The sequence below is a fragment of the Rhyacophila brunnea genome, unplaced genomic scaffold (assembly GCF_057557595.1).
Source record: "Rhyacophila brunnea isolate RB1 unplaced genomic scaffold, BYU_Rbru_1.0 scaffold_1, whole genome shotgun sequence".
Taxonomy (NCBI): Eukaryota; Metazoa; Arthropoda; class Insecta; order Trichoptera; family Rhyacophilidae; genus Rhyacophila; species Rhyacophila brunnea.
The window spans coordinates 44,751,108-44,880,120 of NW_028232751.1; the positions used below are offsets into that span (position 1 = coordinate 44,751,108).

Genomic DNA, 129,013 nt, shown 5'->3' on the forward strand with positions numbered 1-129,013 from the left:
ACCTGTATTAAATTTCATTTGATTGTTTTTATATACTTCTTTGTGGCTATTCGTTCACGTACTCTTTTTCCATATATTACAATATAGTCTAAACAAAGTTGCCATTGCAAACAATGAAAGAAATTAATACGAATTGTTATCGAAATTTGTGATATTGTTATCTACCTATTTTTATCGTCCTTATCATCATCAATCTGGACCTATCCACTGCTGGATGAAGGCCTCCTCAGCCTTATTCTACTCCTTACTTACACATGAATTGTTATATTTATCAAAATCAGTGATATTATTATCTACTTACCTATATATTATAATCCCATTATTATCACGAGCCTCAATAAATTCACTGCTGGATGAAGGCCTCTCTACGTTGATTGTATTCTTGACAGTCTTGAATTTCTATATTTATTTAAAATGCTAATGTTATTTATCTACATATTCATATCGTCGTCATCATCATCAGCAATCCACTGTTGAATGAAGGGTTCCGCTACTACTATCGGTTTAACGAATTTTTGATAGTATTTTTTGCCCAATGATGGATTATTTTTGAAAATATTTTGGATATCTATTTATATTGTATTCTAGTCCATTGATTAAATAAAAGACTTAAATGTTTGGTTATAGCGGATTTTGTAAGATACATAGTATTATAGCGGTTTTTGAAATACGCATTGAAGGTTATAGCGTATTTTGTTAGGGAAATTTTTGACAACTTAAAGTCGGAATCTTCCATTGGTGGCGCGTGGTAGGATGGAAAAGAGTTACATATTTTTATTTAATAAACGTTTTATTCATTTAAAAATAGTATTATAAGTAGGTAGATATTTTAAAATAGCAGTTTAAAATGAAAAAAAACATTATCATCTTGTTTCTATATTATATAAAAGACATTATTAAAAATGTTACAATTTTTCATTGTTCAGTAAAAATAATTCAATTAAAAATACAATGCAATTTACATGAAAACACTGTATGTATACCATATTTTTTCGTTCTCACAAAAATAATATGAAATAAAATTACATTGGTTTTAAAAAATACGAGTGACGCGGTACTCTCATAATTTGACTGCAAACATGTTTCATTCATTTATTTTATATTTTAGTTGAGTAAATTAATTGTTTGCCTTCTTTATTTTTCATAACAATTTTTATAAGTCGATAACATGTAATTAAGTGAGTCAAATGATCTGTCACCGCGCTGAGCCAGTAGCATCACCACTTGAACTTGAATGTGAAAGGTATTTGTTATACTTATAAAGTAACTAAGTTATTATGTGTAATCAATTATAAAACATTTCACAGTACCTACACATTGATAACATACAAGTGCGGGTTGTGAATGGCGCCATTGAAAAATGCTCCAAAATATAATAATTTACATGGTTTATCGTTGCGCATTAGTGCCTGACCAATAAGTCGGTTTTATGGGGTTTGGTGCTCACATGTTATGAAAAGTATCAAATTTAATATCAGAGCAACCATTTGAATAATACTGTAGAGCTAAATATTTTCTTTACACCAGTGGCGTGCTTGACAAACAAACTGTTTTCTTCACAAAATCATACTGAAAATATTCTAAATAACATAACACTGCCACTGCTGAATATGTGATAAGTGATAAGGTGATAACGTTTACCCATCAAAAGGTTTTTATAGAGTTTTATACAGAAAAATAAACTTATTATTACAAATTATAAAAATATATTAGAGAAAAGAACAGTTTTAACCAGTTCATAATTGAGTTACACGTCACTGGAAATTCATATGATGACCCGCGCATTTTTAACACATTTATGTCTAATTTAACTTACCGTTTACGGCTTGTTGACTTTCCAAGATTTTGGTTGGCTCAACCTCTTCCTAGCTTTATTAACTGGAGATTTAACCATATTTATAAGTTCGTCACACATTCTATAAATCGTAAGAATATCAAATCAACAAAACAGCACTCCTACCGCAACTCACAACATAAATGTACTGGCGGCCATGTTGCATTTCATCTGATTCTCGTTTATTATTGGTCAGTTGTGTTATAGGGGATTTTGAATGTAACACAAATAGTGTTATAGCGTGAATTGATTAACACGTTGATTTTCTTTCATAAATGACAGTCAATCGTAGTGGACTTTGAAAGAGACAATACAATTTTCATGTAGAGATTTTAATAACGAATCCATTGATATATATCTCAATTATTTCAAAAACGTGTTATAGCGGGTTTTGAAACTCAGGGACACTTATCATCATCGAACTGAACCAATCCACTGCTGGATAAAGACCTCTCTAGCCTGATTCTACTCCTTTCTGTCATATGAATTGCTGTATTTATCAAAATCGGCGACTATATATTTATCCCCATATTCATATCGTCATCATCATCATCAACCAGGATCAATCCACTGCTGGATGAAGGGTTCCGCAACCCGATTTAACTACTATCGGTTTAACGAATTTGTAATATTATACCTATTTCTATCGTCCTTATCATCATCGACCTGAACCAATCCACTGCTGGATAAAGACCTCCCATAGCTTGATTCTACTCCCTTCTGTCATTTGAATTGCTGTATTTATCAACATTAGTCCCTATCCAGTGTGGCCGCTTTCCAATTCGGTACCCCTAGAACACGGCAGTCACTGACAGTTCCATCCAACCAGCGAATCGTTGGTTTGCCTCTTTTTCTATTGGATTACCGGACATCACTCTCTTTGCCATTTCTATAAGTAAACACGAAAGACGCGTCAGTATTAGCACTCTATAGATAATGACAGGCAATGACACGTCATCCATAGACAACGAGAGGGGCGAAGAGGTAGGACCAGTCGTGAATGTGTCAGCTTTCTCTTTAATCAGCAATGAAAAGGCTGTAGATACCTACATACACTGTCACGTGGCCACGTCACAGCGCATGTGTGTAGGCTGATTCGGTATATAATTACAGCGGCTCGCTGCAAGTCGCTTTGTCCGTGCTGTAGTTTTTTTTAACAAGTACCATTTTATTGAATTCACCGGTAAGCATTCAATTTTTGGTCACACGAGATAGGTAGGTACCTAAATAAAAAGGCCCCGGAATTTCTAAAATTCTCCGTTATTTTTTTGAATGAAAAACAAAAATCCTGTACGTTTTCAACAGAAATGATAACGCGTAGGTAGGTACTATAATTTTTGCCGAAATACCATAATTTCTTGTACGCGTACCAAAAATTCAGTTCGGTAATATAAAGATGGCAACACTGCGTTGTAGTAATAATTCTATGATTTCTATCATAGATAATATACTATGTGCTATGGAAATGTCACTGGATATTGTGATCGAATGAGTGAAAATAAAATTAATGAGCAGGATACTTTTCGGTGACACTGTTTTTTGTTATCTACTGATTGTTGAAGATAAAGTATTAGTTTATGCTTTATATAAAATTATAGGCATATTTTTTCCATAATAAATTTCTGCTCATTTTACACGGTTCAAAGTTTGTCGCGACATTCACGATATAGGTGGTATATTGGTTTTATGTTCACAACTATCCCAAGTTTTTCAGTGTAGTGTGGTATTTTTAAATTTTACTAAGCATGGAACCTATAACTCTCCTACGAAAAATGCTTACTTCTTATAAACAGTGGGTTATACAAAATCCTAATCTCGTGTCTGACACGGAAACGATAACCAAGTGGGCTTCATATTTTGTTGCTGGAAAACTAAATAAATCATCTGTGATATCGGAACTTATATATTCACTTTCAAACTTATTTGTCCTCTATAATGATTCATTAATAGTGAAATCTCAAACCAGCAATATGTCAAAGACTACAAATAAAGAAAGGCTTACATATTGGTTGACAGTGCTACATTTTTGTGAAGTGTTTATTGAAATGACATTTCGACACCGGTGGGGAAATAAAAGTAAATGGAGTGTAGCTGTCGTAATACAACTCACAAAATGCCTGTCAAACTTAATGCTCGTGTTCCATTATCATGAGATGCCTGTCCAGCACCCTCCTGTGTCTTCAGTGCAAAGGAAAAAACTTACTGACTCCGACTCATACTTTACCCTCAAGAGAAGTCGACGTGTAATACGAAAAATTGAAGGTTCACCACCTGTCGCTCTGCGTACGTGGATACCCTTAGATTCAAATACAGTCAAACCGTCGGTACAAGGAAATACCTCGCATCAAAGGATTGCTGAATGTATATATAGTTTAAAACCAATTCTACATCTTGGTTCAGTGGGGTTGTTTGGCAGTGAAACTTGGAATCAGTGGATCTTTTCATTGTGCTTAGATATCTCTAGTCTTTGTTTGTTTGAGAAAGAATTGCCATCACTTACTTATGATCAGCGTGTAGAAATAAGCCGCAGGAAACTTTGCCTTATACTGTACATTCTTAGATCGCCCATGTATGACAAGCACAGCGAAGCGATTATACGACGCCTTCTTAATGCGATGGCGAGTTCAGTGCCTCTCGCAAGATTTATTTGCAATCCCATTTTACAGTACATACCTCACTGGCAAGATACCTATTTCTACATGTGGGCTAATTAGAGTTGTATCCTGAATATATTGGATACCGAAACTACCTACCAAGCTATTTTATCTTAGCATTTATATTTAACAATGTCACCATCTGTAGGCGGGGTTTTGAATTAGATTTATTCGATTTGAAAATATCACGCACTCTCCAAGCAGCTTCTCTCTGTGTAGTTGATTGTAGAAGTTAGTAAGTACCTACCGCAAGTTAAAAATTGTCATAAGAGTGCCTTTTTAAAAATTTGATAACTGTAGCCGACAACTTTCTATCTGATAAACAAACAAATGAGGTGGGATGATCCTAGTACAGACCTACAAACTTATTTATAGAATGGCCAAAACTGGAACTACGAACTACCATAGGACGCCGTTTTGAAAATTCCATTCGAATGTCAGATTTTGGCCAGTTATGAGTCTTGATTGGGTAGTTTCCGACAATGGCTCAGCCATCCCATTCTTCAGATAAGTTTGTAGGTCTTTATCTATCTTAATCTACAATTATTTTATCTCTGGATTAGTTATAACGCCATAATATTTCTGTCTACAATATAATTCACATATTTTATAGCAGGCATGGGTAACTTTTTAGTGGGTCAGAATAAGTACAGCGAAAATGCCGCATGCCACCAAAATAAGGGATGAGGGCAGTATTAAAAAAATTAATTAAAAAAAAAACAATGTATGTAATGGTTACCTAATTATTGAAGTTATACTTCTTTTGGCGCGTTTGGGAAATCAGATCAGAGTGTATTTTTGGCGTGTGACAAAGTTGCGCGCACTGATGTAACGCATTCGGCGTGTGACACCGATGTAATGCGTTTGGCTTGTGACGGAAGTTGCAACACAATTTATTATTATTATGATTGTTCATTCTTATAACTATTGTAACATTCTACACTGTTAATTTATATTTATAAAACTTTATTTATATTGTAGTGTATATTTATTTTTCATTCTAAAGAATGTGTATCAAGATTTGAGGCTATATTTATGGAAGTATTATTTATGAGTGAAGACATTTACAATGAATAAATAAATTTTGTGAATGTTGAGTTGGTAAATAATTCAAACAATGGTATGTTGTAAATTTACAATATTTAGACACTTCATACACAAAAATACATATTTTTACAGTTTAGGATAATATTTGTCGCATATCCCATGTCAATTTATTCATTAGCGGTTTATAATAATTGAAGACAATAATAATTATTATGTTTCATCATAAAAGCCAATATCACGTTTCAGTTAAACCATTAAATAGGCTATGTTTTACTTTTGATTTGTAATAAATTATTATTGTTACCTACGAAAATAGTTGTACAGTCATCTGTTTAAGCAATGATGGTCGAAATAGCGGTTTGCTAAATTTTTCAAACACAGGTTTTGAGATTTTTTTCGTCCAAAGAAGGTACATTCTGCAATAATATTATTTATTCGCATACATAATATTATTGCTGACGGTACCTATATCGATAAAATACCCTTGAGACTGAAATGAACATAATCATAATAACACACCAATAAAATTTGATTTTTCATTAATTCATCACGGGCACTTCTGAATCGATTATAACCGCTGTATGGCAAAGATATGTTTTTGGTCCAATACCATAATTATTTGTTTTGTTATGCCAAATAAGTATAACTTCTAACGCGCGTACATACACCGATTTTTTTATGTCTAAATGAAATTTAACGTTATATCTATAGGAACGAACCTATTGTTTTCGTTCAGTCATTTTGAATTATGTTGATTAATTATATTATGATTCTTATGAGTCGACATGAAGTATAGAGAGTTAGCAGCATTTCATAATCTTTGTCGGATATTATTTATCACACTGTTAAGGTAACACCAATCTTATAAAATTATTGATTCAGGAAAGTCAGGATTTGAGATACACATTGTTTGTTATCATAATGGATTTTTGAGTTGTCACCGCATGTTCTTACTCTTTCTTTCCTTGATATTTCGGGTTCGCTGCAGAGCTCATTCTCAAGAGATGACTCTGCAACATGCCTGAAATGTCGAAGAAAGGAGGATGAACACACGGTAATAACCCAAAAATCTATTGCAATCAGGAAATCTCTATTCTTATAATATAGGTAGGCAACTAACTATCTAATATGTAAATAATCTAAGTGATTGCAGATCATCAGAATAATGATGGTGTAAATATTCTTTTCCGATCGATCATTATATTTTTGTCTATTCAATTATAAATTTAATACTATGTAAAGGTATGAACTTGTTCAAACGATAAAAAATATTTAAATGATTATTCAGAATTGAATTTTATAACATTTTTTTTTTTAATTAAAATGTTCCTCGACATGGCAACAACCAAAATTTTTCAAGAGATAGGAAACGCAGATAAATTACAATAATTTCAGTGATGTATAGTTATATTAATCATTGACATTTACTCAACTTAAAAATCATACCATAAATCACTGAAATTTTTGATATACATAGTTCCTTTTACCAGGGACGTCTTCAATTGTCTAACTATCTATACTATGTTTAATGGCAATATTTTTAAAATACCCACTTGATAGCTCTTCTGCAGCGGTAAACTTTATGTTTCATCATATGTATGCGGTAGTCTTGCATTAATATTAATTAATACATTTATTATTACAGGGGTAGCTTCTTTGTGGCCCAAAGGGCCAGTACCATCCCTTATTTATTTTATCAATATGATTTTTTTAAAGTATTTTGTCACGTTTCATGTACTTTCAAGAAACATTAAAAAATCCATATTTTAAAATTAATGGACGCTGTGACTCATTTCATGATTATATTATTTTTCTATGGCATTGTTATTTAAGTAGTGTGTCAAAAGATTTGTACATCCAGAGGACAAGAATATTAATTGTAATAAGATAATATGACTTATAGATTTTTTTTATTGTTATTTGTTTATTTGCTTACTGGGTTGGAATTAATGTCGCTTTCTTCAGACTAAAATCATAACAAACAGTTAAAGAATAATTTTCATTTAAATTAAATTAAATCAATTAAGTACACAAATAGAATAAATAAGTGTTTCAAATTCACCATATTCTTACTGAAGTATGGGAATACCTTATTGTACAGTAGGTACTTGTTTGTGGCTCTGCAAGGTTCTGCAGATAAGGTTTTGAATCAAATATATTTTAGAAAAATTCAATCAATGCACACAAATTCAAAAATTAAATTGGTTTAGGCCACCAAGAAAAGTTATAAAGATGGTTGTCAATGATACTAAGTATATATGTTAAAATTCTGTTCTTTTTCATGTATTTCATCTATTTATTTTCAAGTGGTATGGTTATTTCGTTCCAGTAATTTAGAAATAAAAATTATTTATTCTATTGTCCGGATTGCCTATGTGACATTCGTTGTTTATTTGTGAAAACCATCAATCTCCAAAGTGAATCTATATTTTTGAATGTGGTTAGCACTCAGTGAAAATGGTTTATTTTATTGTGCGAATTTATTTATACGTATAATACCGACTTGTCTTGTAACCCCATGGAACTATTATAAATATAGTGGTTGAGCTATAAATCTAGTTACAATAATTTACTTATGATAAAAAAAAACATGTTTATTGCTATATACTTTAAGATTTAATTTACTGTAGAGTTTTAATTATCATTTAGTATAGAGCATTGATTCACATGAGTAGAATAATAATTGATTGTAGCATTAAACGCTACAGGTGATGGAGTATTTTTTGTGATTTTACTTATATGTCCAGTTTATGCATGTTCATGCTAGTAGGTAGGCCAGTAAAAATATGTTCAAAATACAGTAGAACCTTGATTATCCAGAATGATTGGGGATGAAAATAATACAGATAAGGATCAATTTGGATAATCGAAATCTAATAAACAAATAAACTAAGTTCACTTTTTTAGCAATATATATTTTGAATTACTCGAAACTGATCCAGATAATCAAAGTTCTACTGTACAGGAGGTGAACACTGAGGTTGAACATAATATATTTTATAAAAATATCTACCTTTATGATTTTTTGAAAATACACGATTGGCAGATTTATTAAATGTCTTGCTTTTTTATAATACTTCTTTTGAACTTGTTTGAGTTTTTTTGTCTGTCGACATATTATATTTTTTACAATAACTTAAATTGTCCAGTATTTTTACTATTTTAATAAAGGTTATTCATATTCTATAAGAATGTTTTGGAATTCCGCAATGTTTCATTATATTGTATAATATATTCAATACTTACTATTCGCTGGTTTTATACATCTGTGTGCAATTTTTTGAATAATGAATTAGCGATGCGTCAAGGTTTTTGCCGTTTTAGCTAGATTGTCAAATACTGTTTTAAAAAACTGCCGAAATTACATGCATTGCGAGTGGAAACAGTAATATAGCATTGGCGGGTGAAAGTTAATGCAGTCATATCCACAAATTTATTGAACGAAAGCAATGAATCTTTGTGTACACAGCCCCATTACATTTCAACTTGCAGCGTCACTGATGAAACCTACAAAATTAATTTCTTTTTTATTTAAGTAAGTAAGTATCTTTTATCTGGACTGAATAATTTTTAAACTGGATGTATTTATATTATATATGACGCATTTTGTATCATTTTTAGGATCAATTTTGATGGGTAAGTGTAAAAAAAATGTTAAAATAGTTAATAGGTGATGGTTGAACTGATTTTTTTTTTGTCATGTATGTAAAAAAGCTGCATTTATAATGATTATCATTTAATATTGTTTTAAAATTAATTTTCTATTTTACCACGTTTTTATTAGCTCGTATTCTTGTTTGTCCGGTACAGATTTTTTCTTGTTTGTCCAAGATTTGTATTGGACGATTGAAGATTTTTAACTAACTTCCCGACTAGCTAGACATTTTAAACTTTTAGAATATATCAGAACACGACGACAATGCATTATTTTAATACTTTTAGCCTTTTTTAAGCAGAATTGAATTCATTTTCACTTAATTCTGTTTTGTATGGAAAGTTATTATTGTTGGTTACTAAGGGGGTCCTAGCAACTAAATTATTAATATATACGTGCGTTACTATGGGAATCAATATGAAATGTCAAAATGACATTTCAGTATTCTATATTTATTCAGTATTTCTATCAAGTACAATAAAAAGTTTTTATTAATACATAGAATTGTCAAGTTTATATGATTCAACTTTTGAAAATTGAAAACATGAAAATTTAAAAACGTGGTATATAAAAAGTTCTTTTTATCTTGTAATTATTTAATTTTGTTCTTACCTGCTATCTGTTGGTTACCTATAAACTTATGTTATTAAAATTTATTGGGAGCAAGAAATAAATACTACATTCCGTTTAAAGTTGTCGTTTCTTATTTACTTCAACCTCTATGGAAACCTTCTATGTAATGCCAGCGATGTACCTAAACAAAATGAGCTATGAATGCCATTTGCTTAAACCAGGATTCCCAATCAGGCTTTGCGAGATTTTACAAAGGCGTGCGATAAAAGTACAACTTGAAACTATTTTGGAATTATAGTAAAAAAATGTCTACCGTGTCATATGTATTGTTTGAAAGTTAGCCTTGGTCAGATATTGCATCATAGATATAATTAAGTAATGTTTTCCCTGAGGGAAATTTTTGTTGCAATATGAAAGTTTTGTTCGGTACAAGTTAGTTTCTGTCAAAGCATTTAAAATTTTCACGATGACATTACGGTTCAATATTGATTTATTTTTACCCTTTGCACTCATGTTATATTTATTTTCCCATCAATTCCTATTCTACAACCAGCATAAGATAGCTGCTGAAGAGGGGTTAGGAATATATATATGTACGCGGAAGAGGGGGGCCTTGTAGTTCCTTAGAACACTGTAAAGACATCCACAGCCATGATATAATGGTAAGTCTGTAAGTGAGTATCCTGTAGTAGCGCAGCGTGGAGGTAGGCTGTTAAGATCCGCCATAAATAGTGCTCATTAAACTTTGTTAGTCATACGTATTTATTTTTATTTAACCCACTGCAATTTACATATGGCGTTAGTTTTTTAAAATCAATTGAACCCTGCCTTACCAAACCATAACAGTTTTGGTATATTTTTGGGGACACGACAAAATTGTGCACACTTTCATTCATACTTTTTTGTTATCGTTGGATTAAAAATACATATTACACATATAATTGAGTCGCCTAGAGCAGTGGTCTGCAAACTCATTAGTCAATAGAGCCAAATATCAACAGTACAACGATTGAGATTTCTTTTGAGAGCCAAATTTCTTAAACTATATGTAGGTACACTGCTCAAACTTAATAAACTCTAATTGAAGTTTTAAGTCTTAATTAAACTATAGGTACACTGAATAAAACTTGATATCATGATCTTATTTATTGATAAAAATTAAATTGTAAGTAAGGTACCCATAAAATTAAGTCATGGCAGACATTTAATGTGAACAGTGGCCTTCCATCTCCTTGAAAAGTTTGGGTAAGTCAGGTTTGTATGTTGTTTTTAATTTTAGGCACGATTCCAGGTTCTCATCAATAAGACTTCTAAATTTACTCCTGATAAGGTTCATGCTTGAAAAAGATTGTTTGCATGAATATGTAGAACTGGAAAAGGAAAGAACAGCAAACGCTAGTTTTTTCAGCTGATTATGAGTCAGGAATACTATTCCAGGTGTTAAAAATCATCATGCCTTCCTTCTCCAAGTCTTTCAAAGCAGACTACTTGTGCTGTGAACCATGTTCATATTTGTTTTTCTTCAATGTGTCCATATCAGCATTCAAATTTAGAGCTCTATAATTTTTTTTTTTTTTTTTAAATCCAGCAATGATTGCATTTCAAAGTTTCTAATGTCAACATTAAAGGGAGGAAAAAAAAAACTGTTACCGTAGCATTAAGAGGGTTTTTTTAAATGAAAGACTAACGTCACTTTGCTGTTTCTGAATTCCTGAAAGCTGTTGAGAAGAGCTACTCTCATATTTTAAATTGTTGTTTTGAAATAGCAAATGTCAATATCAGAATTATGTTCTTGACGATGTTTCAGCAGGCTTAGAAAGTGAATCAAAGATTCTCTTTCGAAATCCTGAGCAAAAAGGGATAATTTGTTTGATCTCACTTTTTTGTCAGGTCTGCCGAATGGCATAATCTGTTCTAACGCCATTACAATAAAGGTGATATATTGCTATAAATTCCCGATGCTTTTAGTCGGGTCTGCCGAACGGTTCAGTTCGAATGGGTTCGCTCAAATGAACATTGACACTAGAAACACTATTCTAACGCCATTACAATAAAGGTAATATTGCTATAAATTCCCGATGCGTGATATCACATAATGGAAATTGCGTGATATCGCATAATGGAAATTGCGTGACGTCTACCTATACATGTGCGAATGTCGCTGTGCGTGAATTTAATTGATAGCTATTGTATTGAGTGCGTTGTCCATTAATAATGTCATTGGCGTACTCACTAGACATTTTTACTAAAAAAATCTTTAAATTGGCGATGATTAAGAGCTTTAACTATAATGGAGTTGATAATGTGAATCACAAATTCCATAACTTTGTATGTGGCAATAATCTTAAGTTATTTTTTAGGAACTGTAGATGAAATAAATCGTACAAATTTGTGCTGTAAGTATCATTTATGTCGCAAGACTTGTCAACTGCTATTGATAAAGCTGAAATTTAAGATCTTCGACTTGGTGGTTGGGTTATATTCGAAGACATTTTAACTGTTCTATCTTTCACTGTTTTAGTCCATACGTGGTCATTTGTGGCAAAGCCACACTCAAGGGGCCAAAGAGCCACATGCGGCTCGCGAGCCGCAGTTTCCCGATCGCTGGCCTAGAGTCATAACTCACATTTTGTCATTTTTGAGTTAAATATACCAAGTGATTCTAAAGGCATTAACAGTGGCGAAGGCTACATAGTAGGCGATTATTTGAAGCCTATCTTCTAAGAAAAATAGATAGAAAGTATTTAAATCTATCTATATAAAAATGTTTGTTTGTTTGTTCCGTATGCGTTCCTATACCATTCATCTGATTGCGATGAAACTTTGGTTGTTGTGTGCACACCCGCGAAGGTTTCTGAATTAGAAAAACCATCTTTTTCTTCTTCTTCTTCATTCTATCTTCTTTTATTCATATGGTTCCTATACCATTCATCCGATTGCGATGAAACTTTGAAACGCATGCCGGAGGTACTCGCTAGTACTAAAAATACTAAAATATGTGTGGGAACCAATCTATTGTCAGAAAAATTAATTAATATTTAAAAAAAATAAGAGCCAGCCATCTATCGTCGGGATTTAGAATAAATAAAAAATTAGTGTCAAGCAGCGCCTCTAGCGAGCATTGAAATATCGATTATTTCGAGATGATTTTGCCATGCATTAAACATGGAATTTTTTACTCATAATTTCAAGATGTCTACATTCTTTCATACAAAACGGTAAGCTATTCACCCGAATCCTACATACGTATTGTCTGACTTTTTAACCAGTGCACCCGGAAGTTGCATAGACCTTTGAAACCAAGGATGAAAGAAATACAATTTTAATGTTTTGAATTTTTAATTTATTGAGTAAGTATTAGGGAATTATAAATTTTCTAACTCTTGCAATCTTTTATTCGTGACATGTTCAAACAGGAAATACACACAACGCCTTGCACCACGAGCATAAGTAAAGCGGTTGGACAGTTGAAGTACACATTTATTCAAAATAATTTTTATGGGATTAAATCACATATAAATATTGATTGTTGTTAAAAATATGAAATAATTTATCTCGTGATTTTTATTTATCAGTTAGTTCGTCATAGACTAAGACAATTTATTCAGTCAGTTATGTTCATTAATAACTAGGGAGCGGATATATATGATACAAAAAACATGATTATATGCATGCACGTATGCATTTAAAATCAATAAAATATGCACTAAAACCAAAGAAATATGCAGTTAAAAATTGTCATTTTTTGTGGGAAAAAATTGCAAATACCCACTTTACCCAATATTACTGACCAAAAATCAAATAACTAGTTAATAATTTTTCAACATCATACGATAGCAGAACAAAAAAACACAAAACAATGAATGTTAATCAATATCACAAGTACAAATAATTGAATAATAAATGCAATGTAAACCAAACATAACTTAAAAAACAAAAACGACGCACTTAACTATGTCTAAATACTATTTTTTGTTTTTTGTCCGAAAAAAAATCAATATGCTCTGGCATTAAATTTTTCCGCATAGGTATCTGTCAGTATTTTTTTATATGCGGAAAACGAACTCTCAACGTCCACAGAGGTGATTTGACAAACTTTAAATAAAAGTGCCTGAGTTGACTTCACTTTTTCTGATAAATCCACAGCTCGGAGATGGCATTAAAAATGCAAGTGCATCTAAACTATCTACCTTCTTAACTTAGTTATATTTCGACGAAATAATTAAAAAAAACTAAAATTATAAATTCAAAATCTCTAAAATATGCATTTATTAATGAAATATGCACTAATGTCTTAAATATGTTCTAACGTCTCAAATATGCATTTCTATGCACAATAAAATTTTATTTTTAGATTCTGTGTCTTTCAAAACAGATTTCTGTGCAACTCTCATAGCTGTGCATACACCCTAACAAAACATGCACTAGCATATAAATCCGGGCCCTATTAATAACATACATAAAGTTATGTCAGTTGAGATCTGGTATTGTACCTAAGTGTGCTTTAAAATATAGAAGTATTTTGAAATGTCTAGTTTTACAGGTTAAATTATAAATTGTTATGGAACAGATACAGAACAACGGATTTTTTTCAAAGATGACAATATATTTTGAGCATATGTTACTTTTATCAATGTTTAGAAAAATACATAATTTAAACTCATTGCTTAATTTTTGTGTCATATTTATCAGTAGTAATATTGGATTATCTTCTTATTCTCCCGTAAGTATATTTGACAACTATGCTGTCTCCACAGCCTACCTCTTTCCAAAAATCACCCTTCACCATTGGGCATTAATTTATATAAAGAAAAATAGTTGGCTATTAAGTCACTTTAAACATGTGAAAATCGTTGACAAAGGTGACTGTAGGTGTCATAACTTACATTTTTCAATGAATAATGTGAGTTCTGCCATCAAAGGCTTTCTAACCAATCAGGGAGCCCTATTTTTCATAGTGTGCTGTGTGCCTGCAGCCATATATATATATCTTTAAAAAATAATGTTAATCGACTCACTCACTTATTAATATTCAAGGGAGTTTAATACTATTCTTCTAATTACAAAAAACAGTGCTCTGGTGATTGTTTGCGATTATCTCAAAACTCGATTTTTGGAATATGTAAGATGTGATTCTAAGCAACTCAATTGGTTTATTTTTTTTTTTTAATTTATTGTGGTGCCTAAACCAGTGATTTCCAAACTGGGAGGCGCGAAAAGTTTAACACAAATATGTAGCCACAGAGTTGCAGTTTGCAAGTGCATAGTTTATAAAACGGCCACTAGTTATAAACTACTTAAAAAAAACAGTCCTATAAAAGGTTGTTCGCAAACCTGTCTGAATATAATATGGAGACTAAATTTATTATTCCTCACTTCTATACTATTGTGAAGCGCGCTGGCTATCTCGTGAAAAAATGATATAAAAGGTTCAAATCATAATATTGAAATTTGAGGCAAATTTGTTTATGAACAATAACTTTGTTGTTAAAATTGTCTATTTGGTTGAGATTTAAAAAAAATTGAGTGAATCAATCAATGCAATGACCACTAATGCATTCACTTATTTAAAAAGACAAAGTGAAGGCATTTATAAAAAAAGAGGAGTTCGGGAAATCAAAATAAAAAAAAAATAAGTTCGTCATGTTCACTTTTAAATGATTTCTGCTCCAGATATATTGAAGCAAACAAAAATCTATTGACTGAGCACTTGGATAGTTTACTAATGCACTTTTCACAATATTTATTTATAAGATCTCGATTTTACAAGGGTCGCGTGGATATAGAATCCATTTGTCAATGAACGATAATGAATTTGGATTGACTACTATTGAAAAGGAAAAATTAATAGAATTATCATGCGATAATTCATTGAAACAAAAACCCTAGTTAAATTTTGGTTGAAATGAAATGAAGAATAATAAAATACTTTGTCAAGAAAAGGAATGCAAGTTGTACGTAAAGTACTGCTACCATTCGTAACATCATATTTATGCGAAACGAGATTTTCTGCATTAAATTAGCTGCAATGAAATCCAAATATCGATCCCGTTTAGTTGAAAAATAGCACTTTGTGCTAATAAACAAGCACATCCAACTCATGAAAAATGAATATAATATCTATAGTAAAACCTTGTTTATTTTTATAATTAAGTTTTTTCATTTTTGACTGTTTAAAAAGGTGTCTGTATTATGTAATGCAATAAAGAGGGGGAGGGGAGGCGCCAAGTTTAGATTTTTGTTAAAGGGAGGCGTAGTAACATTCAAGCTTGGAAACCAAACTATAATAGATAAAAAATATTATTCTATCTATAAAATATTCAAAGTTATGTATGATTTAATTGCATAATCTTAAATATTTTATAGATAGACGTGTATTTTTTGACTATTACCTATTATGGCTTGGTTTCGTAGGGTTTAATTGAATTTTAAAAACTAACTAGCACCATCTGTAAATTATAGTCTTATTTTGATGAAAACAAATCCGTATGATTAACATTAAATGTGGACTATTTATGGCGAATCTTAACAGCCTACCTCCACCCTTTGCCAATGGTATCCTGAGATAGAAAAAGCAAGTATTCTGAAATTCCCAAATATGTTATTTAAGTATATAGGCTAGATACTAAAAACGGTTATTTAATGAAGACAGAAGAGGCATTTTATAGGTTCTTATAATAAGAAAAAGGATAATGCATTTTTGTATTGTAAAACAGTTATTTTATTCATTAGTGGATACATACACATATTTTTATTTTACATGTAAGATACATAGGTAGTAATAAATATTCTTTATTAAAATACTCTTTAAACCAGTTCAGTTTTATTAACACAGATAATACAAAAAAATAGAAGATCTGTGACTAAGATACACCATACTTTCCGACCACAGCTTGTTGCCATATTTGAAAGTGATTATTTCCTTAATATTATACGAACTCTATTTATTGAATCTCAAAAGTAGTGAAACAGAAACATAATAGACAAGGTTTTGCTTTACATACATAATTCATTTTGAAGATAATCTGACAGAATAGTTGAAAATACAGATGAAACCTATCTATAACATATTTTGAGACATAACTAAAGATACAAACAAAAAATATTCCTAATAACAATTATGCATCTACAAATTACAATGTAACACTATTGAAAAGTATCAGACCACATAATGGTCATAATAAGACGGTAGCACAACATCTCTAGAAGCAGAATAATTATTTTATGGACATAAGTAATTTTTCCAAGCCTACACATGTTAAGGCCACCTTAATTTAAAGCGATTACATTGTAGAAAATTATGTAAAATCATTGTATGTTAACAGTTTCACTGCTAATCATGCGTTTGTGAGGAGTGGGGGGCTTGTGCGGGTGCCGATCTTGCACTTACGCATGATGTTAATATGAAGCTTCTATACATTAGTAATCCGTCGGCAACGGTTGCAGTGACTTGTTTGTTTGTTGGCAATGCGCTTGAACATTATGAAATCTAATATGAATTCGTGGATTTTAGCATTATATGCTTTTGACTTGACCTCCCGGGCGGATTCGTTACGAAAAATCGCACAGGCGTAATGAAAAATAATGTCACAGCGCGGCTGCTAGAGACTCCAGTCGGCCGCGGGCGCGTATTAACAAATTTAAAGCTGTTCTATAAATTTTCTTTAATACTTAAGCAGAGACAAGTTGTTTATTTTTGTAGTCTTGATAATGTGCATGAGCAGTTTTTATTAGGTAAGTTTAGAAAGTTCTCTTCGTCAAGATGGTTGTCCGATATTCCTTCTGAGAATAATGTACTCTTACAATCAATAATTTTAAAAATATATTTCCACTTTCATCACCATTTTAGAACATTTTTTATGATAGAGTTGTCACTTCATAACTTTGCACTCTGTAATATATTTTATTAAATATATTACCTATTCATTTATTACATATCGTCAGCTTACAACTAAAATCCACCAAGTGCATTTTTTGCTGATTTATAGTTAATAATAACCAACAAGTGTATAAAAATAAGTGCAGGTAAAATCCACTATGTGCTGAGGGGCTCAATAAGGTGGCTACAAGAAAATGAAAAGAATATCTGAATATTATCAGAAATGTTAACAATGTAAATCAATTAAGTGCACTTGGTGTATTTTCTTAATTATTACATAATTTCAAATAGAATAAATACACCAAGTGCACCTGGTGGATTTTACTAGGCAACATTTAAAACGGTTGAAACAAATGGCGTATTTTGAAGTTTGATAGTTGATGCTACCGGACGGTTTTGAATGCAAAAAGTGCACATTATTTTGGTGATTTTAATATAGTTTAGAAGAAAATGACCTCAAGAAATGAAAATGTAATGTAGCTAAAAAATGCAGAGCAAATGCTTGCCTTCTGAAGTACATAATAAAATATGAAATCGAAAAAAACTCAAAGCTGTTCTAATTTTCGATTTAAATGTTCAATTTACTTTAATGAAGATGATAGGAAAATATTGTCTACTACTTATTGGAGCCTTGCTGACTTCAAAAGGCAAAAAGATTTTATTTTAAATCACGTAACGACAATTCCCCATAAAATTAAAGAGGAGAGAGTTAAAACTAATTCGAAGCAGTACCATTTTGCAAAGAATACTACCAAGATAAGAGTGTGCCGGTTATGTTTTCTTACAACTCTCTGCATTAGTAACATTGTTGTCCTAAACGCATTTGCTAATAAAGGAGCATCAGGGATAGACGACGGTGACGACAAGAGAGGAATATGTGTGTACCGGGAAATAAGATGTCTGATGAAACCATGCGACTCAGTACAATTTGTCCTTCTTTAATCCTAAAGAGGACCAATGCCAAACGTGCAAATTATACGGTAGCCAGCAGTGTACAAAAAATGAAAATGCAACCATCATATGATGCCCAACATGAAGAGAAGATAAGAATGCTACACTGCTAGTGATTGCAACTTTATATCAGTTTCTTTTGATTTGCAGTCGGTTCTCCAAATTCCTTCATCAGACGTTAGCCTAATGTATTACACCCGAAAATTGTGTGTATATAACCTGAGAAATTTATGAATCCGCACGTAATACAACATTTTGTTATTGCTGGACCGAATTGAACGGGAAAAGGGGAAGTTCTGAGATTGGATCGTGTATCTATAAATATTTGGTGAATTTGCTGCAGAATGTGACTGAAGTGAATCACAACCAGCATGTTGCCGCCTTTCTCAGTATGTGGTTCAAACAAGTCGCATTCAAGTGATGGAGCATATTTTTTTAAAGAGTGGCCATTCGTACATGGAGGTAGATTCGATGCATAGTGTCATTGAGAATGCAAAAAAATATATCCCGGTCTACACAATGCAAGATTGGATATCAATTTTTAAGCTAGCACGATCTTAGAAAAATCGCAATCAAAGAAGTTCTGAATATAACGTAACATATTAACTTAAATATGTTTCTTTGATACATGTAAATTGAATAAATTGAAATGGAAATTGAATTGAAAATAAATTTAATAACCGGTCAAAAATACCGAAGGAGATATTATCATCAAAAGTTTTAAGCATTTGAAGGATGAAACTGGAATATTGCACTATAAGTATGAGCACACAGGCCAATATATACAAATTCAATTGTATGGAAGGGGTAAGAACTCAAATCTGCCAGAAAATATTTAAAAAATTGTATACTAAAAATATATCAATCAGCCAGGTAAAAAAGAAGGATTTACTAAAGTTGTGCCACAAAGTTCCATCCGGTCATTCCGGAGGAATTTCATATCTGGTACAATAGTCTCCCAGCTTCAAAAAACATTCAGGATTGTACCAAAGTACCTGCAGTCGATGACAGCCAATCAGAATGTTCATAGAATGAATGATAAAAATAACTTTTTTATACCATTTAAAAATTCCACCGTAATTAAGCTGGGTACCTATGTCACCCCTCGGTAGGAATATTTATGACTTAATAGTTATATAATCCACTAAGTACACTTTATAATCCACTAATTACACATAGTGAATTTTCTTTGAGATCCTTTGTTTTTATTTTTAATTTATTATTACGGGTTTATGCCTACCCAAATAAATTGTTTTATTATACATAATTGAATGATTAATAAATATGAAAAATCTATTTTAACATTGAAATAGAACTCCCATTTTACGAATTTTTAAATCTTAAAATGTGTTTTACTCGGTATCATGTTTTATACACAGTGGATTTTAGTTGTAAGCTGACGATTACCACATTTGATTAGCATGCTAATAGTATCTAATGGGCCAGGCGATAGGATCATTGTCAGCAGTGAATGAGTTTTAATACAAGTGAATATCATTTGATCTAATTTAATGCGAGGTAATCAGTCGAAGAGGCGTATCAGTGCAGTAAAAAAGTGCTAAGTTATAAAGCGTATACTCTATGAATAAGTAAATAGTCGTATATAATTCGTTAGCAACAATGATTGGCATTTTTTTCTTTCGATTTTGGAAAACCAGTATTCAGAGAATCAGTAGGCACAGTGCATGTTTAATAATTTTAGCCGTCAGGGTTTAAGTAATCATCATCTGAGGGGCTCAGGGGGTGAAGTTTTGTTTTACTTTTTTGTTGTACAATTGTTGTAAATTTCCCATTTTCCAACACATCATTATTATAAATCATAAAATATTTGACAAAAAACATGTGAAAATAAATGATTTTTGGCGGGGCGTAGTATATTATATAAGTCTTTTCTCTATGGGCGCAGGCGGCCGCCATGACATAACGGTTTCTCAATTTCACTACGTCCCAAAACAAGTATAACTTCAAAAAAATCGGCATTTCCCACACTTCATCCTCATCAGAGTGGCGTGGACCTGTTAATACTAAAGCATGATCCTTATGCAACATCTCGTAGTTTAATGGTGTTTGCTGTCAATTCTTGGTAAAGAGACTTTACATAATCAAAATAAAACAATATACATAATGTGTATTATAATATGCAATACTCAATCCACATAAATCAATTCCAATTACAACTGATTTATGCCCGTACTGACTATCAGTTGAGAATGTCCGTCTAATTAGGATACCAGTCCTCATTGTTACAAAAAATGTGGGTCAAGTACTATACTAATATTTTTGATTCATTTTAATTATAAATGTAATGATATAACAATATTTATATTAATAAGATCATATGTCTTCCAAAGAATGCGTGTTAATCGATAGGTATTTCAATAGTGTTACTCAATGCATCATGCAGTGTGATCAAAACTTAGTCTTTATTTAAATTACTATCTTACATGGTGTAATATTTAACCACCGGCTTAAATATTTTGGTTTAATGTTATCAGGCTGTATGAAGATTTGCATAAAGACAAAGCTTATTTAAAAAAATACATAGGTTCAATTCGGGCCATTGTGATCAAAAACAAACGATTGTAAAGCTTATGAAAATTGCCTTCCTATACATCTAATATAAGGATCTACCTTAAGATGTGTGGGTAAATAATTGCCTAGAAAGATAGTTTTAAGATTAAATCTACGTAAATAGATTAAAGTGGTATGAATGATACATATTTGTACGATTGACAATTGACTAAAATGTCTTCAAATTGTTACACAAAAACGCCTTTGTAAACGATTCTCGTGGAATTAAAAAATGCGAAGGCTGTCAAAAAATACTTTTCAGTTAGAATAGATACATAGCCCACGGAATTTAATTAAAAAAAGAACATTTAGTGATATAATGAAAAAATACTGATGTCAAATCGATGATTATGAAATGAAAATAGTTTAATATAAACTTAGTGATAATTCAATTTATTAAAGACCTATAAAATATTATATTAACATATAGATTGGTTTTTCATTAGTGTATCAATACTACTTTTATGTAAAACAAAATATCTGTAAGAGGGCGTCTATATATGTCACACCCTAAGGAATGGGGGAGAGTTGGTCTGATATAATGTGGTTATTTGTGGTAAAGGGAATAGTAGAGAGAGTGATGTAGAAAATGTGACAGCACCAAACCAAAAAAAATCATTTAAAAAATAAAATGTTCTGTATGAACAATATACTGAATCAATAATTGTCAAATGAATTTGACGTGATGATATGGAATGGGGGAGAGGGCCATTGTCAAAAATACCGAAAATCGTGACATAATTTAATTTATGGACGACCCTTGACCCGACTGCCGCGACCGTATTCCAGTAGGATACAACTAGTACGTAACAAATGGGCGACCGTATAGTGGTCAAATACGCAAATCTTGACCTGTCAATAAGCAAAAAATATTTTTCATATGGCTCTGAGAATTTCATTAAAAAATAGCCCGATTCATTCGTCTACTGCCACCCATATAACTTTGTCGAAAATATTTTGTTTTAATTTCATAAACATCGATTATTCAAACCCTTACGATCTATTGAGTTTCGCCGGCAGGCGTATTTCGATTTGAAAGAGCGCGCGATTTTCTGACGCCTGCGCAATAAGCCATTTATATTACTCGCGACTTAGACTGTGCAAGGAATCATAATATTGTGTTGATCTTCGTCGCGATCGCATTATGTCTTTATACGTGTGTCGTATTTTAGAGAAATGTAATTGAAAACTGATTTAAAAACAATTGTATGTTTATTAATAGTCTATAAAAAACCTTGTAAAAACATTTATATAAGTTGTGTGTTGTCCGCGATTATTATAATTACGTTTTTGTACTGTCCCTATTTTGAGTGAAATTTTAAACTGATATTAATAACGGTATACGTATGGTTTTAATTACTTGTGTGTGTTTGAACTCCTGTTTATTGTTACCGTAGAAAAACTTATTAAAAACAATTCGAATTTTTTGTCAAATTTAAAAAAATATTTGTGCTTAAACATCATAGCGGAAGAAAATGTAAATATAGGAGCAATCGTGAATGAAGAGTTGGGCTCGGATTATGAAAATTAGTAGTTAATTAATAGGAAAAATAAACTTTAGGACTGGTGAGCTCATTCAAAAACCCAAATGTGTCATTGACTATAACAAAAATATGGGCACAGTTGACAAAGCCTACATGATGCTTAGTAGCTTGTCATGCATGCGTAAGTCCATCACATGGTACAAGTGGCGTTCCATAAGATTTATATAAATTTATAACAGGACATAAACAAATATTGGGGGGTGAGTTTCAGCTTGCAGTGATTAAACAATTAGTGGATAAATATAAAGTGAACCCTTCAAATACACCCTAACCTAGACCATCAACAAGTGATAGTCCAATTAGACTATTGCCGAAAACCGTGACACAACACTTGCCAGAGCTACTTCCGCCGACTAGAAATACCGATAAGCCTTGACGTCGTTCACATTCCCGTTATGTTTGAATAGCTTGTGATGTAGGCTTATGTTTGAATCCATGCTATAAAATATACCATTTGGAAAAACACTTTTAAAACTGTTTTTGTGTGTTCTTTTAAGTGTTCAGTTTTGTAAAAAGTCATGTTATTTTCATGATTTAAATATTAAATGTGTCAATTAAAAATAATTAATGTGAATTCCTCACCCAAAAGGGGCATAAAAATTCAAGTGTGTAATTTATTGATTTGTACAGCTCCAATACGTTCTGCAATCATGGCTGACTAATGATTCGGGGTAAGAAATTTGTTACTGAAATATTTGTTCGTGTATTTTAGAGTGCATTGGTCCAATTAATGCATATTTTATATATGTCGCAGAAATCTTTATGTGTTTGAAGGCAATAAATGTCAGACCAATCATTTTTTATTGCCGTATTTATTATAATACGGCGAACAAAAACATTTCGAAAAAATGTTCCGCAGACAGGACTTCTTTTGTAATCGAAACTTACGTGCGCAAGCCGGGTTAAAGTTGTGGTAATAGATAGCAATTTTCGAAAATTAAATGTTTCACAATATAACTTTTGATTGTAATGAATATAATAATAATCTTTACAATGGATTCAGTGATAACTGTCATAATTGAAAAAAAATACTTTTATGCATATAACCGTGTATATGTTTATTAATTTTCACGACACGTGTTTAGTATGCACGATAGATATTATCGACCATCACCTCTAGAAACATATGTTTGAAAGAGAGCGATATGGAAATAAAAAACAAAAAAATTCCAAGTCTTGGTTATACATAGTCAGAGCCACTTTTGTCACAAGTGGGATAATAAAAAACATTTATGAAATAATAATAACTGAATTATGTATATCTTTCTGTTGGTCAGACTTTGTTCTTCAAAAATGAATGTCACAATTAATTTTAAACCATAGTCAGAAATGCAGAAATAAATGTTAGTAATATCTGTAGTAAGACTTAAAGCATTGATATGTATATGTCAATTAAGTTTTATATTCAACTTAAAAACTAATAATGTAATATTATTATAAATGGGCTTTCATCACTCTTTGTAAAATATAATCATTAATATTTTATTGTAACAATTGTTCTTTACATTGCCATTTGAATGAAGCCTTTTTGTTTTTGATGACAACCAACATCAAATAAATCATTGATTGCATTTTACTTTTTAGAATTATTACACGAAATCTCTTATTATATAAAGTCATTGAAATAATTATGTAATATTCCATACAAATCTAAACAATTATTAGACAAAAACAATACAACAAAAATAGTTTTACTAGTATATACTAAATAGATTCAAATAATACATAATTTTTATATTTGTATGTAAGCCATATTAATACAAAAATATTGGCAAATATACCAAATTATCAAAAGACTAGATTATTACTGACAAATCCAAAAGCATATTTCACTATTATTTTATTCTTTGAAATAGAAAAACAGATAGGTAGAATGAAATTACTAATTAAATTATTAATATGTGTGAAAATTACAAGATAGAAAATACTGTGTGGGATGAAATCGTTGTCAATTCACACAATAATTTAATAAACATTACATATAATTATTCAGCTAGTTGTAAAACGCAAATGCGTTTGCAAAAAAATAGTAACACAATGTATGTCTCTAAAACAGACAGTTGGTAGTTTGTGTCTATAAATGAAATTTATCTGTTATAAGCCTCTCAATTATAATAATGTAATTTTATTATGAACGGTTAATATGTATCCACATCAGAGGTACAGTAAAACTTCGTTAATATGAATTCCACGGGACTGAAAATCGAAAAAAAATTCTAATTACGAATTATGAAATGTATGTAAAAAAAATTGATTATCATCAATATCGTTTACGATCATATATGTCCTACCAAATTTCCGGTGCAGCGTGTGTTAATGGGTCATAAAATGTCAGGATTATTTATTTACCTTCTTAAAATAAGTAATTTATGATGTTTTACGAAAAGTCTGTCACAATTTTCAATGACTGGCTCATGAAATAGTGTACTTTTATGATTTATTGAATAATGGAATATATGCCAGGACTAATTTTGAATTACAAAATTTGAATTAAAGGGATGGTTTTATATGAAAATAATGTTCAAGGGACTTTTTTTTACGAAAATTTCGAATTACGGCGAATTTCGAATTATCCATGTTCTTATTAACGAGGTTCTACTGTAGTATTTATTTGTTATCAGGAGAGGTCCGTAATTTTTTTAACTTATTATTGTTGTTATTGCTATCAATATTTTTGTGTGATAATATTAAATCATATTACACGGCACAGTGAAATTGACATATTTAAAAAAATAAACTATTAAATATAAATATACATCTGTGAAGTTGTATTTATTTGTCATTTTATTCACGATGGGATTCCGTTTTACAAAAGTTATTACATCAAGTCAGTCACCAAAGATACAACATGCTAGTAAATGTTGCCAGATATTATTTCTAGATTTTTCCTCAAGACCATTTGAAATTCCCATTTCAGATAAGAATTCCCATTTCTCTTACAGTGTAAGGTGCAAGCGCGATATTTTAAAGTTCATCAATATCGCAGCCAACTTTTTCTCATATGAGAATATAAAATTTTGTGGATACAATTGTTGATATTGTAATATAAGATTAAATTAGATTGTATTGTTGAAGATACTTAATTACATGTCTTCTCAATCTGAAGTGGAGTGTGGCGTCTCGATGCCGACCACAGATCTACATCTAATAATGGGAAAATACAATAATTACATTAACATTGATCAAAGATCAATATTATGTATTATTGTTACTAAAAATATGGTATGTAACATTACAATACATATTAATCAGAACCTCTTTCATTTGCTTCAATGAGACAATGTATTTTAATTAATACAATGTCTTTCTACCAAGAATGGACAGTTAACACCATTAAAGACATTACAATACCATTACTTTAAAATAGTTTTTTTTTGTTAAATTCACATACATAAATATTGATCTGCTATTATTTTTTATAGTACCAAATTATTGTGAATCAGTAAATTGAACAAGATAATTTACTGTAAACATTTGAGAATCAAAACAGAGGAGTAATATAATAAAAATAACAAAATAAATCAATGAAATAGAGTTAATCCGGGTACATAGAAAAGGCATTAGACGCTGTGAATCCTGTCAGTATGAGGTGCTTTTAAAGCTTCAGATACTTTGAAAAGATTTTCTAACAGGTATGATAAATCTTCTGACAGATCTGCAATAGGGCGTGTAATTACAACCATATCTGAAAATAATAAAACATTAAATATTAATTAGTGTCTATTGAATGTTTATTATGAAATTATGCAGATGTCAGGAGAAGGTTGATTTTGGAATATTTTAAATCAATATTCGGAAATTCGAAATAACTTTAGTCAGCTGCCGTGCGAATCACTCGCGTGTATAGGCTGACTAAGGTCAGTTGCCGCGTAGTATGGGTTAATAACCACTATTACATTACAAAATAATAGTGGATTGGAGTGTCGCCTTTAGAATTTTCTATTATTCGAGTTTACAACTAATCACTTCAAGAGTTACTTCAGTGGATATTTCTATTTATTAATTCCTGCGCAACTAATCTTAACAGCACTTTAGCATGTTTCCATTATTGCCATTGGTCCAAATCAACACGGAAGGCATTCCATACACAAGAGGGCTACCGGCAGTTATCTACAATAATTGGTAAATTCGCAATACAATGAAAATTTAGGTTGTTAGACATGTCAGTCAATTTCAGGTATGTTCGTGACGTATATCCCATATCCCATAATTTTGTGTTGAAACATCAAACATATCAACATAACGTACAATTTTATTAGTCATGTCATTGCGATTACAGCATGTAGTAAAACAAATATGTTATTACTAGCCACTCGATATCTCGCAGCGAACTATAAATTTAGGCAGTGGCGGTCGTCACTTAATTGATCTTCAAAACAGTCATATCTTGCATCTCAATATGTAAAATTAACATACTCTATCTTACTCTAAAAGTTAATACAGCTAAGAGAGGGGCTGTTAAAAGATAACACTTTTTGAGAGTTCAGACGGTTAACTTATTGTAATAACTAACTGCCGAATAATAAATGTGATATATTTATTACATGTAGCGCTTTTTAGATGTTAACTAATATGTTAGAATAGCCTCGCTGAATGTACTGTAAACCATAGTAAAAATATTAAATAGTTTTTCATGAATCCAATACAGTGGCATCGTCACAGCATAAATTAATAGCATCGATGCGTGCTTTCACTAAAATATGATATGGCATTAGAATTCTCTTATATATTAAAATAGAGAGATAAAAGAATAAAAGAAAAGATGTACAGTGCGAAAACTTTAACGTGAGACCTGGCGGTTGCGGTCGTGTTGATCTTATCTATGGTTTTCGATTTCGAAGTATTGTGAATATTGCCAGGATTAGAAGATAATTTTTCCCACTTAAATAGGTATATATTTTCGCAAATTTCAAATAATGGTAGGATACATTTTTCCCCAATAAATTAGGATAAATTTTATATGGCAACATTAAAATTTTAAGTGTGTTTTGTAGCTGTCATCGCGGCCAACTCTTTCGATAACGTTGTTGAAAAGCCGAATGAGGTTATTTTCTCGCTTTTCTTCTTCACAGTAGGAGATAAAGATGACTTATAAACTTCCTGCTGTCACTTTTCAAAACTTTTGCCATTATTAACACGTCTAAATGACTGACTTATAAGAAACGGCAAATGCGTTCAAGGTGAGGGGAATGAATACTGAAACGCGATAGGAGGAGATCTAGTTCTCCAAGCCGCCCCATCTCCGTAAAGTTTTCGCACTATAACAGTGCACACATCTATTGGCAGGCAGTCACAAAATAACATGTAGGTACATACCAATAAACAGATAGAAGTTCACAATACTGTCTGAGATGCCAAGAAGTGATTGATGGCCGGATTATTATGAAAAACAATATATGTAATAAATATAAATTACCTGGTTGGTTTGTGAAGAGAACTTTGCAGTAGATATGTAAAAGCACGGTTACATCGTCTTCTGGCAGGTCTCCCTTTTCTGTAATCCTTTCAGAATTTTTTTCTCTAACATGGTTCAAGGCATCGCCCCACCTGAAATTACGAGATAACTCTAGAAATTGTTTTTCAACATTGGCATTTATGTATCTAAGATATGAATACATCGATGGCCGGTTGTTTTTATTATTTTATGACTAATTTGTTGTAAAATTTTAAATACTTCTTCACAAAAGCAGTTAAATATTTATTTAAATGTCACTGATTAAGCTTGTTCGTTTTTCTTGCGATAGCCGAGATACTTTGTGAAATGGATAAAGCATAGTTCAACCTAGATCTTCACTACTATGTATATCCATTAAACTCAGATGAATTTGCCAATTCAGTGGGTTTTATGGTGGCTCTTTGTTGTTTAATACCATTTGGGGACCATTGTATACATGCATTTGTCTACTCGCTTTACAACACGTCCGGCCCAAGGATGAGCATACATATAACTCCCATAATATGGCAGTATCACAAATGGTTTTGTTTTATGGGGATGGGCTTCGTATCTATTTGGTCTGTCATTGAAGAGGGTTATAGGAATGGAACAGAGGAAAATTCTATACCTGGACACAATTATTAATGAACAGGTTAGTTGAAAATGGCTTATGAGGATTGAACCAACATCGCCAAGGCGGTGTTAATAAACTTACACAGGGATCAAAAATTTCTTACTTCTTTTCATTGAGCAAGAGGAACAAGTAATAGTCATCACAACTGACTGGGGCTGGTGCTGGAGACGGACATGCGCCAGGAGTAGGTGTGCTGCCTCCATCGCTTCCCCAACCTTCCGCACCTACAAAACTGACCAGCGCTTCTCTAATTGGAGTAACTATGTCACTCCCATCGATTGCCTGCAAAGATAATGAAATCCAGTCATCATGTGATACAAGGATTTCCCTGACTGTCGTAAACTTGGTAAGTTAGCCAAACTCCTGATATAACTTTCCAAGTAAAATCTTCACCTAACCAAATAGTCGAATAACAATACTTGCTCCCATTGAGATATGATAGTGGAATGGTGTGATGCCATCTTTTATGTTGATTGGACAGGATTTTAAAAAGGTGTAAAAAAAATAAAGCATCTCTGAAAAACACTTGTGAGTAACAGTATTATTTTTTTAATATTATTATTAAATTAGAACATATTTGGCATAAAATTATAGTACGGTTGGGAGCACTGCAATGTATATTGTGATTAAAGCAGAGTTATTCTTGGGGGAATGGTTAAATAAACTAAAGTAGAGGTGATATTTTTCCCCATAAATAATAAATGGTACTTTCTAATGGTACATAAAAAGAATGTGCCGTTTATCCACTTACATTTTTGGCGATAGCAGATTGGTGTATGGCTGTAATCATTTTAGTGTTGGTCTCTAGGAGTAATAAAAGTTGAAAAACCAATTTATAAAGGCCCCTGCCGACTTCGTCGCACACCACTGATCCTCTAGCACTCTCAACACACTGAAAGAAATAAAAATAATTGTAATGAAAATATTCAAAGCACTTTTATTCACATGAAACGAGTCCCACATGTTTTTTTTTAACATGTCGTCCTACCAGGGGCCTTATGTTAGAACTTGCGAGTCGTGTGAAACATCGTAGTTATTCGCGAAAGTGACGTAGGTTATCGAAATATGGCATGTCGAAACTTATCACTACCTGAATTAGTCATAATCCGTGTCGACATTATTGCCCATACCAAAAGGCACTCGTGACCATAGTCCCCCATACGAGTTGAGTATGTGAGCATGCGCACTGATGTCTCGCGCCGATAACGCAATTTAGTTTTGAACTGTCAAATAAAAGTGAAAGGTTAGGCTGCGAAAAGATAGTATTTTATTATTGGGCTCGCGAGAATAATTACCTACATATTATTATTTTATATTTCGCCAAAGCATTGCTATAGATTTGTATCGTTCACCCAATTATTGTAAAATATGTCAATCCCATAAATAGTTACTTTTGCTGCACTTTTAGGATCACGTAATCATCCGCTAAACAGATCAAATAATTATGTTAACTTATGTCAAAATGCTTTTTCACTCAGTGATGCACTATTTATACGTAATTTTCGGTTAAACAAAGAGCTTGTGAGATATATTTTACAAATTCTCACGCCATATAGGTTTATTATCGTAAGTTTAATGTTACTACCTACCTACAAGCGTGAAGAGTTTACAATGCGAAAAAATGAATATGGTTGTATAGATTAAAATTAATCAAAGACATAGAAGATGTATGTTATATTTTGACACATTATTACGTTTATAATATTATATCCATGGAGAATTAAAAAGTCGTAGGTAGGTATAATGTTGAGACGGACATAACCTTACCTACCTCATTTCAATTAAGATCACTTAATTGAAACCTCTCCATTCTTTTGCTACTTTTGCACGACGAAGGACGTGAATTCATGTACCTACCTATTTCCCGATTTCCATGTTTATTTTGATATTTCGTTTCGTATGTGACAGTGACCTTGAAAATCAAAACGTCAAAATGAATGAGTTCGCTGACGGAAAGAACACGGCAATTACCAATTTATAAACAATAAAGATGCCGAATTATTATATTACCTATTCACAATGTTACTTAATACTCTGTTATCTTGAGTTCAATTAATTATGTTTATGTTTTATAATGGTTTGTAATGAATAAATACCTACATAAAAATAAATGTTATTGAAGACACTGTGTTTATTTTGTTAAATCTTGTTTTACAGTGTAATAATATTATATGGTTTCGCATTTATGTAAGGTTATATTCTACGTACATATATCTATATCATAGTATACTAAATCAATCGAATATTGTAGGAATTATACACAAACATAACCAACAAAAATAATGATTTCGTTTGACATTTCATTTTTGACGTTTCATCTCGTACCATAGACACCGATTTTCTCGGTTTTGGCGATGTTGCCAATTGGTCACTCGCGAATTAAAATAGTCCGTAGCGAGTGGCTTCAAAAATAGGTATTATCGTATACGGCATGAAACGGGCGATACTAACTTGTCATCCCACACGGTTGTCGACCACACGAGTCGATAGTTACGAATTCGAGCTGCTGGAAACAATATGCTACTACCTATATCTAATATATACCACATACTGGGTGAAAAGTATTAGGCTATGCGGATGATCCGGTGGTGCTCAAATTAATAATTAAGACAACCAAGTAGATTGCGAAAAGTTTAAGTTGATATGCGGTGGCTCGAAGAACTAAAATACCCTCTCCCGTTTCAGTATTCTTTCCCGTCACCTTGAAAGCATTTGACGTTTCTCATAAGTATTCGGTATCAGTCATTTAGGTGTGTTAATAATGGCAAAAGTTTTGAAAAGTTACATTAGGAAGAATATAAGTCATCTGACATCGTATTGTGTAGGAGGAAAACAACAAAATAAGCTCATTCGGGCCACAAGTTAATGAAAGAATTGCGGTGATGACAGGTATAATACACATGACATTTAAATGTTGCAATATAATAAAAATATTCCAAGGTATTGGGAAAAAATTTCACTTTTTATTGTATTTGATATTTCTGTTTTTATAAAGATTTCGTTAAATGTAATTTTTTAGTCAGATTAACGGAAGAAGCATTTAATAGTATAGAACCATTTGATATTGAGACATTCGAAAGCACCTCTGTATTGAAGTTGCACCCGTTTGAGTGAATAAGTGTATACACACGATCCTCTTTTTGCACAGGGGATACGTTCCAAAGATTACCGCGCAGAACAAAACCGTGTAAAAAAAGATAAGGTTCCATTACTTAAAATCAACTCAAAATACTCTAAAATAAATCGAATTTCTTTATTATTTATACATTAAAATACATACAGTAAAACCTCGTTAATACGAATTCCACGGGACCGTAAATCGAAAAAAAATTCGAACTACGAATTATGAAATGTATGGGGAAAAAATATTAAATTTGAAAAAAAAAAAATGATTTTCATCAATATTGTTTACGATCATAGATGTGCCTACCAAAATTCCGGTGCCGCGTGTGTTAATGGGTCATAAAATGTCAGGATTATTTTTATTACCTTCTTAAAATAAGTAATTTATGATGTTTTACGAAAAGTCTGTCACAATTTTCAATGACTGGCTCATGAAATAGTGTACTTTATTACGATTTATTGAATATTTTTATATGCCAGGACCCTGAAATAATTTGGAATTACGAAATTCGAATTAAAGGTATGGTTTTATATGAATATAATGTTCCAAGGGACTTTTTTTTCATGAAAATTTCAAATTACGGTAAATTTAGAATTATCAGTGTTCTTATTAACGAGGTTCTACTTTATACATAAAAATACATAGTTTTCGATTTAAATTAAATTTAGCATAGAGCAATATATTCATTCAGTCTCGTTACTTGACAACAAACGTGCTGATACTGCTGTTTTTCTCTGGCGAAAAATCACTCTCATCGCTGAAAATATTTAGTGACGCTGACGCCGAAGCACGCGGCGCGTTTCTCGTATCGAACCCGAAGTGACTGGCTAGTGGCGCCATGTATGTACGTATGTATGTCTGGGCGGCATCCGGTGACAACATGTATGCACCAGTGAAGTGCGGTCCATTGCAACACAATTTTTTGATAAATATGACATACACCCGTATTTTTATTCTTTTTAGTTTTTTTAAACCGTGTTAAAGCAAAAAAATCAGAGTAAATAAAAAATCATTAGTACTTTTTTTAAACCGTGTTATTTTGAAACCTTGCAAAAAAAATCTGTGCAAGAAGAGGATCGGGTGTACATTGGGTGATTATTTTACAATACTATTTTACAAAAAATTATATTATTTAATAATTTTGATTTATTTTTGTATCTATGTGGGAATAATACGATACCGGTTATAATTATTGAGCTGTATAAAAAACCTTTTAGTATGTGATAAAAAAAATTATTGTACTTTACCTCGTGGGCATGGTCTTTCCTATCGAAGAATGTTTCTAAATGTTCGTCCATCTCTAATGAGGCGTATCGAAGCGAGTCAAATAGCTTGGAGCAATCCACTAGCTTGGGCCCCGTCCATATCAAAGGGGGTTCTTCAGCATTGAGCAATTCCACGACAGCTGTAAGGGCGTTTCCAACGCCTACTGATAAATATCCCACTCCTTCTTCACACAGCAGAACAGTCTTATTGATCGCTTCCTAAAGTATAAAGAAAAAATAAATACTACTTTATAACATACACATTATGAAAATATGGGACATCGCATGAAGGACCATGCTGGATTTTTTATGTTCATATTATGATATCAGCCACAAAGTGAACAGAAGATTTACACTGGTTCTCACATTTTACTACGGTTGTCATACAGTAAGTTATAATAAAACGCTTCATTGAAGATACTGTGAGGTCTTCAGAGCTGTATATGAAGACAGTATATCATAAGACAAATATAATAATGAACTTTTTGGGTTGTACGGTGATCCCTCTATAGCAGCGTTTCTTAATCTTTTTGATCTGTGACTCAATTTAGGGTAATAATTTTGGTTCGCAACCCAAGATAAAATAAATAAAATAGTATGTACTGACAAAAATTTATTTTATTTCGGTTCAAAATGTTTTTTAAGTCCATTTGGTTTCAATTATTCATTACTTAGTAGTTCACAACTTAGTACAGACTGCGGCTTGTCTGCTCCGCAATCATTAATGCAGGAGAAACCTATCTCTAAAAATGCTTCTTTGTATTCACGTTTTGCCATTGTCCATAAATTAATTTTAAGAACTTGGTTATTACGAGGAAGATGGGACCGACTGAATTTGCTCATTATAAGCATTACTCGTTATATCGTTATATAACATTTGTCGTGCCACATTCTATTTAAGCATAAAACATAAAAAAACTGAAAACCATCATAAAAATCCCTGAAACAAGCATGGCATTATAAACTACAAAAGAAGTTGTTTATAATAATGAAGTGCTGAGCCGCCGGCGCTGGTAGGTACATACTGACTTGGACAAAGCTTGGATTTTTTACATGCAATTTCAACCATATGCGAGGATACTTTTTCAATGTTGTCGGCGAAAACACCAATTAGGTACTTAGACACTTAACTAGTGTCATAAATGTAATCCGATCCCGGTGGCATCAGTCTACTTAACTGCCCGGTCGTATTTTATTGCTTAAGGTCGAAAATGTTCTTTTTAAATCATCGACACATTAACAGTTTTGCTCGGTATACCCGAGAAGTAGCTCATCATAAAAGTGAATAAATGTATGGAGAAAATCATAAACTAAAATGTCCATGAATGTTTCCTCATTACATCCGAGATCTCACTATTTCCGTGATCGTAATAACCAAGATCGACTGTATAAGCAAACTATATAATTGTAACAGAGAAACAGAAAAGAGACCGTCGTCTCGAAAGTAATTATTAGTTTTGACCACTGTAATCGTGTGAGACTTCAACGGTAAACAGTGTTGCCAGAATATTATATTATACAATATTCTTACCAGCATGTATAACTACTATAAATGCTGGCAAGGATATTGTTTTGTTGAGAATATTTCACGACTCACTAAATATACCAATCAACACCATTTTGGGTTGTGACCCATAGGTTAAGAAATGCTGCTCTATCGTGACACACATGAAAGTGGGCACCAAAAGGTTCCTCTGCAATTGACCAAAAGGTAAACCTAACTAAACTGAAGTGACAATGAAAATGTTGCAAGCGTAGTAAACCTATTTATTATACATTTGGTGTTGTCATTTTTACAGATAAATTGTGCTTTTTGACTCTATCTTAATAATTACGTACCAATATTTGTATCTTACCTTTAGTAGCGTATTCAGCTTGTGTACTAGCACCAGTGGCTGAGTATGTGGAGTACACCTCAGCAAATTTGTAATGGTGATTCTCCACATGTCTTCATTGGGGTTTCTGAACATAATATTGGACAGTGGACGGGTGCAAAGACCTGGAGACACAGCATTACAAGGTGTCACATCACCGAGATCCCCACCGCTAGAGCCGCTGGAGATGGAATGTGTTCTGGTTCGGTGAGTCAGTAGTGGCGCTGTTACTGTCTCATGTAAATTGTAACTCTCGTATAAGGGAGACTCGGATCCCACTTCGTCATCTGAGGATTCTTCTCCAGCGATAACCTGAAATCATGACATTAAAATTTGCCTTTAATCTGCTGACTTAAAGTCCTTTGGATAATTGAACACGGTCATTAAAACAATTTCAGAATATATACCGAAATTCTGTGCAGTATCTGCTTCTGAAGCCATGGGTCATGGTTAGAATTTTTTTTTGAATCCCACATCTGACAAATTCAAACATTGCTCTTTCAATGTATGTTTAATACCGAGCCACAACCCATTAGGTTGGGTAAATGGCAAACCACGACTCATTGTAAAAAAGTCTGTTGATGCTCAATACAAGTTTAGCTCCATAGAAGCTTAGGAATGGTTTCATGGACAATTTACAGGAATATTAAAAAAGCAATATTTTACGAAATATTTAAGTCACTGTAAGCCGGCTCTCACATCAAAACTTGTCACGCCTGCAACATGTCGAATACGTCGATGTGAAGTCATCGTTATTCACAAAACACACGTTGCCAAATGATGCTCCGCAGATTGGTAGAATGCAACTGTTTACTTTGAAAAAAACATCTACTGTTGCATGCTTCTCGGGCTGCGAGTCGAAGACGCTAGGACGCATACAAACACCTACAAATTAGTCATTCCTATACCGGCTCGCCGATCACCGCATCCAAATATCTATACGTTTCGAAGGTTACGTGCTATTGTTGCTAGGTAGATGTGCGAGGTCTTCATATGCAACACTGGATCAACATTTTTGGAAGGTTTGATTTATAACTGTGCGGCAGACGAAGCGAGTTTAGATGTGAGAGCCGGCTTAAACTCATTTTTAGTGCTGCGATTAGTACATAAGTATCAGATCTCGTATATTGGATCTTTACATCTGCTGTTAATTAATTACCTTTGATTTTGATGGTATAGTCAGAGGTGGAGTGAGCATGTGTGCCGTCATCATCGCAGGGGAGCTGAAGTGTAACGGAATTATTGGTTCTCTGTCACTGGAATTTCCTGGCACCGTGGAAGCACTACTTAGGCCACTACTGTTGAGCACATTCGCATCAATTTCTGTCTCGCCGCTAAGAGGATGACGTCTCACACCCCAATTGAAATTGTCAGAACTTTCACCCTGGAAATATTTCAAATTAATAGTTGTTAGGGATATGATATGACAACCATGAGTTAATATAAATTAAGCCATGTCTCACATACTCGTAATGATTGTAATCATCAGTAGATACTTTTGCAGATAAATTAAATCTTTTTGTCCGGATCAGAAGCAAATGGTTTAAAACAATACTATCTGTTGAAGTAATATATAAAATTTTGTTATATGTATTATAATTATGTGGACGATTAACAAAAATGAAATACTGAATTGGGAAGCAATCGGAATGAACATGTATTTATAGAATATTAACAAACCTCAATGCTTTCACTCTCGTATTCGAGAAAGTCAAAGTCTTTGAAGACTCCAAAGTGATCAGCCGGAGCATCGTGACTCCTCGATCCCCCGCTGAAGTCTCCGTGTGCAGACACTTCTTCTAAGCTAGATGCCATTGATGATTCTCGTTCCAGCAATTCAGAACTCTGACTAAATATCACCTGCGGAATAAATAATGTGAAAAGATACTTATCATCTGAGGTTGACCCACTGCTGGATGAAGGCTTCCCCTAACTCCATTCTTTTTGATTCCCAGCTTTTCGCTACTATGTACATCCACCTAATTTAGCGATTTTTGAAATCTAACAGGGTCATTTAATAACCATTAAAGGTACCACTACATATATGACTGTAGTTGTCCAGTAGTTGTCCACTCACCATTTATGTGACTTTTTCAAAGCCTGGGTGTTTGTCATTGTTTCTCTTACTAAATACACTACTATTATTGGACCTCATGGCCTATTATAGTATTAAAAAGAATATGAATATATATTATAACTATTATGGCACTACCTGTAGTTTGCACATATTGGTTGAAGACACTATGGACACGATTTGGGCACAATGGGGGTTACTTTTGAAGATACCATTATTAAGACACCTAAATGTGCTAGACGCTAGTTTTTTTTTGTTCTGCAAACATATTCTGCCAATACATTTTTCTTTGACGGCCCCACGATGGCGGCGCGGCCTAAGTGTCTGCCTATGACGCCGTGGGTGTCAGGTTCGAACCCTGGGTCTGGCAAATGTACATATTGTTTTTCAATTTGTGTTTGAGTTAGAGTATGGACCTAATAGGTTGACAAAGTAGCTAACATGCGTTTCTTGTTAAAAACAGAAATATGTTAATACAAACCTCCATTCTGTGGAGCCCCATACGATCTTATTAAGATCGGACAAAGTCAAAAATATTAGACATTTTGTAAATGTTGTCTGAGAAAGATGAGGATCGCTTAGCGGTCAGCGAAGCAGTTTATCACTGAGGCATTATTCCAAAAATCTACTTTGTGGCTTTCAGATGCAAGAATGAATTTTGTAGAAATGAAAAGATATTTTTTTTTTCCGACCATGTCCGATCCTAATAGGATCATATGAGCCTCCACAGAGTAGAGGTTTTGTATTAACAGATTTTGTTTTTTACGAGAAATGGATGTCAGCCACTTGCTCAACCTATTAGGGCCATACCCTGACTCACACACAAATTGAAAAACAATATGTGTACTTGCCAGACCCAGGATTCGAACCTGGGACCCATGGCGTTATAGTCCAACGCTTTAGCAGCGCGGCCAGAAAAGATATTTACTTCGACAAAATTCATTTTAACATGTCCATAGATTAATTTATTATTGCTGGTATAGACAACATCTATTAAAAATATCTTACGCTACATTGATCACTTATGATGAATTCTATTTTGGATGTACAGTAAATGTTATAAAACTTTCAAAAAAAAAACTTTCGTTTCAAAAATTCAAAAGTTTTGAAATGATCCTAGGTTTGAATTAATGAGGATATACTGTAATTATTATCATGTAATTGTGAATATATTTTATACTTACAGAAGGACTTTTGGGCAACCCTACTCTTTGTCCGCATGTAGTCAATAAATTCACAAGGCATTCACGCACTCTAGCCTGTAAAATAGAAAGATCCAAAATAAGAAATAAGCTAAGAATGAACAATTAACTTAAATAAAAGTATTTTCATTAATTCTCATTAAAATATCACGAAAATAATTGGTATACTCGTGTAAGTAAATAAATTAGTATTTTGAAACCAATGTGGTAAGCGTATAAGAAATCATTTATACCTGTGACATCCACGGTCGTTTCCAGCCACTAATATTAGTTGCATCAGCTGGCGAAAGCGACATTGATCTTCTAGGAGACTGGCACAGAACATTTCCATTTGGAATGGCGTCGTTTGGCTCCACTTTGTCAGTTCCGGTGAGAGGAACTGGACATATCGAAGATTCGTCGGTTAAGCCAACACTGGATATGGTACCGGATACAGAACTTGGTCCACTCCCCGCATTAGATTTATCGCCAGACTTTTCAGGTGTTAAGTTGATGGTTCCACTAGCCAACGAATTCGGGCCGGTACTTCCTTTTGTAAGATATTTACGACCAATGACTGGTGTTTGTGACAAATCAAATGTGAAATCCATTGTACGGCCTGGAAGTTCCTGTGGAAAAAATAATGACATAATTTTGAAATGAATTTGGGAAAATAATGACTAAATATCCTGCATCCACAATTCAATATTTGAATCCGCCATTGACTGGAACGGTTGCTCTTTCATCATTTTCGAAGAGGTACTTGAAACAGTAACTTTCGAGCATTCAATGGCCTCTCTTGAATCGCTTCAAATACGGCAGTTTTGCTTAATATTGTCATTGCGATGAAAATGTGCGTCATCACTGAAGATGATTTTTCTTGAAAAATCATCATTGGTTGCCTGTTCTTCCAAGAACCAATTGGCGAATCTGCGACGCTGCCTGTGGTCTGTTGGCTTTAGTTCTTGCGTGAACTGGATCATATATGGGTGTAGGTGAAGGTCTTATAAAGAGCCACATTAACCTTTACACTGCGTATGGCATGTAAACATGCCATAGACTTTATCTCGTATTTTCGACCAAATCAGAAAGAGACAGTTGTGGATAATATGCTTTAAAAATTAGTTCAAACCTTTAGGTAGACATATCAGGTAACAGATCATAAAAATGTCAAGTAAAACACAAGGAAATATATTTTTGAAAAGAACACTCGTTATTCAGTCATTTGAATCATTGCGAAGACGGGTGTACTCGATGTGTCACCAGGGTTATCAAAACAAAACATTGGTCTTGCATCGAAAAGTGTGCATCGATAATATTTTTATTTACCATTTAATTAATTATTACGATTACGTTAGTGTTATGTATGTTTTCTTAGTGATTTGTGATCTCGATAGAAACATTTTGACGATTTGTTTTTAGTATTTTTTGTCATTGTACATTGTACATTGTACATTTTGTCATAAATATATGTGAAATAATTATTTCACCCGCCAAAATGTCACTACCACATAATATTATCGAACAAATAATGCTGGAAAATATTTTATCGACGCACAGCTCTCCAGTAAATTTGAATGGCTTTGTTCATTGTTCCATATTTGATATTTACATTATTATAATGGGTGATAATTTTAATTTTTTATGTGCCACGAAACTGTGTTAGCTCTGTTCACATGGTCGTATTATGCCTGGCGATTATTCAACAGGCCCTTTGTACAATGAAAAAGCCGACGGCGCCTCATAAATTATATTATAATAGTATTTTAGCAGTGCAGTAATTACTTTTAGTGTTTTATCCTCCAAAACATCCTAATGGTAATGAGTAAGTGTCACGATGACAACATTATTTTATGGCGACGAAAATAAATATAGGTTCGGAATTTGAAACGGTAATAAAATTTGAGTTTACGACTTACTAAATGCGATAACCCACTGATTATTCCACAAGTGATTTAGTAATATATCTGTCATAGACCATAACCAATCCCGGCAGCTCAACTCAGCCCTGTGTATAACAAATACTAACGCGGCGAATTGCTCGGTAGTATGTGTTGAAACTGTGTATGTGAAGACAGGACGGCCGCCATTTTGAACGCGCGGTCAAAGCTTGGATATTTTTTGGCGTCTTCATTTTCTTCGATTTATTTTAGTGAGAATGTCACGAATATAGTTTATTTCTTGGTGCATTTGGAATAACTGATATATAGTTCATCTAGTAATCTATTTTTTAATTTTGGAATCGATCTGCTTTAGCTGTAGTGACCGTTTTAACAGATCAGTTGACTGAAAATAAATTCCCGCGAAAATGGCTCGCAGCGAAAGGGTTAATGCAGACCGGGTGCTTGAGTGTTAATTTATTTACATGAAAAAAATGTTTATTGTAAAATTATTTACCGTTTTTGTAAATCACATACCTTTTTAATTTGTAGCTCGGTATCCAGTGTTGAATTTGTATTGGTGTCCCAATGTGGAGGGACAACAAGGGTAGAACATCGTGTGACAACCAATTTCAAAATTTTCATGGCTTCCTTATAATTAGCACCGCCCTGAAAATGAAATACGAAATAATTGAAACAGTTTATGTAAGCATTGTTTTGCAAGATTTAATTGCTTACAACAATACATGTCCAAATAATAATTTTTTTTTTTTTAAAGTTGATAATAATATATTTGAACTGGAATTTGAACAAACAGTGTTGGTCACTATTATATTATGTAATAATCAGATATGGTTAATTTAAATATCATTGCACCCACAGTGGCCTAGTTGGTAGAGTAGTAATTTATGAAACCGTGAATTTGATTTTGCAACTGGACAGAAAGTGCATGTTGTTTTTTTAATTATGTTTAATTCAGTAGGTAGAAGAATATAATGGGTTGAGCAAATCGACACAACCTCGTTTTTTGGCTATTATGACTTCATTGCCTTTATTAAATAATTTTAAAGATAATAAAACGATATCAAAAATTTTTTTTTTTCAGTCAATATTTTATAGGCATAACTAAAAAATATGATTCCAGCATTTAAATTAACATTGTGGTGTCATTAAAATTTATAGAAATCGTACTACTGAAAAGTTAGCATTTTGCGGTTCCGACCTTATACGCATGAGGTGTTGAAATGTATAACAACCATTCCTTGTAAAAATAGCGTTAAATATAAACTTCACTCTATGGAGGCCCACATGCTCTGGTCAAAAGTGAAAATGGTAACTTCCTTAGTCAGGCAAGTTTTACTCATAAGCAATTAAAGTAAAAATCATTTTTGCTTATTCAATTTCTGAAAAATAACATTAATCACCGCACACATATTTTATTTATATATTTTAATTATTAAATCATTGCAGCATCCTCAATATTTTCAACCACAATCCGAGACTGGGAACAAAGTCAGTGCAGTATGGATTTTGATAAACTAAAAGGAGGATACTCACATCAACAAATTTAGCGATGACTCTGAGGAGATCAGCATTTATCGATTGAGCGGAGTTCGTATTGAGATCAATATAATGCAGCATGCAATGGAGGATGGATAGAACTGGTAACTGTAAACATGTAGCGCCTTTTTCCAGAACTTCAACCAAAAATGCCAGCATCTGCATTGAGAGGTGAGAGTAAGTATCCCATAGATACTTGACAACGCATTTAGTCCATTGGAAACTTTCTTTGCTGAATGTACGTCGACTGTAAAGGGTCATTACAGTGCCGAGATTCTCCAGTTTTTTGCTTTTCTCAACTGAAACCTGAAATAGCATACAGGAAACATTAAGCACACTATATTACATAGTAGTCTATGCAAAAATGTTGAAGAAACCCTTCTTCTGAGAGATGGAGCCTTCTGTGGTCTCTATATCAAAATCATTGAAGCAAGTTCAAGTTTGTCATAAGTGATTTTTTTTTAAATGCAAACTCAATGAACTGTTTCTGTATCTCTACAGTTTGTATGAAAGTAAGCAGACCAGTAGCTTTATACAAAACCGTCGGGAGGTTTCCAAAAAATGGTTGTATCCGCAATAAAAAATATCTTTATCCCATCCACGTATTAATTCAATTAACCAATCGTATTAATTACATTGTGAATATGTTTAAAAGTTACTTACAATTCCATATAATATATTTTATAAAAGTTTCGCCAAGAATTGAATTGTTTAGGTTATTTTTCATTTATTTAAAATTGACAATGGTTTTGTAATGTATGATGTCAAAAAGTTCTGTGATTTTCACACAATATCATTAAGTATCGTTTTAATTACATAATTATCCCTTCTAACTGACATCCTAGACTAGGAAATATGTGGAGATAATATTAACACTGTATTAAATCATCTGTCATCTGCAAATCCTTTGTAATTTTATAATTTGAAGCAAAGTAGTAATTCTCTAGTGCTTATGCGCGCGCATTCATAAAAAACGTAAATAGTTTGTTCAAATGAGCATGCATAAGAGAAATTAATTAATTAAAATAAAAACTAATTTAGCCAGCTATGCAATTGGAGAATTTTCCTGCGATAGATTACTGTGCCACGGATTCGAATTGTGTCGGATAATCAAAGTGATAACAGCACGCAAAGCACAGCGCGATGCATTCAACTCTCTGTGGATACATGGAATAAGGATGCTGGGGTTATTTTTTTGCTTCACTTTCGTATATTTAGGCTTCATCTCTACAAACTTCAATATTTACGAGTGTATTATTTTATCATGCATTTATAATTTTACAACATTTAATATGATGGCTGTAAAATGTATTGAAATAAATTCACTGACAAGATTAAAACATGATTTTATTGAAAATTCAACCATAATTTCAATGTTCCTAGTGTTGTATTATTCATGTATTGCCTAATAGATCTTTTAATATTTGTACTGTGCTATGAATATTTTATAATTCACCTTAACAAAGAGTTAGTATTACTCTAAATTTATGATTATTATATGAAACGGCCACAGGGTCGCCCTAAAAGCCGCAGGATTGGCGAACTAGTAAAGTTCGGCGGAAATACGTGGCAGCGAACGACACAGGACCGAGAGAGTTGGAGAAAGCTTGGGGAGGCCTTCATCCAGCAGTGGATTGACCCCGGCTGATAATGATGATGGTGATATGATTATTATTTGATAAACAATCGCAGTTTTGGTTGTGTCACAGTTTTGAGAATCAGGTTACAGAAGGATGAAATTAGATAGGTACAATGTAATTAATTACCTTAGCAATGTTGTGAGCTGCTCCAACGCAGACTTCATTTGCATCTTCAAAGTGTAAGAGCATATAAGGCAACAGGGCGATCACGTTCATGGGGAAGGCCAGGCACTGGGTCGGGTCTATAACACTTAGCTCGAGAAGGGGTGTTAGTTCTGTCAAAAGTTCTACCACAGGTTCGTAAGTGGCCGGATGAGTGCAACCCTAAACAAAAAAAACACATAGTGTTCATGATAGATAAAATCAGAAGAATTTAGAAAGCCATGTCAGAAAATAGATCTAAATAATCAAACTCTAAATCATGTAAAAATAATCACCAGAATGAAGACTAAAGAAGATTTTTGTTGTTGTATATAAGTCATACAATTATGAATTAAACTACAAAATTGGTTAAGGTCTGATATATTTATTTTATTCTTAAACTATAAGGCAAAGGATGCAGAATATTGGATTAATTTACAGCAGTTTGTAGAATCAAACAAGTTAGATTTAACACCATACACAGGATGCATTGTTGTAAACTCATGCTTGATCTGGTAAAACCACACTTTGATAGCAATACTGAATAATACAACTTGATTAATACCTTCAATAGGAGTGCATGAACACCAGGGAAATTCTGCCATCGAAGTTGCGTTTGCAGCCTGTCAACACGATCGCGGGCATCCGGCCTCTCTAATGGTAACCGATGCATCACGCGCCCAACTAGTCCCACTCCCAAAAGGAATTCGTGCTCATAATCTGACTCCAGCAGTGATACAGCCAGCCAGAAGAGTGTTGCTAATATTGTTAACTTGTCATCCTAAATGAAAAAAAAATGCAATATACCCTTCGAAGTCACAATGGAGCTTGTGGAGGTTTCAATTGGGACCACGCCAGGGTCCAAACACACATATTGATTCAAAAAACATGGACATTTGACCCACTGGTGGGATCTGAACATGCAAACCACTCATCGGGAACCGAGTGGGCTAATCAACTCCACAGTAGGCGACATCTATATATGTCCATAATAATCAACGAGTAGCAGATTCTTTAGAATTGAAATGGTTACATTGATACTTAGTAGTTACAAAATAAATTGCTGGATTTTTGCTTGGGTAAAAACATTATAATATAACAATTATTTAAAAGTTTTTTTCAACTTTGAAAGAAATTTTATTTTAAATGGTAAAAATATTTACTTAACGGGTTGTTATGTTATACAAAATATAAAACACTTCTGAGACTAAATTTAATTATTAAATGCTGGTATACACTAATAATGAATTGTCAACAACCATGTTTTTAAATTCTGTAATAAATAAAATGATATGTATGAGGCAACTAATGACAAAAACCGGTAAGTCCACAATGTGAAGTGTATGACTTAAGGGGGCCGTGCGCAGCGTAGGTCAAAATGGAGATTTTATGGTATTTTCAAAGCATGATCCTGGACATTCCAGTTGTAAACATTGTAGTTAATCTATTTACATAATTTTGAAGCCTTATTATCCTTTATATTTATTTTAAACATTTGATCACTGCATAAAGTATTTTTATTACATAAAATAGTATTCTTTTAAACCTCCCGATCTAATGTTTTAGAATATAGTCATATTTCAGTAGTTAGTTAGATTATGTTAGTTAGAGTAGTTCAGAGTAAGATTATGTTAACGCGCGTGTTTGAACACGTACCGTTTAAAAAAAAGATGATTTTTTTTCGGTTAGGTACTAAATAAATATAAAGGATAATAAGATAATTACACACTATTATCACAAGCAAAATGAATGCTGCTTACTTGAGTGGCTGAATCTCCCAACATTTTTAATGACTGAGCAGACCGCGACCTACAGAGGTTTGCACACATTTTATTCATTTCTGGGCCACCTCTCGGTCGGTCTGAAAACAAAAGAAATATCCAAGGTCAAAATCAATACAAGTATTCTAAAAGAAAATTCTGGACAATTGAATGAAATACTATTTCGGTCGAGGCAAAAATATTAATTATGTCATTTAAAATGCATGCGGTTTTAATTTAAATGAGTGTCATGTAATACCCTAATAAGTTATGTATTATATTCATCGCAAGATTAAGAAATAGTGGACAAACAATAATACTATTTCATATATTTTATTTTTTCGATCAATCCAGTTTACGTCTCAGAGAAGTGAATAATGTCAAAATGCCGAGATGTTATAGTGGTTATCTATTCAAAATTCCTACCACTCATTCAAGCACATATCATATTATACCTCCGACCCCAGCTTTCATCCTTTATACTAAATACAGTGTTATAACTTCACATCGGGGTCACCAATTTGTAGTATCCATTTTGCATGAGTCGCCATTTTGTAGTTGTTTTATGGACTGCATTAATTTTTAACATGTGGAGTCAGAATTGATTAATTACACAAAACTAATTTTGATTGATGTTTATTGTTTAATTGTTCAAATGCGACTAACTTTACAATGTAATATAGTAGAAATTATAATGCTAGCGTTCGTTAAATATCCTAATGTTATATGTCGATAATGTTACTATAATGGACACAATATAAAAGTAAATCAATTTTCTCAGCATATAGGCAACCAACCATAGAGGAACTAATAGATTTATTTTATGATCAAAGGTTATTAGCTATTCTCCCAACTCATTGAGTCCATGTATTATTACAACAGTAAAGGAGTAAATCATCATTGAATGAAAAATAAATAAATAAGCTTATATTATGTAAGTTCAAAAGGTTGAACATCTGTGCAAAATTAATAAATAGTGAATACCTTTGGTCTCATTCGGTGATGAGGTGTTTTTTCTCATGCAGTATGACACGGAGTAGCTGGTGCTTCTAGTGTGGCTTGGCAAGCATCCTCCACATCCGCCAGGAGACCTCTTTCCTAAAAACATATTAATTTGATAAAGTGTGGATGCCGAAATCTTTTTCATGGTGGGTGAATTACAGCTATCATATTCCATTCATGTTAATTGTAAGTATTCATTAAAAAATGACAAGTAAAAGGAACCATTCAATTGTTTTTATTCATTGTCTCATTCACTTACCACCTGATGGGAGAATATTTCCTTGAACATCTTTGTTATTGAGGTTTGGTGTTGATTTAAAGATTTCTCTCATAAAATCTAAGGGTCTGAAATTAGATTCCAATGAATCTACAGCAGCTTCCAATGTCAAAAGCAGTTCGGTAACATAGCCTTGCATGTCTTCTCCTTGCTCAGCCACGGTCTCGACTAGGCGGGATAGTATATCCGACACCATTCGTCCAGTCATTGCTACACCAATGAAGCGGAATACCTAAAAACAAACAAAAATCTTTATTAACAATAACACATAATATAACATTTCATAAAAAAATTATTGAAGTTAGAAATGAACAGAACGATAAACTATATTACCACAAACTATGACAACTTTATATAGTATTAATGTTCAGGACAAGTTCAGGAAGAAATGTGGTGATTTGAAGAACATGCTTGAAACTTTCATGTAGTGACAGTACTACCACTGCCAAGTTCTTTCTAAATGTGTTGCACTCTATGGTTGCAGTTAATAGAGTTTGAGTACTATAATGGAAACACTTAACTTTGAAATTGCGCATGAATTACATAGGGTAAATTTAATTAATGTTAGATACTATTATTATTTCAGACTGCTCTTACATGAAGCTTATTGCATCGTTTTCAGTCGCTCAACGTCGCTCTAACTACAGTAAAACCTCGTTAATACGAATTCCATGGGACCGAAAATTGAAAAAAATTCGAATTACAAATTACGAAATGTATGGGGGCAAAATATTAAGATTTAGATTTTTTTTTTTTTTTTGATTTTCATTAATTTTGTTTCTGATCATAGATGTGCCAACGAATTGGGTTATAAAATTTCAGGATTATTTTTATTACCACCATAAAATAAGTCATTTTTGATGTTTTAAGAAAAGTCTGTCACAATTTTCAATGACTTGCTCATGAAATAGTGTACTTTATTACGATTTATTGAATATTTTTATATGCCAGGGACTCTGAAATCATTTCGAATTACGAAATTCGAATTAAAGGTATGGTTTTATATGAAAATAATGTTCAAGGGATTTTTTTTTCGGGAAAATTTCGAATTACAGCGAATTTCGAATTATCAGTGTTCTTACTAACGAGGTTTTACTGTGTATCATATTTTCTGTCAAAACTATCAAACTTCACGTTTATGAGGTATGTTTATAGTTCAGAATTGTTCTACATTTACAATTTCGCTAATTTGGCAGTGATAAAATAAATAGAAAGACAGTGTGTTGTATCAAACATTTTTGTACGTGGTATTGTCAACTTGTTTTTTATAGACACTGTTACTATTTACGCTGTGAAAATTAGGAGCTTTAGTATTATTAACTGTATTCTACAAAATCAACCGAAAAATCATTAGACAGACACTATCGTTTGCTATACATAAATATGATGGAAAGAACGTTGATTACTTACTTGCAGTGACCTTCCTGCATAATGTCTTGATGAGCAAGACAGGCCTAGTTGCAGCGCCGTCTGTGCCCATCTCTCGCTTATGAGGGCGTGGGGTAAAGATTCGCGGAATACTTTCAGCACATGTTGCAATAAATTGTTCAGTTGGCAACAACTGCGGACGCTCCATACTAAAAATATATTTGCATCACAATACAAGAAAAAAATCAATAGTCCTATATCGAGCAGAGCAACTTGAGACAGTCAGAGGAGAAATGGCATACACCTAAATATGTATCAAACTGAGATAAACGTAAATGCTAACTCAATATTAAGATAAACGTGATTGAACATCACCAAATTGATTTGTGGTGATCAATAAAGAACATAACGCTGTCAAGAAATGAATTAAAACCTTCCAAACCAATTTCAATTATTAAATTCATTTAGGTGGTTTGATGGGTTATGTCATTTCTCGATTATTGACCTCAATTTTATACTTTATGAAATCCAAGATATCATGATTTAAAGGCAGTCAATATAAAAAATTAGAACATGGTTGTAAAACATAATATTGTGGACATAATTTTTTATATGTGAATAATAAATAATGCTAAAGAATATAATTTGCCATTTCATATTGTCTGCTGTTAAATGTAGCCATATTGGATATTATTCCTCAGGGAATTCACAATAGCATCACCAAAAAAATTCTTTGTATAACAGTATTAATGGAAAAATACAAACAAGTACGAATAATAACCAAATTATATTAAATTGCAAAAAATGGAAAACAATGAAATTATATGTACATATTCATAACACAACAAGAAATGCAATAAACTGCAGAGCTATTTTATTTTCACAAATTATTCCGCCTGCAATGCAATGGATTCAAAAATTGACACAATATATTGTAATTATAAAAAGAAAAGAAATGTTTTAGTGTTAATTTCGCAAAGCAGTATTAGGCCCTGTACACATGTATGCATTTACTGCAATAGTGTACAAATTAAACTTATGCAACAATAACTGTTTACACAAAAAAATCTTAACTATCTCATGATTCTCATTTTCCAAGTATAAAAAAGAGCTGAGTATTTAGTATATTTTGTCATATCCGTCTTGCCACTATCGTATATATCGCATGCGCACAATATAATGAGTTTCTACTATCTCGTGAGAACTCAGAACCCGCTAAACATTTTTGATCCATGCATGCAGTGTTGCAACTTGCACGACAATAAGTGTTACATATGCCTTTTATTTTTATGGTCACGACAATATGTATAGCCAGCAGTAAATCCATGCATGTATAAATGGGTTATAAGGGTAGATAATATATATGAATACGTGTATTAATTAAGGATCTAAGTACAAAAAAGTAGTATTGCCTGTAGTTACAAAATACTGAGTCATTGCAGTAAAATTTCATGAAGCAGACCTTTTGAAAAATGTGGTTTTACAGTATGAAGCAATCACGGCAGCTTCTATAATTTTAGGTATTAAGAACTCGCAAGTATCAACACACCATCATCAGCCATTTTATATTGAATGAGGTTGACCACTGTAGTGCTATTTACACCATTATAAATAAAACAGGCCAACGGACTTACAACATCGACAAGTTTAAATATTTTGCTGTATTTTATTGACTTGCTTGAGGCACTTAGACCATAGTTGAAGTTATTGGCGTTAGTATGTAGAACACTTTTCTATAAAAATGTCAGTTTTTTGTTTTTGGTACTTAGCGCCTTAATTAATACACGTATTCATATTATATATACACACATTAATTATAAATAAATGTCAAAATTGAATATATCATCGCCGCATCGTGAAATCTAATATCTTATACACACATTAATTATAAATAAATGTCAAAATTGAATATATCATCGCCGCATCGTGAAATCTAATATCTTCACCCTAAGTTATTGCATTCTTAAATTTGTCAGAAAATTCCTCCCAAGAAGATAGTCGAGACACATTTTGTAGATTTAATCAAAACTTTTTTGATTTACAAAAAAAAAAACAAAATGCTCTTTGGTTCCAGATGTATTTGACATCTAAAAAAATACCCCCATATCCAGATTTGAAAAAAAACAATGCACACTAAACTCATGGCCAGAATGTTTTAACTTTAAAATGTTTGCGGTGTCCTTCATAATATGCAGAGTTTTTCATACGCAAGTATGTCGCTGCTAACCAAAAGTAACCAATAACAATATGATACAATTTACTATATTGCAGACATAGGTAATAAGAAATTTACCTTTAGCCGTGATATCTTCATAGTTCCATAATGGTGTATTGTGAGGTCGGTTGGCGAGGAAATGAATAAGGGACTTTATGACATCAGATGTGGACATTTCAGGTCCTGCTTGAGGTAATGTAACACCAGCAGATGTAATATTTCCTGCCAATGAGTTGTCTAGGCCCCCGACCGATATCTTGGGTACTGATGGGTCTACGCTTCCGGCTTCAGTGTTTAGTACTGATTCTGTTTTATTGGCTGGTTGTGGTGTTACAGATCCACTGTTTGCTTCAGTTTCAGCTGTTACAATAACAGGAGGTAATGAAGAGAATCCGGAAGTTTCTCCTGAAAGAATAAGGTACAATAGTTTATAAAAGATCCCTTCATTCTCTGATCACCTTCCCTCCACTTATGTATGTATGGCAAAAAATTGTAAATTTTTATAAAAAAATGTTTAAAAAAAATTGTTATAATTTTCATTGTTTGCAATTCAAATATATTTTTTTTATATAGTAAAATCACTGGTAACTACCATGCTTCACTAAACTAACATTGTGTGTGTTGGTGTACCAAAATAAGTACATACCGTAGGAAGATAGTTACCAACTTGTTAGAATTTAATAAAACAAATGGTCAGGTGACAACAAAGTCAGTCTCAGAGTAATAATATAAAGAGAGTGGCTATTGTTTGGCAAAATGAATCCATGTTTCTTTATAACACACAGTAGAATCTCTATTAACTTAACTATGAAACATTATACCATTATGTTGCTTCTCAGTACGGCTACCAAATTTAAACAACATAGTTAACCATATTTTATAATGAATAAACTAAAAATAATTTCCTCTAACTTTATATTTAACACAAAAACAATAAATTTCAGCAATATGCACTCGCAGTTTTTAAATGAATGTAGTCATTCAAATCAATATTTACCGGCGACGTTTACAAAAAATATTTAATTCCACTGTAGAAATTCTATCTTACTCTACGCATATGGCGGAGATATAAGCGTGTGGAATGAAATTTGTTCAGACCTTGGTGTCAGTCTTTTTCTATAATTATTATCATATTCTCATATTATTATTATCATTATCATTCATAATACAAAAAGCGGTTAAAAAAATATCACAGAAAGATTTCAATTGAGCTCAAATTAATAAAATAAATAATTAGCTATAAAAGGGACTGTCACTATTACTAACTTTGTGTGAAATAATGTCTACTTATTTCGATTTACTGAAAATTTTAGTATGTCAGAACTCCACAATGATAACATATTAAAAAAAATTATGGTTAATGTAACTGATTTATATAAAAACTATGCTTGCGGGATCATCACCAGATTGTATTTAGCCATGTTCGTACTAACGAGATTTCATTGTAATACCTTCAGTTACGGGATTTCCGTCTGGCGCCACAGTAGTTGCTCCTAATGGGCCTTGGATGTAGCTATCAAACAAGGAGTCCGGTTCTAAAATAATCATAGTGTAATATTATTAAATAAGAAGCACATTGATAATAAATAATTATTCATTTCCTATCTAAGGTTTGCCACTATCGGGACGATCTTCACTATTGACTACTGCCCGAAACAATTTGGTGGAGCTGCATTCGTATCTATCATGGAGATTACGCCATAAAAAAGGACAAAACTACAAAATTCCAAACTCCAAGGAAAGATCCACCATGTACACGCAGAGGACCAAACATGAGCCAGGGTACTTTTATCCTCTCATAATGTGGCCAAAGTTGTTTAGTTGTTTAGCTTTAATGCCACGAAGAACTTCTCAGTCCTTTACTATTCATTTGACGTCAAAATTTTAAAAAGGGGATTTTGAGTATTTATACGTCTATGCGGTGGGTACGTAGAATAATGCTGCAGTTCTAGGTTGATCTTTTTGCTATAGCTTAAAGCAAAGATGACTCAAGTAGGACATCCACTCTTTCAATTCTAAAGTAAAATTGGACTACTGTCGTTTTAGAAGTAAGTATTTTGAAAACCATGTGACATTGGATTTTTTCAGCATTAACAGAACGTGAATACACATTTAAATCTGCGAGCTTCCAGTAGTTATGGATGTGGTTAAAAATGAACAAAAACAATCAAATTGCAGGGCATCCGTGTGGGGGTTTGTAAGGTTTTACTGTAGTGCAACATATCAGATTTGAACCAATAAAATAGTCTCTTACCAGTAAAAGTGTGTGAAATAACTGGTAGATGCGGTATCGGCAGACCTAGACCGAGGCAAGAAGTTCGACTGTTGAGCAGAACCCTGGCCACGGTGAGGTGATCATTGTGGGCTGACACAGCAATCAACAAATTCAGCAGTAGTTGTCTACAGTGCTCGTGGACAAGTGGCCTGGAAGCAAAATAAAATAGTTTGAATACCTACAGGAGGAGATGCCATCTGGTGAGTATGAGGATTTCATTTTAGCTTTGTCGTGTGATATAGGGGACTATTATTGTATAGGTGTAGCCCGTTTTTTGCTTACATGGATTAATCATATTGCAAAAACACAAGACATGTACATCAAAGGGTGCCAATATTTGCCTTACTTGGGCCATTGCGAAGAGGGAGCATGACATGTTGTCTATTTTATTACATTTTAGTACTAAAAAAACAATTAAAGCTTTTAGAAAACTATTTTTTTATAAGGAATTTTGAATAATGAGTTTTTACTGTTATTTCTCTTCCTTTATATTTCGTTACCATTTTCAGCATTAGCATCAAGCGAATGTTGAAGCAAGTCACCAGGATACAAAATATGAGGAATTTAAATAAATTTTAGTTGCACAATGAAGTCGGATATGGCATAGAATTCTTGGGAGGATGCCATATCCAAGTGGCATTATTTAGTATATACACTATACTATAGTGGTATCATTTAGTGCTAACAACGCGACTGGCGCGTTTGCATTACCTGGCCATTAGATATAATTAACATGATATTTAAATGTGGTAATTAAATATTAATTAACAGGTCAGCAATGATTGTGTTATTAAACCAATTCACATTCTCACTCTGAAAAGCAGGATGCACAGTAGCAAAATTTAAAGGAGACCTTATCTCCAATTCCCCCACACACGCAGTAGGCGGGGTACGGATGCATCCATAAAGTAGGAGAATTCTACGATGAATATAGAAATTAATTTTAACCAACCTGGTATGGTCCAATCCAAGGAAAATAATGTGAAGCATTAGTGGAACGTGGATTGACCAATCCAGTTCTACTCCATCAAGAACCACATCACATAGTAACATGACAGCAACATTGCAACTGAAATAACAAACAAAAATATATTTATTTACGATTGACCAATAGCACAACATAAATAACATAACAACTATCATAAATCATTTGTTGTGTTATCTGGACAAAAATCTAACAACCAATATTTTCTATTTACAAGATGGGCCACGAAGTCATGAAGGGGTAAAAAATTTTATGTGATGGTTTATGAATCGTTATTTGTTTTTATTCAGATTATAATACAAATAAACAACATTTTAGAAATCACCCATGAAAAAATTTACAACAGAATTACAGAATTTTATTTTCAAAATCAGCGATCAATTATTCTCCTACACAGAGCATGTCCACTGCCATTTCAATGTCAGAAATTCGCTCTCTGAATTAATGATTGATCACTTAATAAGATTTTTCGAGCAACAACATTCCATAATGGATGTACCGTGATCCGGGAAACAATGTTCAGTCCGCATAGAAGAAAATAATTTGAACATGTGGAGGAAAGTATTTAAGATGAATCCGTAACGTCATTCTGACATTCTGGTGCAATCTAACGTAAGATTGAAACCAACCTTTTTCGAAGATTATCAGTCTGAGCCACAATGAAGCTTTTAAGGGAAAGTTTTGGCAAGCAAATAATTTTGTGAATAGAGAATTATCGCGTTCGCCGGATACCCGAAAGAGAGGGTTTACATTAATAAGCCCCGGACAGTCCACCAGCTCAAGGACGGACAACATTCATGCAAAATTCCAGTCAGAAACACTGACACTATTTCAGGAAAATATGACTAGAACACGTTGCTATGAAGCTGAAATTAGAAGACATTTACACGACAATTTTTGTCATAATTCATAAAATCTCCAGTTTGTTATTTGTGCAATATATAAATTTCTTTTAAAATCCCTTTGTAACTTATGGCCCATTTGTAAATATACAATAATCAAAGACATAAGAAAATCAGATATTGGATGAGGTTTTCTAGCATTATCTAAACTTAAAGTTACTATTACCGATGGAATCCTGAGATGGGCTGTGTACTGTCAGGCAGATATTCAGTGAGCGGGGCAAAATACCCGCCATATTCCGGCATAGGGAGTGGATGAGGCTGTGGTATATCAAATTTGTCATCATTGGGCAGTGGATGGATTGAATTTATGGTCATTCTCTGACCCCCGAGAAGTTCTTCAGCTTGCTGCTAAAAAAAAAGATGTGGAAACACTGAATAAAACAATATGAAGTGTGCAAACTATATGAAGTTTTAATGACATGACCAAATGCCATGAAATTCATTTCAAAGATATATTTAAAAAGATCCACCCCAAGGGACTCTACGGCGCCCGTGTGAAATATCAAAAATCCGCTTCCTGAATCGTAAAATTACCTTAGTCGATAGATATACTTGAAAACTTTCTATTTTATATGTGTAAGGAATATATTATTTACTATTTATTAAATAAACTATTCTATAACCAGTGTGTCATGGCTGTGATTTTATAGCCCTATATGTGGTACAAAGAACAAAAGCGGTGGTTGTGGACATAAAAGTGCTTGGGGGTTGTAGTTCTGCCGATCATGACTAAGACGTCTGCAGTGATGATATTAATGGTAAGGATATAAAAAAAAAATGATCTACATTTGGTACATTTTAGTCTACTATAGTTTTATGACAAGATATCTTGACAAAGGGTGTTAGTTACACCTTTGACTAATGCATAATTTGTACATACAGTCCTGCATTATAAGTAAACACAACTGTCAGACTTACGTATAATGTTTCCAGTTCTGATTTTGTAGCTGTTTCTTCATTATTTGTCTTCAGTTGACTACTAAGCAAAGGTATTCTAGGACTTTTCTCAGTGATGGAATTGTCCGGTAGACGGGTGGCTGATCGTAAGGCACCGTCTGGCTTTGAGGGGCTAAAATAAAGTAAAGAAATAATAATAAGGTTTAATAATTACAAGTTTGTAGAACTCTACCTACATTAATAAATTAATAAATGCAAGGTCTTAACATTTCGTCCTCTAAATGAAGAACTACTGTGCGAAAACATCTTCTTGGCTACGCTTCTAGGCGCTGTTGTCTACTAAATGGGAGGATCTTGTTAGTTTATAATGGAAATGCGGTTAAAAATGGGCGGAGCATGTTAGTTCACAGTTTTAATATGTAGCCAAGAAGATGTTTTCGCACTATATGTTGTATTGTAGATTAACCCTTTTGACGCGAGCCATTTTCGCGGGAATTTATTTTCAGTCAACTGATCTGTTAAAACGGTCACTATAACTAAAAAAGATCGATTTCAAAATTAAAAATAGATTACTAGATAAACTATATATCAGTTATTCCAAATCAACAAGAAATAAACTATATTAGTGACATTCTCGCTAAAATAAATCGAAGAAAATGAAGACGCTAAAAAATATCGAAGCTTTGACATGGCGGACGTCCAGTATTCACATACACGATTTGAACACATACTAGTGAGCGATTCGCCGCGTTTGTATTTGTAATATACAGGGCTGAGTACATAACCTCCATGTTGGATTAAAATTATTTTTGGGTGCAAAATTTCAAATTTTAAGTCTGTTCGACTTTTAAAATTTTACATGATCTGAGTTCAGACCGGAGTAAGCCAGGTTGGTTTCTATCTTTATAAAATTATCTTATTTTAGTACGAAAGGATTAAATAAGAAGAATTAATTTTTATTATTTGAATTTTATTAATTAGGTTGCTATGACAGATGTATTACTAAAAAATCACACTTGTTCAATGATCAGTGGGTTATCGCACTTAGTAAGTCGTAAACTCAAATTTTATTACTGCTTCAAACCATGAACCTATATTTATTTTCGTCGCCATAAAATAATGTTCCTTATCGTGACACAGGATGTTTTGGAGAAAAAATCAAAAAAAATAATTACCCAAGGCTAAAATACTATTATACTTTATGGGCCGCCGTTGGCTTTACAAGGGCCTGTGCAAAAAACCACCATGTAAACAGCTAACTCAGTTCATGGCACATAAAAAATATAAATTATTACACATTATTATAATGTAACTATCAAATATGGAACAATGAACAAAGCCAAAGACATACCTCCAATTTACTGGAGAGCTGTGAGTCGATAAAATATTTTTCCTTGAGAAGCAACAGTTTTTAAAATAAATAACACAAACTAAAATATACCAGGTGTATGATAAGCCGCAAAATATGGAACTACGCACAATGTCACGTTACATTCGGAGCACATGTATCGACATACACCTTTTCTTTGAGGTTTTCGTGGAATGATAGCACACATAGCATCTTCTGCAAATGTTTGACGTAATGTGTGTTCCTTTCAATAAAGTCGGCATATGTTTTGCAATGTCTTTTGATGTGCTGCGCGTGGATGGTTGTGCGTGAGTTTGTGAATTTACTTCCTTGGACAGTTTGTATTTACTTAGTGACTGTTTAATAATATTTAATTGAATGTCCGCCAAACTAATGTTTCTTTTTGTAACACTTTTGAACATTATATGGGAATTTAATAAATATAAATCAAAAATATGAAAAGCAACTTTTTTGTACCACTTAATTCTTTTTCTGAGGCAGTTCAGGCTTGCTAACATCATGTCTGTTTTGTCCACGGCTCCCATATTCTTATTATAATCAATCACACACTTGGGTTTATTAACAGGTTAACCTGTCTTTCTATTGGTTTTACCCGTTGGCGCAAAAGCATCATCATGGATAGTTGTGAGCATGTGAATGTCGCGTTTATCATGCCACTTCTACCCCAATAAAGGTCCGCGATGTTGTGATTCCGATTGCCCTTTTTTTTATTTTTTTGAACTGTGGCATATTTTTTCTCGTTTTACGAACAGTTCCATATGCATTTGTTCGTGTGTTGTGTATGTGTTCGAACAAAGCTGGGCTAGTATACCAATTATCTACCCAAAGGTTATGGCCTTTGCCTACGTAATCTTTGAGCAATGTGGTTACAACTGCCCCTGAAGTTCCAAGACCATATTCGTCAGTCAAGTCTGTTTGTTCTCCACAGTATATTATAAAATATAGTACGTAACCAGTCAATATGTCAACTAAACGAACATTTTTATACCAAACCTATATCGTTTCATGGGAAGATATTGTTTAACCCGGCCGCCGCGTCAGTTTCAATATGAAAGGGGCCCTCTCTGCGGTACCATTTTTCTAAATGCTATGCTTCGCTGTATTATGATAAATACGGCAATTAAAAATAGCTGGTATTACTGTTATCATGCCTAGATACATAAGGTTCGAAGTGCCACACTAAAAAATAGAATCGATTGTTGAATTTAGCTGTGAATACTTGAATAAAATCGTCCATAGTCCCTTGTACCGAAAAATTACGCAGCCATGTTTGTGACGTAAAAACGCGTCATTGTGATTGTGCGCCAATGAAAAGAAATAAATCACTGACACTAATTTTATTTTAGTCATGTTAGAAACACTTAAAAATGCCGTTAAAAATATTGAAAATAATAGCTTTTATTGTGTCGCATATTATTACAAGTTTTATGGGTCGCGTAAAGTTGAGTCCACAGTGGTTGAAATATTGTAATAATTTCTTATGTTCTTTTTTGAGTGTAATTTGGATTTTTACTAGATTAAACTTTTCAGTTTTATTGAGCATTGTGTTATGTTAGTGATTGTCGTTTTATGTTTATAAAAAAAACAATATTTATTTTGTAAAATCTGCTGCGTGCTTGTAAAAGTGCTATAAAAACATTTTTTGCGTGAGGTTTTAAAATTTTATAAACATTAAATTGCATACAAAGATAATATGTAATATAGTTGAAAAGTCAATATTCCATGATTTACATTTTATATTATGTTGTATACCCGTGTGTTTTTTTTTATACTTACGTTTATTTATACGTTTTATATATTCCTTCATAGTAGTTCGTAATTTATTGGTAAAACTCGCAATCGTCCTAACTAAAATATAATAATATATTATATTTTTTCATTCCGTGTGGACGTATCTTTACGACATATTTACGACTTTCAATAATGAGCTCGATTTATGACTTTCAAACAATTGGGGTGACACATGATGACATGACCATGAGTAATAAAAATAAATGACATAATCCAGAACACAAGTTCAAGTACATATTATTTATAAATATTTCGACGACACAGGTTTGGTTTTTTGGTTGTATTTTATTCCCGCAAACATGGTGTTGTAAAGATCGCGGTGAATATTCAACTTGACACGATAAATCACTCGGCGCACACTCAACTCGAATGAAAATATTTTGTATACCTAGTGCGCAGGCGCTGTAAAATACCGCGTAGATTTGAACTGATGCAATCGTACCGGCGAATCTCAATAGATCGAGAGGGTTCGAAAGATCGATGTTTATGAAATTAAAACAACATATTTTTGACAAAGTTATATAGGTGGAAGTAGGCGGATGGATCGGGCTATTTTTTAATAAAATTCTCAATGCCGCATGAAAAATATTTCTTGCGTTATCCTCAGGTCAAGGTTTGCGTATCTGACTGCTATACGGTCGCCCATGTGTTACGTACTAGCTGTATCCTACTGGAATACGGTCGCCGGGAAAGGGTTAAACATGAGATGCCCTTTGAAAACGATAATACTTTTGTCAATGCATAAATTTTCAAAAGGCTTCATTATCTGTTTGAAAATATTTCGCGTAAGTCCAAGAGTTTGATTTTGTGTAACTTAATACCGGGATAGTTTCAGGATCAGAAATTGTGCAGCATGCTGAGTAAAAGTTGATATCGGTCTCGTGTCATTGTTTTTCCGAAAATGGAACTGTAAAGTTCCGGGTCTGTTGACCAATGTTCTTCTATGGTAAGATGACGATTTCTCGTCATCAAAATAGTAACAGTAATAAATAAATACATCTCTTCGATAGATGTATCTACCCATTTATGGATTAGAGATTATTGAGTTAGATCCCGTTTTTTAACTACAGTATGATAGAATTTATTTGTCTCAAGGACAACTTTACTCATGATATATTGATTTAAAAAATATTCCAAAAAATCAAGTTCTGTGCAGTGTTCTGTCAAAGAAGATTGATTACTTGATGAATTGCCATCAAACTCATGTATGACCGGAATAAAGGGTCCGGATGTCCAAGAAACTACATTTTTAGAAGAAGTATTGGTTGAAGTGCTTGGAATTTCATCAGGTTGTATGTGGTCTACGTTCTCAATTACTTCACCAACGTCAAATTCGTCTTCACTGATACAAAATCAGAGTCTGGATCCACCATGATTTCTTCGATAATATTGTGTGGTAGTGCCATTTTGGCGGGCGAAATAATTATTTAACATAATATATTTACAATGACAAAAAACACTAAAAACAAATCGTCAAAATTTTTCTGTCGAGATCACAAATCACTAAGAAAAAATACATAACACTAAGGTAATCGTAATAATTAATTAAAAGGAAAATAAAAATAATATCGATGCACACTTTTCGATGCAGAGACCAATGTTTTGTTTTGATAACCCTTTACGCATCGAGTACATACGTTTTCGCAATGGCACGCGATTTAAATGACTGAATAACGAGTGTTCTTTTCAAAAATATATTTACTTGTGTTTTACTTGACATTTTTATGATTTGTTGCCTAAAATATCTACCTAAAGGTTTGAATTAATTTTTAAAGCATATTATCCACAAGTGTCTCTTTCTAGTTAGGTCGAAAATACGAGATAAAGTCTATGGCATGTTTACATGCCATACGCGTCGAAGAGGTTAAGCTAAATCAAAATAAAAAAAAAAAATTCAGTGATTCGTCAGCAAAGTGAGCCAGAGTTTAAAGATGTGAAACTATGTTGGGAGGGCGGTTCTGGGAAAATAGCATATCAGAATGTAGTTAATGAAGCTTGTTTTCCCCCCCATCCATCTCGCTCATCTAAAGAGTCTGACTGGTTTAAACCTGATATTCACCTAGCTACACAGTGGCATAATTTTTGTTTCGATATAAAGTAAATCAAACATTGGATTGCGAGCATAAATCGGTCCGGATACGTTTGTACAATCCAAAACACTTGTATATAAAATTTTCATTGCTCGCACTGCTACTGCCTTACTCGGGTGCTGTTTTTCTACAAAGTTTTGCTTTTGGACATCATAACCGAGCGGTTGCTGACTTATTTGTCGAATACAAAGATGTAGTTCTCCATAAAAAGGAAAACAGTGGAATCATGAAGTCTAAATAGCTTTTCTAATTTATTTTTTTAATGTGTAGCAATAGTTTGACAATTAAACCAGGCACCAAATGATTTCTTTTTATTCCCGACAGTCAAAGATAAATTGCGTGGTCAACGATTTTCTACACCAGAAGAGGCGGTTGATGCATTCAAAAACCTTGTTTTGGAGTTACCTTCTGGGAAGTGGCAAAAATGTTTTTCAGATTGGTTCAAACGCATGGAAAAGTGTATAAATTATCGTGGAGAATATTTTGAAAAACAATAAAACTGTTTTCATCGATAAAAAAATCGTTTTTGTTTGTTGTTCCCGAAATATAAACAGCTACCCTCATATCTGCTTATTTTTTATTTTATAGCATCGACAGATATTTAGTAAAAAATATATTTTATGACATAATATGATATGATACCGAATGTTAATAATTTGGCTTACTTTGACTTAATTGGATCTTCTCCACTGTGCCGTTTGGTGTGTATGGTCCCCTTCTCAACGGTCAGGTCTCCGCGGCCATTGGTGTCAGGTGCACCACCAGTTACTGGTCCACCATCTGAATGCGAAGAAGCCTTCCTCATGCTAGTGAGTCGGTAAAATGGCGGAGTCTCTGTCCGTTCAATTAAACAGTTAAGAGTTTCAACAGTCTGCAGTTCTGTCATCATTTCGTCTAAGAGTCTTTCACGGCGAGCTCGAGCCAAGTATAACACAACACGTTTCGCCTGAAAGGAATAAGTAATTTAATTGTAATTTGAAGAAAATATGATATATTTATGGTCATTTTTCTATTTAAAAAATTTTGTATTAAATATTTGGTAGGGACCCAATGTGTTATTATTGTGGAACAAAATTTTCTGGATTTTGTAAAGCGATAGAAATAAAAGAAAAATGAGCATTACATTATATTTGACTTACGTATGGCAAGAGCTCTATTGGAGCCATTCCTGACACGATAATGAGATATCGCATAATGACTTTGAGATTATTTGGCCAGCACGCGCACAACGTTGACCATAGCTCTTCGATTTCTTTAGGATGACAGTCGGAAAACTGAAAAAATAGAAGAGAATCATTTAATTAAGACATCATATAGAATAGACGGGTTGCTGATAGTGTGTAGCCAATATAATATGATAATAATAAAGTTAAACGCAATTTACCTTTGCAGTGATGTAGAACAGATTGTTTAGGACCATTTCGGTGGCTTCTGCAGATCCCATACCTTCTCTACGACTTCCATTTCTAGTTCCTTCCGAGGCATTATACTAAACAAATAAGAGAAAACACATTGAACAAAAACCATATATACAGGCAGAGTTTAAGTTTAAAAAATGGTTACCAAGGCCAATGATTAAATTAGCTGCAATTCATTTTGCAATCCAGATTAATTTGTAGCAAGTTTCATGCTTGTGGCATTTGACACGCCCACATTGAGATAAAAACACTTTGCATTAGTGTTGACTTAACAAGGCTAAATGACATTTTTTTACCAATATTATACTATTATTATTTAGACTAATTGGAGTAACAGCAGGTAAAATCACAATAATAGCGTGGAAGAATGTATTCATAGCAAATCGTCAATAGCAGCCATTTTTTAATTTAAAAACAATGCATTCAATGCAGGCAACGCATAGTATAATATTTTTTCTGTGGTTATCAAATAACAAATTAACCTATCTAGGTATATTAATAATGTTGGCTTTCAAGACTTGAAAGCCAACACATAGTGTTGTAATACAAAAAGTTAGATTACTCAGTTTATTATAGTAGTTTGATTGCTTTGATAATACTTTACATAGATAATCTACATTACATAATTGTATCAAAGGTAAAACTGATTAAGTACCTACCTGCACTTAATGAGTTTCATTTGTGATAAGATGATTTGCTTAAAACTGTCATGGGAATTTGATATTGATTTTTTTTTTGTGCTGTTACAGGAGGAAGACTCAAGAGGGAACAAAGAATATGAAAATTTCAACAATCCACATTATCAAATAGATGTGAATGACGAAATAACTTACCTGAAGGTAGGATAATGGGTTTCCTGGCGGTACGTTAGGATCGACAAGTTCAATATTTACTAGCCACGGCAATAGGTACTGCGGAAGTAATTGTCTAACCACAGATCTGGCAGTTTGGAAACGGTGGGTAATTTCTGGAAAACAAATTTGGAGTAATACATAAACCAGGTGGTCAAGAGACAATCAACAAAACATGGTAATAATACAATTATTGTGATATTTCATATAAAAAACAGGTCATTTTCAATGTATTGAAAATAACTTAAAAAAACCAACAGTCATGCCTACCGGCCTACCATTTTGGACTGTCCTACTAATATTCATCTATTGTCTGTAACTCATAGAAAGTTTTGTAGTTAATTTGTGAATAAGTTCATCATTTGTGATAGTCTGTAGCCCCGTTTACATGATTCGCTTTTGACGATCATCGCGGAGGAATCATCTCCAGTGACCCGTGTAAATTCACATTCATCAATCCGGAATCAAAAGTGAATGAAGTTCAACTGGTTCTACTTTTTGATCATTTTTCGATCACTACAGATGATTCCAAAAATGCTCCGCCCCTGAGTACTGTCGTCATATTATCCTTGATATTATGTCGCATTATCCATGGTTTTAACCGCCGGTGGCTCTTTTTCATAATTCTCTTTCTCTTAATGAAATTTCTGCATTCAAACAAACAATCACAAATTGTTTGAATTCCAACCTGCACCGCAATTTCACTTGACGCCATTTTGGAATGAATTGAGAATTTAACTTTCGGTGACACGTGTAAACAAAAAGTGAATGCCTGCATAAATGAGCCTTATCTTGGAAATTTCATTTTATTTTTGATTTTGCCTAATACCTAAGGGCCTTAGGTATTAGGCAAATAAGCCAATAACTACCTTAGGCTAAGGCAGTTTACTTAATGAAGGGTGTTGCATTCCACCTTATCAATATGGTGAACAACAAATAGACGATATGCATTTGAAATATTATCAAAACATATTAAAACCATTTTCAAATTATTCAATCATTTAAATATTGAAAGAAATTTTAAGCCTGGAGTAGAGCAGTGACAGTCACTTGCCTCGTGAGGTCACTGATTATCTTTTTTGATTTTTTTTATGGTATTTAATTTTTTAAAACACCTTGATGGAAGTGTATCATGCATATTTTTTCACATTCATTTATTTGGCATTATGCCAGTTTACCTGAAAACATTGGCATGGTAAGTTCAGGGTGGAGCTGTGACAATTGTCGTGACAAGTATATCTGCGAGCGGCAGTATGTCGTCGATAGCAGAACATCTAATGTGCCTCGCCCCTTTTCAGCACCTGTGAAAAGACAATTCCATATTGGTAATATAGAAACAATGTTACCAAAAAACAGAAGAAAGGAGTTACACTCTTATACACTTTAATGGGCAAAATATTATAATTTATAATACATAATCATCAGGAGTGCAATAATTTGGAGTTTGCAATAACTTCCTCCACCTTTGTCCACACCTGTCCCAATCTAAAATGGCCGCTATCCAATTTGATACTACTCCCAGTAAATGGCTCCACCTTCCGGGTCACTGCCATTTACGGTGTACGTGAATGATCTAATACTATTTTATTGATGAAACTGTCCTCGTGCTCAGCATTGTATATTGTCCTCGAATTGTTGCCGTCAACGATTAAACCATAGATATGGTGGAGAATATTTTTTCGAAATGTTCAGGTTTTATAATTTTTTTTTTGTGATGTACCTACATATCGACTGTGGAAAGGCAAAAGGAGTTAATCCACACTAATCAAATTTTACAGAAGGCACAAAAACGTTTTGATAATGATTTTCGGCCAAAGTCTAAATATAAAACTGACACAAACTTGAAGTGCATAATGATTAATAATTTGGTGTTTTTTTTCCCAGTCTATAATTAAGTAATGAAGTTATTGAAGAAAAACTAATAAAAATGAGGATTAAGTCATTTTACCTGACAAAAATTATCACCATTCTAGAGTTAGACACATACATTTTACTTGCGATTTATGTTATTACTATATATTAATATAAAGCAGTGCATAATAATAATATTAGTCTATAACGATGATATTAATCGTAAATTAAAAAGAATTGAAATCAATTTTAATTGAGAAGTGTTTTTGACACATCACATAATCTATAAATCGCATGGCGGTGTTTTAAGTGAATTAGCAAATAGTGTATTACTTTTCTCAGATATTATGAATAATAGATCGATAATCGAAATTAAAACACAATATAAGTTGTAACAGGCCGTTTCATACCGATATAGATAGAATTTACAATAGCTCTTCTCGTGTGTGATATAAAAACTTCAAGATTTTAAACTCTAACCGTTCTTATCGGGTTTATTTGTTGCGTCCATATTAACACCACACATTTCAAGAATCATTTTGCTTCGTTCTGTTGCCATTTTCACTCAATGTTTAAACTTTAAATGATTTTTTATGAAGAGAATGTCGAAATTCATGTTAACTGTCAAACGACCGAGCGAGAAATGTACGCGGCTTAAGTCTTCTTTCTGGTTCATAACTTACCCGGTCGGCCGGCAGAGTTTAGTAAAACTACTTTTCCCTTTTCCTGGACGCGAATTTCAAACGTCCTTCTTTTTTAAAAATTAATAGCTAAAATTTGATAATAATTTGGCATTTTGCAGCTTACATCCTTTAGACAGAACGTGTATTTAGTTGTGTAATACCTAATAATAAAACCTATTTTGCAAAAACTGAGGGTTGAATCCTTTTGCCTTTCCACAGTCGATATAAAATAAAAATGCATACCTGAATTTTCACCATTTGATGGCAACAGGTTGATGTTTCCGAAGAATCGCTTATCCAGCAGTTGTAATAGCTGCAGTGCAGTCTCATGTACTAACGCACGGGGACATCCGGTACACATCAGAGTGACATTGATAACGGCTGTGTAATGATCACAAGGATATTCTCTGGAAAATATGCAAAAAAAACCATTGATATGATTGACTGCTATTTTATGGTGTATTTTGAACCGGATCGTAGGATTTGCGACATTCTCCCTTCTCTCTGTATTGATCGACCTTGTAATAAAGAACAATCAGTACACCGATGATTATTTCTGAATCATGCCAACACTTGATTAAGATGCTATATTTATTTTCACATTAGATAATACTAAAACCAAATTAATTCTAATGTTACAATTTCAACTAATTTTCAGTAATTAACCTGTAATTGAAATTGTTTTTGACCCAATAATTAACTATGAATTTCAATCTCAAATTAATAAAATTTAACTACACTTGGATTTCAAAACACTCAACTAACCTGGTGCTAAATATTGTTGCCAGAGCAAGAAATGCACCATCAGCGACGAGTGGCTCTCCGGTGTAACATTTATCAATCACCCAATCTAGCAGTGGACCAGTATCATGGTTCATGTCCAAAAGGAGGATGACAGTTTCTCGAGCAAGTTGGTAAATCTAAAAAAACACATACATAGTATAATATAGCCAATAAATACATCGTTAACATATATATTTTTTTAATAGAATAAACATACATACGTAATAGTATTAGATTGGCAGTGTCAGTGGCGAAGGGTGGAGGTAGGCTGTTAAGATCCGATATAAATAGTGCATATTAAACATTATCAGTCAACCATATTTGTTTTCATTGAACGAAGACTACAATGCGTAGTGTTTATTAGTTTTTAAAATTCAATTAAGCCCTACCTAATCCAAGCCATAGTAGATAATAGTCAAAAAATATTTGTTTATTCATAAAATATCCAAAATTATGCTATTAACCAGTTAAGTGCCCAAAGCGTCTTTGCACGCCCTAATTACACCAATTCTTATGTTAATTACCATCAATTAACTAATTGCGGCATAGAAAGGATTAAACCATACATAATTTAAAATATTTTATAGATAGAAGAACATTTTTTATTGATTAAGGTTTGGTTGAGAAGGGCTTAATTTTAAAAACTAACCAACACCATCTGTAATATGTATCCTTAATTCAACGAAAACAAATATCACTGAAAAAGTGCGCACTATTTTGTCGGATCGCCCATGGCACACCTAAACTATTATGATTTGGTTTAGGCGGGGTTTAATTGAATTTTAAAAACTAACCAGCACCATCTGCACATTGTATTCTTAGTTCAATGAAAACAAATAACTATGAGAAAGTTTAGTGTGCACTATTTAGGTTGAATCTTAACAGCCTACCTCCAACCCTCGCCACTAAGTAATGTAATATACATCTAATACATCCTATAATTAATTAATAACATATTTTAATTTTAATGTAAATTGATTTTCAAACACTTCTGTATAATATCAAGTCCAACTTGACACGAGAGGATGTGAGTTTTAATGGTCAATCTTCATCACTCCAATTATGATACAAATTAAATATATGTTCATCTTGTAACAATTTGCTATATTTTGTATATTAAAAATGATTTTTAATGTTGCTTTACCTTCTCATTTTCTGAAGAAAGAAGCTGATGAAGCCACGGGTATAAGAAACCATCCTCAGCCAGGGCTGCTTGAGCAAAACATGGTCCACAGCAAACAATGGCACTCATTGCCTACAGAAAAACAATGTTATTAATCAATAAATTCATTGTATGTATGATATTGTATGTCCAGTTTTTGTCGAAATTGAGTTAACACAGTTAACACAAAATGTTTGTCTGCATCATATCTTTATGCTGTAAAAATATTATATGTACAAATAGGATATTAAATTGAGAAGATATTGTATCATTCAAATACTTACACAATATGTCCATTTCTCATGCATTTCAAATTTTAAACTTCGATTTTGTCAAAACAAATACTAAACATACAATATCTTTGCACTAACCCATCGATTATCAAAGATTTATTACAAGAAAGTAAATAAACAGACAAGTGTATAAATAAAAATGAATATTTTCGTTTTATCATTCTGCATGTTTGTGAAGCCTAGAGGATAACAGTGAAACAAGAAGGTTATTCAAGTATCCAAAAATAAAATTTTCCGAAGAATACCCGTTTAAAAAAAAACAAAGGTGGCCTCTCCTTGCGAATGCTGAGCTCTGCAGACAATTTAAGCCCAATATAGTCGAAGACTCAGTTGGACTGGTCATGTTAGATACGATGGATCTAGAGCTATCGATAAAGTTTTAGAAGGAACCCCAGTAGGTACTTGGTACTTGGTATCCAGGATGCCCCTGGAGGAAATGTGTGGATGATGTCAAGAGAAACGCAGAGAGACTGAGTGTGACCAACTGAAGAGAGAACTCAGGATAGAGATACTTGGGTGACAGTTGTGAAGTTAGCCATGGACCTGAATGGTCTGTAGCACCAGCTTAACTAATTAACTATTTAACATTACTTACTTGCAAAGCAGCATATTGAAGTTTTTCATCAGTTTCATTGGAGTTGGATTGAATGACCAGTAGAGGTGGAGAAAGTGGTCCCAACAATTTGGAAAATGCTCCCGACCAGCATGCGAAGAGTTGGAATAAGTTTTTACGTAGGTCTTTCTTGAGTAGAGTCAATAATTTTTCCACTGAAAGAAGGCATTTTAGAGCAATTAATATTAGCTAAATTCACTTATATTCTCGCTTAATGGATGCTCATTATGTGGAATATCCTTATAATGAAATTAAAAAATATTTGACAAATTTGATTTATGAAAATTAGGTGGTTGGCGAGATAACGGCTAATCAGATATACGGTTTGAGTTACACAATTTCCATTTATAGACAACTTTTCAAGGATGAAAATTCTAGTTAAACCAGAGTTAGATATACTTTTGTTGAAATAGTAATTTAATAAATATATTATGCTTAATGGGTCTGCAGAATGTTACCAGAAATAGTTAAAAAAAATCATTATCTGAGGCATTTAATAACAAGAACCGATATGTTACAATAAAATATTAGGGGGAAATTATGTTTCTATGCGTCAAGCGCAACTATTTGGTTTTAACGTTAGTTTCTTTTTTCTGTAGTATTTTATTTACGAAATAGAATAAGATGCATATTTCTATTAGCTATTTAAACCCCTTTCTGCAATAAATCTATATCACTTTTAATAATCATATTATGTAAATCGTTAGACTTTTAAACATTTTTTTCATGTGATTTTGGGGCATTTTAGACGTACATATTGTGTGAAATTACACATAGAATATGGACATATTGTTAGATTTGAGCCATATGTGGGATATACCAGTTTTTTGGTGTTACCAACGGTGACATATATATAATATTGTCAAATAAATCTTATTACAATACTAAAACTTCGATGTTTGACATGCCTTCGACAAGCCATCGATTTTCGCTCATTCAATTTTGGTTTGAAACATTGCGCCACTTTACTGCGTTTGCGCAGTATACGTAATATCACTGTTGTGAGAGGACTGTGCAAAGAATCGCTCTTGTTGTTTTTCCGTACAAAATATTACATATTTTACGCGATCTATTGGATTGTGTGAATTTTATTATAATATTTATAAATATTTTGTCTGTGTTATTGTTTATGTGTTTTTAACCATACCGTTAATGTGTATTAAACTGTTATAAGGTGTTTTAACTATATTTTTTTTGGGCTATTTTAGCTTTGATATCGTGAGTGTTTGGTTTCAAACTTTTTTCAAACATCAATATGGCTGGTTTAATTGAGGAATTGGACTCCGATTACGAAATGTCCGAAGAAGAATTGGGACCATCAGGCCTCAGTGATGTAGATATATCAGAAGAGCCAATTGAACATTTGAGAACATCGACATCTGTACCCCATGTTCCGATCGTGTATGAGTTTGATGATTTTCAATCCGGCATAGCAAACAGTGATTTGACCGAGACTTTGCCTGACTGTCATTTAAGTATGCTGTGAAAATTACAAAAACTCCACAACCCAGACCATCGACTAGTGAAAATCCATTGAGGTTGTTGCCTAGAACTTTAACAGATCATTTGCCGTAACACACTCCGCCCACGGCAAATAATAAAAAGCCCAGAGACCCGTCATGTGTGCGGAAATTAAAAAATTAATAAAAAAAAAAGTCTATCTAGATATATATATATGTTGTCTTTGTAATGTAGCTCTATGTCTCAGTCCGTGTTATAAAATGTACCACTCTTCAAAACAATTTTAAATATGTAGAGTAAAAATAAATATGTAACTCATTAATAATATTTAATAGCTGTTTAAGTGTTAATTTATTACCACTTGTGAAGTGTTCTATACTTCGCGTCAAACACGAGTGTGACGAAAAACAAAATGCGCACCTTGCAGTGCTCTATATACATAAAGGCAAAATGGCGGACCTGTTCTAAATGGTAAATCATTGTATAGAATTTACTTGTTCGGATATTTTTAACATCATGACTGATTTATTATGGCTTTTTAGTGTTTTAAAATAATCTGAACATGTCTAGGTGCCTAAAGAGTCATAAAACTCATTTTTTATTGCCATGTTTTATTATGAAAAACAGAAGTTAAACAAAACAAAAAAATGAATCCGCGGGGAGAGAATTCGTCATACTAATATAGGCCGCGTGTACTAGGTTAACCATTCTAGTTCACAATAAAGGGGTTTTGCTGTGTTAAGTAATGCCCACGATTACAATGTCGTGGGTCCCAGGTTCGAATCCTGGATCTGGTAAGTAGCCAACATCCTTTCTTGTAAAAAGCAAAAATTTGTTAATACAATAGTCCACTTCATGAAGTCCCATATGTTCTTATTAGTATCGGACACTGTTTTAAAAAGTAAAAGAAACAATAATACTGCCAATAAAATTGACAGTTTATTCTTACGAGGAAAGCTTTTGATAATCTTAGTGACGAAGTGGCAGAATATCAGTTTGACTTCGCGGGCGGCGGGTGCATCTTTTTCAGCTTCTGTTTCCAGACATAGCCTCACGCCATCTATATACTCCACAAACGTAGGGTGAAGAGATCCATTCTCGAGTACAGATGAACTGAAATGAAAATAATGGTTACACATAGTGGTAACAAAAAGAGATGAGAAATAAAGAATTTGTCTCAGAAACTCTTTTAATTTTGATACAGTAATTATTTAAGACTGACTAATTTTCTCAAAAATATGGGTTGTGCTGAAAACGTGTCCGGAAACTTGTACGTATGCAGTTAGCCGTATCACACGTCACCGTGAGATATTGTATTAGAAATATATGGCCGTATATTAAAGACCGTCCAACCGTTTTGGGTCGTATAGTACGGTAAAACCTCGTTAACACTTTTTAATCGGGCGCCGCCTGGAACAAAAGACACTATCCTGTGGCGGGCGTTTTTTGCGATTAGCGCAAAAATATATTGCTTTCTTAAAATTGACACATCTTCTAAACTAAACAATATTTTCGATTGAAATTTTCAAAGAAATCATATGTGACATTTGATTATTAAAAATTAATTATAAATACTTTGATTACATCACAATTTCACTATATTTCTAAGCTGAATATAAAAACCTGATATCAATTTAGTAAATGGCACTCAATATTAAATATTATTAAATTGCTGGATGTGTGAAATCTGATCGCGTAAATATTTGAGAAATACGAGTCGCCTAAATGCTGTTGGCGATCATTCAGTGTATAATAACTCATGAGTTTTATTGCTTCTTGTCAAAAAAGGGTCTTAGGCGGTTGCCATGCCTAATTTGAAAAAACCATTCAACTTATGAATCATAGTATTTATTCTTCCAAAGAATCAATACACTTCATTATATGTTGATAATCAAGCGAGCGATATGAAAAATAGTCCGACAAGTGAAACGACTCAAACTGAACTAGAGATTGAGATAGCAAAACAAATCTATACGACAGTTAATTCTTTATTTACTCTTATAATCTAGCGAAGAAGTAGAATTAACGATAATTAGGTGCGGGGTTTTATTTCACACCGATATACAAACCCGTGAAAAGCCGTTTCCCGCAAACAACCGACAGTCAACAAAAACAACTTTTTCCGTGTTCCACATTCGACTGAGAATCCGCGAAAAACGGCATTTGCCGTTTTCCGACGAAGATGTGATTAATACGAATTCCACGGGACCGAAAATCAAAAAAAAAAAAAATTCAAATTAAGAATTATGAAATATATGGGGGGAAAATATTAAAATTTAGTTTTCTTTTTTTTTTTGATTTTCATCAATATTGTTTACGATCATAGAGGTGCCTACCAAATTTCCGGTGCTGTGTGTTAATGGGTCATGAAATGTCAGGATTATTTTCATTACATTAAAATACATTAATAAATTACATTAAAATAAATAATTTATGTTGTTTTACGAAAAGTCTGTCACAATTTTCAATGACATGACATGAATGACATGATGACATGACACAAAGTGTACTTTAATACAATTTATATTTTTATATGCCAGGACTCTTTCGAATTACGAAATTTTAATTAAAGGTATGGTTTTGTATGAAAATAATGTTCAAGGGACTTTTTTTCAGGAAAATTTCGAATTACGGCGAATTTAGAATTATCCGTGTTCTTATTAACGAGGTTCTACTGTACTGATATAAATTTCGTCTCTATATAAAACATGGTTCTTGTCGGTTTACACTTTACAGGAAACCAGCAGCAAACAGATTTTGAAAATAGCCGATATACTGGATTATTTATTAGGTTAGGTTAGGTTTTCATTCTTGAATTATTCATGAATTTTGCCAAAATAGGCTATGAAAATTGAAATAATGTTCATATTGAATCTAATAAAAGTGGAGACCGTATAGTATAGTCATTTCTTTCTGATAAAAAAGCTCACGGCGAACAGTGCCACGGTGACATGCTTTACGTACAATTGACATATAACTGTTGAAAAAGTTTTCAAAACTCTGCTATAGTTGATTCCAATGAGAGGCTTATAGCTGACATGAAAACTATTTGATGGAGTCATTAATTTAACAATAACATGTATTATTAATACCTGTTGGCAAAAGTGCCATTTTCAGCAATCAACTGTAAAACTCGGCCTAAATGAAGTCTAAGAGCATCTCGTCTTCTTCTACGTCTCATGTTTTCTTGCTTTCGGTCGACAGCTTCGCGAATTAATCCGAGTACCTCTTCCATCAGGTCCCTACGAAAATAAATTGTCAAATTGAGAAGACAGAAAATATCACAAACGAGCATTGGCTAGCAGTTCAGACATAACATTATTTGTTTCCAAAAACATTTTTGCCTGCAGTAGGTACAGATTTTATTCTTGTTAAAACAAAAATAAGAGATGCACATGTGATTTGTCTATGAGTGCTCTACTCAGTGTGAAATGATTAATGAAATAACAAGTTGTTAATACTTATTATTATACGTACTATATATTTGGCTACCATTATTTTCCATATACCAAAACCAAAAAAATTACAGTATTTTTGTCACCACATAAAGCGTTATTTCAATTTCAATTGATTTATTTTTTTAACATATTGCGGACATTACAAATTATAAGTTTAAGACGTTCACAACATGACATTTAGAAACAAAGATATATAAAACAGTATTACATAAAAAAAAGAGATAGATTAGTAGATAAAATAGATAGGTACAAGGAAGTTTACCGGATGAGTTAAGCAGACTCTATTTTAATAATTTATAAAACAACGTCCACCTAAACTCATTCTCGCGTAGGTGGAATATATCAACACCCGAAGCAATTTCGTTGAACATAGTTATCGCCCTCCCAATTGGCATTACCAGTGGCAGGTTGGTTCTGCACCTTGGGAGAATAAACAACCGATGGTCTCTATTTCTAAGATAGTTATCAGGGACACACAGGTCAACACTGCCCAGAATGGCAGAGTTCTCATTTATACCTCGTATAAGTCGAAAAAAATACGTAGCTAAATAAAGTTTTCTTCTAAATTGTAGACTGCAGTATGTAAGCATGCCTAAGAGAAAGTCAGTTGGATAAAGCCACGGATAGTATCCATACAACCTCAAGTAAAGGAGTCTCAAGAATTTCTTCTGTACCCTCTCCACCATAAGGCCATACTTCAACTGATGCGGTGCCCAAACAATAGACCCACTCTCAAGTCTGCTTCCAACTAAAGAATTAAATAAAAGTTTTAATACCGTAACATCTGAAAAGACCTGGGAAGTACGCATGACGAAGCCCAACATTTTAAGCGCCTTGTTACAAATGGTAACTATATGGTTAATAAATGTCAGTTTACTCTCAAACGTAATGCCAAGATCCCTTACAGATGATATTCGTGACAGAACTCTGCCATGCATCGAGTATTGGAAAAACAACACTTTTGAGGCTCTGGTAAACGATAAAAGATTGCATTTATCAATATTGAATTCTAGTTTGTTACGCCTGCCCCAATTTAATATAATATTATCTATATCAAGTTGGAGCTGACGAAAATCGTCCAAGGTGACAACTTCCAGAAAGAGTTTCAAATCATCAGCGAACAACAAGAACATAGCATTTTTTATTACCAATGCTGTCATTTATAAAAATCGTGAACAGCAACGGCCCTAAATTTGAGCCCTGGGGGACACTAGAAAATGTGTAAAAGATCTGTCACTGATAAAGGCCATACGATACGTATTGTTGACGGTTCCTAAAATAACTCCTAAATAGCTTCAAAAATCGATCCGACAATCCAATAAGTTGGAGTTTTTCATCAGGATGTCATGATCGACTTTGTCAAATACTTTCGAGAAGTCATTGTAAGAACAGTCACCCTGGTGGCCTCCATCCAGTGCCGATGACACATAATCGGTAAATACCATCAGGTTAGTTTCCTTTGATCGGCCTGCTCTAAATCCATGCTGTTCATTTATTATAAATGACTCAATTTTTGGAGAAATCATGTTGTGCATGATCATCTCAAGAACTTTTGCTGGTGCAGAGAGAACAGCTACCGGCCTGTAATTCTCCACTGATGACTCTGTACCACTCTTATGGATTGGAGTAACCTTCGACATCTTCCACGTTTCCGGAAAGATACCTGCCTCCATTGCGAGATTAAATATATATGAAAGCGGGCCTTTGACAAAGTCAATACAACCCTTTAAAAAAAATGTAGGGACAAAATCAGGTCCCAAAGAGCGAGTATTTTTTAGTTTTTTAATAAACCTAAGTACATCGCCCTCATTAATTGAAAGAATGTCGACAGATTGGGCACCACATGACGGTTTTCCTGACGTTGAGGCAACATCCAGATTTGGAATACTACTTGCGTAGTCAGACTTGAAATGACCAGCAAATGCTTCCGCCACTCCATGTCCGGTCACCTCTTCGCCCTTCCAACTCATCCTATCGGTAAACCCACCATCTCTTCTTAATGATTTTACGTAATTCCAAGACAATTTAGGATTTTCGCGAATGCAATCTCCTACCGTTTCCATATATGTTCGATAGGCCCGTCGAACAGCCTTGTCTCACTTTCGAACGATAGATGCTAAACATGATATAGTCAGTCTGATCATGCCCAGCCTTCCATGCTGTGTGATAGTTATGCCTGACCTTAATGTCCCCAATAAACTCCCGAGAAAACCACCTCGGGTATCGCCTTCCACCACAACATGGCGACTTCCTCGAAAAACATTGAAAAACAAAACGTTCGGCCTGTAGCCCTTCCATACTTCTAACCCCCAAAAGACAACCCCCACCCTGCCTGTGGCCTGCGCCGGAGTCTCGATCCCTCCTAAAGACAGAGTACTCACTTCCAAAATATTCACAACTAAAAACACTATCATTGAGCCATGTTTCAGTTAACCCTATGATACGAGGGTGGGTCAATAAGTCCTTAGAAAAGCCGACAGGTGGCGCGACTAGTACTGTAAGCGGTTTGTTTTCATGCAGCGGCACTACCGATTCAGTATGCTGCGAAGTTTCAATCAGATTGGTCGGGTTGTTGTGTGTTTCTCGTACATTTAAAAAAAAAATTTGCTTGTTTACAAAAATGGAGAAAATTGAGTTTAGAGCTGTTATTAAACATTTTAATATAAAAGGGTTATAAGCAAAGGAAATAAAAAATGAGTTGGATTTAGTTCACGGCATATCTGCTCCTTCACTTGCAACTATTTATAACTGGTTAAATGAATTTAAACGTGGTCGTACATCAACAAAGGATGAACCACGCTCAGGACGTCCTGTAGAGGTGACTACACCAGAAATGATCAATAAAATCCACGATATGGTGTTAAGTGACCGAAGATTAAAGTTGAGTGAGATAATTGAGGTTACAGGGATCTCAAAAGGTAGCGTCATTTCTATCTTACATGACAAATTGGGCATGAAAAAAATTTCTGCAAGATGGGTGCCGCGTTTGCGCACAGTCGACAATAAACGCAATAGAGTGGTGGCCTCTAAAGCCCTGTTGTCGCTCATGCAACGCAATCCGGATGAATTTTTTCGTCGCTTTGTGACTGTAGATGAAACATGGATACACCACTATACTCCCGAGACGAAAGAACAGTCAAAGCAGTGGATTGCGAAAGGCGAACCATGTCCAAAGAAGGCGAAAACCGTAAAATCAGCTGGTAAGGTTATGGCTACTGTATTTTGGGATGCAGGTGGAATTATTTTCGTTGACTATTTGGAAAAAGGAAAAACAATAACAGGGGATTATTATGCATCTTTATTGGACCAGCTAAAAAACAAAATTGAAGAAAAACGGCCTCATTTAAACAGGAAAAAAATCCTCTTTCATCAGGACAATGCCCGTGTTCACACATGTTTACGATCAATGGCTAAAATTGAAGAATTGAAGTTCGAATTGGTCGACCACCCACCGTATTCGCCAGATTTAGCCCCCAGTGACTTTTTCCTTTTCCCAAACTTAAAAAAATGGCTAAGTGGACAACGTTTTTTTTCAAATGAAGAAGTCATCGATCGGACAAATGCTTATTTTGAGGACCTTCCGAAAACTTATTTTTCTGACGGTTTAAAAAAAATTGAGAAACGTCTAACCAAGTGTATTGAGCTCCAAGGAGATTATGTTGAGAAATAAAAAAAAAATACAAAAATAAAAACTGTTTTAATGCTTTTTTCTAAGGAATTATTGACCCACCCTCGTATCATAGTCATCAGCCAAAACACTGCTCAAAAAATCGACAGATTTTGTTTTCAAGCCCCGAACATTCTGGTAGTAGAATAATAATTGCTTAGGGCAATTATTATTTTTATTGTTATTAAGTCAGCTACTCGGTAGCCGTGGTGTTTCCATCCTGGTAACCCATTCTTTAATAAATGAATGGCAGGGCCAATTTTTCGTCTTCAAAACCAACGTGCTTAGCTTATTAGGGATCCCTACCTTAAATGAAGCGTAATCACCTTTTGACTTCACTTTAACTATTGTGAAATCAGCGGTACAATTAGTAATTTTCTTAATATAATTGTTCATGTCTGCAACTGTGGTGTCGCGATGAAAAGGGTAGAAGTGGTAATTTTTAACCACCTCCACCCCCTCACCGCCCCACCAAAGCTACCACAAATCGCAATGGCTGCCCTCTTCCTCTTCACTACCGTTGACCATTCTTCGCCGGTAGTGGAGTTTCCAAGAGATACATCATTTCCTGATACCGGTGTCCCCTCAGATTTCTGAGACGTCGAGGCCTTGGGAGTGACATCTCGCTTTCCCGCTGAAGTCTCCTTTGCACGAGTTGCGTCTTTCAAATCTCCGACAATTTTGTGGGATCTTGTTACTATAGTCGTTGCACGGGTCTTCCAAGTGTTTTTGAGTTGTTAGTGGTTTGGGCTCATTAACAGCTGCATTAACGCCGATTACGCCGATTAATGTTGGTGCAATTAGTGGCTTCGGCTTGAACTGCAGAGCGGCAGGCGGCAGCAGGGGAAGACGTACGCTGACACGAACACGAATAATTATTAATTTTTTCTTCCAGCTGTTCCACTTTTTTCATTAATAATTCCACCAAAAGCAATGTATTCTCAGGAACCGACACATCCTCACACTGCACATATTTGTCATCAGTTGGCATTTTTGACTGATTTTTAAACACCAACAAATGATAATATTCTTTAACAAAAAATGCTGAGAGCATACAAAAGACGTTGTTACAACGAATAATATTTGTCTATAGGCATTGTAAGTGGCAGTGCACAGACTACAGTGACTGAAACACTGAATAAAAAGAAACAATGCAACAGTGTCCGAAGAAATGTAATTTTAGTAAGTAATAATTGTCCAATAAAATAAATTTTCAATTACACTTACTTCAGTGCATCAGAATTGATGTGGCCGATTGCGTGTACGGCAACATCTCTAACATCGGGCAGCTCGCACTTGAGCAGTGGAACAAGCAACTTATATAACGCACACGGTGAAGCACCGCCTCCAGGAGATTTGCTGTCACTACGTTCTCCGCTGAGGCTATCAGGAGATGAACTGAAACATATCCAATAATATTAACAATAAATAGAAAAAATACCCTTGAATTATATTTTGATAATATTCGGATCCATAAGCACATTCTTTAGTGAAAAGATGATGAAAGCATAAGATTCTTATTATCTTGTTGTCATTCATCAGCAGCTAAGGTAGCTTCTAAATATGATATTACAATGAATCTACATAATCGTTATACTACAACCCAAACCATATTTTATAATATACTGATGGAGAAATAACTATTCAAGTTCATATTATTATGTTGAACAGTACAATTTTATGTATCTGGCTGAACCGAATGGACAAATGAACCCAGAAATGATATGATTGCAAGCATGTAATATTGCGACTTGGTGCACATACACTGGAGCTAAATGAGCATTGACTGCTTGTTTCCCCATGTAATCATCGATCGCCGATTATGAAGAAACGAGTGCATATTTTAGCAACAGTAAACATGTCACATTTTTACACTGCTGGGACCATGCCCATTTCAAATTAGCTTGTCTGTTTTGTTAGGCTGGATAAACTCATCACTATCAGAGGTAAAACCGATTAAATGCAATATTATATTATTGTGCTTAATGAGTTTTGTCTGTGATATGACGAAATGTACCTTTACACAATCAGTCAAGTGTGCGTTCATTTTAATATTAATCAACAAACTGTTCAGAACACATCTGTATTGTGCATAAATGTACCGCCAGTACTGCATTGATGTTGTTAATCTGACCTCTGCCGATGTTTAAAACAAAAAAATTTGCAAAAGAGTTAGTTTAAGTGCTTTCTTCACTATGTGCTCTCCATTTAAATTAAATCAACCGGGAGAGAGAGTGCAACCTTGTAGGACACCCTTTCTCACTTAAAACCTTTTTGAGGTCACATTATTTACCTTTACACTAGCAAAACTGTGCTGATATAGTTTGTATAAGGTTTTCTAGGTGGCCTGATGCAGCCATCGTAACAGGGTCCATATTTTATCATATTTAATGTGGGATGTTAGCTTGATCTTCGAAACTAAAATAGATAATACCAGAACACATGGAATACTGATCTCATACAATGTGTCAATCAGACAATCAGACATCAATTTAACTGATAAATTGACAGAAACTGAGACAGACCTGAACTGATTGTGTAAATTAACTTTTCCTCAATAATATAAATGGTACAAAGATCCATAATACTGTGGTTTATCTACACATTTAATGTAATATTCAAGGATCAGTAGCCTAATTTAGGATGCAGTGCTCATACAAAAAACTTGATAAAAATGATGTCATCTTGTAAACCTCGTAAATTTAAAAAAAATGCAAGCTTTTTTTTCAGGAGACAATAAAACTGTCTAATTTTCATTTGAAATAGAATTTAATAATTTAAAAAAGGTTTAAAAATGAACAAACTTTCTATACACGATGACAACGATTCTTGATATTTACAAGGTTTTTGTGGATTGATTTTTGAAATGATTACGCTTCTTATGGGTGCGAGAATCCTACACATGGACAGCCCATTAGCAACTTTTGCAGGCTTATTCTAACAAATCACTTAACATCTAAAAAGAGCTAATTGTGATAAATATATCACAATCATCACTATACATATTCTGTCGGTTAATTGTGTAAAAAAGTTAACCGTCTGAACTGTCAAAAGGTGATACCATTTAACTGCGGCTCTGTTTGGCGTGCTAACGTGAGAACGAGACAGAGTACGTAAATTTTACATATTGAGAATTGAGACACAAGATGTTTTGAAAGATAATTACGTGTACATCTCCGTGTCCGGCTGACATGACTGGCAAAATTGTAGGTTATGTTGACTGTTTGAGGTTTAATGTTTATTGAAAAAAAACTTCACACATTTCGACATTCGAGTACCAAAACCAAATGACATGACGAACAAAATTGTAGGTTATGTGATATGTCAATACGTTTAGTATAGTAAGAGAGTTGGCTGTAGTTCGGCTTAATCCGCCTGTGTTCGGTCTTATCCCCTTGGATTCAGTCGTATGAACATATACGAATTTAACCGACAGGTCTACCAAAAATTAAAGATAGCCGTCGGTAACCGTTTTACCACATTTAGTGTAAAGAATTGGTAATGTGCTAATTTTGACCAATGATAATAACGGAAACGTGCTAAAGTGATAACTGTTAAGAATAGACCTACTGGTGATAAAAGCCAAACTTGTTGCCCATTTCTATCATATATGAAATGATGCAATGCTTATTTAAGGCTATCCTAGGATTGTATTTCTGTACACAAATGACGTGCAGCAATACTGAAAATGCACACATATATTGAATGGGATTTTAAGTACATAATAAATAAATCTGACGGAAATCATTAAGAAAATAAAAAAATGTGTTCATGTTTTATATGATATGCTAAACATCATAGAAGTAAAAAACTCAGGGTCACCATTTTATTTCATAAAAAAAATATATCTACCTAAGCTGTTTAAAATTAATTAGATTTTTCTTATTCAGTAGATTATAGGAGCCCTGTGGGTCTATTCTATCCTTATCGACCGCTAAAGTGATAAAGTGATAAATATTATCAAACTTAAGGTAGGTTTGTATCAAAGTATTACCACTTATTGTAACAATAACAGTACGATGTTTGTAATTGTTGCAATAAGTGGTACATTTTAACAGCACCAAGAGAGGTGCTGTTAGAATAGCATTTATTGCAACAATTACAAACATTGTTAATTGTTACAATAAGTGCTAATACTTTGATACAAACCTACCCTAAGTTTGATAATATTTATCACTTTATCACTTTAGCGGTTGATAAGTATAAAATAGACCCACTGTTTTGATATGCTAAACAATTTTTGCATTTGAAAATTTTTAATACACGTTAGATGACTACATAGACTCCTGTCAAATGAGATAATGAACAAAGAACTTTGCTATACAACAATTAAATGCATATTCTATAAGTCAACTTAACCTGGAAAATGCAGCCATATTTATTGTGTACATTGATTCATATGTAGTGCATGTGTTGAATGCAAACGCAGATCCGCAGTGTTCAGTGATCGCACTGGATTCTACATCTGTTGTTTTGTTGCTATTTAGCTTAATATGAACGAGGCTTTAAGTTATCAAGAAATATAATATTATTTGTATAAAAATTTTTACTGATATTTCAAACAGTATTATAATGAATCGAAAATAAAACCTAAACTGAACTAGACGATGCATAGAATAAGTACAAGTAAATTAAGATTCTTTGTGTGCAATTGACTAGTATAATTTATTACTTCACGAATGCGCACCCCTACTCTGGCTAGGCAGGCAGGATGCACAGCGGCAATATTCTAATGAGAAATAATTTCTAACTGCCTTGCGCTAGATATCAGCTAGGTGGAGACATGCCTTTGCAAGGTAAAATTAAGTAAATAAACAAAATAACCTAAATATAAGCATAATTTATAATATAATGACATCTAGTTTAAAACACTAAATAATCTGAGTGTCAAATTGCACATATTATGCATGTAGGTACATAAACATGAAGCATTAAGATTTTTAAAAAATAAGTGTATAAAAATGATTGAAATAAAATAACTGTTAATGGGAGACCGCAACCAGATTTTAAGCATGTCTAAATGTATGTTAATAGCTTATTTTCGAAGTTTAACCAGAAGTTTTAATTGTCCATATGCTGTAAAATGGTCAAAAGTGAAGAATTTGGGGTAGGTATCTTTGGGAACTAAGTCTGAACAATCTGTAAACTTTGTAGGAAAGATGTATTATGTCATTATTATGCCATCTTTTTTCATCTTAACGGAAATTAATGGAGTCTTTATGGTATTTTCAGAGCATAAGCCTGGACATTACTTAAAGGTTGTAGATAATCTATTTATATAATTTTGAAGCCTTATTATCCTTTATATTTATTTTAAACATTTGATGACTGCATCAAGTATTTTTATTACATAAAATCGTATTATTTTAAACCTCTCGATCTAATGTTTTAGAATATAGTCATATTATAGTACATCCATGTGCAGTGGTGTTAAGATTTTTTAGAATTATTAATTTTTAAACGCATTTATAAAACCATTAGTAAAATTGTTTACCATTTAAATAATAGAAATATTTATGATAAAAAAACTATATTTATAATCTCTGTGATCCCAAATTTGACAAGAATTAGACATTTCATCATTCAAAAAATGGGCACGATTAACACATTTTGCACGGGCTTCAGTACAAAGGCACAGGTACACGCAGTGCGCAAAAACCAGCGGAAATTGAAATAAAATCGAATTTCACAAAATCGTTCTATCTTCCAAACTATCGGTTATTTTTTAATGAAATTTCGAATTCACACTCACAATATATTGCTCCCCAGAGCTGTGTTTCTTTTTAGAACAAATTGTTTAAAATAAATAACATAATTACATGGTGCTAATCACATATTTACAGGAAGGTTTCGTAAAAAATATTCCATTCACTATAAATAAATTCCCGCACAAAAATTATTATTTTAATATTTGGATAAAGTATGATACTTATGAAAACACTCACTCATTCAGGGGAATGTCACAAAATGTACACATATAACTAGTCAAATTTTTCTTTTTGTGCATCGAACACACTCAACACTGTCTTTGTGGGTATTTTTTTTTTACTTCCGGTAACAATTTTTATCATTCAATGCTTCTTCATATCGAGTGATAACCTCCCAGGATGATCACTTTTAACCACTCTTCTCGGTAATCGTGATGTAGATGGCCCCGCTTCTTCCAAAATTGTGTCGGATTCGACGATATGGTCGGCTATCCAAAATTTGCTTATACCACGCAAAAACTGTTTGATGGTTAGTCTTTTGGTCGGATTTAATACTTAATAAACTTTAAAAGAATTAAAAAATGCACAATTTAACAAATACATGACAACTCTCTTTGTCCATTTTTTTGTTCTTCGTATGATCGCCTAATTCAGGTAAATCTTCATCAGAATAGGCAGACAACTTATCGGCGAATATTTCGTCATCGCTTTCATAATTGTCTGAAGCCATTTTTGAAAGATTAAATAAAATATCGATTACTTAAATATATTTCACTTGTAAAAATACACCCGTTCTATAGCGCCGTATTTCAAAACTGAAAATTCAATGCTGATATTCAATATAGATCGTAGTAGATTACAGACATCTAAATAACATTGGTAATTGCTCCGCTCGCATACCAGCGTTATCTCACCGCACAATATTACAAGTGCGAAGAATGCATTCCGTCGATCACGAATTGTCTTCTTTTCACTCGCTCACAAAGGATAATATTATAGTTATAATATTATATAGGCATATGTATTTATCACTCATCATAAAAATATTCATATAATCGCATTCGCAGTACAGCGAACAAGTAATGTTTAAAGAATATATCAATATTTCACAAAATGTTGTCTTCCTGCTCACCCATCAAAAAATTAACAAGTGTGAAAAGAAGACGGATATAGTTTTAGCATTTTTATCGTCTACAGAAATATAGTTCGCCGATTTATTGACTCAAACAAATTTCCTTATTACGCACAAGCTCTCATACGGGCTGCGCAAGAGTATGTGTGTAAGTAAATGAATCGACGGTTTATTATTTTTTTTTGTAGATGTGTGTGTAGTTTGAAACATTTTCAAGCCGTTGACATAAAATATTCGTATGCAATAATCGGGTAGAAATACCTTTCCCTGTTTACCTATTCTAAAACATTAGATCGAGAGGTTTAAAAGAATACGATTTAATGTAATAAAATTACTTTATGCAGTCATCAAATGTTTAAAATAAATATAAAGGATAATAAGGCTTCAAAATTATATAAATAGATTATCTACAACGTTTAAGGAATGTCCAGGCTTATGCTCTGAAAATACCATAAAAACTCCATTTTGACCTACGTGGCGCATGAGGGCCCTTAAGAATCAACATTTCCGTGTATGGCGTGAATATGTTGATAAGTCTAAAAACTTCTCAGGGCAACTATTAATTTGTAAGGTCGGTTTTCTGTGGTAAATAAATCAGGAATGTTTTCAAATTGTAGTTTGTTGAGAATTTACAAAAATTTTACTACAATTTAAAAACATCCAAAAGTATAATATAATCTGTTTTACCACAGAAAGCAAAACATACAAATAGCTGCTCTGAGAATAGATGTGATGTTTTTAGAATTATCAACATATTCACTCCATACACGGATTTCATGGTCGCATAAAATTATATTATTGCCATAAAACAGTATGTACACGTTAACGTATTTTTTATAATCATGTAATGTTGATTCCTAGAATGTGAAACGAGATAGCATCATAATGGCATACATTTTTTCTACAAAGTCGATAAGATTGTTTCAGACTTGAGTTGCAAAATAATTAGAATTATTTATTTTCGATCTTTATGATATGGCACGTGTGCCATTAATAAGACACAAATCATCAATATTTTAATTTTGGCTTGGCTATTTTCTCAAGATACAGCCCCACATACTTTGAAATGTAAGCTAAAATATAAAATAAACGCCACCAAATATTATTTTTTTTATTTCAATTACTTTTATAATACTTTGAAGCCATGCAGGCAATCTGAATATGCTACTAACAAGAAGCATAATAATATATAGTAGAAAACAATAAAATTTTATAAACTCTAGCTGAAAAGACCTACAGCAATAATGTAAATGTAAAAAAAGAAAACTATATGTCAACAATCGTTTGAATCCGTGACTATAAAATCTGTATATGTATGATAAATCAGAGCATAGATCATGGGCTATCAAACGTTTACTAACGGTGACACAACAGATGCAATGAATCAGTTACACTGAACAACGAAATTTTAGTTTATAATATTGAAAGTTGTTTATACCTTGATGATAGTAATATGCTGGAAAAGGTAATCATCAGAGACTCTCACACCTAAACAATAGTGGTTATATAGCCATGCGACTCCTCGGATTTTTTGATCATATAGATATAATAGCAAGATCGGAACTAGCCCTTAGAGGCTTTTATCGCGCTACAAGGAGTTGCCAAGTATGAAGTAAACACAAAATACATGTCAGCGAGTGAGGCTCCATCGAGCGCACCACTTACGATTAATGATTTTAATTTGCGCAAGTCGGTAAATTGATATATCTGGGATCACACGTTGATCGTCAAAACAACATTATATTAGTAGAAGAATTACTCTGGCAAACAAATCTTAGTACTGTTTACAGACACTTTTGATCAAGACTGAAAAACTAAAAAAAGACTCATCAGGGCCATTATTCACCCACATGTCGGAATGTTGGGAATTTAAAAAGAAATGAGAGTTAAATCGACATCTTTGAAAGGAAGACCACGAGCAATACGCATTGTACAATGACCACCCTGTCATCGCACAGGTGAAAGTAGGTGACTACGTTGGGTAGGCTATGTCTCAAAGATGGATTACATCCAACCACCAATATGTCTAACCTTCAACAGACCAGAAAGAAAAAAAGAAGGTCGGGACACAGATTGTGTAGAAAACGACAGAGCATCCCTGAGGCTAAGTGGGGGAGGGGGCTTGCGACAGACTTAAGCCGCATTTAGACCAAGCGAGCGAATATTTGTTCTTCCCCCACTCCAGCGAAATTCTTATGCTAGCTCAAAAAAAAGCGTTTACGTCAAGAGAATTTCGTTGGAGTGGGGGAAGAACAAACATTCGCTCGCTTGTAAGATTCTCAATAATACTCTTGATAATTTCTCAAGAAATGAGTATTAAAAATAAAACCAGATAAGAAAATTACCTTTTACATAATTTTTCGAGATAAGAAATCTCGATCATAATTTCTAACTAAAACTGAATTTTTTCATAGTATCCAGTTGAGAGTCCATGACCATTCATTCTGTCTTGCTCACTGTTTTATACAAAAACAATTTTTAATATAATAAATATGTGCTTTTACTTCCGTATGCAAGCAATTATTATCTTATAGTTTATCTATGCCTACATAATATCATATTATATTAACTAATTTATTGTTTTCCAATATATATTGGTTTATGGTGCATATTATTTATGTTAAATGTTAATAAGGCATGCTTTTTTACCTGGTCCTCTTATGTTGTTTATCTTTTTTTCCATAGGTGAGTGGTAGTGTGAACCGTCCTAACGGTGATGTCTGAATGTTTAAGTTTTCCAAGGAAGCACTCAGCGACGATTGGCCGGTGGAAACCTTGCTGCGAGAAGCAGACCCTCCTTCCAACCAAGTGTCGGTACTTTCCGTCGTACCACTGAACCAATGCATGCAAAATTTCTTATAATCAAATACCACCTACTACCTCGGGGGGTGTACATACACCGAACATTGTACATCACACTATTTTCAAAAATATTTTATCTATGTACAAAAATACTTCAAAGCACATTAATTGACATGCAAGAATACATCAATTATTTTTGCTAATATAATATTATGTAAGCTCAAAATCAATTACTTTAAAAAATTGCAATTTACTCATTTCCACTGATTGCCAAATTTATAATAAGGCAACATCAATGTCTGTGTATATAATAATATAAAAAGACTGACCAAAAAACTAATACAAGTATAATGTTTTCAGCTAATATTAAGCAGTTATATCTGTATTAAACATATACACACGGTTTCACAAAGTACTGTTGACTAATTTCGAAAAAGATATAAGGACACTGAATGTTCGATGTGTAATAAGTAGCTAATAATAACTTTAAAAATTATGTGTCCCACGAGTTAAAATAATCTCAATACAGAGTCGATATTTCAAGTAAACGGAACAACTTATATGTGATATTTTATTGAATCTGATAAAACATTATTGAAATTAATGTGAACATGTTTATTTGACGTAGAAATCAAATTACACGCCAATCATGAGATAGTTCAGCAAAACATTAATATGTATTGATTTCGGTGAAAAATGATAGTATGTTACGGTTTTTAAAAAAATTAATTGATTATTGTGAATTATATATTACGTTAGACAATATAATATAATTAAGGACAATGCAGTAGAAAGAAATTATCTTTCAGCAGATTTAAAGATTTACTTCTGACAGCTAATTGAAAGAGATATGGTGACTACGATGATGTACTTACCGTATGATGCCGAATATATATTTTAATGACATGCGGCCCTACAGTATTAATGATTTAAATTAATTGCAAAATAGATAGCAATACAGAATAATATGTTATTTCAAACTAATATGCAATATAATAAGTTTATTATGGGTACATAAAATAACATAAATTTTTAAAGACTCTTTCCTATCATCTGAAGTTAGTTTGTCTAAATGTAAATAATAATAAGAAAACTAATTGCAGCTGGCGACTACCAAATTAATAATATAATCAGATTAACATATTGTGCAAATTTGCTTTTATAATAACATGAAACTGACGTACTTCAGACAATTTAAAAGGCTTTAAATAGCTATGCTGTGTATGTAAGTGCTTATAAATACATGGAAGGAATAAACAATTAAATAGATATAATATAATTGTATTAAATTAAAGGTTAATAATATAGAATGGATGGTGTGATGATACTAAATCTTTCCTGTAACATACCTAAGACTTAAATCTGGGCTGGCGCAGCGGACGACTGAGCTGGGAGTGGGCGGAACGACCCTAAAGGCAAGGGTGAGATAATTCTTCCAAACATGCATGTATATATCTCTTTCGTTTGCTGGTTTCCTCGGAGCTGTTGCACTTCGCAGCAATGAAGCGCGGTTATCATTTACAGGGCTAGAATAGTCAGAATGATCACAATTATCATTGTATCGTGGCTGATAAGGAATATTGCTTGTTTAACCGGTTCAAGACAAATTTAAAAGAAAATAAAGATAGATCGATGGCCAGATTTAATTTTGTAATAATTTTTGAAAAGTTACTGAAACTGCTAGAACGTTTTTTATTATTTATAGTTTAATTTAAATATTTCTTTCAGTAGTTATTGAAATTACCATTATCTTTTTCAATATGTGGGTGAATTTGTTAGGTTTGAAGAAATATGTAAAAATAAAAATATTTTTTTTCACCAAGGACAAGCGGCATTGAATTGACGCTGATTGTCCAGAGTCACTTGGTAAAAGTTGGTGCCGATTGGCTTCAACAGATTAATTATACTATGCACTATACTTAGCACAAAGAAAGTGACAGAAAAGACTCATTTTACTTTTACAATTACTTATATTAGTAATATCACCACAATATGCAATAATGCAGAGTCCTGTAACTCTATCCGATGATGCATGGTGACAATGATAGATACACAGAAATATGTATATAATGTCATTTACATAATTGCATTTCATTTAACATGATTTGAGTGAGTTTGAATGAGTGTTATTTCTCATGGTTGGAATAATAGCAGAACACCTGTGTTTAAAGGGTTCGAATCAAATTCTGTTTGACCTTGATCGAGGATCCAATGTGATGAGTGAACGGCTATCAATCATTCCTCAATAAAAAAAGCAAAATCAGTAATTGAGTAGGTAAGAACAAAAAAGGCTTATCTTCATTTTTGAAATGCACAACAGCCCCCTTTGAAATGTTCAACATAAACCAAATAATTTTATTATTTTTAATTTAAACAGTGTTCAAAGTAGCTCAGTTATACTATATTAATATAATATAACTTATAAAGTACATAAAAACTCTTCAAAATTGGATCATTATTAGTGATGGAGAGAAGCCCTTTTGCCTTTGACCTACTCAATTCACCTTTCTTTAATTTTATAAATACTTAATTATTAACATAATGTAAGGCATACACCATTAACAATAGTGTACATCCCGAGGATTATAAGGATGTTGGTGAAATATAAAACTGGCTTACATGGGGTCTATCACAACGTAAAGTGCGTTAATTCTGGAATGCAATATCGGCCATGCGTGATGAACCGCTGTGGGGCATTTAAGGGGAATCTTATCTCTTTCCATAAACCCAATAAGAAGTGTACTCCATGGATCCGGACCAAGAGAAAGAGCTGTGCTTATGCCAGTTCCGACTTTCGCAGTCAAGTCATCATATTGGAAACCTGCAAAAAAAACCATAGATAATTGAATTACCTCATAAATGTCATGCGCCACAAGTATATGCCTGATACCTGACATAAATTATTAGAAGCCACTCATGGTCATAAAAATAGATGGGGCCGAAGTTAAAAAAAATAAAAATAAAATTGACGATTTAATAATATATAATGAATGCGCGAAAGTTTCTTGATTTCAGAGTATTTCGGCTTTTAACCCGATCCGCGCGTTAAGTTTCCATACAAAAGATGTGCTGTCCGCGGTAGGTTTTTCGAAATGTTATTCTTCGCTGTATTATAATAAATACGGCAGTTAAAAATTGTGGCTACAACTGTTATCATGCCTAGATACATAAGGATCCAAGTGCCACACTAAAACACATAATATAGTGTTGAATTTAGCTGTGTTTACTTTAACAAAACTACCGTATTGCTTTGTTCGGATAAACTCTGTAGCCATTTTCGATGACAAAGCACTCGACTTCAAAACAAGTGACTCGTGTTAAAAACACTTAAAAATGCCATAAAAATTATTGAAAATAATAGCTTTTATTGGTGACTTATGAATTATTGTTAATTAGTGTAAGTTTTATTGATGACAAATCCATTAAAATTGGATGGTAGTCACCAGTTTTATTTTGTGGCATAGATTGTGTCAGCATTTTACATGTTTTATGGGCCATTCTAATTTAAGCGTAAAGGTGAGTTCACACTGGTTGAAAATATTATAATAATTTTTTTGTTTTTTTTTTTTAGTGAAACTTGGATTTTGTAGATTACTTTTCAGTTTTATTGAGCATTGTGTTATGTTAGTGATTGTAATTTTATGTTTTGTAAAAAAAACAATATTTATTTTTTAAATTGCGTAAATTTTTCCAAGTGCTATAAAAACTTTTTTTTGGGTAAGGTTTTAAAAATTTATAAGCATTAAATTGTACGCGAAGATAATATGTAATATTGTTGAAAAGTCAATATTCCATGATTTATATTTTATATTATATTTTATACCTACCCGTGTGTGTTTTTTTAGCAAAAAATTATACGTTTTATATATTCCTTCATAGTAATTCGTAATTTATTGGTAAAACTTGCAATCCTCTTAAATATAATAATATATATTTATTCATTCCGTGTGGACGCATCTTTACTAAATATTTACGACTTTCAATAATGAGCTCGATTTATGACTTTAAAACAATTAGGGAGACACATGAGTAATAAATGACATAATCCAGAACACAAGTTCAAGTACATTTTTAGAAATATTACGACAAATTTCTTTTCGTTTTTTGGTTGTCTTTTTCGTATTCCCTCCCGCACATGATGTAAAAATCGCTGTGAATTCAACTTTACACGGTAAATACTCGGCGCACACTCAACTCGAATGAAATATATTTTGTATACCTACTGCGCAGCCGCGAAAAATACCGCGTAGATTTGAACTGATGCAATCGTACCGGCGAATCTCGATAGATCGAGGGGGTTCGAAAGATCGATGTTTATGAAATTAAAACAACATATTTTTGACAAAGTTATCGATATGGCGGTACGAACACGAATCAGAGCATTTTTCAATACAAAAATTAATACTATGCGTGAAGTATTTCCTACTTTACCGACATTTCAATTTTCGATATCAACAGTTGCGACATCCGCCCAGTATCAGAGCTTATGTAAAAAACAACATATGTCCCATCCGCGGCGATCGGGTTAAAGATAAAAATCTATTCTTTTTAATGGGAAAAAAAGGACCTTCAAATTGTATTATATTAAACTATCATAAAATGTATATATAATGGCAAATATAGCACGTGAAATATAAATTACAAACACCATTGAAAAATTTACTAATATAATAATATTTTACTGGATAATCTTAAGTTAGATGAAAATTGTTGCAAAATGATTATTTAAATAAGTGCTATAACCATGGACATTTAATGCACCAAATTAGCCTTATTCAAAGTTTTAACATGACGATGTTTACAGTAATAATCTTATGGTATTAATATATTTTATGTTGTTATTAAATGTCTAGATGAGAAATGACAAGGTATCATAACTACAAATACTTCTTTCCAACAAAGTCTATAGACCATTTGAGCTAAGCTCGTAAATATACCACAAATTCTTCATAATTTTATTAAAAAAAACAGTGCAAATAAGTATAAAATCATTCCCAAACATTTTGGCCCAATCCAATACACTTTGTTGCTGGCTTAAAGGCTGCATATTATTCTGGAGATCTTTTGCAAATCCTCACATAGCATGGTTAGGAACACTAACATAGATATTACAATACTTTGCAGCAAGGCTTTTTTTAAAAAACAAAGATGCCGGAACTCACTTCTTGCCAAACTTCTTACCTATTAAAAAAAATGATATTCAAATATCATTTAAAGCAACTTTTCCTATGCCACGAAGTGCATAAAAAATTAAACAAACATATACAAATAAACAACGAAAGCTGTAAAAAATTAAATTGTAAAAACATCATTTATATCTGAATAAAAGTATATAGTGATTTCCATGGCCCCCACATCCTGAAGCGGGCCCCTAGTCCAGAATCTTTGGCGGGCCCCGCATTACTAAGGTTAAAGGCAGTGTGACGCTCTATAGTAGCGTGTAGTAGTGTTCGAGGTAAAATTAAGGGTATCCAGTGTATCAACAAACATTAACCAAAAAAATACAATTACACAACCACATATTTTAAAATGTTAATATGCTTGAAGGAAATTAGCGCCGCAGGCGATTTTTTTTACGATTAGAGCAAATTTGTGATGTGCATTTATTTCATTTATCTGGTCAATTCCTCAGGCTAGAGCCCTGTCAGTCTCCTCTTTGTGGGGGCCATGGTGATTTCCAAAGTTCAGTCCATTTTTTGTCTGGCAATTCGTCTTGATTCCTTTTTTAGTGTTAGAGTTTATGGCCGAATGTCTTCCACTGAGTAACTACTGATCAACGTATTTTGAAGGATCAAAAAGTGTCAAAAGATCTGACGAGTTTGATGAAGAAAAGTCCCGAATCTATTTTGGTCTTCAACGAAGCTCTTAATAAAGGTAATAATTAGATTCATTTGCGAAAATTCGCATTCACATTCTCTTGAAGAAATAATATATCAAACGCGATAGTTTTTCAGATTATATGTCTTTTCGTATGAGATGATTCAGGAAAATTAGCTTCGTCTAATATGAACATTGTTTCGTCTAATTGCTTTTGAAACGTTGAATTTAATATATCATGAAAAAAGGTGCTGGATCGCTGTTCCACCGCGTTACATTACAAAAAAAGCCCTGCTTTGCAGTATCTTTTTCATAATGAAAGTGGTTATTAAAACTAAATGATAACATGGATGAGGAATTCAATGAGTAAAATAATATACCCGGTGTCCAGATTGCGTGAGATCGGTCGCAAAACCATTGTAAATCCAGTAGAGGTGCAGCTAGCAGCGCTTGTTTTTCAGTTGGTGGCAATAGCGGTAAACATTGCTCTGCCACCACGGAGCAGCAACTATCCATTGCATCGACGAGAGAAGACTCTTCACATAGTCCCAACTTTTCCAGAAGGAGTTTTGCTTCCCTGTAATAAAACAATTAAGCCAATTTAATGATTATAAATGTAAGGTACCGGTGTTACACAGAAAAATCAATTATTGAAAAGAATTAGAATGAGATTATGTAACAATACAGTAATCTCTTGTTGAATATGGTTAACACGTAATCAACATACTAAGGCAGGGGAATAGGGGTAAAGTATCCCAAGTAGGGTAAACATAAAAATTATGAGGCATTGAAAGTCCAAGAAATACAAATAAAAATCTATGATATATTAAACCTTTCAAAGCGTTACGAATCCTGGTTTAATACGACAGTGCGCGTTGTGTTTTCAAGCATCAATAAATCATAATTAATGTCAGTCAAACATGCACAAATAGAGTCGTAAAAATCGTTGATAAGTTCAAAAATGATTATGACCGAACCTTATATTTTATATGCGACTCTAAAAATAAATATTCATCGCCTAAATCTGATAAGAAATGACGAACAAGATTGCTTCATAGAAAAGGTTTAGTCTTACCCGAGCGCCGCCATGACACATGCTAATCGTCGCTGGACAAGTGCGTCGATGACAGATTATAAACACTTCAGTATTCAGTCTACTCAAACCAATTGATAAATTTCGACAAATATTTTATTTACACTCCACTTTTAAATATTATTAGTTTGTTTTGATAATTAATCATGACACTATACCTACACTAACCAGAACACATAAAATCAACACCAATGTTCTACGTAATTTTTTTTAGCACTTCAAAATTTCAATAATTAATAAGCTTTTCATGATATTGTCTAAAACACGGGTATACACATAAAGAGACATTGCACTTCGAACTGATATAATATCTTGAATACTTCCGAAACTTATGCATTTGTGATTTCGGCAATGGTTCTTGTTGTTTAATGTCTTCTGTATAATAGGTAGTTATTTGTTTCGATAACGATTCTATCCATTATATTTGAATTCAAAAAATGTTCAAAAAAATCTATTTCTTTAGAGCTATCTCATAAATCGTCATCAATCTGGCAAAGAGGCGTAAGTCGAAAAACACAGTTTTGAGGGAAAGGCAAAATAAGATATTTTACACTTTATATTATGAATGTATTGATATAAATTTGAAGCAATATAATAGTATAGGGTGTACTACATATATATTTGAGCATAATTATTTATTTAACATGTTTTATTTCAATTAAAACAAAAGAAAATTTACATACACCTTTTTGTCAGCAAGTAACTGGATTGTATCATTTACTTACGCCATCATTAAGCATTAAAATACTTCATTTTTCATTATTTCTATCGTGATGAAGTTATTCATTAGGCATTTTCCGATTAATGAAAATATTTTATTAACAAATATAAGAAAAATACATTCATAACATTGGAAAATAGGTATTTAATTGCACAAAAAATACTATGTTATTTGAAAAATATTAAAATGACACATAAAATAAAGAAACCGATATAATTTTTTTCCCTAATTATAATTGAATACGTGAATACGTGAAATGATAATATTGACTTATAACCATTGCACGTATGCGTATTAACTGGAAGTGAAAATAAAAATGATAGTTGGCTAACAAAGTTAAATTAAGTAGTAGTTATACAATTAAGTGTAGCTGTACATTTTACTATGTAACAAACCATGCTGTAGGTATGGTAGGAGAGAAGATTATCTTAAACCTTTAATGAGGTACAGTAGAACCTCGTTAATAAGAACACGGATAATTCGAAATTCGCCGTAATTCGAAATTTTCGCAAAGTCCTGGCATATAAAAATATTCAATAGATCGTAATAAAGTACACTATTTCATGAGCCAGTCATTGAAAATTGTGACAGACTTTTCGTAAAACATAATAAATTACTTATTTTAAGAAGGTAATAAAAATAATCCTGACATTTTATGACCCATTAACACACACGGAACCGGAAATTTGGTAGGCACATCTATGATCGTAAACAATATTGATGAAAATCAAAAAAAAAATTTTTTTTACAATTTAATATTTTTCCCCCATACGTTTCATAATTCGTAATTCAATTTTTTTTTCGATTTTCGGTCCCGTGGAATTCGTATTAATGAGGATTTATTGTAAAAGTTTATAATATTTCTTATAACTATCTCAGTCACACAGTGACATCAAATTCCTATATTTTTGAACTGGTATTTTCGATGGCTCTTTATTCAGTTTACGTATTTGTACATCGTATAGATAATTATTATTCATTGAGTTTAAACATTTTAAAGAAATGCATCGGTAATTTTTATCAAGATGGCTTGTTTTAAAATAAATTTTTATTAAATTACTTTTCATGACTTTTATTACGGTCATTTTTTTCCAGTTGATCCTTTCGCTTTCATAATCATCTCGAATTCCAAGAATCCTCATATCTTTGAAAAAACTTTTAAATCCAAAAAATCATCGTAACTCATAGCATTCGACCGTGTTTAGGAAAAAGGGCGTAACCCTCACAGAACAAATTTTACAGGAGAGGCAAAAAACGTTTTTTTGAGAAATTTTAGTTTAATATTTTTTTAAAAATAGCCACAGACATTGGGTAGACACAGATAAACTTTTTGATTCCCCTTATCATGTTCAAATAAATATTGAAAGAGAGTAGTAGTTATTTCAGATGATCCTCGTTAATACCCACATGCCACGAAAAACATTGATAACACTTAGAAACTACGTTGAATATTGTAAAATTATACTGGGTCAATCTTCATTCATGTTGCGGCATCACCTTGGTTATACGTCAAACAAAGGCTGCATTGGTATTTTTTGGATGATGAAAAGATAAATTCATATCATTAAAACCCAATAACAATAATATGTAGCGATACTCGAAATGACTTTAGTCAACTGCCGCGCGGTACAGACATCGTACAGACCCCAAAAACACCATCCAAGTTGCGGATGTTGTCCGGAGTGCCGAATGATGCCATAAGTGGTCTTGCAATTAAATTAAATAATCTTATATACTGTAAGCACTTTTTGAATGAAGCTAAATAAAGAGTCTAGATAAACGAGGGGAGTTAGAGATATTACCTATAGCTAGGCTCAAAGTTATGTGGCAGATGGGTGCTTATGAGGTGCTTTACGGTTATGATAGAGAGGTATTGCACGAGAGGGATGGTTTCTGTAAATCGATTAATGAAAGATGAGTGGGGAGAAGCTGGATGAAATAAAATAATTCTACATTCAAGGGCATTCAAAGGCTGTCTAAGAAAGTTTCGACCAAAAGTAAAGGGGTAGAAACGTTTTGCATGTCATTCAAATTTTTAAAAGATTTTTGTCCATTTTACGAAAGACAGTAACTTTACTTTGAATATCATAACTTTGACTTTTGAGGGATTTAATGATATTGTGAATATTAATTTAAATTATTACCTCAAAATGTGTAAAGCCAGTCTTCTTGGGTATGATCTGCACTGGCAAAGCATCACCAGCGCAAGAGCTTCGACAACTCGAATAACTGATGCAGCAGGATCCTGTTTCTGACTGTTATTGGTGGTATTTGTATTCATGACACTGTTTTTCCAGCTACTCATCAGTTGCAGTAGCATACGCAGTCCGCTGTCAACAAGTGTGGGTGATGTATCCTGTAATAAAATTATTTGATGCCGATATTGATATGACTTTTAAGAAAAATACAATTTAAAATAGATTAGTCAATAGTCATAGGGTAGGAGAGTTGTAGAATATGCAATGTCATTAAAACCAATACAGGTAACCCTCATTCATCATGACCTCATTTCCGAATTCATTATATTGCGATTGATTTTTAATAATATTATTTATATTCTGCATTTCTTTTAACATGTGCCAGATGCCAAGAATCTATTATATATCTAGTAACTGCAGACAGGCTACGCAGAGTAAACTATGTACTTACCTAGATTCTTTTTTGCAACGCAGAAAAAATTAATGTTATTTTTTCGTGTTTTTATTAATTTTCTTATGTTGATCGTGAAATTTTGTTTATCGCAACTGTGTCCAAAATGTATCACTCGTGATCAACTAGAGTTATATGTATTAGTATTAACAAATAGTATAAATTTAGGTTAGTAGAGGGTGAATCTATTATCAATCAATTATAAACTAATCTAATAAGTTGCTGTACTTAAATAATTTTTGGAAATTTGATTTAAGATGGCTGTATATTTATTTACCTGGACATCTCTAGCCAAGAATTGTGTGAAGCCAGATAGAACATCGTGTCTCCAGTCGGGAAAATCGACTACTAGAGTTTGGAGGCTTTGATATGCTAAGCCTCCCAGTTCTTCATCCATGTGTACTGTCAAGCGCGATAGCATTTCCACCAATTCGACTCCAGTCATGTCAACTGCATCAGGTATAAGCCTAAAAATCATAAAAATATAGTATAAGGATTAGCCATAAAATTAGATCATAAGCACTTGAATCATTACAAATTATTAATTTAAGATGCTCACATGATTTAAAAAAATAAAGTTATAGAATTCAAAAATAGATTAGTATATAGGTAATATAAAAATGAGCACTTACTACCCACTACAGTTTCATTGCTGTCTTACAATGTGAATACCAAACACGACAGCAATATACATGTTTCAGTTGGTTGCCAGGATTATATTAGGCGCCACTAAGCAACAAATATGTGCTTTGCACTACATTGCTGAATAATAGAACAGGAAATAATATATTTTTTAAATTATTTATTACCTTGGTACAGCTGCCACACAGGTCCGGAATAGGTCTATGCGTGGTTTCCTATCGCCAGTGTTAATTTCCTGCTCCTTTGTTATATTTTGCGTATTTGTTTTTATAAGTGGTCGGCCATAGTGTAAGTCTAGTGCTCTCAAAATGTGGACTAAGATTCTTCTGACATGAGGAAAATACGCACTCATTCCTATGGATCGAGCAGTCTCATCGGTTAATACTTTGTTCAAAAATGTCTTCTTTACTCTCAGGGTGTTTCCTGAAGGCATAGTGCCGGTGGTTCTCGGCATGGGTGGCTCTCCTTCTTTCTGCTGCAGGCTATCGGCGACAACAAGGAAAGCTCTTAAGCCTATTGACATTCTTTCGGGAGTCATAATCATCTTTATTGGTCTTCCAACCATTAACAGATCGAAAACAATCTCTCCCATTGCAAACTCCAGTCGTTCTTGTGCAATGAATTGTATAATTTTTACAAAAATATTTAGTGGGGTGTCTCTGGGTACCACCCCCTTTGATCCTTTTGGGAACAGTGAGTTCACAATGCTTTGCAGGCGAGATTGGGTCGCTGAGTTACTCTCGCATTTAATACGTATCATGTATACCCACAACAGGCGGTATAAAGATTCTGAAACAAAAATATACCATGATTATAGTATTACCACAGTGGGAGTAAGGTGTACAGACACCATTACTTCCCGTGTGCAAGAAGTGAGCAGCGCATTGACTTGACATTGGTTTGTCTCGCTAGCCGTCACTCTTAATATTTATTGTTACTTGCCCAAACTATCAAACCTTATTTACAATGTGGTAGATTTATAGTACGAGGGTGGGTCAATAATTCCTTAGAAAAAAGCATTAAAAGTTTTTTTTTTTTTTTTTATTTCTCAACATAATCTCCTTGGAGCTCAATACACTTGGTTAGACGTTTCTCAATTTTTTTAAACCGTCAGAAAAATAAGTTTTCGGAAGGTCCTCAAAATAAGCATTTGTCCGATCGATGACTTCTTCATTTGAAAAAAAACGTTGTCCACTTAGCCATTTTTTTAAGTTTGGGAAAAGGAAAAAGTCACTGGGGGCTAAATCTGGCGAATACGGTGGGTGGTCGACCAATTCGAACTTCAATTCTTCAATTTTAGCCATTGATCGTAAACATGTGTGAACACGGGCATTGTCCTGATGAAAGAGGATTTTTTTCCTGTTTAAATGAGGCCGTTTTTCTTCAATTTTGTTTTTTAGCTGGTCCAATAAAGATGCATAATAATCCCCTGTTATTGTTTTTCCTTTTTCCAAATAGTCAACGAAAATAATTCCACGTGCATCCCAAAATACAGTAGCCATAACCTTACCAGCTGATTTTACGGTTTTCGCCTTCTTTGGACATGGTTCGCCTTTCGCAATCCACTGCTTTGACTGTTCTTTCGTCTCGGGAGTATAGTGGTGTACCCATGTTTCATCTACAGTCACAAAGCGACGAAAAAATTCATCCGGATTGCGTTGCATGAGCGACAACAGGGCTTTAGAGGCCACCACCCTATTGCGTTTATTGTCGACTGTGAGCAAACGCGGCACCCATCTTGCAGAAATTTTTTTCATGCCCAATTTGTCATGTAAAATAGAAATGACGCTACCTTTTGAGATCCCTGTAACCTCAATTATCTCACTCAACTTTAATCTTCGGTCACTTAACACCATATCGTGGATTTTATTGATCATTTCTGGTGTAGTCACCTCTACAGGCGGTCCTGAGCGTGGTTCATCCTTTGTTGATGTACGACCACGTTTAAATTCATTTAACCAGTTATAAATAGTTGCAAGTGAAGGAGCAGATGTGCCGTGAACTAAATCCAACTCATTTTTTATTTCCTTTGCTGTTAACCCTTTTATATTAAAATGTTTATTAACAGCTCTAAACTCAATTTTCTCCATTTTTGTAAACAAGCAATTTTTTTTTTTAAATGTCCGAGAAACACACAACAACCCGACCAATCTGATTGAAACTTCGCAGCATACTGAATCGGTAGTGCCGCTGCATGAAAACAAACCGCTTACAGTACTAGTCGCGCCACCTGTCGGCTTTTCTAAGGACTTATTGACCCACCCTCGTACATATAAGAATCATTATTCTTGAATTGGATCCACAAGTCATGTATGATTCTCTTCTTTTTTTTTTCATCTACAATCTGGTGTGGATCTTTGCCACTTCCTAAGGAAGTTTCTGAATAGTTTTTTTTATGAGAAAAGATTTGGATAGATTAAAGTGTTATTTAATTTAATATACATACCCAAGGCGACTCGGCACATCTTGGGATCCCGATTCTTCAAATGGGAGAGACACATTGCAAGGAAACAGTGCCAGTTGGCAAGGAAGAACGACTTCTGGGAGACACATAGCAGACATGTCACCAAAGGAAACAAAGCCAATCTGTGCTTTGACTTAGTGCTGGCATCAAGCGTTTGGCTGTACAGCATTTCCACAAAATTCTTCAAGCACGGGACATTTACTTCATTCTTTACAGACTGTAAAAATAGATATTCTGTTTAAAAAAGGCATGCGAATATTGACAACAGGTATTGTTAATTATTGTGAACAAAAATACCACTGAAAGACTAATAATCTCTCCGCTTCCGTGTTACTTTGGCCATTGCAATACTAAACGTGTTAAAGGTTTAAAAAGAATGAATGTGTTTAACTTTACCATAATATACCATGTGTATCAGATACAACGTATCTTATATAATATGTCAGAAATATATCATATTAGAATAACGGCTACATTTTGTGTTTGGTTAGAATCCAAAATTAATTTGTGTAATTAAGTAGGACTGCGTGATTTCAATAAAATGATTATTCTAAAATAGCAACATCGCCCAAACGGTTCCTTTAAATTAATATCAACAATATTTCAAAATTTTACAGGTAAATTAAGCTGCCTACAAATATAACTGCATACTTTTACAATTTTATTGTACATGTAAACACGGCAGCGGCGAAGACTCCATAGCCTATTATTTAACTCTTTTACTCCCAGCTGATTTAGCCTAGCATATGCGAAAACTCCCAAGCGTTTTTTGACAAAAAATTTTAAACGATTTAGTTTTTTTTAAATAACTAATTCTACACATGTTTTAAAAATTTGAAACTTTTTTTGTGTGTTCTCAATGGTGTATAAAGCAATAATAAGTAATAGTATTGATAGTTTACATCAATAAAACAAAAGAAAAAAATAATGTATCAATATTTATTTAGAAATGAACGGATAAAACTATGTTTGAACAACAAAACAAGTGTGACAACATTTTTTTATTTATAATTAATATATCAAATTTTATAATATAATCTATCCTTATGTAGTAACAGAAAAAAAAATAAACATATTATTATTTCTCTATGAAATAGAATTTTTATAAAGTAATCAAAAAAAATCGTATAGTGTCAAGGTATTCAAGAATATTATTCAATTCACGAAATCGCAAGAGAATACGATACAGTATCGAGGACTAACTGATATGGGAATGAAGTAATTTCAAAAAATAAGTCTCAAAGCACTAAATCATTTATAATAATATTTATATTCATGTATTTTTTCACCATCTTACCGAAAGTACAGTGGCATCCATTGTTAGTTCAAAAATTACAAAACTCAATTTGTAATGTGATATATGAATCATAAAACAACTAAAAGAAGTATCAGAATTTAAAATGTGTCATAAAAATAATGTTTTATTATTTTTATGACCCTCTTTGGTCTCGAGTTCGACAGCAAGAGCAATTATGACTTGTGAGTTATTAGGGTATGCCAAATTATAAACAAGTGCGGCACTAAAATAAATATTAGTCATGCCCAACACAGAGTGAATATAATGCTTTGTTTACATGAGACGAAATATGACGGGAAAAAATTTGGAATAAATCGTAAATTTGGTTCCAAACTTCACAGATGAAAACTGAACTGAAGAAACTTTACAGATGGAGTTTTCGCATAGGTATGGTGGGCCGAAATATCGGCCGAATGGGAGTAAAAGGGTTAAAGCCTGCTTTCAAGAAATATAATTAATTGTCTATTAAACGTATTTAAATACAGTATAACTTCGATAATTCGAAACTCGCTAAATCAAATTTTTCGTCAATGCCCCCAAGAATCGCTGACATTGACAATTTTTCACATCCACGATGGTATAAATATTGCAGACTAAACATACATACTTATTGTTTTCATTGAACTAAGAATACAATTAATTATTACCCTACCTAAACGAAACCGTAATAGAAAAAAATATTTTTCTATCTACAAATATCTAAAATTATACCGTTAAGGGTGAGAGGCATGCCAGCAGAGAACCTAGCGGAAAAATACGAAGCTTGCAATACGAATTTTTTTTTGATATTTACAATTTCAACTGTATGTAAAACTGTGTGTAAAAGTTTAGTTTTTAATTTAAAGATAAACTTATAATTGTGATATACAGTATAACCTCGATAATTCGAAATCCAAGGGACCCTGAAAATTTGATTTCGAATTAGCGAAAATCGCTATAAATCGAATTTTCCGAAGAAAAAAAAAATTTTCGTAAATTTGTATGGAGACGATGCAGTATTGAAAAATAGTGTTACGTGGTATTTACCAGTGAAAAAAGTAATTCAATGGTGAACTAGTTCGAAATATGTGTTTTTTACACTTTGTAATTAAGCACTAATTACTGAGTAATCAGACATCCAGTTAGATAGGTACCTACCAAGAATACAAATTCTTAAATAAGAATGTTGTTCCTTTCGAAAATCTAATCTAGATTCATACAAATTCACAGTAAAAACGGGTACCTATGTAGGTGTGTATTATATTTAAAATAAAATTCTTTAATATCCTATAAACAGTAATAAAAATGTCAAGAGAATTCATTAAGTCAATTAGTGAACTAGTCCTGTCAAACAAAGGGTCACTGTGTATTCATTATTGCCAGTTTAATCTAAACATTCAGTTGTTATCAACTCAAATTTTAAAAGATAAGAAACTCAATATTTATTAAAATACATATTAAAAACGTAATTCTGTCAGTTATAAAAAAATGACACAAGTTAGTTACTTAATAATTACGAAATTTCGTAAATAAATGTTTTTTTTCACTGAAAACCATTTAGTGGCCATGTGCTAAGATTACCTTGTAAAACAACATTTTTTTCACATTAATAAAATAATGGATTCTGAATTTACTTGAATGACAAGTAAATGTACCTTGATTGACATCCCCTGCAATAATAATAATAATATTGATGCTTGGATATGTCATAGTACATTGGGAGTTTTTGGGTTTTTCCACAACTTAAACTTTGGGTTTTGCCTCCCATCAGTAAATTTGCAGGTGTTTGCCTACTTAATTGCAGTCATTAAATTTATTACTTTCCAAGAAAATAAGTATTTTACTATCATTTATTTCGATTTATATGGATAAAAATGGCCTTTGGGACCAAATTCCATTTCGAATTACGAAATAACGAAAATTTCGATTTATAACAAACTTTTTGTATGAAAAATGATTCTTGGGGGTTAAAATTTACGAAAAATTCGAAAAACGGCGAAATTCGAATTATCGTTTTTCGAATTATCGAGGTTCTACTGTAAATAAAAAGGATTTCAAGTTATAGACATTTATATTTTTATAAAAATCGATGTTTTTTAAAGTAAATATAAAAAATATTAAGACAATGAATTAGTCAAAAATCTAAACAGCAAAAAATTGAAACTTAATAAACTAAATTTTAATAATAAATATGACCATAAAATATTATGTAATAATAAGATGTGACTCTGCAACGAATTCAAAGTTTTTTACATTTTTTTACAATTGTAAGTTTATCTTTAAATTTAAAAAAAAATAAAAAACTTTTTAATGTTTTCAGATACATATTATTTAATTAATACAGTTGAAATTGTAAATTATCAAAAAAAAATCTCAAATTGTAAGCTTCATATTTTTCCGCTAGGTTCTGTGCTGGCATGCCTCTCCCCTTTAAATAATATTATATAGGTAGATAGAATATTTTTTATCTTTTGTGGTTTGGTTGAGGCAGGGTGAAAGCAGGTGACTAAATTTCTTAGATTGGCATCTTTTTCTCTCGATCTTAATGTATAATTTGAATAAAGTGATAATAATTACAGCAGCAACAGGAACTAAAATCTCGACAAATAGTCCAGCGAGTGCATGTTTGACATCCTTGTCTTTCACTTCTAAGAAATACTGAGCGCATTCTTGCAGGAACTGAAACGAAGCCTCGAACTCTTCTATGGGTACCATTTTTACACGGAAGAACTTCATGCCCATCAGAAGAGATATAATACTTTGAGTTGTGTGCGGGGAAGGCTCCCTGCTTTTTAATTCCTGAAAGTACAACAGATTATTAATAAACTTGATGACTAATTTGAATTTATGTTTTTCCACAGTACCCACTTACAAGTCAGTTTAAGCCTGGCTATCTTATGATAAAGATAGATATTTATCTGTTTGTACTCAACACGATTCCATTAGGATTAAAAATTTTGGAAAAAGTGTTCGAAATTACACTTATTGCTAGAAATGCGAAAAGTACGGCGTTTGTCATTAATTTTCAGATATTTTATGAGTTACCATGTGAAACTAGATAACATTATATAGTACAAGCAGTAAGCAAAATATATACCTTCAACTAAGAGCTTCCAAACCGGTTATAACCGAAACCGGCTAACCAGGTAATCGCGGGTTTCTAAACTAACCGTAAATCGGGTAATTTCACGCGGTTAACCGGTTAAAATTATTAGTAGGTATCTAAGTACATGAACTAAAGAGACAAACAGCCAAAACAGCATGTGAAAGCTTTTTCAGAAACATCACGTCATAACAAAAAATCAACAACTGTCTTACACTAATAGTAATAAAATCTCCTTCCTAAATTATTACTTTATTACATACCCTTTAAATGGCTTACTTTACTATTTCCTAGAATTAATAATAGCGCAGCTGCCCATAAGGATTACACGTGTGTCCCACAGCCAATCTATAAAGAGCTGTGGGATAATATCCACAAGTTCCTTGGGTTTTTTGCTTAATCCCCCAAATTGAGTGCACTTATCTTGCCCTTAAATAATTTTGCATTTATAAAAATATATTGTAAATATGTAAAATAATGTAAACACATTTCAAATAAAATAGTAACATATTAAGTAGGTATATTATGTTACAGTGTCTTGGCAAAAATATTGTTTTGATTTATGCACTTTTCAAAAGTGTCTATTATTATTATCTATTTTTATTATTGAATGATTGCAAAATCAAATAGCATACCCTCATTATGCTTATTTTAATCACTACCTTTTTGTAAGCAGGTAATAAGATTCATGTTGTCATTGATAGGATTTTCCTAAAATAACAAAGCTATTAAATTCTAAAACCACTTTTTATAAGTGATATGTTATTAAATAATTTAGTACCTAGTATAGAAGTGTTATTTGAAAAATAATAATTGTTATGTTTTTTATCTATCATGTTGGTACAAAATTATAATCATATTAAAAAGGTAGGTAAAATATACTTGATAATAATTAATTATTTCTAGTATTAATTGCTGACTTACTGTGGATTATTATAATGCCAAAAAATTAAAAAAGATGAACAATTAGTAGGAAATGTTTATAATGACTTTGTTTACCATAGACCAGGCATGTCCAATTTGAAGTAGGCTGTGATTAACTATCCACTATCCAGTATCAGAATGCAGTGATCTAGCACACTCTACCTTTGTCATTCTTTGGCATTACAAATTAAACAACAGATATTGTTATAATCCCAGCTAAATCCGCAATATCCCATTCATCGTGAAAATGGTGAGATTGGTCTTTCTTTGGGCAATCATTGTCAAACTATTGTCACTAAACTATTTTTAGAGTTCCACCCATTCATTAGTTTTAGGCACCATTATGAAAAACAAATGTCAAAAATAATACTCACTTCAAATCATTCAAAACATATTCTTAACAATATTATATGTATGTCTAGAATAATTAATATTAATAAAATTATTTATATTATGTACGCGAGTGATATCGTGTCACATGATCCTTTTCAATAATATGTGTTTGGATCCAGAGCATGGACATGTACGTAGTAGGTTCAGCAAGTGAATATATCTCATTAATCGAGAGGTGGCTAAAATCCACGTCTATTTGTAGACAAAGAAAAAAAATGTGCAAAAAATAATATCGAAAATACTTGAAAATTCATTTTTTAAATACGACAGTTATAACCGGTTACCCAGTTAGTAATTTGCAAAATAACCACTAACTGGGTAGTATTTTTCCTCCGGTTAATTGGAAGCCTACCTTCAACTCTGCAGTAAATTTCTTCCGAACGGCCATGAACCTGGACTGAGCGAGGACACCAATCACTTCAGCATAAAGATCAGCTATAATGTGGATATTAGCTGCATTTGGACTCGATTGAATACTGAAACAAAAAATTAGAATGATTAGATCAAAATCTCTTAACTACAATATCACAGGTCGATAATGTTAAGAGATGTTGCTATATTCTTACCCTTCTTTATAATTAAATCGTTTGAACGCCAAGTTCTCAATGTGATCGACGAGGTCTTCGTGACCTGGATGAAATGTCAACTGCTTCAGTACTTCAATTAGTCCGAGGCAAAAGAGAAAATCGACTGCGAGGTCTCTCCGTTCCGATTGCAACTCCTCGGAACTCCTTTCAATCGTTTCGGTCACAGGACCACTTCCTGAGACTATATTCATTATGCTGAAATAAAAATATGAAATATGTAGAAATCGGTAGAATGTGTACAATTAAATATAATATAAATCAGTCGACCTTGAATTAAATATAATGTGGATACATTCATATTCATTTCACATGACAAAAAGATGAAAATTATTATTATTAAAAAAACAATACAATAATACACAGTATTGTGAAAGTAGATTCAAAATTGTTCTGTTTTATATCAACCATTATTTACCAAAACACTTTAGTACCTAGTTACTCACATTTATCTAATAGATATGTTTTTTACTTTACATAACAAAGAAATAATTGTATAAATTAACAGACTAGGTAGGTTATAATTATAAATAATGATTACATGTAAATTGTATGTATGTAGTTTGCAGTATAATAGTTCACCAGAAACAGATGGCCATATAGCATTGAGATCAAAAAATGACACATTGTTCGAGGAGCATTTAACAAAAATCTACTTCTGAATCTTCAGAATTCTATACTAATATACCTACTATATAAGATTGTATTTCTAATTTACTCATTTTCTTGTCTTTTCCTTGAATTCCATTCCGGTGGTTTTAATTATGTATTTTTTAAGTGTTTTATTTTTACACGATTTGATCTCAATGCTATATGGCCTTATGATACAGCGAACTGCATAAGTACAATTTTTCGGACGCAATATAATGAATTAAATTTTTTCATTTCTTTTCATAATCAGTTGTAAATGTCCTAACTGAAGAAACCAGTAATTTTATTCAGTGATTTATTTTTTAAATAAAACATGAGAACACTAAAAAAGTCAGTCTGTGTGGTGAGCACAATATGCGAAGTAGTGAAATTTTTTGTTTTGCTCTCCATTCTCGGACATGCTGTCGTCCTGTTTTAGGAGTTTTTTGAAACACTCTTTCCATCAACCTGCCTTTCTTTTGTAGGGAAAGTCACTACTGTTATGTGAGCAGTTCATAATGCTTAGCTATTTCCAGGACGCCATGTTTGCATTAGTTAGGCAAGTGTTAATTATCAAGTCGTCATAATTTCTATACATAATAAATATGTATCTGGTGATCACTAGCAATGTTCCCTGCAAGGTATGCGCGCGCACACCTACCAAAATGTGTGCGCACACATGTTTTCATCCCCCGCATAGTCCTCACACATTCATCATAAAGAACGAATCCTTGCGATAAATTTAAATTGGAATGGCTCTCTGAAATCGCCGAAACAGAAATGTCATCTTCAATGCATTCGCAAAAAGTAAGGATTATTGGTGATATCAACAGATGATTGTGTCAAATGCATCATATTATGCTCCGCAGCAAATATGCAAGGAGAATTCACGTCTGAAAAGAAGTGGATTGAATGGAGATTGTATCTTTTAAAAAGGCATTTAAGTCAAAAAGTACATGGGATGCTGTTACGAAATTGAAAAAATTGAAAATAGATTGACTTTTGAAAATAACTGACAGGTGACACAACCCTAGTTAGGTCACTGCTCAGATCAGATGCGTTGATGATCCGCACACACAATAGAAAAATTAGAGGGAACGTTGATCACTAGTACCTTTTGTTTTTTTGGTCTTGTTGTGGTTTCTTGTGCTGGTCAGCTACGTGTAGTGAATGCTGCATTTGTCTTTCAAGCCATCCAAATAACGCTCGAAGCAGTGAAGGTAGACAATGCTCGGCTACAGTACCAAAAGCACAAAGTATCTGGTCCAAGTGTGGATCTTCTCCCCTTTGAAGTGTTTTAGAGAGCGGCTTTTCCTAAGAAATATAATGGCAGATGAATTATTTTTATACAGTGGCGGCTCGTGGATAAGATACCTGGGGGTGATGCGGTGGATTAAAAATAAAAAAAATGTTTATTTGGATTATATTTTACTATTAATTAAATATAAATTGTTAATTATATTAATATGTAATTAAAATAAAGAACTTTGCATAAATTGCTTGAAGAAATAAATTTTAACAATGTTAATAAATCATTAAAGCTATATTTCTTTTCTCCGCTGTAGCGCGCGTATTCTCGTACGAGCGCAGAAACGACGAAAAACTGTCGGGCCGGCAGTAACAATCAAGCTCCCAGCTGCGTGCCCCCCTCCCCGCACCCGCCTACGCCCATTCAAGCATATTCGTTTGAAAACGGTACAGCAGTACCGCGGTGTATGATAATTATCAGATGTATCGATGCGCAGGCGAGCTTAATTCACTCTTAAATGATATTGGTATTTTAAAACATACATAAATTTATGTATATTATAATATTTCATTTTCCTCAATTTGCTTGGGGGTGCTGTAGTACCGCAGTGCATATGGACGAGGCTTATTGTATAAGGTTCATATTTCTAAATGTCAAGAAGTCTACAATTCAATTACTAACGATATTTTTGAGTTTCATGAGTAAATGGTTAGTTAATTTTTTTATCATATTGTATTTAATAAATAGCATATGCCTTATCTTATGAGACGATAAACCCTTCACATTGGTCAGCATAAAGCAGTGGTGCGCAAATGCGGCCCGAAATGGCATTTGTTGCGGCCCAAAATAACAAGTACTTCATGACCAAATTTTTCATTGAATATTGTAAAAATCTGTATTCGATATGTGAACAAATTATGCAGTAGCAATGGTATATAATCTGAATCGTCACTGATAGATAATGCTATTTTTTATTATTTAATATGATTATATTTTCATGGGTATAGATTTGTGACTAAAATTTATCTTTTTACAATGAGTGGTGCTGGTGCAGTCTATTTTTAGATTATTGTTTTCAAAACGCGCATTTTGGTGTTAGTTCTCCAGAAATTTTGTCAGTGCACGACTTTTGTGAATCGATATTAAAAAATTCCTAAAACAACGTAAGCAACACTTTTTGGTAAATTGCGTTTTAAGCCGAGAACTGGTCAATATCACCAAGCGCGTAAGTGACAAAAATATTACATCATTACGCAATCTCATTCATATGAAATTTTTTTAGGGTCTGTGCCTTTTAGTGTTTTAACTTGTTATCGCATTATAAAGTAGAGCAAAACAATGTAACCGACATTATTTGATAGTGTAAGCTACCGTACGGTTTATTCGGTGGTCCGTCTGGTAGTGAGTTGTGCGAAAACCGATATGAGAAGAAAGCACGCGCCATCCAGTAGAACATGCTGAGATAAAATAAGCCTGGTAATAGAGTTTATTGAACAATAATTACTCGCCGTTCCATCTCACTACTATCGGAACAATCTACGAAGAATAGTATCTTCCTGTAGATTTTCGAAATTTTAAAAATGTATATAAAATTTACACTGAAAATTTAGATTCTTTGAATGAATTCACTAATGTCGAGAGTCAGAATGTTTTCAGAAAAGTATTTAATAGACAGTTCAATTTGAGTTTTCATCTAAGTAGGTACAAAAAAGATAAGTGTTTTTTTTTGCGAGAAAGTAAAAATTATGTCTGGTGACGAGAGACTTCGACTAATTGAAATGGATACTTAGAAATGTCCCCTTACCGTAAAGGATAAATGCAAGATGTTCCTTAATGATCTGGCCAAAAGTAAAAATTACAATGACGGTTTGTGCGCAAGTTTTGACCTCGAGAAGATGCTAAACACTCCCCACGATGAAACCGTAAATTTATATTATAGTCGAAAATACACATGTTATAATCAAAGTATCTACGAAAGTGGAACAAATAATGGATACTGCTTTTTATGGGGTGAAACTGATGGTAAGCGTGGCAGTAATGAGATCTCCACAATCATGCACAAATCTTTGGACAGGACTGACATACTTAGCGGGAATAAAATCAAGGATTTTATTATACTGTGATTGGTCAGAATAAAAACCGGGCAACACTGGCTGTGCTATCTTATTTTATGAAAAATTCAACTTACATTGAATTGATAGAAATCTTAGACTATAGATGTCACTCATTGCATTGCTAAATGAAGCTGCGTGCCGTGCGTTTGGTTTGTTGGCGAGCGAACGCATTCGTATACAAATGTTTGAGACCATAGACCATTTTGCTTTCGCTAGTGCTCGCCCAAAGTGCTCGCACTAGACGCTCAGAATTAAAATATAATTTTCTATTTTTTTATGTTATATAGTATTTTTAAGCGGTCAAAATGCAACCATTATGTAAAAATATCCATAATTTAAGCTATTTTAAAGAAACACTAGGTAACTTGATATTAAAATATATAATAATATACAAATAAATTATCACGAACATGTATCAATTTACTTATGAAACGTAATACCATCTTCTTGCTTATCAGTACGGCTACCACATTTTAATACAATACACAGAACCATCTTTTCTACTTAATTAACTAAAAATATTTACCACTGACTTTATGTTTAATACAAAAAATATCAATTTCAGCAACACGTGCTCGTAGGTTATCGACGCTTAGTTAAACTACAAGCTAAGATTTGGCAGCGACACCATAGCAAACAATCTCACACATCTGTAAACCTTTTATCTTACTCTAGCGCGTGTCGTAGAGATTATAAGGATGCCAAATACTTTCTCACTCACACTTATGCATCGTTTATTCAGGCCTTGATAGAAATACATTTTCTATTAAAGGGTCATACTACGGTGCCGGTCGATTCCATTCATGCGACAATTGAATCATTTATATTCATAGTAGTTTGAGCGCCATCAGAATGGCCCACCATCATTTCCAATGCTAGGTCTTCATGTCATATGCAGAATTCCGTGACTGGAAATCTTTCGCTGCCACTTGCACTCCTTCAAAACTTAAAATTAAATTTGGTGGACTACGTAAGGCATTATTTTAAAAACTTGGCAAAAATTGCACTCTGGTGACAGTAGGACTAAACTGTTAGACCTAGAAAATGTCACCAGATCCCGATCAAGTGCCGTGATGCTTTAAGCGCAGCCACCCTTACTGTATAGTGCTAAATCACTGATATCGGAGATCAAGTATAACGATCTTAAAAGTCTCTGTGTTAAAGGTAATATCCCTCAGAGAATGACGGATGAGTTTACGAAACTGTCACATGGATTATCATTGAAAGATACTTTACCTGAATCCGATCAGGAAGATGTGAATGAGGATAATACACCGATTACTGCGTATAAAATGTGGGGCAACAATTTTTTTGTAAAACTGAATAGTGGATTACAATTTTATTTTATAATAATTAGTAGGTACCTAAATTTAATTATGTAGGAGTAGATGTACCTATTTCATTTTGAAAAATAATAGTAATAATAATATAAGCGAAACCTTCAAAATACCATTTATTTTTATTTTACCTATATGTGTTTAAGTACCTACAAGCAAAAATATTAATTTAAAAAGCCAAAGTATTTTTTAATTTATTTAACAACGCCCCCTTTCATAAAATAAATAGGTACTTATGTTATTTATTATAATACTTAATTATTAATGCCCTGTCATGATAATTAGCATCAAATTTAAATAAATAAAAATAACTACGCCAAATAGCGTAAGCGACATGTCTGGAAAAAATATCACATCATAGACATATGCAAAACAGCGTTACCGCCACTATCTTGAAAACTAAAAGCACTAATACAATTGTATTATAATTTTAGTATAGGCAGTAACCAATTAAACCACATTAACCATTCATTTTTGAAACTAATTACGAAAATAATTTAAAAAAACCGTCTCTAAAATTTGTAAATTGTCACTTACGTTGTTCTGCCGATCATGGCTCGAATGTGAATTTATTGGATTTTGGAAAAGACACAAAAGAAACCTTGTATAAATAATTCTTCCTCCTCAGTTGTATGTAAGCTAAATCCTGTCCGTAAATTTGTACGTATGCAGTTTGCCGTATCACACTTCACCGTGAAATGTTGTATCGGAAATATATGGTTGTATATTAAAGACTGTCCAACCTCTTTGGGTCATATAATAGGTACTGAGATAAAATTTATGTCTAAATAAAACACGGTTCTTGTCGGTTTACAGGAAACCCGCGGCAAATAAATTTTGACAATATCCGATATACTGGATTATTTGTTAGGTTATGTCAGGGTTTCCCAAGCTATGTTCCGCCGAACCTGAATAGGTGTTCCGCGACCATTTGGAAAGGTTTTATACACTGCAACACATTTAAAGATCTTCTACTAGGTAGAAGTAAAATAAGTAAAACTAAAATAATTAGAGAATCTTCTTCATATTGAAACGCGAGTGATGATCAATCTCCACTGATGGTTAAGACCTCAAGTATCTAGGTCATGGCTTCCACAAGGGGGTGGGGGCTGACTGGCCTGGGAGCCTGGGCTTACAGGGGGCCCGGCGTGAGAGATCAACCAGCCAAATGAGATAAACACACATCACAAACATGCACTAATAGTAAAAAATGTCGCCTGCGGCGCTTGTTCACTTCAAACATGCTAACATTTAATAATATGTGATTTTGCCATACAATTTTTGATTATTGTCAATATTTGACATGTCTACATAACTATGCATATCAACATAAAAGTGGGTGTTAAAAATACAAAAAATCGCTAAAAATGCCCTTAATTTTACGTCAAACATCATTTGGAATATGCAACTGTAGATCGTAACATTGCCTTTAGTCTGAGTGATAAGTAGGAGGCCCACCAAAGATCCTAGCGTGGGGCCCGCTTCGGGATGTGGGGGCCATGATCTAGGTGCCATCTTTTCTGACATCGTGCGTATATTGTTTTTACCTGACCGGCTTGACAAGTCTTGTCAGTTTAACGACAGTTTCCAAAATTGACAGAACGGTTAGACGCACTAATAAATAACCTAAAAAATAAACTAAGTGTTTCGTTAAAATTTCCGGGTTTGCGAAGTGTTCCATTGCAAAAAAATTTTGGGAAACCCTGGGTTAGGTTTTTTTTTTTTTTTTTAGAATTATTAATAACCATGTCCTTGCTTTTTCGTACAAGGTGGTTTGTTAGTAATTTTGAACAATCACAAACACCCAGGCTTTGAGAAAAACACATAAATGTTTTTGTCATGACCGGGAATCGAACCCAGGAACTCTCGGGTGGAAGGCGAGCGCCTTACCAACTGCACCACGAGAGCCGCCTACCCTGGGTTAGGTTATGTTCTAATAAAATTGGAACATTATTGTCTGCATTGCTCCACAAACAACGTGTAATTTTTTCATCTTGACAAGCTCACGGTGAACCAAGCTAAATGTATAACTCACCAGGGGTTCTGTCATAACGATCTCCATTTTCCTCTCAGCTTGCACCGTAAACTCTACAAATAGAGTACGCATGACAAATTCTCCAGGTTTCAGGTCAGTATCTACGGCAACTGGTGGCAGACACGGTCTCTCTTTGTGGGCACCCCAAGGCAACATGGTTCCTCGAGACGAAAGACTAGACGTAGCAATGCTTCCATTTACAATATACATGCTCTCCATATTCTCGCCCCCAATCTTAAACGATGCATTGTATTGCTTATTTTGAGTCGGTGGTTGTATATGTGACAGATCTTGCTGGGCTTCAGCGACAATAACATTCTCTGCGACAGGTTGTTGGGTTGATTGAGCTTGGAATACAATGCTACTCTCCGATTCTGCTTCACTTGAAACCGTGGATGAATGGTCTTCTGAAATATGTAAATAGTCAAATAATTGAAGAGTGGACATTATTGCATAGAGATAGGACATTTTATTATGACAGAGGTCGCAATGATGATAGAAACGGAGATGATAATTCATTCTCATTCTTTTAAAGTTATCTATGCAAGCAAGCGATTGCCTTGTGCCATCATAATTCTTATTTCGGCTCTAATAAGTTACAAACAAGCTCAAATATTAGTTATTAAAATCCCCATTTCCAATTCTTATTGCAACTCATAATAAATTTATAATGTCGTGCCGGCACGTAAATATATTACACCAAATAAAGATCATAAACCCAACAGATATCTGAGTTACAATAAATTAATACTTGTGTACACCTAAATAGCTAAGCTGTGTGATGATTTTACCAAAATTTTAATATAATTATTTAGGTAGCACTGAACTGAACTAAGCAAGCAATAACAAGTCAAGGCGTTAAAAGTTAAAGATGGGCGAACCGATTTTTAATTTAAAATACGTGGCAGATGTTAAGAAATACCCCTGCCTAAATAATTACAGGCTGCCAGAATATTCCCGTTAAGATATTACGGAAAAAGCTTAGAATGAAGTAGGAAAGACAATGGGTTTGACAGTTTGAGGTTATGAGATTATTATGTTTCAGTAGCGCCATGTGCGGAGCGAGCATCAGCCACTGGCCAGTTTACGAATTCCATCACCAACCAGTTGGTCAGATTTTAGTTTCTGCTTGAGCGGATGACCTTAGAATCATCCTTTACGCACACCATAAGCATATTTCTATTTCTTTCACATTATCGACATACATTGTTATTAACAAATAAAGCCATTTTCAAAAACTGACGATCAGTCTCTTTATCTAAATCACAATAATATTAGGTTAGTTAGTTAATTGATAAGAAATATTAAAATATTAAGCTACCTGATATGTCATCATTTTGTTCAACGCTATTGTGTCCATCAGAGGGTTTTGTAGGGGCACCGTCTTCTTCGTTTTTAATATCTAACATACTTGTCTCTGAAATAAAATTAAAGTTTTATTAAAAGTCATTAAAATATATAAACTAACAGTTATTCTATTATATGTTGTAGAGCATCAAAGGTGGCCTAGCTGTCCAGGCATTTCTGAAGCCTTTGTATGTTTCTTTTATATGGGTTTGAAACGGTGAAAAGACCCAATGAGTTGAGCAAGTAAAAACATTCCCATAAAAAAAAAAAGTTAATTCCATTCTGTGGAGTCTCATATGCCTTGCTTGCTAAGTTTTGAAGAGCCATTGAGAGTTAAGGAATGATCATGGAGGCAATATCAAAAAGATGATGAGGGTAAGATTGTGTTTAAATGTGTGTTGTCGAAAAACGTTACTTTAACTGACAGCTCTGTTAGCTGAATATTGAATTTTACAAAACGATTTCTCATATTTACGTAAATCTACGAGATTAATTACATTTTTGACATGAGACACTTATATCAACGAGACGGACAGTAAACTACGTTGGAATATTTCTAAATAAACGATATTTGAAATGAGATTAACAGAGCATAGAAAGTAATGTCACTGGGGAAGAGAATTATGGAAGATTATTTTTATATTTGACAGTTGAAAATCTTCTGATAACCATAACACGAGATTAATCTAAGCCTACAACTTATTTATCATTCTACAATACATAATTTCGATCGCTTCTTCATTTTATTGGTAAATACATAGGTTCTTTACGGAAAACTGCCTACTCGCAAAACAAACGATTGTCTTTCTCTTGGCACAACGATAAGAATATAACGATTGTGAGATCTAAATAAGTAAATGATTGATATTTTGTACGCCCCTTTCAATTTATTCTATGTCGTCAATTTTATAGCTTGTAAGATACGCTGTCATACTCTTTGATAAGTCTATATAAAGGAGGAGCAAAACTGTAACGCAGTAAAACCTAGATGACACCAAAATAGTTATGAAAAAATATACGTTATGAAATACTGACATTTTTAGAAATATATTCTACAAAGGACTTTTAAAAAGATTCACGTAAATGAAACTACAAAGTAATTAATACCTATTTTTATTAATTATTTCTTAAGCAACACTAGAAAATCACTATCGCGATTTCATTGTAAATTAATCGATATTTAACGGTATTTTAGTATTTATTATTACAAAATAATTGAATAAACTCACGTCAACGTTTATCACAGACATCTGAGAGTATAAAATTAAATAAATAACAAATCTCAATTCGTAAAGTGTGAAATAAACCAAAACAGCCGTGACAGTGAGCATAGATAATAGTGATTAAGTAAAGTCATACCAGTATTACCATCGTTTTGTCACTGAGTATGGGCCAAGTATCGGCAATACCAATCATAATAATAAAATAATTTTCGCAGAAAAATAGGTACCTAGATAGTTTATGCACGTGCTTTTTTGTTTTCGAGATTATAATTATTATCATGGGAGATATTAATATTTAAAATTTAGTGACTTGATACTTGTACCAATAAATTAAGTGTACACCTACGATTAGGTACTTATATTTATTTAAACTTTTAACACGAATCTATCATTTGTATCTCTTATTAGCAAGATTTGATTTTGAGTGGCCGTCAAGTATTAACACCAAATACTTTTTTCCTAATTTTTTAAATGCATACCTTTGAGTAATTTTATTGCATATTATTTCATATATTTTTATTGTTTAAATTACGCGAAAAATTCGCAATTTTTAATTTTCACTAAGTACCTCGTCAAAATATCCCGAAAAAACTACCGCGTCCTTAATACGGAATACTGACTATGGATATATATTACAATCTTATAAGAACAATCACTAATCAAAGAGGAAATACAAGCCATCCAAGCCATTATCACTCGTATTTATAGGTCCATTTACCTGGATCACCCAATGTTAAAACTCCAAATTTTTTTGGGTGCGTTTGTTTGTGCATCGTTAGTGCACGTTTGTGCACGATTTTTTTTCGTTTGTGCACCTATAATAACCGAAAAATTCCAATTTCAAATTGGGTGTTCCAGCTAAACGTAGGGTCACCCAATGTTGAAATTTCAACTTTTTTTGTGTGCATTCGTTTGTGCATCGTTAGTGCACGTTTGTGCACGCATTTCTTTCGTTTGTGCACGCATATTAAGGGGGTTATTCGGATTTCAATTTGGGTGACCCAGCTAAATGCTGAATACTTGTGTCACTAAGCTTAGATTTTCTTCAAAATTTATATTGTAAACACTAGTGAGTTGGTAGTAAACGTTAGTGCACGATTCTTTTTTGCCTTTTCATCGGTATTCAGCGCGCTATTTAATGTTTAAGTTTGTATGCAAAACCTGACTGCGTGGGTTTAAAAATATATATTTTTAGTGAAAACTCTTGTCGCATAGCTAATGCGCAATTCTGCATACTTTTTAAATTTTTTTCTCATATAGTGCGTGAGATATTTGATATGAAATATTTGATGAACGCTAAGTCGAACCACCCAACAAACTTTTTTAACTTTTTGTTAGGTCATCAATATCTCTATTATTGGCTTACGTTTTTGCACGTGCTTTTTTTGATTTCGAGATTATATCTTGAGAGATATAGTTTTTTTAAATTTAGTGACTTGATACTTGAACCATTAAATTTACCTTAAAATTGTTTTGTTAGATGCATACGATTACATATATTTTTTTAAACTTTTAACATGATTTTTCAATTTTTTATCTTTTACATTAAGCTATAAATTTGATTTTGAATGGCCGTCAAGTTTTAACATCAAACATTTTTTAAATGCACAGCTTTGAGTAATTTAATTACATGATTTTTCATCTATTTTGTATTGTTTTTTCATGTAAATTACGTGAAAAATTCCCATTTTTCCATTTTCACTAAGTACCCCGTCAAAATATCCCGAACAAAAACAACCGCATCCGCATGGATGGTCTGGTCAAAAGAGTTTCGCAAAACAGCCAATACGGCTTCTATCTGTTTTCCATTTATACATAATCCATGATAATCAACATCTTCGTGCTTCAATTTGGAAAGCACCTGTATATATTTTTATTGGTGCGTCGTCAAAATATACTTTACGAAGCCATTTGCAAAAGTCATGGCTGTCACCAAAACTGTTTTCACCACTCCAATGTCACAATATTATATTATTTATCTTACAAATTATTTATGGCTTTCACTGTATCTTTAGACCTCGTGCGTTCATAAATGTTTCGTTATGCATTAATTCATGACGAGCAAGCTTTATAACCAACGCTAGTTAGGTACTTTAAAAATCCCAATTTTAAGTACGTTTAATAATAAGACAACCAATAAACAAAATTATAAGTAGTTATTATCCACCTTATCGTTTCGAATGACAGCATAAGAATCATGTATAATTAATTATTAAATATTAGTATTTTGTCAAATATTGTCTATGAATATAAGTATATTAAGTTTGTTGTCGTTGCCTATCGTACGTCAAAATCATCTGTCACATGAGATTCGCCTTTCATGTTTAGGGTACTGGAAATGCTATTTATTAAAACAATGCAAAGTCAGAATGAAAATAATATATTGACGTGCTCTGATAAACTAGAAGGAGTTAAGACAAGGATCTCTACAAATGTATCAAAGGACCTACCAGACCACCATTAAAAACAAGCAATTAATTTTGGATCCGTCTCAAAAACAATTAACTTTGCTGCAAAAGAAATTTTATCATTACATTAATACAATCAATACGACTGGATTCGAAACCAATGCCGAAAATTCTATAGAACCGCTTTCTCTATAAATTTGAGAGGAATTAGTTGAATTGAGAAACGATGGGACTCCAAAAACTGAATTTTGCCGATGTTCCATTGGCTATTTTCTGGATTTCGGTTAAAAAAGAATATTCTTGGATTTCCGGCAAGGCTATTGCAGTTCAGCTACCGTATCTACGATATATGTGTGCAAAAGTTTTTCAACTCGAGTTATAATTAAAAATTTCGAGAATGTAGTATAACCAAGAACTTCGGGTTGTTCTTTCAAATATCAAGTCAAAAAATACACAGGGTGGGGGACTGATAGGCCTCTAGCCTGGGGGACCAGACTCAGGGGTGGGACTGCGTGGCAGGTCAACCAGATAAGTAAGATAAACACAAATTACTAATTTGCTCACATATTAAAAATAGTCGACTGCAGCGCTATTTTACTACGCTGGTATTAATAATTTAAAACATTCGATCGTAGGTTACAATAATTATTTATTATTATTGTGTCAATATTCGACAAACAAATATTCTTAACCAGACAACTAACCATAATTCAAGTGGATGTATTAATAAATACAAACATTCAATACCATTAATTTTACCTCAAACACCATTTTAAAAACTCTATTTTAGAGTATCACACTGTGTTTAACCTTAGCGATAGGTAGGAGGGGCAAATATCCTAGTCTGTGGTCCCCCTTCAGGATGTGGGGTCCATGTTTTGGTGTATAAATTGTTTTACATGTGGTGTATCACTGGTGAGAAAAGGTTGCGGGGCACTGATTTACATACCGGTGCAAGTCGGTTTACAGGAAGGCAGGCGGGAACCGCGCCAATTTTCATTGCTGATTTTGGCAAAATTCATGAATACAAAAATGAAAACCTAACCTAACAAATAATCCAGTAGGTACCTATATCAGCTATTTTCAAAATTTGTTTGCCGCTGGCTTCCTATAAACCGACAAGAACAACATACCTACCTACCTGCACTGTTTGAAAACACCTTAGAAACATTGGTACTTGGAAAAATATGACACCTGACAGGATTCGAACCTGTATACATCGAATTCTGGCCGATGGGCTTTACCAATTTAGTCACCAGTATTATATCCAATTACGGCATAACTAGCCGTAATGTGACTGAAGCTTTTTACAAATTATGCTAGTATTATTGACCTTTGCGGCTTGGTCAGAATACAATGGGACACAGCTTCCAGCGGTTCCATTAATCGAGCAGATATGTTTTAAAATTGTGTATGTTCATAAAGAATGTCACCCTCACAAATATTGTGATATAGTATATTCTATAAGATCCCTTTAGAGCACAGTGTAATTAGTAATATAATGCTTTCTGCGAATATAATAATATTTTATAACTTAACAGCTGAGCAAAGGAAAGGGTGAAAAAATGAAATTCAACATTTATCATAAAACATCAATTATTTATTAAAATACTTAAAACTACCTATCTTTTAAAAATCATCAATCCAAGAGGTACTTAACTGGGTGGTCGACTTAAAAATGTAAGGAGGTGTAACATGTAATTTCTTTGCTTGGTCTAAATATATTACAATAAATCATCAATGTTATAAAGGAAAAAATCAATATGGGTAGGTAGTTACATAGGTAAGTATTAAAAGTAATAAACTTCTGTGACCAATCAAAACGTGGGCGGACATTCTTCTCAGGATGAGCACCATGGTGTAGAGTAGAGAGCCATTACACGGCCTAACTCGTCTGGCTCGTAGCAAAGCTATATTGGCTTCCTGGAGTCGATTCGCATACAACACAGCTCGGGCCATGTAAATCAAATCATCCACATTATGGTGAGCGTGGAATTTGTTAAAACAATTCTCATACTGCAAACAAAAAAGCATTGATAAGATTAAGCAAACGTGTACAGAAATAAACAGAATATTACTTAAAGTATTTGCTGTATACTACGTAGTCAACAATTTATTGTTTTTACATTTCATTGCTTGTTTGACCATTAGATGGGTGAGCAGCACATTGCATAGAAAGCCTTGGGGCTTAGATAGCAGTGGTGAAGGGTGAAGGTAGGCTGTTAAGAACTGCCATAAATAGTGCACATTAAACTTTGTCAGTCATGCATATTTTTTTCATTGAAATAAGACAACTTACAGATGGTGTTGGGTTAGTTTTTTAAATTCAATTAAACCCTGCGAAAACAAGTCTTTTACAGATTAACATCCACATAGACTTTTTTGGAATACACTTTTTTTATCCCAAATTGCTCCATGAGATTTAGTCGATCACCCTTGTCATATAGATACACATATTTCGGACCATGAATTGGATCTACAATATGGCTGCTGCTCGCTATAAAGACGTGCTTGGTGAATTGTGTGAATCTCTAAACTGTTTTACAAGTTTCACAATGCAGATAATAAACACCTCTTCTCTGAAGTGTATATTGATCTATCTAGTATCAACGATGAAACAAAGACACATGACAAAATGACTAAGATGGTTATACATAATTATTATATCTTTAAAAATGAAAGTTTATGTCTTGTATATTAATAAAAAATGGGATGATATAACTGCAAATCAGACTGCTCTAATTAAATCCAAGCTTCGATGTCATCTGGGAATTGATCAGTGACTTTCTTGAGATGTGCACGAGCTACATCTCGTTAAGATTGAAAGGTAGATTTAGCGTATAGTGATCCAAGAATTTTTATTATCTCGTAGTTGTTTGGTTGAGCCTTTATGACATTTTTGAAACATTGGGAGGCCCAGTGAAGGAATAATTGTTGAATACAATAAAACAACTTAATATATTTATACATTGGCTTTGCATGAATTATTTAAATTCGCCCACCATACAGTATTGACAATAATAATTACAACATTATAATAATATAGACTAGAACATAAATTTCAGTCCTCATACTTGATAAAAAAATAAGAAAAAACTCAGCAATAAAGTTGGATGGCAAAATTAAAAAGTGGTCACGATCCTCAGCCATGAGTGAACGACCAAGAAGAAGGATGTATGCGGCAGTAAAGAATTATGGACCGAGAAAAATGGAGGAAGCTAAGGGAGGCCTTCATCCAACTGTAGATCGACCCCGGCTGATGATGATGACTTGATAAAAAGCTTAGTGCCCATACGCACTTGCGGCAGGCCGCATCGCGGCTAGCCACATATCGTTTTTTGTATGCCGGCTAGCCGCAGCGGCCTGCCGCAAGTGCGTATGGGTGAACAAAACAATTATTGTAAAGCAATTTTCTTAAGTGGTGAATACCAGGTCATATTCTATTATATACAAATTTTGATTCATAGATAGCATAAGGATCTCTTCGAATTTTCGTACTGACATACTAGTACTTTTTAATAGTTTAAATTAAATTATAGATTCTTCAAGATGTTACACAAGATTTAACAATGAAACATTCATCAATCTTCCATACATAACTCGAAACAGGTTCAGAAACAAACCTAATTGATAAAAATGTTAGAACATGACATGGGAGTCAACCCTAGATTTATCGCATGCCAGCTGAGTCAACTTGAGAAGATCCAAGATTTTTCGAATGGGTATTTTACTGAGGCTGTTCCAAGTTAAATATTTTCAATGAAGACTGTTACATTTTTAAATCACGTGTATTATTTAGGAATATCAACTGTTAAGCTGTGAACCCAATAGGATGAGCAAACGATCATATGTTTCTTGTAAAAAATATCTGTTATGAGACCTCTTCATGAGGCAGCCGAGATCCACATCGGTTGTAGGGCCAGTAAAAAATATATTTTTAACTGTACGCCTATACAAATATGATATAAAATATACATACATTCTCTGAATCCCCTCGATAAAATGATATACATCTGCTCGAGGCCAAAGTGCGGCAGGACAAATGCAGAAAGTGCAAACTTTTTAGCCTGGTCGCGGTTTCTCGTGCAAGTTAGTAACAGTTCTCTGCACGCAACCCCCAATTCTCTGTGTTGTTATTGGACTTGGATTGTAACCCTGAAAACAAATTACAAGACAACTGAATGAACTGAACTGAGAAAAATTTTCACTCTGCTGAATTAAGCGGATAGACAAGGTTCTTGAATTACTATTATGATTACTAGATAGATGGAGCAATGAGATCTTTTTAAAATTTATGTAGAAAGGATTTTATTCTTTTCGTCATAAATTTCATTTCATACTCATGTGATATATGAAATTTATATCATAATATTTACATTAAGTATGTAATTTTATTAATCAGACATAATTATAGGTTCATAGAATTTCTTCATGTTTTCTTTACAGAGACTTAACGGCCCACATGCTCAGCGTAGGTAAAAATGGAGCTTTTATAGTATTCTTTTTCTTTTTTCTTTCGACCATGTCCGATCCTAATAGGATCATATGGGCCTCCACAGAGTAGAGGTTTGTATTGACAGATTTTGTTTTTTAGGAGAAATGGATGTCAACCTATTAGGTATATTCAGAGCATAATCCTGGACATTCCTTAAACGTTTTAGATAATCTATTTATATAATTTTGAAGCCTTATTATCCTTTATATTTATTTTAAACATTTGATGACTGCATAAAGTATTTTTATTAATTATCATATATTTATGGTACCTGTTTATGGTTTCCTATCCCTGATTTGACGCTGAACACGACTGGACGCGCAAGGGCTACTACGGACACTCTACCCGTGCCCGTACCCGCGCCTATTCCGCGTCGTACACGCCCCATGACTACGGCCAAGCGCTTAGTGCTTAGTAGGACCGGTCGTGAAATGTATCGGCTTTCCTCTTCAGTCGGCAATGGTCCATCACTTCACACCTGAGACAAAGGAACAATCAAAACAATGGACTGAAAGGGGAATAAATAAAATAAAAAAGCCTTTTATTTCTTACAAACAAAAAAGTATATAACAGTGAATTGACTAAATCTAATGTAAGTATATAATATTGACACCCCGGAAGTCCGGGTAGGGAGGGGAGTCGGAGCCGCACAGCCGTTCCGACCTCCGCACTCAACTCTCCGGTCGACCTGACGTTAATGACGCCCTTGATAGCGCGCCGTCGGTCGATACGTGTGAGTCACACGACCAACTTCCACCCTTCGACTAGCTCAGTGATGTAAATTGTTCCGGGCGGTCAATCGAAGCTGGGTTTGGTGCTTGTAGAGCACGCTCAGTGTAAGGTTAGGTCTTGACAGTTGGGTAAAGATGCAGGATTGACAGTTGATGATGGTGGAAATTCAAAATGAAACACACGTTGTTCGTAGCACAAATCTTAGCAGAAAGTTTTATTTTTACAATTAAGGTTCACAGAAAGGTTACTCACTATTACACATAGATACACAATATCAACACAAATGAATAATTTTGCAACAGCCCTAAATTTGTTAATGATGGGCGCCGTGGGCTGCGGCAATTAAAATTTAAGGATCTATGAATCACTTGTTTCGTAACACTAGCAAATTCTACCTACAACGTACGTAGCACGCGAACTCTGAAATTATTTTACAATTCAGCGAGAATTATAACACTAGGAGTGGTGCGCGGGGACACCGTGTCCAGGCCAACTCTCTTTTTTAACTTGATCGATGCCTGTCGAAACATAAATCGTTTTTAAAAAGTAGGTACACAATCAACAAATTATATTCTTCGCGAAGTCGATTCTCAGCGGGACACGAAGTCCGTCACGTATCGGAGGCTTCAGCTTACTGCCTGGTAGCTCGCACCACCGGCTATGTCCCCTTTTCAGCCTTATCGCTGTTCCTCTCAATCCACCCCTGAACGCTAACCCCTCTCTGTCATTCTCGCCCACGGCAGAATGCTTGGCGTTTACCTGGGTTTTACCTTAAGGGTCGTACAGGTCACCTTTTAGCCAGGTAATCGAGAGTTACAGCGATTTCAGGGGGAATCGAGCCCGAAAGAAATAACATTAGGTATCTTAATATAAATACGATTAAAAAACTAAAATTATTTCCTTCGAGTCTCGATCATACTAATCTCGCATGACCAACCTTTATCTGCCTATCTAGCAATTTGTACATTTTTTTAGTTAATAAATAAAAGTACAGAGCATTCTATTCGATCGAGTGGCGATAGACGGATATTTGGCTTAGCGGACTATAAGAAACATGAATGTGGCTTCCATAACTTTTCTCTTACTATACCCTAAAGGGGTCCTCCATACACGTAGAAACGTGGAGGTATCAATATAATATATGATTAAGTATATAATTATATATTCTGTATAATATATATCTATCTATGATTGTATTTTCTTCCTTTTCTTTCTTTTTCTATCTAGTTTATAGAATATTAATTATTATTATTTTTGTATAATCTATATATGTCTATATCTATCTATATATATAAAAGACAGTCGGGTTAGTTACACCATTTATAACTCGAGAACGGCTGGACCGATTTTTACGATCTTTGCATTGTTGGATTTGACTCAGCCCCGAATAGCAGAATCACTATTAAAACATCGGAAAATTCACGGGAAAAAAAATATGAAGTAAATTGATTTTCTCATACATTTTGACATTTTGAACAATGAACGCGCAATCGAAAATAAAAGAAAAACACAAAAAATTTAAATCCATATACAACGATACATGACAGAAAGAATAAACAAGAAACAAACAAATAAATGAAAGGCGTTGTGTGCATTATCTATCCTTTGACAGTTGATTCAGTTCAGCCTCAGATAATCCCGAAAGACTTTGTTGTATACTCCGGCGAATTTTGGAGGAAGTTGTCCTGTCTGAATCCTTTTTACTTCTTCGACAGCGTCCAAAAATAAAGCCAAGGATAAAATTACATGATCTCATTGCTGGTATTGCTCATTATTTACCTAACAATTTCAAAAACCATCATTCGAACTTCATTCGACAATCGATCTACGTGAATAATCGAGCCGATTACCAGCTAGGTGCGCAAATAGCTATTTCGATCGTGATTTTCAAACGGTAAGTTGCCTTCGAAGATGTTCACTTTGTGAGGTTATCAAATTTATGATTGTGTGTGCATCGATAACTGCTTCATTATGTAATTTTGAATTATGTGATTAATTTTCCAGTGTTTATCATTTGATGATTCGTCAAAATGCTGACAACTATTTGCTGCGATTTCGTGGTTTGCTTAAAATCGAGACGGAGCGCCTCACTTTCATTCGGTTGAACCAAGCCAAACTGCGATCGGAGGAGTATATTCATTTACGCGATGCAATCAGCACCGTAGGAGATGCAGCTAATGTTGGTCGATTGACTATTCTATCGGCGATGTACATTGGCAGCCCACGTCATATGCATGAATATGCGCAAGATGCAATGACATATGTTCGTCATTACGGTCGTCCAGATCTATTCATCACCTTTACATGAAATCCGAAATGAATAGAAATTGTTCAACTGCTACTCCCCGGACAAACATCAAGTGATCGGCGCGACATCACCGCACGTGTGTTTAAACAAAAAATCCTGTCGCTGATGAACTACATTGTTAATCATCGCGTCTTTGGGGATACTCGATGCTAGGTGTATTCGATTAAATGGCAAAAACGAGGCTTACCGCATGCACACATTCTTATTTGGTTAGTTGAAAGAATTCGACCAGACCAAATAGATGACATCATATATGTGACGAGATTCCTGATCCCGAAATCGATCCAGACCTGCATGATGTTGTAATTACTAACATGATTCACGGAACGTGTGGTGCTATCAACCCCCAATCACCGTGCATGGTCGACGGCAAGTGTTCCAAGCGTTATCCACGAAGTTTAACGGCGGAGAGTATCACTGCCAATGATGGTTATCCACTGTATCGGCGTCGATCACCCAATGATAACGGTAGAACTATCACAACGAAAATGAAGTGAAACGATATCGTGGCCGACAACACTTGGATTGTTCCGTATTCGCCTTTTTTTCCAAAACATTCAAGGCGCATTGCAACGTGGAGTTTTGCAATTCAGTGAAGTCCATCAAATACATCTGCAAATATGTCACCAAAGGCAGCGATATTGTAGTTTTTGGCGTTCAAACTCCCAATACCAACGAAGAAATCACGCACTATCAAGTTGGTCGATATGTGAGCTGCAATGAAGCAATTTGGCGTATTCTCTCATTCGCCATTCATGAACGTCATCCCACTGCTGTACATTTGGCGGTGCATCTGGAGAATGGTCAACAAGTTTATTTCAACGCATCGAATGTTGCTCAACGTGCTGAAATACCTCCAGCGCCAACATTGACCAGTTTCTTTTCGATTTGCCAAAGCGATCCGTTTGCACGAACGTTGTTCTATTCTAAGATGCCACGTTATTACACTTGGAACGCTTCATCGAAGAAATTTCAACGTCGGAAGCAAGGCGATGCGGTTCCTGATCATCCGGATGTGCATTCTACTGATGCTCTTGGTCGCATTTACACAGTTCATCTGAAGAATGGCGAATGATTCTACTTGCGGTTGTTGCTGGTAAATGTTCGTGGGCCGACATCATTTGAATCACTTCGAACTGTCAATGGTGTAGTGTGCCCAACATTTCATACTTCATGTCAACAGCTCAATTTGCTTAAAAACGATACTCATTGGGACATGACAATCGCTGAAGCAATTGTTTCTGCATCTCCAAGTCAGATACGCACATTATTTGATATCATTATTTCGACATGCTTCCCATCGAATCCACCTGAACCGTGGAACAAGTAAAAGGATGACATGTCAGAAGACATTTTACATCGAATTTGTGTCAGTTCAGGGAATCCCGGTCTCGAGGTGAATGAGGAGATACATAATCATAAATCAGGCTTTTCTTTTGATCGAATACATGTGATACCTCATGTGCGGCAGTTTTTTAGTCAAGTTAGGAATGCCAACGCCACATCGTGGAATGAACGACGCTTTCAATCGAGAATTGGAACGTGATCGTGAATATGATCGAGATGTATTGAACCAATCAGTTCGAACTAATGTACCACTGTTGAACCCTCAACAGAAGGAAGTGTACGATACGTTAATGAAGGCAATTGATGATGGAAATGGTGGTTTATTTTTCCTCGATGCGCCTGGTGGAACTGGGAAGACATTTCTCATGACATTGATTTTGGCCACTGTTCGTGCGAGATCCGAAATTTCTGTAGCAGTTGCTTCTTCTGGGATAGCGGCCACGTTGTTAGAAGGATGCCGAACGGCTCATTTAGCGTTGAAATTGCCGTTAAACCTTCAAATGACTGAAACACCGACAAGCAGTATTGCGAAACACTCAGCAATGGCCAAAGTTTTGGTAGCAAGTAAAATCATCACCTGGAATGAATGCACAATGGCGCACAAATGCGCATTGGCAGCACTCAATCGAACTATGAAAGATCTGCGCAATTACTCAAGATGTTTTGGTGGCGCAATGATTCTACTATCTGGCAATTTCTGCCAAACACTACCAGTCATTCCAAGATCGACCGCTGCCGATGAAATGAACGCTTGCCTCAAATCATAGACTCTGTGGCGCTATGTGAAGAAACTTCGGCTGACGACGAACATGCGAGTTGCATTGCTAAACGATCCATCTGCCGACGATTTCTCTAAGCAATTGCTGACTATCGGTAACTGCCGTGTTCCTGTCGACGAATCGAACGGATTGATTTCGTTTCCGCCGAATTTTTGAAATTTCGTCTCAGCGAAGGACGACCTCATCAACAAAGTGTTCCCGAACATCATTGCTAACCTCAAAAATCACAATCGGTTGAGTGAACGAGCAATTCTTGCGGTAAAGAACAAAGATGTGGATCACTTAAACTTCACAATTCAAAATCAAATCGTTGGTCCACTGCATTCCTTCAAATCTATCGACTGTGTAACAAACGAAGACGAAGCAACCAACTATCCAACTGAATTTTTAAACTTATTGGATCTGCCTGGCTTGCCACCACACAATTCACAACTGAAGATTAACTTGGTAGTTATCATGCTTCGAAATCTGAACCAACCAAAACTATGTAATCTATTTCATTTTGATTTGATTTTTGCACATTTATTGAACTTAATTCATTTTGAGTATTTTAATTCAGCTAATAAGTTAACACAAGATTATTGATTCTGAGGCGGTACGAAGTTCGCCGGGTCAGCTAGTTATTATATAAAAGAAAGTCGGGTTAGTTACACCATTTATAACTGGAGAACGGCTGGACCGATTTTTACGATCTTTGATTTGTTGGATTTGTCTCAGCCCCTAATAGCAGAATAACTATTAAAACATCGGAAAATTCAAGGGAAAAAAATATGAAGAAAATTAATTTTCTCATACATTTTGTATGGAACGGCTTTTGAATGATTTCGATGAATTTGAACGATGAACCTCGCGGATTCAAAAAGTAAGAAAATCACAAAAAAATTAAATCCGTATACAACGCCATCTCTGATACATGACAGAAACAATAAACAAGAAACAAACAAACAAAAAAAAGAATGAACATGTCGTTGTGTGCATTATCCGTTGACAGTTGACAACTGCAACGAATATA

The 129,013-nt window shown here is 33.5% G+C and overlaps 2 protein-coding genes across 3 annotated transcripts; one reads left to right on the forward strand and one right to left on the reverse strand.

The window, feature by feature from the left end:
- Positions 1 to 3,282: 3,282 nt before the first annotated feature.
- Pex16 (peroxisomal biogenesis factor 16) lies at positions 3,283 to 9,874 on the forward strand. Its single transcript, XM_085944795.1, has one exon. The coding sequence runs from the start codon at positions 3,580 to 3,582 to the stop codon at positions 4,546 to 4,548; it is 969 nt and encodes a 322-aa protein (XP_085800921.1). The 5' UTR covers positions 3,283 to 3,579; the 3' UTR covers positions 4,549 to 9,874.
- Positions 9,875 to 25,369: 15,495 nt separating this feature from the next.
- On the reverse strand, positions 25,370 to 116,034 carry fry (microtubule binding protein furry). Of its 2 annotated transcripts, none has more exons than XM_085944861.1 (51): positions 115,939 to 116,034; positions 114,684 to 114,779; positions 113,363 to 113,769; positions 107,742 to 107,941; positions 105,980 to 106,195; positions 105,766 to 105,889; positions 103,571 to 103,792; positions 99,700 to 99,934; positions 97,421 to 98,042; positions 96,889 to 97,078; positions 96,107 to 96,318; positions 92,529 to 92,725; positions 88,951 to 89,152; positions 87,681 to 87,857; positions 86,179 to 86,361; positions 77,917 to 78,087; positions 72,657 to 72,806; positions 70,514 to 70,677; positions 68,086 to 68,258; positions 67,180 to 67,290; positions 66,018 to 66,172; positions 65,496 to 65,659; positions 63,897 to 64,019; positions 62,701 to 62,834; positions 61,834 to 61,938; positions 61,589 to 61,723; positions 61,115 to 61,395; positions 55,221 to 55,371; positions 54,466 to 54,647; positions 53,365 to 53,481; positions 52,392 to 52,561; positions 51,589 to 51,672; positions 50,216 to 50,542; positions 47,965 to 48,131; positions 46,537 to 46,786; positions 46,260 to 46,373; positions 45,276 to 45,376; positions 44,081 to 44,296; positions 43,501 to 43,698; positions 41,732 to 42,040; positions 40,712 to 40,843; positions 38,549 to 38,923; positions 38,298 to 38,372; positions 36,720 to 36,899; positions 36,199 to 36,423; positions 35,022 to 35,351; positions 33,148 to 33,384; positions 29,528 to 29,668; positions 28,880 to 29,058; positions 28,125 to 28,255; positions 25,370 to 26,393 (listed from the first exon to the last, which is right to left on the reverse strand). In XM_085944861.1, exons 2-51 carry the CDS (start codon positions 114,769 to 114,771, stop codon positions 26,269 to 26,271), a joined length of 9,657 nt encoding a protein of 3,218 aa, XP_085800987.1. In that variant the 5' UTR covers positions 114,772 to 114,779; positions 115,939 to 116,034; the 3' UTR covers positions 25,370 to 26,268. The 2 variants fall into 2 exon arrangements, with proteins under 2 accessions (XP_085800987.1, XP_085800978.1); XM_085944852.1 differs by having other exon boundaries at positions 54,466 to 54,650.
- Positions 116,035 to 129,013: the final 12,979 nt, after the last annotated feature.

Coding starts and splice junctions, on each gene's coding strand:
- fry (XM_085944852.1), bottom strand. CDS start 114,771: ATGTTAGATATTAAAAACGAAGAAGACGGTGCCCCTACAAAACCCTCT. Junction 113,770..114,683: donor ACAAAATGATGACATATCAG/GTAGCTTAATAT, acceptor TACATATTTCAG/AAGACCATTCATCCACGGTT. Junction 38,924..40,711: donor CCGAGCTACAAATTAAAAAG/GTATGTGATTTA, acceptor TTTTTTCCACAG/GAACTTCCAGGCCGTACAAT.
- Pex16 (XM_085944795.1), top strand. CDS start 3,580: ATGGAACCTATAACTCTCCTACGAAAAATGCTTACTTCTTATAAACAG.